The 144,179-nt window shown below is 36.0% G+C and overlaps 5 protein-coding genes and 1 long non-coding RNA gene across 18 annotated transcripts in view; 3 read left to right on the forward strand and 3 right to left on the reverse strand.

Moving 5' to 3' along the window:
* Nucleotides 1-1,945: 1,945 nt before the first annotated feature.
* LOC110448434 (troponin T, skeletal muscle-like) lies at nt 1,946-39,621 on the reverse strand. 8 transcript variants are annotated; one of them, XM_021494670.1, is made up of 14 exons: nt 39,218-39,335; nt 22,841-22,889; nt 21,314-21,360; nt 19,102-19,119; nt 12,128-12,164; nt 11,264-11,380; nt 9,964-10,050; nt 8,932-9,072; nt 8,041-8,250; nt 6,740-6,780; nt 6,484-6,513; nt 6,128-6,164; nt 4,502-4,765; nt 1,946-2,683 (listed from the first exon to the last, which is right to left on the reverse strand). In XM_021494670.1, the coding sequence occupies exons 3-13, from the start codon at nt 21,334-21,336 to the stop codon at nt 4,541-4,543; spliced, it is 966 nt and encodes a 321-aa protein (XP_021350345.1). In that variant the 5' UTR covers nt 21,337-21,360; nt 22,841-22,889; nt 39,218-39,335; the 3' UTR covers nt 1,946-2,683; nt 4,502-4,540. The 8 variants fall into 8 exon arrangements, with proteins under 8 accessions (XP_021350345.1, XP_021350346.1, XP_021350342.1 ...); XM_021494671.1 differs by lacking the exons at nt 22,841-22,889; nt 39,218-39,335 and adding an exon at nt 39,544-39,621; XM_021494667.1 differs by lacking the exon at nt 22,841-22,889.
* A 2,140-nt stretch (nt 39,622-41,761) lies between these two features.
* Nucleotides 41,762-45,453, reverse strand: LOC110448435. The gene is made up of 3 exons (XR_002462725.1): nt 45,399-45,453; nt 42,730-42,857; nt 41,762-41,901 (listed from the first exon to the last, which is right to left on the reverse strand). It is a non-coding gene; the product is annotated as an uncharacterized LOC110448435 (long non-coding RNA).
* A 210-nt stretch (nt 45,454-45,663) lies between these two features.
* Nucleotides 45,664-80,571, forward strand: LOC110448436. Of its 4 annotated transcripts, none has more exons than XM_021494676.1 (16): nt 45,664-45,725; nt 50,803-51,036; nt 51,518-51,893; nt 52,371-52,456; nt 54,522-56,371; nt 56,929-57,023; nt 59,260-59,332; nt 60,754-60,870; nt 61,537-61,848; nt 63,670-66,370; nt 69,190-69,305; nt 70,246-70,388; nt 72,198-72,336; nt 72,958-73,098; nt 73,767-73,883; nt 76,004-80,571. In XM_021494676.1, exons 2-16 carry the CDS (start codon nt 50,853-50,855, stop codon nt 76,097-76,099), a joined length of 6,546 nt encoding a protein of 2,181 aa, XP_021350351.1. In that variant the 5' UTR covers nt 45,664-45,725; nt 50,803-50,852; the 3' UTR covers nt 76,100-80,571. The 4 variants fall into 4 exon arrangements, with proteins under 4 accessions (XP_021350351.1, XP_021350354.1, XP_021350353.1 ...); XM_021494679.1 differs by having other exon boundaries at nt 63,670-66,094; XM_021494678.1 differs by having other exon boundaries at nt 50,803-51,018.
* Nucleotides 80,572-82,244: 1,673 nt separating this feature from the next.
* LOC110448439 (secretion-regulating guanine nucleotide exchange factor-like) lies at nt 82,245-92,049 on the reverse strand. Of its 2 annotated transcripts, none has more exons than XM_021494682.1 (10): nt 91,937-92,049; nt 88,074-88,203; nt 86,794-86,949; nt 85,828-85,907; nt 85,406-85,481; nt 84,904-85,002; nt 84,177-84,248; nt 83,641-83,799; nt 83,036-83,188; nt 82,245-82,445 (listed from the first exon to the last, which is right to left on the reverse strand). In XM_021494682.1, exons 1-10 carry the CDS (start codon nt 91,997-91,999, stop codon nt 82,276-82,278), a joined length of 1,158 nt encoding a protein of 385 aa, XP_021350357.1. In that variant the 5' UTR covers nt 92,000-92,049; the 3' UTR covers nt 82,245-82,275. The 2 variants fall into 2 exon arrangements, with proteins under 2 accessions (XP_021350357.1, XP_021350358.1); XM_021494683.1 differs by lacking the exon at nt 91,937-92,049 and adding an exon at nt 91,666-91,800.
* A 129-nt stretch (nt 92,050-92,178) lies between these two features.
* LOC110448438 (nuclear transcription factor Y subunit alpha-like) lies at nt 92,179-107,039 on the forward strand. The gene is made up of 9 exons (XM_021494680.1): nt 92,179-92,414; nt 96,417-96,648; nt 97,349-97,483; nt 97,883-97,942; nt 100,740-100,962; nt 101,921-102,441; nt 102,858-103,022; nt 103,815-103,937; nt 105,466-107,039. The coding sequence occupies exons 2-9, from the start codon at nt 96,481-96,483 to the stop codon at nt 105,559-105,561; spliced, it is 1,491 nt and encodes a 496-aa protein (XP_021350355.1). The 5' UTR covers nt 92,179-92,414; nt 96,417-96,480; the 3' UTR covers nt 105,562-107,039.
* Nucleotides 107,040-120,742: 13,703 nt separating this feature from the next.
* Nucleotides 120,743-144,179, forward strand: part of LOC110448440 (ras-related and estrogen-regulated growth inhibitor-like) — a 31,287-nt gene continuing 7,850 nt past the window's right edge. For both annotated transcript variants that reach the window (XR_002462726.1, XM_021494684.1), the window contains exon 1: nt 120,743-121,139. Coding sequence is in view for 1 of the 2 variants with exons in the window: in XM_021494684.1 (XP_021350359.1) it covers nt 121,082-121,139 (58 nt within the window). In the remaining variant the exon portion in view is untranslated. The remainder of the gene's footprint in view (nt 121,140-144,179) is intronic.

The raw sequence follows: 144,179 nt of genomic DNA on the forward strand, positions 1-144,179 counted from the left end.
TTCGGGGCACAGGGAGCTGATAATTTGTTACTGCTGTTCTCCATTATATGATCATTGGGGGTGGCATTTTTACCGAAAATCAATCTTAACCCCCCAAACGTGTAAAATTGCACCTTAGTTTAAGTCCAAATAAAGCTGTAACAAATTTTCAGGTCCCTGTGCTATGGAGTTGTATGTATAACTTTAGTATATCGGTCTTGTGAATTAGAAATGTTTGTATCATTTTCTTGTCAGACGGACTTCAATTCCATTTCGGTATTTCACCATATTTTACGTTCTTTTCTGTACAGCACCCAATGTACTTATTAGTTTTATTTCTACAGACTTTAGTTTTATTTCTACAGACTTTACTCCAATCTATCTTGCGTTCTTCAGTGTCCATCTCATGATGATAATGATGTGGGTGTAGTCTGGGACCCCGTTGGGAATAAGCCTCCCATAGGTCTGATGGGTTATACAAGGTAAAGGGGAAAATATGAATAAATGACTTCGAATTTCCAAACTGTCTGTATACCGTATATATCAATTGTTTTGTTGTGTATGCCTTTTACCTGAAAAATGTCATTATTGTTTTATAATTGCATATCTTTGATAAGGACAGTATAAATGTCATATTTCATGGTTTTCCCATTCCCTATAATCACTCAAAAGTACATTACGTTCATGTACTTGTTCTACAGCAGAGCTGTGGCCAAACAGGTAACCAGACCTAAACACTAATATCATTTCTAAATAAAGTTTTGTTTGTTAACTGAAAAATTAATTTGATTTTATCCTGGACCGGGAGAAAGAAGACGTCAGATACCTTAGCCAGCCCGCAATCGTCTCGTGTCAGAATAACAAATGGCCCCTTTTCGGAAAGTATATGTGTTCATATATTTGGTAATATTTACTAATAGGGTCTATTTGTACTGGCAAAATCCTGTGTATTCTATTATATTAGTTTCTGATTGACATACGTTCTGCCTTGTTCCCTTTTAAGGATGCTAATCGTGCACAAATAAATCGTGTTTCCCTTTGTGAACATAATTATGGCTTGAAATAAATATTGCGTACAGTGGAAAAAGTGAAGTTTTACCATTTTCTTTTTAACACAGCTTATAAAAATATTCTTAAGTTAACCGACAGCAGGTGTAAAATTCGAAAATAGTTGAACATAATACTGGGTCAGTCCCTATACCCTAGTGTTGTCATGTTTTATCATACCAATTATCAGAGTATTTTCATCAAGTGTCTGCTTTGACACTTCAAAACACATTCTGCTATACCACCACAGGAGAAAACTACATTCCCAATTCCCAATGCTAACAGTTTTGTGGTCTCAGTAATTTCAGCACTTGTATTAAGGTAAAGGGTACCACAGCATCATCTATAATCAAGAAGAGTTCCACTCAAGACTTTTTTACTTGGGTAATCTCCCTTCTTTATAGGAGATGAAGAAACCAAAAGGAGTTTTTTCTGGCTAAGAGTAACTTCCCCTGCCTAGTAATTATTTAAGATCCTCAGTTTGACCCCTGCAACTTTTTATTGTTTTTTTCTTTCAATTTTCTTTTTTTCAAACATTCAAATTTCAAACAACCATAATACCGTAAAATGCACCGGAACACATGATCTTTATTGAATACTTCTTTTGAAAAGGACCTTAACAAATATTTATTTTACAATAAATGAAATAGGAACAATACAGTTTTATTTGTTGGTACCTTTTATCTTAATGTATATTTCTAATCACAGAGGCAAGGCAAAAGACCAACCCCCACCCCTTTGCTTTTAACTTATATAAGATACCCATGTTGCTCCGGATGGGCTGGGGTTAGTCTGTGCCTTGCCCATGTGTTTCTGATGATGAAGAGATTTTCATGAACCAGTACTTTCAGTTCTTTAATAAACGTTTATTTCTAAAGATAAAGAGTTCTTCATGAATCTAAGTCCTGGTTTCTTCAGAGGTACCATAAAAAGACAACTAACATACAAATATGGAGGGATAGCCAAGCCTTTTATTCTTATTTTACGTTTTTGATATAAAACCTAACAAGGGACTATCCTCTGATAATTCATACAACATCAGCTAATCCACTGAAGTGCTGGGAGGTTGTCGACACACCAACAAACCTCATCAACACCTACGGCAGGTATACTGTGTCTGCGTGATCTTTCCGTACTTTAAATGGTCTCTATAAAATGGGTAAAAATATGGAAAGAAAATAAATTAAAATATACAACCGAAAATGCAAAAGTTATAAATCTACCTTCCAATTTCCGAGTAGCCGCTGATCAATTTTTTTTCCGAAAAAAGGAAGATATCATTTAGAACTTTTCAAGAGTTATCTACTGCACAACATGTTTAATTAATTAAATTAGAGGAAACAAAATTACAAGCTGTATACACTTATGGTCAAGGGCAAAAGGTTTGTTTTCATTTGGTAGTGACCACTGGTTCAGTCAATAATGTTTTTACTTTCTGACATGGAGTTTTTTCGAACTAATACCTTAATGATGGGTAAACTAATGAATGAGTTCACTGTTGCTACCGACAACAAATGTTTCACTGTTGCTAACGACAACAGTTGTCGTTACTATGGTGACTAGGATGACATCACACACATTTGTCGTCACAAGCTACGCCCCATGACACACACCCTCTGGCAAAGATTACAGGTGTTTTCGACATCTATGACTCAATCTGTAGAGAAATCAAAAGAAATGTTAAGGACAAAACCTTCAAAATTATTTCCATCAAAGTGCTTTTTTATAGTTTATCCTGGTGCTATATAAAATATTAACAACTTTTCAAAGGTAGAAAAATCACACTGAATTGAGTGACTTTAGGCGATGAATTTGTCAATGACTTAATTTATCAATGACTTAATTTATCAATTTACCTTTCTCTTATTCTTGAAATAGTCGTCACTTTTACATATCATTTTATACTCTTGAAATATGTTTTAGCAGTTTTCACCAAACACCAAACAATTTGTATTTTTATTGTCACTATTTTAAATTTGAATAGTATCAAAAAAACATGCAAGTTCACAAAATCGCAATTAAAATGCAGAATCTGTAGAAAGTCTGATGCATGATGAAAATGATGTTATTGTGAGGAACAACAATAAAGAAAAAAGTAGTTCAAAATTAATTTCACCGGTCACCAAACACTAAACAACACAGCAAGAAGGTTTAACTCACTCACCCCTAAAATTGCATAATGAACTACATATTCAAAAGAGTTTGAATGTGTCTTCAGGGGTGGATGAGTTAACAGGATATCCCATTACAAATTGTAGGGGGAGAGAAAGTCTCTGGATTAATTAATTAACATTATGAATCAAAATGTAACATGCAAAGTGTCATAGTCCTAGCATGCTAGCACTGAGCCTTGGAAGATAAGGTAGTAACCAAAATTAATTACTCAAAAATACTCTTGATTTTGTCTGCAATAAAAATAAAAACATGCACACATATTACAACAACAACCCACCCCACTACAGTGAAATATTACAGCAACCCACCCCACTACAGTGAAATATTATAACAACCCATCCCACTACAGTGAAATGTTACAGCAATCCACCCCACTACAGTGAAATGATACAACAACCCACCCCACTACAGTGAATTATTACAACAACCCACCCCACTACAGTGAGATATTACAACAACCCACCTCAGTACAGTGAAATATTACAGCAACCCACCCCACTACAGTGAAATATTACAGCAACCCACCCCACTACAGTGAAATATTACAACAACTCACCCCACTACAGTGAAATATTACAACAACCAACCCCACTGCTATCATAATATATTATAACCCCCTGCCCCTACTTTTGAAAAATATTTTACAACCCATCCTGCTACAGTGAAATGATACACCTCATCCTAAGTAGTGTTGTTACAACATACCCAGCTAAATTGTGTTATTACAACCTACCGTTCTAAAGTGAGTTTTCATGACGTATTCTGCTAAATTGAGTTATTACAAACTACCCTGTCGCAGTGTGTCATCACAACTTACCCTGCTACAGTGTGTTATCACAACCTACCCTGCTACAGTGTGTTATCACATCATACCCTGCTTAAGTGAAATGTTACAACCCATCCAGCTACATTGTAATGTTACAAATCACCCCTCAAAAGTGAAATGTTGCAACCTGCCTCACTACAGGGGAATCTAATTTAGTACTTTGTTATAGTAAATAGTTTACAATACTAAAGTTCTGATGAGTGAAGTTCCATTGAACAACTGAACCATTAATGGAGAGCATGAAGAGCTACCTGTCCATGTAGGCTGTATCTATACCAATGACATGCTACAATCACGTGACTGTATGATGAGCTACCTGTCCATGTAGGCTGTATTTATACCAATGACATGCTACGATCACGTGACTGTTTGATGGCAGGCATCTGTAATGATGAGAGAAGTGTATGCATGCTCTAGTGATAAATAGGTCACCGCACAACAAATCTAGGTCATCACACAACAACCAATGGTCACCTGTTGACCTCCTAGGCTATGACCTTGACCCGATGACCTCTATTCCTCCTCTGCGGCGACCTCAGTTTCAGGTGCGGGTTCAGGTGCGGCTTCGGGATTTTCCTCCGATTGTTCCATTGTCTCCAAGAGGATATCTTCATCCTTCTTACCAATTGCCAGTTCAGCTTCTATTTTTTTGGCTTTTGTTTCGAAATAATCTACCCTGGTACCGTATGTTCTAAGGTCAGTGTGTCTCTCGTATTTGCTGTACATCTGAACTTTGGGCTGTTTAGTGTTTAATTCCAGAATCACACAAGTTAGACATCCATTTCCATTAGGTTTTCAATTCATCAGTTTCATGAAAAAAGCCATATTGCAAGGTTTGAATATCAATATTGTTCACAATGAAAGAAAAGTCAGGAAGACACTCCACATTAATACAAGTGATTATTTTTGTTTTTGTTGAAATTCACGTCGAGAAGAATGTCCGAAGTAGCACAAAAACGGCGAAAGATCCATACGATCAGTTGTAGGATGTATGGTGCAGGAACCGAACCAGAATAGTGGCCGAAAGTGCAGGTTTCATAGTCGTATAAATCGGCATCATCAGAGTGTGTAGGTTATAGATGTGCCCATACATGGATGCAGAGTGAGAGGAAAGAAAAAGGATACAAGTTATATATCATATATATAATATACACATACACTACGGTACACTTTCCTACCTGTTTAAACAAGTTTTTCCTTTCATCAAAAGTTCGTCTATCCACATTACGTTCAAATTTACTCGCTACTTGTATCTTTGGCTGGAAAGATTTAAATGTCATCCAATTTTGTAGTATGGCTAAATCACATATTTTTTTGCATGACCATAATTAGAAATGAAATGTCAAGTTCGATTCACAAACATCTCATAAAAGAACTACCCTGGTAACAATTTTCTTTTCATTGTCCTAAATGATTTCACGTGTATCAAAACTATGCGCTTACTTGTCAAAACAATGCTACTGAGATTAGATAATTATCGTGGAATTTGTGGACCTTGTGTAAAAATATCACAGAAACTTAGCAACATGTAGATTTTTTTCATACATAGTTTGAAATTCTTAACAAAATGATCCCACAAACTTTTAAACAATAAACTGTATACCGAGAAATATTGGCCCGGTCAAACTTTCACCCTCCATCAGAATAGTTCGTATTTGCCCAGTGTTCATCTTGCCTTTACATTTACCTTAATTACTATGTTTTGTTGGTTACTAGTGTTCACTGTAATAATATATATATATATGCCCTCGTTATTATTATACTCCGCCCGATACAGCGGGGTGCTCCGATTAACTAAATGGAGGAATCTACAACACCAGCCAACCAACCAACCAACCAGCCAACCAACCAACCAACCAACCAACCAGCCAACCAACCAACTATGGCAGACTAAAAAGGCGAAAATTAAACAGCAGCCAAAATGTCCCAGTATGTAGTATCACTGACCTCACACAGATTGTTTAACCTTTAACCTTGTTAAGACTTTAACCTGAACCCTCTGTCCCCTATGAATGTGATGATGTCCATCACAACACCACATTGGCACAGTCCACTTATGAATGAGAGTGGACAAAGGTTGCTTATGAAGGACAAACTTACGGGAGCACTGGTGTATTTTTCTGCCAATGGATCAAATCTGAAACAGATAAGGTTAAAGTTCAAAAACTGATTGAAATTTTTCAAATAACATCTTTTTTTATTTGAACCAAATTCGTGGTTAAGTTCAAATGAACTAGTTCAAATAAGAATTGTAAGTAATATCATCACTTTAATTTTCTAATCAAATTCATAAATGGTCCATGAAGATATCTCTTTTTTCTGAAAGACCGAATAGAAATTTTATTTTCTGAATATCCTGTTTAAATCTCATAGAGTTTAAATTGCAATAAAGATGTAAATAATGAGGATAGGAGGAAGGGGGGTCATTTTAAAAGTGTTATATGTAATCTACTTACGAGTCATCAACCTGGACAGCCCTCTTTTTTCTGTAATAATTAGAGACAGACACAATATTCTATTAAAATATGTATGACATACAGGTCATGAGAAAAATAAGTTATGATCAAAGGGTTGATAATTCAAATTCCAAATAGTTTAAAGCTTGCATTGAGATGGTTTTATAGAAAAAAGGAAAATATTACAGATATTTTTATTTTGCAATCAAATTTGGCAGTCCCTGATCCAATGAAGCACAAGGGATAATTCACTTACCCCTTGTTCATCTGTCTAGCTCTCTCAGCCAGTTCAATCATCTAAAAAAAATATCCACAATGAAACATTACAAAAAAACAAATGAAATTGATGATTAGAAATAATGAGGAAAAAATCTAACATAGTACTGCTAGTGTTTTAGACGTCATACTGCTAGTGTCTTAGACGTCATACTGCTAGTGTCTTAGATGTTAGACGTCATACTGCTAGTGTTTTAGACGTCATACTACTAGTGTTTTAGACGTCATACTGCTAGTGTCTTAGACGTCATACTGCTAGTGTCTTAGACGTCATACTGCTAGTGTTTTAGACGTCATACTGCTAGTGTTTTAGACGTCATACTGCAAGTGTTTTAGACATCATACTGCTAGTGTTTTAGACGTCATACTGCTAGTGTCTTAGATGTCATACTGCTAGTGTCTTAGACGTCATACTGCTTAAGTCTTAGACATCATACTGCTAGTGTTTTAGATGTCATACTGCTAGTTTCTCAGACAGAAGTCATGCTTCTAGTGTCTCAGACAGAAGTCATACTTCTAGTGTCTCAGACAGAAGTCATACTGCTAGTGTCTCAGACAGAAGTCATACTGCTAGTGTCTCAGACAAAAGTCATACTTCTAGTATCTCAGACAGAACTCATACTTCTAGTGTCTCAGACAGAAGTCATACTGCTAGTGTCTCAGACAGAAGTCATACTGCTAGTGTCTCAGACAGAAGTCATACTGCTAGTATCTCAGACAGGAGTCATACTACTAGTGTCTCAGGCATAAGTCATACTTCTAGTGTCTCAGACAGAAGTCATACTTCTAGTGTCTCAGACAGACGTCATACTAGTGGTGTCTCAGACAGACATAGATCTACTACTGGGTGGATTGGTAGAGTGGTTAATAATCTGGACTTCCACCTATTCAAGAGAGGTGGCACTATATATGATGCCGTTGGAAGCACGGTACTACTACGAACAGAACACAATACATCTCCAGCACACACACAGGCATACATACATAGGGAGATATTGGCATAGGACTTGTAATTAGTACCTGATAAGGCAGCTCCTGCAATTTCCTCAAAATTCTATAGATTAATGTACAAATGTATATGTTAATTGTATTGATCGTATAAATTGCATATCTATGTACCGGTACTATAAAGCGCTTTGAAGTAGCTTGTTCTAGCTAGATAGGGAGCTATATCGAATGTTGTATATTTATTTCTTTATTTATTACTGATGTCTCGCTCTCAGATGTAATACTACTGTTGTTTCAGACACACATAGGTATATCCCGTTGTCTCAGACTTACATCATATTGCTGGCTCTTGAAGCGCTCCTCCAACTCATACTTCTCGTTGGCGAGGTTCTTGATCTTGTTGTGAAACTCAGTTGCCTTCTCCATGAGGGAGGCCAAGTCCAGTCCGTCCACAGACAGTGGCTGGATACGCTGGGCAAGGATGGCCCGTTTCTCCTCCTCCAACTGCTCTTTGGACTTAGCCATGTCCTTACTCGCCTCCTCCTGGGAACGAATACCATAATTACAGTGTACAGAAGAATACCACAATTACAGTGTACAGAAAATACCACTATTACAGTTTACAGAGGAATATTTACATTTAACTAGCGCGCACCATTCAGTTTGTCTGTGACACATGTGGCAGTTATACCAGTTGGTCTGCCACATCTATGCAGTTTATTGCTTAAATACCACAACTACAGTGTACAGACAAATACCATTATAACAGTGAACATAATACAACAATTACAGTGTACAGAATACAACAATTACAGTGTACAGAAAATACCACAATTTCAGTGTACAGAAAATACCACAATTACAGTGTACAGAGAATACCACAATTACAGTGAACAGATAATACCACAATTACAGTGTACAGACGAATACAATGTACCACAATTACAGTGTACAGACAAATACCATAATAAAAGTGTACACAACACAACAATTACAGTGTACGGAATACAACAATTACAGTGTACAGAAAATACCACAATTACAGTGTACAGAATACCACAATTACAATGTACACAATACAACAATTACAGTGTACGGAATACAACAATTACAGTGTACAGAATACCACAATAACAGTGCATCATAAGGTATCAATGGGTTAAATGGATTTTATTCGTTGCCAATCAAACAAACAGGTGAGGTTTACTGTTCCTCATAACTCACCAAATTGGAGGCTCCCTTCTTTGTGATGACAAAGTTAGGTGTCTTGGACATCTTCTTTCTCTCCTCCATTTCCTTCAGCTTAATTTTCTTGGCCTCAATCCTCTTCCTCTCCTCCTCCTGTTTCTTTCGCTTCCTCTCCTCCTGTGGGGTAAACACAAATAAATCAAACACCCCCACATCAACCTGTCCTATTTCATCTCATTTATATTCTTTCAGTACCGTAAAAGTTTGGACATGTATGGTTAAGTGTTCAGTTTCCCCTTCTGTAGTCAACTGTACAGTCAAAAGTATCTTACAAGTTCTCAAAATGGGTGATAGCAGGTTGTACGTGTCTTGTTCTTTCAGAGAGGAAAAAATTGCAAAGAAAAGTAAGGTTTCCTGAGACAGAAACAGGATCTATAAATGTTCCCTAATTAGTTTTCTTTTTAATAATTCATCAACTCAGAAGAATTTCTCACTGACATTTCCTATAATTTTCTCATTCGCTCAGTCATGATTACTAGTTACAGCATATTTGAACTTATTATACTGAATAATAAATATATATATATATCAGACATTCAAATTATAACTAAATTTATAGCATTATAATGTAATATCTAACACTGTATGGCGTTGTCCTTCCATATTCAGAAGGCATTCACGTAGACTGTAAATGCCATGGCCCACATGATGATAGTATAACTAGTAATGTTGACCCACTGACCCGCCGTGGAAGATGGCTAAGCTATTCATTGTACAGGTATACAGGATACATACACAAGTTTTAATTAAATGCATATTTTGATTTCTACAACATAGAAATACTCTAAAAAATGTAGATATCACCATCGAACTGTATAGATATGGCATTTACAGTCTAGATGAATGAAAGAGATTTTCAGGCAACAGGCTAGCACACCTATTTGCCCTAAAAGCTGTGTCATTCATACAGATTGTAAATGCCATATCACCACTTTTCAATGTCAATTAGTCACTTGTTATCATATTTTTTTCACACAGGGTAACAGTTTCAAATAATTTCCCACTGACCTCCTCAGCCTTGCGGCGTTTATCCTCCTCCTTCCTAACCTCCAACAGCCTTCTATCTTCCTCTATCCGCTCTTGCTTCCGTGATTCCTTTAATGTAACGCATACAAATAAATAGCATTTGTTTTCATGGACTGATATGCAAAAATGTTTTCTTTGAAGAATTCAGTCAGGAGAAAGTAGAATTTTATCTTTGTTGTAACCACAGAATTATAAACCAGTCAAAAATTAACAAGAAAATGGTGGGGGCATAAAAAAGAAATGTCAAAATTTCTTTGCTGTTTTTATGACAATAAAAGGATAACTCCACTGTATTTTTAGATGTGTGACGGTATATTGTGGTTATACTGTCGCAAATTGATTATTAAAAGTTTGATGGCTAGTACGGTATATACACTGTCACTTTCATCAGACAAATGACCAGTGAAGCATATGCACACAAAGGTGTAAAATGTGTACGAGTTGTCCACAAATCGATGTCGATTTGGCTATGCTGTAAGCAAACATATACAGCAATTATTATATATGTACCGAAATGACTCGATTCAGCTACGCTTCGTTTAATACTTGGTCATAGATGTGCGAGAGTCTATGAGCCCCCTCATCTCGATTTAGAACTGGTCCACTGCGGCGTATCCAGATGGCTTCCTTTATCTGCCACTTGAACAGATTGCTCTCTCTGTCCAATACTTTGCAAAAAATTGCAAATTGAGCATTACTTATGTTAACTATTAAAAGACAGTAGGGTTATCCCCTTTCAAATTCATATAAATTGAAAAAGTAAAAAAAAAATCCCAACACTTTTAAGAGATTGTGAGGAACGTTTTCTCTGCCATGGACTGGTGACATCAGGATCATTCCATGTGAGTCAGAATTACAATGAGCTCCAGCTATTGTTCATGACACCATTATCAGTTTCATGACGTGTCTTGGATTAGTCTGGGTCTAAGTGTTATGTTGGGAATTGCTTTAAAAGTTCACGATTGCTAATCACTATTCCTCATAAGATTAATGATTGATTGATCATTAAATGATTATAAGAATAAACAGAGAGGCTTGATACTTTTTAACTATCTAGCTATAGGCAGAAATGTTGTTGGATGCAGTTAATGGTAAAAAATATTTGTATAATCAGTTTTCTCATCTGCTCCAAATCTAAATGAAAGTTTCCAAGTTATGGTCAAACCATGGTTGATCATAGAAAATGGTGATCATTAAGTCAGAGTAGGAGGTAAAATCATTTGTTAGATCAATTAATTTACATAACACTACTTTTGATTTCTGTACTGCTAGCACCACTCACCCTCTTCTGGCGAAGTTGTTCCAGATCGTCAGCCTCCTTCTCGCGCTGTTCCCGCCTCATCTCTTCGTACTCTGCAATCTCACTTTCCACCTTCTCCTTCTTCTTCCTGGCGGCCTCCTGCACACAACACAAATGATGCAGAGTAAAACACAAGTCTTGTAGGTAACAGTGTGTGACAATCAAATAATGAATGTATTGAGTTACCATATACCATAATCTCTGACTCTAAGTAGGGAGTGGGCTTATTACAGGACAATGAAATAGTATTTGTTTACGTTACTACTGAACTGTAATAGATAGGGGTGGGTTAATTAACTGGCATGGGTTTATTGCCACATAAATACGGTATATTTTGGAATCGCCTGCATTTGTACTGAATACCCTAACATTGAAAATGTGCCATACTACAAGTTTTGACTTTGAAAAGTTCACACACTTAAACGACCTGAAGTTAGCAGGCTTGACCTACATTTTGACCATATATATATGACCTTTATTTCATTGTTGAGAACTCAACAGTTTTAAACAGATATTTGATGTCACAAAAATATGATGTCTTGCAAACTTATGCAACCATTAACTCATTCATCCCTGAAGAGTTCAAGACACATTTGAACTCCTCCAATTCAAAGGTTGGAATAGTTCATTATGAAATTTCAGGGGTGAATGAGTTAAAACACCTTACTGTCTGGCATAACCCAGCCAAGGAATTTAGGTTTGGGTATGTAAGTAGGTCAATAGATTTCGTTTATCTGACCCCAAAACATTTTGGCAGAAAATATCAATGACATTTTTGAGGTTGCGCCGTTTTTCCTGGGTTGGTTGTGTTATGCCAAACATACAAAATTTTTACTTAGGCCTTACCTCCATTGCTAATTTGGCTTCATTTCCATCCCCAGATCTGTAACACAAAGAGATGACAAATAAAACACCGGACACATATCTCTGATACAGTAAAACATTTTTTATGTGATAATATTCTTGAATAGTTTCATGTGCAAATCAAAATTTCTAAAGGACAGTAAATAACTCTACAGGCAGCAGGTGTAAGTAAGAGGTTTGCAGTATGATAGTATATGATACAACTTCTGTAGGACTGAAGGTGCCTGGTGTAAGTAAGAGGTTTGCAGTATGATAGTATATGATACAACTTCTGTAGGACTGAAGGAGGAGCATGTTAAAGATCATTACAGCAAGGATTACTACAGCATGTGGTTACCTACAAAACTATGACCCACATTGTATAGTTGGTAATTCACAGTGGATTTCGCTATGTTGAAGGTCATCAAAAATAGCAAGAAATAAAATACCCAGCAGATATTAATACCATGCGTTATGAACTCCGAACTCCTTGAAAATGTCACGATAGAAAAAGTCGATTTACCTATTTTTTTTACTAAACACTTGTAAAATTAATCCCATTAACCAAATACGAAAGGACCCTATTAAGTGGATTATTTTATCAGGGCCTGTTGCGTGAAATGTTCTTCCGTACCTCTTCTATCTTGCTACAGCTATATAATCTAAATGAAGATTTTACAATATTGTACCCTTTTATCCCTTTACCCAACTGTTATCCCCCTTTTTGTAAGGAGTTCCCTTACCTTTAAATTATCTCTCTTCTTTTAAAAGAAATTGTGCATGCTAAGCATTCTTAAAAACAACACCTTCACCAACACAGACACAACATTAGCTAATTGAAAAAAATCCTCTGACTAAAATATCAAAACCCAGAGATTCGTCACATTATTCAGACAGTTAGCTAACCTGAGATATCAAGTGTTATTATTCTACAGAAGTTCTATATATCTCACTTTATTTGGTTTCTCAGTTTTTTGGGATAGTAAATGAATTATCCATCTTCACATACAGTTTTAATATAAGTTTCTACCCCTTTTTTGGCTTGCTTAATTATTGCAAAATGATGATCATTTTGTTCAGCAGAAGAAATCACAAAAATAAATTGTTCACAGACATAGAGACTGATAACAGACACTTTACAATGGCATAAGTTTAACTTGGTCTTTCAGACCAGGTCAGCTAAAAATTGGTAAATAAACCAAAATTATTTGGTTTTACTTGACCACAAAAGCATTACATTCTTTGTTCATGTAGAAAGAAAAGACAATTAAAACATTGAACAATTACAATTCAGTAGATCATGAATGTAACACAGACAATTGTCCAGTTTGTAATTTATAAAGTCATGTACATAAAATCTTGACTTTAATCATTCTCATACATGCATCTTCTCTACTCCACACAAATTCTCTTAAATAACTGTCATGTTTGATAACCTACAGATGCTTGACATAAAAAGACATTGAAAGGGAGACTATAAGATTAACTCCCTTTAGCAAAATAAATGCAAATGCTGTATATATATATCCACCAATAAGCCCATGCCTGTTGATAAGCCCACCCATATCTATTACAGTTCAGTAGTTATGACAACGAATGCAATTTCATTGTCCTGTAATAAACCCACTCCCTAATTTTAGCCAGAAAATTTGTGGTGGCACCCCTTGGCTTAGATTGAAGGATAACTATGGTAATTAACAAACAAAATCTCCAAAAAACCACTAAAGCTCATGAACTATTTCAAGGTCATAGAACGAATTTAATAATGTCACCAGATAAAAGTTCAAGGTCTTCTAATATCAATGCATGTAGGTATAAGATGTTCTAGCTATTATCACTCAAACACAAATCCTTCGAAAACAAGATAATCAACAACAACACCCTGCAAAACACCTTTGCTACTAGCATTAGCTATGATCTTTACCCTTAACCTCTGTAGTTTAAGAAGAATGGCATTAGATTGTAACCTTTGGTAAACGTATACACACTTTAGTTGCCATTTTAATTCAAATTTCACATTAATTTTTTCATGCCAAATTCAAATTATTTTTGTTTCTAACAGCCCTTTCAACCCTTAATCTTAAATCTTTGCCATTTGATTTCATATCATTCTTTTCATAAATTTGTAAATTCTGTTTCTTGAAACTAAAAACATTCTTACATAGCCCGAGATATTTGTGTTGTAATGGTTAACACTCATATATATTTGAGTAAATTAAATATCAAACTTGTATAGGTACTGAAAACTGTGCAAAACTAACTACTGAAAAACATCTACACATGAATATATATCTTACTTGACACAACACACTTTCATCCTCATTTCTCGTTACAGAATTGTTGGGTAACAAGAAATTAAAGTCTCAAGGGAAATGTCACAAAGGGTTGCCATTTAGATTTAAGACAGACCGAAACAGAATCCAAAGTTCCCTGTAACCAAGAAAGCATGCAAAACCTATCTACAGGAAATCGAGACAATCTTTTTGTAAACATTCTCTGTCAGAAAGATCTGTACTGACCACACAAATCAATCAGCTACCAAAGGAAGTCTATCTGGTCATGACTTACTAGAATTTACAAACCAATCAAACGTCGGGTCAATTTCTAACGGCAACCAATCACAACTTGTGAACAATCTGTTTTTCATGACTTACTTAACAACGACCTTTGACTCCTCCACAGGTGTCTGCCTAGAAACCACATAATGATATCATGGCCAACCATACATAGTGATACAGTATCTCGACTAACCATGTATGGAGACATTTATCATGAAACCCAATGAAAATATTGATAATTTCAAGAACTGTAAAGTCAAATGTAAGTAAATAATGCACAATAAAATCATGAAGCTACTTCTAACATAAAAAATAAATACTTAAAATATTATATAATTTCATTACATTTATAATAGAAAAGAGGCAATTTTTAAATTTAATATTCTTTTAATTAATTTCTAAGCTAACTAGCACACAACAAATACTTACTTCATGTAAACAACAAATATTAAAATGTTTTTACCTTTAAACAACATTCATGTCTGGAAATTACTATCAGGTGACATGAAAGGGGTTCTCTCCTAAAACACACACACTATCAGTGGTTCATGTTGAACCATAATTAGATGTACTACCACATGTTTCAACACATGTGTGCAGGCTACTGTAATCAAATGAAATGTGACACTGAGTCTTACAGTAAAATATTCGGTGAACAATAATTGCCTTACATATAATTGTATAAAAAAAAACACGCTTTTGGATAATATTTTTCACCATTGAAAATGTTGAAATTTAATTTATTTTTTAAATCCTTCATTGGACCGAGATGATTAATCAAACAAATTAATGAATTTACTACCTACCAATTTTGTCACATTTCATTATCAACCCGTCTCTAAACTCTACAGCTAAAGTGAAGATGATGAAGAATGTTCTAACAAGGCACTGGACCATTCTATTTGAGAATTAGATCTACTGTTTTGTGGCCTACTTACAAGCCCCTGCTTCGCGATCTAGCATAAAATGAACTTGATAACTGATAATTAACACAAACGATACACTGACAGATTTGTTCATATATCTTGGTAAAAGGCCATCAATGTCTTGCATCAGCAACTTAACAGTTCGTAAATATTTTTTGCAGATTGTGGCTCAGATTGTTCAAACTCTTTTTCATTCTAGCGGCTATAATTCCATGTTAATTTTTAACTGACTAGAAGTATTGATAAAAACAGGTTTTTCAGTTGTTTTGCGATTGAATATTGTTAGTAAAAACGAATTGAGACTAAGTGTATGTTAATTTTCTTTTCTAAAGGAAAATCTACAAAAAAGTACTATTTTCCAAACAGTTGCCATGACAGCACTCACTCGACTGGAGGTTGTTCAGTGGGCTCCTCAGTGGGACTGCACAGTATATAACCAAACATATATCATATCACACTTACTACTTACTGGAAATATGAAATATTTACATTTTTATTTGTTTATACTGGGGATGAAATAATACAAACTGGCATAGGTTTTTGAATTCTATTAAGATTTCCATTCAAGTGAAAAGTCACTTTTAAGTAGCAAATTTTTGACAACGAGTTATCCCCCTTCTTTAGTATATAAAGACTAGAAGCTCAGTGTTTTTTACAGGTTTGAAACGAATGGGGACATTAGTAGTGTGATACGTGTATAGGCAAAATATATAGAAATTTATATGGGTGATGTATACACCATACGCCCCTTCTAAAAAACACTGGTCAAGCTGCATGTGAAAATATGTTGTTAAAAAATATACTGAATTATACAAGATTCTTTTCATATTATCTAAATACAGACTTCAAACAAGAATCCGGTTCTATCCCAACACATTTTTATTGTTCATTAATGGTAAAACAAGTGTATATTTCATTTGCTGATACAAAGTTGAACTAATTTCTCGAAATCATAGATGGTTAATTAAATTAATAGATAAAATATGAAAATCATAATATTTTGATTTTTCCTATCTCAGAAAAATTAAATCAACAGATCTGTTACACAACGATGAATAAAAAATATCATATTGTAATGTATTAAAACCATTATTACCTCCTGTTGAGGGCTATATATAATCCTATAATGCCATCAACAGAGTCAACAGTTCAGCAGTAAATCATTAAACTTTCCCAAGTACTTATTAAAACATAATTTGGCCGCCACATTGACAAATGAAAACAACATTAACATACTGTAAATTAGGACAGTTTTTGTCATAGTTCAACAATTTTTGCCTTTCAGGTTGAATTCATTATAAGCGGGAGCAACAGTAATCAACATAGTTATCAAATGTCAAGTGTGAGATTAAAATTCGGAAAATACAAATTTTACCAGCATAGGGCAAAACTTTGACAGGACAAAAGTTTTCCAGTATACAGTACAAATTAAGCTACCTGTACATGAATTTACATCAAAGAAATAAAATGTATTGTAGAGCATGGGCTTGTTTTTGAACATTACTATCGGTATATCACATTTTCAAAACACAGATATTTGAGCTGAATTTTACAATTTCATCATATCATTCAAATGAAAAATTTGAATATACTGTATTTTCATTTTACTCTCAGAACATTTAAGTTTTAAGTTAAAATTCTTGGTTAATTTAAAAAAGCTTAGTGTAGCTGAATTAAGAGAGCAAAAAATTTGCTGCTAATCATTAAAATAAGGTTAAATCTAGGAGCGGTATAACTGTTGAGTTAGCTAGGAACACAATGGAGACCATGGAACACTTTTTACTGGTATAATTTTCACATTACCGTAATAAATGTACAAAGTACACTGGTGACATGAAAGCTTATTGTTGGATGGGGCTCTTACCATTAAACATTTTTAAAAAGTGAAAAAACAAAGGTTTTGGTGATCGTTCATATAAAACGTATATTTTCCTTATCAATCGAAATGTCGTTTTCAGCAGCTGAAACCCACTTTCTGTCAGACAGGTAGCTGGACTATATTCAAAGTGCATGAAAAGTTCCCTAAGCACCACTATCCAAAAACATCTAGAAGATCTGTGATGATAGCTGCTGGCTTTTTGAGAGCAATATATGAGTGTTTAATTTATATTTAATATTTAGTTGGATAATTTTTTCTCAATATTTTTTTTACAGTACAGACATTTAATCACAATTTTGGACCACACACAAAAACTAACCAAAAGTACATTTGAGGATTTTTAATGAACACACAACTGCTCATTTGCTTACATGGTAGCGATGTGCCTGTATGTTACAAGAGTAAATATTGTTATTAACTCATTCACTCCTGTAATTTCATAATGAACTATTCCAACCTTTGAACTTGAAGAGTTTAAATGTGTCTTCAGGGGTGAATGAGTTAAGTGTGGGTATCAGACACTGGACAGAAGTTAACTACAATAGTGACTGAAGTTGGAAACAATCTTGAACTTTTTTTATTTCAGTTCTCGGGGAAGCATGTGACGTAATTAGGTACTTATTACAACAAATACGGTAATGATTTTTGAAACTGTATTAATACTTATGTTACCTTGAGTTAAAACATTTTAGAGAATGAATTTGTAAATCAGTAAAATTCTTCCATGGTTTACAATTGTGTTCCCTTACCTGAAAACAAAAGCGGCCACAACAATGACAAGAATATTATAAAAAGCTGAGTTATTGAAAATTGTAATTTCATAAATGCTGCAAAAAAATCCTGATTAATTTGACTACAGCAAAATTATACCATGAAACAAACAGAAATATTTCTGAAAAGAACAAAGTCTTTTAAATCTAAAAACAGATTTAGTCAGTTCAGACAGTCCCTTACCTCATTCACCCCTGAACTTTAATAATGAACTTTTCCAGAGTTGGAAGAGTTCAAATGTGTGTTCAGGGGTGATTCTGAAAGAATCTAGTAAATTTCAAGACCTCCCTTGAAGTTCAGTTACAAGAACAAATTATCTAAATATGAATGGCCAAATCATAATCATGAAAATACTTGCAATGATAAAACATCACACGTTTACTTTTTTAAATCAGTCCCAGGTATTCTAAAAACTTTCAAAATAATACTCATGCTGGAAATATTTTTCTAGAATGTTTTTGCTCTGTGGCTGTTGTCAAAAATGTGTACACACTTAACACCAGGATGGCAATGTAGCCAGGATAGAATTGTAATCACACTATTACATGTATTTAGGGCATTCAGGAGTGAAATGTTAATGAAGAGATGTTTTTTTCTTCTAATTTAAATGTTGTAATTCTGTAAGAAATTAACACATGATTTCCCTACAAAAGGACAATTTTCTAGAAGAATTTCTTTCAGATAGGTCATAGAAATTGCAACAAATTAAAATCACACCAAAAAAAAAGAAATTGTGAAGGGAGTTATTTCCCTTTGACCAATAGACTTGGCTGTCTGAAGATCAAAATCTTTTTTGGGTTAAAAACATCAAACTACTACATAGCTATAAATACAACAACTTACGTTTCTTGGGTCTCTTCTCTGTAAGCAAAAATTTAAAAAGTAAAGCTCTGTTTTACGCATGTTCAAAGAAGATGTAAATTATTTTACATCCCCAAAGATAAATCTCGCACTAGAGACAGGGAATTCAAATTGACGAATATACCGCGTAGATCAATGGGCTCAGTTGTCGGTACAGTTCTACATAAGCAATTATCGACAATCTGTAATTCTATTCATACTCCTTGTAATCTGTCATGGTAATAATGAAAGTAGAAATGATGAGCAACAACACCACTGCATGATAATGTGATGGTAATAGTTTAATGAATACAATATTTACATTCCGAGGTGATTACAGTGTGTTTCGGCATGTACTGGACAAAATATCCCTCATTTATATATTAGACTTCTGTTACAGGCCATTCCTGAACTTCCATCTGTTTTCTTTCTTAGCATGTTCAAATCACAATCATATGAATGCCTATGAAATTAAAAGATTATTTATTTTATTTTGGATATCCCAAGGTGAAAACCCATACTACATACTACTGAAACAAATTACTTTTTCTATATTTTGCAATAGCTTAGGGAGAAATTAACCATGGCATTTAAATTTCTCATAAGATTGAGCATGGAGAAAATCGTAGCTTTTCTTTCTTTTCCATTTAAAAAGATATATAAATGGGAGAGCAACAATTCTGAAGCCTGGGCCTATACTCATGAAACCATTCCAATGCTCAGATTCTGATTTTATGCTCAAGCCCATTTTTTTTTATCCAGTGATGAATTCATTAAATTCTACATATTGTCAATGATTAACCAGATACCTTTATTCAGTATTTACACATGAACTTGTGGCTATGTCACATGATTTAAATGAGATACAAAATATTTAGATTGAGCACAGAGTCCATGCTTGGGCATGAGAATGTTTTCATGTCTAATGAATACAGACCCTGGTTTCCAATAAGTATGCTCTTATTATTTCATAGTTGCTGACATGCTTTGGCCTCAGCTTGGCAAGCTGTCATAAGCATACAATTTGTTTATTAATTGATGGATCGTTTAATTAAGTCTTAGAAGTATGGCAATTCTTATAGAGTGTCTAATCTGAAAATCATAACCGTTTATTTTAGTCAATGACAATACATCTGAAGGTAACGGGTACCATTGCATCAATTATTACCACAAAGAAGAGTTCCACTCTGAGTTTGGTTGACTTGGAGTAATCTCCCCTGTATGTAGAAGATGAAGCAACCAAAAGAGTTTTTCTTGTTTCCTATGTCAAGTTATGTATCTTTCAAATGATCTTTTTTTAAACATATACTTTGCAGATAATGAATTGGACACTCAATATATATGATACTGTTCATTTATAATTCCTGTATGGCAACTCTGATAAAGTGTAGACTTTGCAATGTAAGGGTTCTGAGTTCAACCCATTGCAGCTTATAACCTTCAAATTTTGAACAATTACAATTCTGTAAAATGCATCGCAACATATATTTTTTATGGAAGACATCTTTTTAGGAGAGTTTTGATAAATATTTCCCACTAGTGACAGTGGTAATATTATGATTCAACTTGTTGGTACCTTTTAACTTCATATACAAATCGAGCTAATATAAATGCAAATGCCGTTGGTATTAAGTACTCTTTATATGAGATAATATCTCATGCATCAACAATATCTTCATATTACTTCCCAATTGTGTTTTAGTTGATTTAGCAGTCAGTTGTGGTAGTCTTGCTATGCCCAGTAATATTGCACATCAATATTTGAACATATTTCAAGTAGTAGCCTTGCTCAAGTTCAATTTCTTTGATTTTTTTAAAGAATTAAGTCACATGTAACTTGGTCCAAAGATTCTAAACCCAAGCTATAATATAAAATAAAAAAGTGGAAGCTTAAAACTAGCACTTGATTTTTCAGATCTAAAGCATTAACAAGATTAGGGGAAATGTCATGTTAGGGGAAATATGGGAGTACCTTTTAAGAATATTTTTCTTATCAGAATCAGAATATTAAAATTACATTTAGATAGAATAAACATTCCTCTTAATAATTTAAACATTTCTTTTGTTTTTATTTTCTACAAGAATATTGTTTCCTTTCGTATGCAGTGTACATTTTGTGACTGAAAAATACCTATTGTGGTATAATTTAGCAAACAGATAAGATTGTGAGAATATTTATGGTTTAACAGGAAATGATATTTACTGTGAAACTTACCTTGGTTCATCGTCGTAATCCATGGTGAGAGTTAAATGTTACACAAACTGCAACAAAAACAAACAAGTTTAAATGAAAATGGTCCTGCTAACATTTGAACAACAAATTTGGGTATGGATTACATTTCTTGATGGAACACAATTTCTGGGAATTTTTAAATGTAGGAGAATTTATTGTTCTGATAGATTTTCCCCAAAACTTCTCACCTTACCTGCAGATTCTTATATTTCTAATCAAGGTGTGATAAGGAGAAATAAGCATGGACAAAAAACCCATAGTATAAAACTATTCTCTATGTAGGAAAGCTTTCTTTTTTTCTCCAACATTTGTGCGTTTTAAACCAGATCAGTTTATAAAGAAATTTAAAATAAAGAAATTTGTTATTAAAACGTTATGTACATTTATAGGATATTCAAATCCTCATCCCAACAGGAATACAAGACTGTATAATTTAAGGCATATTTTTTTTGAAAATAAGATATTATAACCTGTTACCTAACAGGGAGTGCTTGAACAACAGGGGGAATAACTCTGCTAGCCTCATCTTGTGATAATACACTGCAGATGGAGTAGACTTACAACTTCAGAGATTCTATGTAAAGTAATACTGTGCACAATAGATTTGACATTATTTTAGAACCTAATGCTTCACATCACAAGGAAAACTTAAAGAAATAAAAACACATTTTTATGGTACCAGGTATTCAAAATATCTTTTCTTGGTGGATTGCAAAATTTCTCTTTGTAGAAAACAACTTCTTGTTTCCTTTCTATCTTACTTAACTGATTTTATGTTATTTTTGTAATTACATAATGTATGTAATAAACATCAGAGAAATATTAAGTCCATAATGTCGATTTGGAATTTGCAGGGAAATGTAACCTGCTTGAAAGTAATCTGGGATGTTGACTGACTTGATCCAGCTGATAAGTAATGGAGAGACGTGGTGTGTATGACTAACTGTCTGGTAATCTGACCTTAACCTGCTTAACAGGTTCCACTTGTTGATTATGACATAATTTCTGATGAACGAGAAAAAAAGAGTTGCTTTATGTTAAAAAAACTGGAGAGTGATGTTCTGAATTAGTGTTACAAACACAATACACACTATGTGCCTGGAACATACACTTATGTTACAATACTATACACAATGCAGCAAGGAGACAAACATAAATAGTAGGGGGTGGGGATGGGGGATGGGAATGGAGCCAGAGGGTATCTTAGGGAGGAGAGAGCCTAACTAAGGAGACAGACATAAATAGTAGGGGGTGGGGATGGGGGATGGGGAGGAGCCAGAGGGTAGCTTAGGGAGGAGAGGGCTTAACTTATAAAACTATATAATATTATACCGATTTAAAAGATATATTTATTTTTTATATATTTCCAAAAATATCTCTTGGGGATAACCTGATCCATCCTACACGGTTTGGTCTCATCTGGAATCCCCTTTATTTCCCACCTAGGACCCCTCTCCTATCAAACAAACATCTTTTGAGACAGACCAGAGCCCATGCATGAAAACTAACCTGAAAGGGGCTCTTTATTAAGACAACAAAACACAGGCTGTGGTAGTTACTGTAAAGGAGACAAAGTTGTCGGACACATTAACAGGGAGAATTAAGAGTAATAATAAATATTATTATTATATTGAATTATATTAATATTGATAATAATCAAATGTTATACAATATATATATATACATTTTTTTTCTTTTCTAAAACAATGGAAAACGGTCAGATTGCAAGACTATAGTGTCTAATATAACGTGTACAAAATATAATATATCTTGTTAACAAGATCGAGAGGCCAGAATGGAGGGTGTTTGAGAAAAGGGGGGGCTTTTATCATTTAATAAGTGCTAAAAAATTGGAGGGACATTTATTTAAGTGTACAGGGTAGTATCATGATCAATGTATCTGTCCTCCTGAGCGTACCCGTGCTCTAGGGCAGGCAGCATTCCGACCAAATGCTGCTGATATATGCAGTAATTATCAGAGCTAATTCAGGCCATTATTGCCTATCCTATTCAGGTGGAGATCTGAAGGTGTTGCCCTTTATTTATTGTTGGGTGGCTGGGAGAACATTTCTCCCCATTAGTATCAGCTCTGCTGCAGTTTCTGCACACCAAACAAGAATCAACTGGTAAGTATAAAAGCCTTGTTAGCTTCAGGTCTGTGATGAAAATTTTTGTCTTGTTGAGGAACTTTTTTCTAAACAAGTACACTAGAAATTTCTGCTACCTTTCCTCATTCTTTTTAGAAATTCAAAACAAAAGACCTTTATGTGAGAATTCAAGATGATAACCTTTGAAAATGTTTAATAAAAGTTTATGCCGAAAAATAAATTATACAAAATATCACACAGATGACGAAAACAAAAATTTTGGTTAAGCTAACAGGACATAAACTTCTGCAACTGATTACCAGTCCTTGGGATGTAATTATCAACTATCAAACATAAAAAGCTTTGTCAGCTTCTGAAAACTATTTCTGTATGTCAGTCAACTACTTACATATTTCTTGTTTCAACTTAGCTTACAGCGCAACACTGAAGGTCAATTAAAAGAAATAAGGTAACAATTCTGTCCTAACATTAAGGGTAACTTAAGTCATCCCACATAGATAACTTTATATGAAACAGGAACATTTGTAACCTCAGAATGATGTAATCAAGTTCTCTGCTATAGGCTAACCAGGCACTGATGGTGAGAGAAAAACACATAAAATGTCCTGGCTCTGCTAGGAATCCTCATGGATAACATATGATATACACCTAACACAAGATTCACCAGATCCACACACACGTGTAGGTCTATTTCGAGCCTGTCATGGTCGATCCAGCTGTAACTGTTAACCCTTCGATATTTTTAGAAAGTTGCATTTTACAACCTTTTGCCTGTCTGTTGTATTTCCTATACAAGATGCCTTTAGGCTCCTGAGTGTTGAAGAAAATGTGCTGATGACAGAGTTGTCTCCCCTACATCTAGAGCTCTCATCTGTCTTCAGATGCTCTGACAGGCTAATGATAACTTTCACTTTGTCTTTGAAGTGAAATCTGTTTCTTTTGAACAACATATGGGTCATATGATCTGTTAGGTATTATTCAATTTGTTAGGTGTTATAAGATTTGTAAGGTGTTATAAGATGTTAGGTGGTTTAAGATTTGTTAGGGGTCATATAAGTTGTAAAAGTCTTGATGATTTGTTAAGAAGAGACAGATTTCAGATCACAGAAGTTTATTCTTCATCGATTAAGAGATCTGACATGAGTTACTCCCCAAACCGGGAGTCAAACCCGTGACTACCAGCCTGTCGGTGTTTAACTGTTGTACAATACTGAGACTTCACATGTACAGCCGACTGGGGCTACATAGATTTTATATCGCTAGGTAAAGTTTAGTTTATACGGCATCTCGTAAGGCCCAAATCAGAACTCTTTCTTCTTTGATCGGAATGAGAGAAAGACTAATGACGATAGAGCAAGACTTCATTGCCATCATATTTATTTCCCTTGCTGTCACTTTTTTTGTGACTTCAATTCTCGCCATGGCGTTGCCACCACAGTTCTATCCCTTGCTGTCATGTTATTGTGATCTCAATTCTTACCATGGTGATCTCGCTATATCGTGATATCATTTTCTCACATTTGGGTTAAGGGTGTGAAAACTGTTATAAGGTCCTAATCAGACACTATAGGTTTGCATGGACATATATATATCCATGTCTAAATGATTCATAGTTTGATTTACAACGGTATGAACATATTTCATATAATCCAACAAGGAATAACATATCAGCAAGAGAAAATGTGTTACATTAATGTACCACGAAAATACACATCTCACAAAACATGTCATTCTTACAGTAAGGCTAGCCACAATTTATAGATTATGGTTTGAGAGTTCTAAAATATATATATTTATATGTCAGTTTTCAATCAAAACAAGAATATTTTAATTGTATTAAAAAGTATATTTCAGAAAACAGTAAAAGATGGTGTATAAGTTATAAATAGGTCTGAACTATGAAATGTTGATGACATGAATAAATGGTAGTAGTAACTTATTGCTAGTCTACATGGCTTGTACTAGGCCTAACGTCTCATCACTGACTGCCCCTCCTCCCCTCCCTCCCCATTCGTCAAATCATCATACTTCTACATACAACATACGTAAGCTCTTTATAGCATAATTATGGTATAATTTGGATTTTTACATGAAGTTACCATCAATCTACTAATATATGACATATAATGAGATACAGTACAAAACCTGAACACCTCCTACTACACGTATATTTGTAAATCAAGACCTTGAGTAACATCCAACAAAATGTCTGACGATTACAGAGGAGAAGAGGTTTACAAAGACATTAAAATGATCTGTAAGAAGTTTTACATCAATTTGGTGATAAAATAGAGAAATAATTAGAAAACCAATCTGTAAAAATTCCATGAACCATGTCCTGATACTCACGTACGCCCAAGGAGAAGCTAAACCCGACAAAATGTCCGACAGTAGAGGAGAGTTGCATTGACATTAGCATTACTTTAAGAAGTTTTACAGCAATTTAGTGAGAGAGAAAAAAGATAGATAAATGAGAAAAATATCTGTAATAATCCCTGAAACATGTCTTGATACTTACGTCCTGAGAGAAGTTAAATCCCACAAAATGTCTGACAGTAAGAGAAGAAGGAGACTACTGCTGTAGACAGGGAATGTATCTAGAGGCTGCAGACTCACAGAGGTATGTACTGTGCTATCTCCCCACACTGCCAGGCCCATGTGGCTATCCAGTTACCTACATACCATCACAGAGGGATACACAGACTGGGAAGAGGTGTCACAGAGAGGGGGATCTGTCGCCCCTGGTTCTGTAGTGTGGTCACAGGCAGGGGGTCCTAGTCCAGTAATGTGATAGATGGGATTACATCCTTACTTGTAATATCATATGGTCAGTATAGCTACATTTGTATTCCAGTGAGGAGGCTGGTTTTGGCTGTTAGATTGTCTTGTGTACTGATCAGATCCTATCCCTTAGGGGGTATTTGTATCACTGTTTATATTGCCTGAAACCCAACCCAGGGGTCAATGTACCTGAACCACAACCCTTGGGCCATTTTGATATTGCCTCAAAACCTTAACCCAGGGGCCAAAGTTTTATTACATTAACCCTACCAATGACTTTTCCCTAAGCCCTACTCCAGGGGTCAATGTGTTATTATATTACCAGGTACAAAAACCCTCAGAGGCCATTGACTTATTTCCCGATGCCTTATCCTTGGGGTCAATTTGTTTTTACCTAAACTCCACCCTAATTGTCAATGTATTGCTTTCTAGGGAGTCTGAACCTTATAACTTACAACATACATATGGGGTTTGACAAAACAGGAGAGTCATTGATTGCACTGAAAAAAAAAAAAGTTTCAACTGAATTGGAACTGTGATACCACTTGACATTCAGTGTGTCCAGTCATGTCACAGTATTCAGTCCCTGTCTCTGTATCTAGTCCCCGTCTCGGTATCCAATCCCTCTCTCTGTATCTATAGTCCCTGTCTCTGTATCCAATACATGTCTCTGTATCTAGTCCCTGTCTCTGTATCTAGTCCCTGTCTCTGTATCCAGTCCCTGTCTCTGTATCCAGTCCCTGTCTCTGTATCCAATCCCTGTCTCTGTATCTAGTCCCTGTCTCCGTATCTAGTCCCTGTCTCTGTATCCAGTCCCTGTCTCTGTATCCAGTCCCTGTCTCCGTATCTAGTCCCTGTCTCTGTATCCAGTCCCTGTCTCTGTATCAAGTCCCTGTCTATGTATCCAGTCCCTGTCTAAGGGACCACCTGTCTAAAGAGATCACCTGTCTAAAGAGATCATCTGTCCTAAGAGATCACCTGTCCTAGGAGATCACCTGTCTATAGAGATCACCATTCCTAAGAGGTTGCCTGTCTAAAGAGATCACCTGTCCTAAGAGATCACCTGTCCTAAGAGATCACCTGTATCAAAAGATCACCTATATTAGTGATAGCACACCTGTCTGATTAAGATATATTCTAGAAGCATATTAAGGAGCTTGTCGTACTTAATTGTAAGAAGATAGTAAAGTATGCGTCATAATCAATATATTATCAGGCTGCCTGCAGTGAAACAAAAGAGTATAAATGCTGAGACTTTCGATGTTGACACCTTATGAAAAAATAAATATATCTGAGACAAAATTTTAAAAATTCAGAGACAAAGAGAAAGAATTTGGAGAATCAGCGATCCAGACAAAAAAATCATGAATAAAAATTATTCAGAGACCAAGATGTGAACATGAAGTAAAGTTAACATACTATACATCACCTGATAAAGGCTACGGGGTTCAAATCACAAACATTTCATAGATTCCTTTACATTGGCAGTGTAGATAGCTGTGGAAATTTGAAATGGAGTACACCATTACAGCTCACAGAGTATATTCCATACAGTGTAGAACTTTGAAATGGGTAACTAGTAAATGAATTTATATATAGCACTGATACCAAATGCAGGGTTCTAATTTTTGTAGTAACAATATTTCTATGACAATACAACCCATTAATTTTAAAGTTAATCGATCTATCCCTATGGTACCATGGCCACTAGACCTGGAATCCATAAAAAAATTATCCTGCAGTTTTTTTTGCAAAAAAACACTTCTACAGTATAATATACAAAAGATAGCTGTGGAACTTTGTTCACAGCTAACTGAATATATACCATGGGATTTTGAAATGAAATGATTTTCAGTGAGTGAACCATTTATGTACATAGTAATCATGCATGGTTCTCAAATAGCCTGGGTGGTCAAAAAAATTCTAAAACCAGATGTTATGATTTATAAAAAATATGTTCCTTCAGCATAACATATCAATAAAAAACTTATCATCATTAAAAATATAACCTTAAGTTTATTTCCTGTAAATTTGCCATCACGGTTTTCATCAGTTCACTGCAAATATACTACTGAGACTCTTTAACACACTAGCCTTTAGACATAGTATTTCAAACATTTTTCTGATGTAGATGTAAATATAAATAAACACACAGTTGATGTCCTGAAAACTGTCAGACACCAAACGATGACTTCCTAATATCTTTAAATCACTGGCAGCACCAAAGTTAAAAAAAAAAATGCTAACTGTTGATTGAATACTAAATTGGCTCCCATGGAACACATTCCAGGACATTTCTCCCATGGTAACTCAAATTTGGAACATTATAAAATAAATCACCTGCTGTATCTCACTGCATGGTGAAAGAAGTCAAGTACCATATATAATCTGCAATAATCCCATGGGTTGGGGTCTGTATGTGGATGGGGGAGGGGAATGACTATTACAGGACAATGAATTAACATTTGTTGGCATTTCTTCATCTGAACTTCAATATATATGGGTGGGCTTATTGGACTTTTTTTATGAACTTGTTAAAATTTTCGGTGAATCTGTAAAACAAGAATACCCCTTGACCCTGTGATTGACCTATAGATAGCAACAGGACAATGAGTTAACATTTGTTGGTATTTCTTTATCTGAACTTCAATATATATGGGTTAATATTTTCGGTGAATCTGTAAAACAAGAATACCCCTTGACCCTCATACTAGCACTTTGTATAAACTTTGATGAAATCTATTAAGAAATGAAGTCTGTAGAGTGATGACAATGAATTAGGATGGGACCAGATGAGACATGACCAGAGGGGCATGGGTAACACTTCATGCCCCCCCTCCCCCCNGTGTAAAATATCAAAATAGAATTGTACTGTAACTTTTCACAAGCTAGACAAAAGTCGGCAGTGGGTTCCATCCTCTGCTGACAGGAAAACCACTGTAGATAAAAAAAGTGATAATTCATATCCTGGTTCCTCCGGCTCTAAATCCCAGGCCATATCAGTGTAATGCATAACTTTACTGTGGCAGATGATAAGTGTGTTTAAATCTCTGGATATACCAAGCATGTCAATGGAATGTACACCAACTCTGTCTCTAGCTAAATATGTACAACAAATTTCTGTACATGATGAGTGTCCAATCGTAATATAGAAAAGAAATATAATTTGTCCATAAGTACTAAAACAAGCAACAAAAATTCAACCCCAAAGGGTCTTCTTATAAAAAGCTCCTTTGCAATGGTAGAATATACTGCATGCATACAAATTTTAATGGTGATCTTATTTTAGCGCTTTTGATATTGCACTAAATTATGATCACACTAATTGAAATGTCTGTGTACTGTTTTCATATAATATGGGTGTGCCAATTCCTCAATGTGCGAAAATCTGTTAAAATTTTATAATGCGCTAAAATTGGAGAACAGGCCCTTTGACGAAGAGGATGAATGAAAGTGTCTCGTGTAATGACAAAAGATTCCATTTTACAAATTTCTTGAATGAGATCCACTGTTAATTTGTAAAATCCTTTGATAAAGTCTTGTGAATAGAACTGGAGAACAAACCAACATGACTACCAATCCCCCATCCCCACCTAACCATTTAAATGTCCATTTCACTGTTTCTTCTTTTCCTTTTTAGGTCACCTGAGCTTTAGCTCAAGTGACCTATTGCTATCCGTTTTCGTCCGTCGTCGTCCGCCGTCCATCGTCCATCGTCCGTTAACATTTTACATTTCAAACTTAAACTAAAGTTCTGCTGGGCCGATTGAACTGAAAGTTGGTAGGAATGATCGCCTCATGTTCCTGACAAAATGTTGTTATTTTTCCGGTGATCAGAAATCCAATATGGCCGCCACGGCCGCCATTTTGAAAAAATATTTCAAACTTAAACTCAAGTTCTGCTGGGCTGATTGAACTGAAAGTTGATAGGAATGATCGCCTCAATGTCCTGACAAAGTGTTGTTTTTTTTCGGGTCTATCAGAAATCCAATAGGGCCGCCACGGCCGCCATTTTGAAAAACTATTTCAAGCTTAAAGTCAAGTTCTGCTGGGCAGAATGATGCAAGTTGGTAGGAATGATAGCCTCATGTTCCTGAAAAAATGTTGTTATTTTTCCGGTAATCAGAAATCCAATATGGCTGCCACGGCCGCCATTTTGAAAAACTATTTCAAACTTAAAGTCAAGTTCTGCTGGGCAGAATGATGAAAGTTGGTAGGAATGATCGACTCATGGTCCTGACAAAGTGTTGTTATTTTTCGGGTCGTTCAGAAATCCAATATGGCCGCCACGGCCGCCATTTTGAAAAACTATTTCAAACTTAAAAACAAGTTCTAATAGGCCGATCTCACTGAAAATCGGTCTAGGAATGATCAGCTCATGGTCCTGACAAAGTTAAGTTAACATTATACTTAACTATTTTTTACTCAAATTGGTACATATATCAACAACAAAAATAAATACTGTAGGACTCAGGTGACCGTTAAGGCCCATGGGCCTCTTGTTCTTTTATGAATCAACTCATTCACCCCTGAAGACACATTTTAACTCTTCCAGTTCAAAAGTTGGAACAGTTCATTATGAACTTTTCAGTGGTTAATGAGTTAACATGTATCCCTTGATATAGATAAATATACCTATTTCTATTACCAACATCACAATGTCGCATGGCAAGAATGGCATAATAAGGAGGTTTTACCTCTATTAAGAGCCTATCTGCATTATAAAAAAACACACTCTGTTTTGGACTTCCCAAGGGTGGTCTCCTTATACAGGTATTTTTAGTAACAAATCTCCTTATTTCTACAGAAAATCATTCAATACTACCGACTTTTTAAAAAGGAATGCAATTTTAAAAGAGTACTTTCACACATGATGTTTTCTAATCTATGATTAATTTCTAGATTGAGATTTATCACCTGGAGGACAAACACTCTTCTTTTATTATTTAGTGAGAAAAAAATCTTGTAAACTGGGAAACTAACTCATTCACCCCTGAAGACACGTTTGGACACTTCCAATTCAATGGTTGGAATAGTTCATTATGAAATTTCAGGTGTGAATGAGTTGAAGAAGGAGGGGGAGGGGTTCTCTTAATGCAGGTTTAAGAACGTATGATATGTTTAAGTTCCATAGTAAAACAAATTTCTGAGAAAGAAAGATTAGTGAAAGGACTTTACAACAGTGAGAAAGCCATCAACACTGTTTCTAAAACTGATTTTAAGTTTCCAAAATTAGATGTAGCAGACAAATTTCTGCTACTACACATGTGTAAACTGTGTTTCATGCCATCACTATGTGGTAGCCTATCCCATTCAGCTATCATTACATGTTATATACATAGTGTGTTGTATGGACTAACTTTTACCTTTTTTATTTCCTAAATTCTGTTTTTGTTGTTTGGGTGGGTGGGTGGGTCCCGGGGATGGCTGGGGTGGGCAATAACCATATTATCAACAATTGATGCAGCAAAGTTTGGAGGAGCTAAAATATTAGGTTGACACAGAAACACTATTGTCTGGTTAAGAAAATTAAATTTATACAAAACCAAGATATCTATAGACTTCAGGAGTTTAACAATAAGCTACACACAGAGTTTAGAACTGTGAGCTTTCTGTAAGCAAGAAATATCTCGAGAGTAGCCCAATTGAACTTTTCAAAATCATTGAAATGTGATATCTGTAATAATTCAACAAGGAATGGTACATATATATGTCCCTAAGACAATATATATAGTTGTGGTCAGTTCAGCAGGAGTGTCTGGTCAGCCATATTGGCCTCCAGATGCCTGTTTCCTTGGTTACTGATGTATACACACATCTGGTGCCTCCCATCCCCAGGAGATCCTGGGGAACATGTTACCATGGTTATTCATTACTGGTACAGCCCTGGATCTCCCCCATTGAGACCCCCAGCAGAGATTATTGATATATTGGTTAATTGGTTGCATGTGTGAAGTACTTATACAACATACAGCACATGTAGCAATGAGACTATGTCATCTGGTTTGACCAGAGCTTCAGATCTACCGGAGTTTCTGGGCTCTGTTTGTATATACCTGTATAGTGTATGGGGGTCATTACCATGCAGAAATATTATGGAAACAAAGTGTGAAATATGGTACCTTACCCAGGATTTGGGTGTAAAGCAAACAGTACAGTAAAATATTGATATAATGCGCCTTCATATAATGCGCCTCAATATAATGCCCCTCAATATAATGCCCCTCGTTACATTTGTTACCTCTCTTTAACGTCAACATACATGTATTTTAAGAACTGTTTTTCCTGATTTTCTTAGGTGTTTTTCTTTGTAAGTTTCTCTCAATTTATCACTAAACCCCTTCATAGTGCCAAAATTTCTCAGGACAAATGGTGGCAGCATTATAAAGTTTTATGATATTTATGTATTCTGTAGATATTAAGGAGAATCAATAAGTTATAATTCTGTATCTATTTTAAGCTTTGTAATTTCAAAAATTACCAAAGACAAGAAATCATAGATACCGGTAACACTCATTTTGTTTTTGAAAGACTGTGGCAGGAGAAAATTGTGGTGTGGAAATTTATGCATTTAGATAGGTTCTGAAATCCATTTATTCTATATGTCTATAACTGAATATTTACTTGTGGATTTTATCTAAATTTACTGAACGGGGAAACTGTGAATATTTCCTCCCTGTGAAAAATTCCACTTTTACAGTTTTGCTTGCATTGAGAATTGTTCTTTTCTAAATAGTTGATGCCATTATCCAGCCTATAGTTTCGTGGAGACAAAATTTTACACACAAATGTGGCTCAATTATACTATTTCAAATGTCAAGGTCATTAATTGCAGGAAGGTCACATGACACCTCTAGCTTTAAGAGTATATGAATCACCTTGATACAAACATTTCTTGACAAAGGTCAATGGTCACACATGAGAAAACTACATGGCTGTTAGCACGTAGCAAAAATACCTCTTGGAGGATAATTTCCCACTGAAGGAATCAACAGAACGTTACCATTACATTTTTTGTACTATATTTGACATGATGCTAGGTGTATTTTATCTATAGAAATGCATTATTTCATTCCAGAATCGACAGAATGTTTCCCGAGTAACTACCTAGCAGTGCCTTGTGATTTATATCTTATCTCGACTTCTGTATATACACATACAACAGGAGTTATTCAGTGAGATAGGAACAGAGAAAAAAATTCAGTCTGCATCATCTGAATTCTAACATGCATACATACAAATCAAACATACACCTGAACCTGCAACATAACCAATTCCACTGGCAATAGAAGCAATATCAAAGTCACCAAGAGTCTTGTCAGGCACACAGACAACTGATATGCTACCCGCTGGCATTCCAATAACAGGAGGGCTGATATACCAGTAAGCATTTTTGAGATCACTGTAATTAGGTGTCTATGTACCAGGTCTCTAAATCTTTTCTTCATCCCCCCCCCCCCCCCCCAAACAAAACTCCCCATTACAAGTTGTTTATTTTAAACTTTCACAATATATTTTTACCTAAACATTCAAGTTTCCCCCAAACTTTCTTGCCAGTCGCACATTTGTGTGTGTGCCAGACATATGCATAGCACCAGTAGTACATGTTTACACAACAGGCAGTGTTATCTGTCCTTCAGGGAGATGCCTGTGGTAGTGTTATGGTGTGTTATCCAGTAGCTGCAGCTGTGTATAAAACAGATGGTCTGGCTATACCCCATACCTGTTCTCCCTGTCTGACCTTCCCATTAGGTTGTATAGTAAAGCTTCAACTATTGTTGCACACACCATATCATTTTCTTATTCTTTATATAGCATGAAATGTTCAATGAATAAATGAAGAAATCTCGACCCTATGGATAAGATTTTTGAGGCTCAGCACTCAGGAAGCCTGGCACATATGACTTAACCTCTCTCTACATAATAGAAATGATGGATTCAGTGTTCCTACTATATTTTAGATTTGGGGGTAAATATGATGCATTTTCAAGATTCTGTACCCGTAGGTACTTAGTTACATAAGGCAATTGTTATATAAACTTTATTTAATTTACCATAATTATGAAACAAGTTATTTCAACTTTTATTGATTACCTACTCTTCTTGGCATGGATATTAGCATAAAGGGGGGGGGGGGGGTGCTTATTGTTTGATGAAACCAGAGTATCCAGAGAAGGAGAAAACCCATATGGTTGGGCAGGTGACCTCGTACCTTTTCACGTCCGATCAGGAAATCAAACCCCGGCCGGCTTGGTGAAAGGCAGGTGTGCTATCCACTGCACCACCTGACCATCCAATAGGGCAATTGTTGAAAACTGGTTGTACAACCAACTGTTTTGGGAGTGAAAAACCTTCACTTGGGGTTTGATAGCCATGTAATGCTTAACATACTAAGGCTGGATGGATAGTTTGGGAATCTGGATACCAAACCTGTGCTATCAATCTAAGCACCAGTATAACAGGGAACAAAAGCCTTCTGGTATTCTTGGGCCAACCTCTGGTCCCATCCTTTAATGAATACCTACGCTAGGAAGTCGTCAAATATACTGTTGTGTACCAGGGCTAGGAATGTGCTCTGCCTCTCTGTTGATTTGTGTAAATAGATGCTAATTAACCACATATGTAAATGGGGTTTTAGATCAGATAACAGAAGAGGTATAAAGTTCCTGTATTAAGTTATTCCTGGACTCATTTTTACTATCACCCCTTACAATCCTTTCACTACATGCTATATTGCTTCAACTCTCGTCTTCTCAGCTTTTCTTCACCTGCTGGATAACCGAACTACTTGTAATTTAGAGTAACAAGTAAAAATTGACTAAAAACTTATTGATTTCAGTTTATATGTAGTCAAACCTCTATTAAGAGACCACTTGTAAAACTCCCTATAGCAGTTATTTTCATTTTGACTGATATTGTATAGGAGAGCACCTGTTTATGAGACCACTTAACTCAATCACCCCTGAAATATCATAATGAACTATTCCAACATTTGAATTGGAAGAGTTCATATGTGTCTTTAGGGGTGAATGAGTTAATGGAGTCCCCAAAGGTGGTCTCTGAATACAGGATTGAGGACTTTTGTATTTATCTATATTCCTATCCATGAGAAATCAGGTGATATTTTTAACAACTCAAGACCATTTTAGGATATCTATAACAAATCAGTATGAATCAGAATACTACAGCATCATTTGACTTCATCCTTATCATCAGATGTTGTATAGAAGATCTCCTTAGCCTTTCCTTTAAGCAGTACCCTAATCTAAACAGTATGTATGTGTAATGCACACTCATAGTAAAACCTACGTCAAGCACTCCCGCCCACACATATCTTCCTGTGGCACTGGCAGACAAAATTTCTGTTATTTCTCATTAAAACTCCAGATCTTGCCAATACCAACACCATTCCTACATTAGCTCTATTTTTTTACTTCTAAATAAGGATATTAACATCAAACATACACCTCTATACAAGTCTGTAATTGTCTTGCACCTCAGTGACCTTCATATGTAAACAAAACCAAATTCTGCTGATCATGCGATATAATAAGTAAAGGCTTCCTCCCAATCTATGGCTACAATTCTTAGATTCATTGTTTAAGTTAAATAATTTAACATTGAACACAGGCAGCAGACCCTATTAATAACTTGAACCTTAGTTTGGCCTTATTAATTCCACAATAATCAGAATTTTCATTAATTTTTATTAGAGCAGGCCAACTGATATTTTGTATATGTACTTTAGGAAAGGGAAATTAGAATAGGTCAGAAGCAAGACTAAAACAGTTATTTTTGTCTCCTGCCACATAATTTCTTAATGAAAACCTGCCAGTATATTAATTCCAATCATTGGCCAGCTGGTGAGTTGTAATTTGGCTTGTTGCGTTATAAATTAGTGAAGGTCTGATCAATAGACATTCTCTTCATTCAAGTTTCTCTGGCATGGAAACATGGAAAAGTGATGTGTTATGCCTTTTAAAAAAGCCCCTGAAATGGCAAAATACCCAGATTTAGTAGATATTTTTTTAACCTTTCAAGGTCAATGTTTCGCACTTATAGACTTACAAAATATGCAGTTTCAACTCTCTATCCTTTTCATTTCAGAGAATTTTTCTTGTCCGTCGTATCAGAGTTTGGTTTGTTTATGTTTTACATCCTATTAGCAGCTATGGTCATTTAGGGATGTGTCAGGTTTTGGTGGTGGAGGAAAGCAGGAGTTCCTGGAGAAAAACCACTGACCTACGATAAGTACCTGGTGACTGGCCCTGACCTGGGTCTTTAACCCACGACCCAGTGGTTGATGGCTAGTGGTAGCAGAATATCAGACTTGGCCATCGTATCAGATACAATTCGTATCGTCTCAGAGGAGAGGTCTTTTATGTGATATTGTAGATAAACTGTTTGCGTGTACATACTGATCGAAATAAATATATTGCATTGTCCAAAAGTATGATTCTCATATCTTAGCCTCATCTTTAGCTATATCTATAGGCCATAAAAACCTACAACTGTATACTGTGTTCTAATATGCCATTGACCTTTACAACTACTTTCGCTAATACAAAAATTGTACAAAACTGACCCCTTTGGACCCCATCCCTCCATTTGCAGGAAGGTCAGCCCCTTAAAATTGAGCCCATAGGGCTTAGCTACGATTGTTACCACCACAATACTATTGAAACATGCCCAGTAGTTTTGGGTGAAAATGACACTGAAACTAAATCAACAAATTTGGAAAGAGATGTAACTTAAGGCCAATCTACCCAACTGATCCATGTTAACACTGCCTCTCAGCCTCAAGGAAGGTCAACCCCTTTATTTGTATAACATTTGATGTCCATGGGGCGAAGTTGCTACCATCAACACTTGGTTGAAACCTGCCGGACAGTTACATTGAAATCAAATCGGCAAATTCGACCCCTTTTAACCCGGCCATTAGTCACCAGGAAAGTAACCCCTTTATTTTTGTGTTATAACTTTAGGTCCCCATGGACTTACGATACCCAATCACAATTTGTTTGAAATGTTCAATAAGATTCATCAGTTTGGAAATAAAACTTTTATATTTGTTTGAAATCTGTCCAGCAGCTTGAGAAGAGATGTCGTTTAAAGCAAATCTATTTCGACTCTATCTTTACATCCTAGGTGAGTCTTTTATTCATTTTTCTTTTGATCTCCCTGGGCTAAGCATGATACAACTACAGTATGGTTGAAAGCTGCTCAGTAGTTTTTGGAGGAGATGTTGTTAAACTCATCCACCCCTACATATTTAAACTAGACTTGCCCAGTCTTTGTTTTGTTAAGGTTTAAATGTAAACTTTAGGGGTGAATGGGTGAATGCAAAAGGTGAGGGACGACAGACAACAGACAAAGCATCATCATATATGCTCACTGTGGTCCTTTGTATCAAGAGATCTATCAATGCATTACACTCGAAAAATTATGAACCTTTGAAAATTGACAATTTTCAAAGTTCGACTGACGATTCAAACCCAGGTCCTCATTTCCTAAAATATCCTTGTAATTGTAACAGTGCTACCACAATTTTGTTTCTAAATCTGAACCTAAGTACAACAACTACAGTAGTGGTCCTATCACACTAGACTGACCGACATGAATATGTCTTACTCTCCTGTCTTTATATTGACTCGAGCAAGTCTATGGGCTCTGTTGTATATAATCAACATACACTAGACTTGCTCAAGTCCATAGACAAGAAAATAATCATATAGACTGAAAGTCTATAATACCTGGCCTTCAATCCATAGGTACAGTAAGGAAAAGCTACCTAGATTATATTTAACATTAAACAAATGTCAGAATCATAACTGATATCAAAATAAACTCCCCTGATGTCTGAATATCAAGTATTGGATGACCAACATTACATGTATATGACTGTGCATATATGTTTGATATATATAATCACAGACGTTTCAGATAATCTAATTCACTGATATAATAAACAAAGTGTGTAGACAGTCCTCTAAAAATAATAATGAAAGATCTTCCCAAGTTTTATAAACAGCTTGGAACAAGATTTGATCTGGGTACAATTTGTGGACTGTTCAGGACATTATTTGTGGTTGTTCGGGCAAGTTTTTTAGACAGTTCTGGACAACCGACAGTCTAGTGAAAAGTGAACCTAGCAAATGACTTCGGATAAAACTTAATCTGACAAACAACAGTCCATCCACGTCCATGTGACAATCCACAAACAATGGACAGTCCATATAAAATTTAGTCTGACAATCAGCCGTCTTCATGAAACTGAATCTAAACAGCGACAGAACACACCAAACTCTATTGATGGAGGGTTCCATTATAAATGTATGTGTACACAAAGTCATAATTCAAGTAGCAGTTCAGAAAGGTGAGAAGTACTTCTAACCAAGATCTAGGTTACAAAGGCTTACACGAAGCTGGCACAATACATTTTGTTATAGTAAATTATTTCAGACAGCACACATTATCAGTAATGTTAACAAATGTACTTTGTACACAATCCATTCATGATACACACAAGTTGGAATTGTCAGGAACAAATCAGTTTTTTTTAAAGTTTCTATATTTAATAAATGACCTTTTAGTAAATAAAACAGTCAAGACTCTTGACCATCAAAATTACCAAAAATTGCAATGATCAAGTATGTAAAAGTGTACATGAATCCAATGATTTTGTAATGTTTTTTTTAGAATTTACTCAATATTGGTAAAAATTTAACTAAATATTATCAATTCTATGCTAGCACAGAACTAAATTCGGGTCAAACTTAAGTTTCTTCAAACTCATGCAACTATTTCTACAACTAGAAAACTAATTGTATTATAATAACTACAGAAAAGGTGAATGGGTTGTAAGTGTATGGGGCAGGGCAGGATGGGGTGGGGTAGGGATCTAGTGTAGGTGGGGCCCATGTCTGGCAGAGGAATTTAATATTATAAAGGAAAGGTAACATCACATTCAATAAAAATAGAAAGCATAACATCCTACCTAGTAATGTCGAAAACAAAAATGGCCGCCAGAGAGAGTTTAGCCTGCAGCTGGAATGTAGACTGAAGAAGCGATCAGTGGTAGAGTCTCATCTTTTACATTAAAAGCTTGAGATCTACTCTACTGAATCAATATCTACAAGTGGGGGCCACAGGATGAATCAAACTCTAGTACTACAAACTTCACCAAAAATCTTCTCAACTAAAAAACTAAACACTTTATAACCTCATAAAATATATTATAACCAGTAAATGAGGGAATAAGTTGTTATAAAGAATATAAAGACTTAATTATCAAAGTCATTATTGAAACAGGATGTTTCTTACCCGTTCTCCCCCAAGTGAGAATGGTTGGTTCCGAAGATCCAGAAGAAATGAAGGGCCAGTACCTGTTCTCCACATATAGGTGGCAGGGTTTGGAAGAAGGCAGTTCCTTATAAAGCAAACAAGTAATCGGAGAGCAGCACCTCATCTCCAAGCCCAGGTTATTTATAGACCATCACTAAGGGGATTCTCTGTCTGCAGAATGGTAAAAAGACCACTGTATCTGTTAGGGGGTGCTGTACCAGCATGTACGTAGATAGGGAGTGTTCAAATCACATCCAGTGTTACCTTCAAACAGACATGCATATGGACTTACTTATCAGACAGAAAGTGTTTTCTCAACTAATCAATAATGAAATATACAAGTTCATGATTAAATAATGAAAAATATACTAACAGTATATTTGTTACACTTTATTGTTGCTAAAAGAAAAAATGCCATTGCATAAATGAATGCAAAGCTCAGTGGCAGCCATGGTTTTAAAAAGTATTTTTTAATATAATCAGTAGCATCAAAATGATATACATCTACATGAACTGTAAGTTTAGTAATTACGGTAAGCTGAGTACCTTAAAAAAAAAAAAAAAATGAAATTTTCATAAAAAAATAATTAATGGAAAAAAAGAAAAAAAGTACAAAAAAAACAGGTGTATGTGGAGTTAATTGAAATAATATCAAAACCTTACCCAAAAAGTTCCAAGTGAATTTTACTGCAAAAAAGGTGAAGTCCAACATAAAGTAAAATTCAGAAAAATCAAACATAATTTCTAAATTTAATTTTCATTTTATGACACCTTCACCTCAAATGAAATCATGTCAATTAGGAAGTGTGTGGAACTTATAGTTATGGAGTTATAAGGAGCATTTCAAAACTTACTCCAAATACTTCAAATTAGTTTCCAGGTGGGATATGGTCAAATATTTTCCCTATAAGCCTTTTTGGTTATTCAGAAGAAGTTATTGAATTTTCAATCATATTCTGATAGCGCTATATTCCAGCATGCTACTGGCCAAATACCTTCATCCTAGGCCTCTTTGTTATTGAGGATACGAAATTTTAATTTTGGAAAACATTTCACCTCTGTTGCCATGAACACAGGTGGAGGTCATTAAAACAAAAATATGAACAAAATTCCTAGTCGCTCATTCTAGCATGCCACTCGCTAAAGATCATCTTGGTTTTTAATATAAAATTCTTTAAATGTACACATTTGACGCTTGTGGTCTTGAATATGGGTGAAGGTCATTCATTTTAACAAGTTTAATAGCTCTTCATGCCAGTTTGCTACTTGCCAAATATGATCACCCATGCAAGTTGGCTTCTTACTGCATACTTCCCACCTCTCACAATGGAAAAGTGTGGGCAATAAATAACTTGCTACCACAGTCCACTGCACACATAACCCCTTTCAAGGCCAATCATGATTACATGACCATGAAAGGGGGTGTGCCCAGTGGACTGTGGTCACAAATGCTGTAAGAAAGGGGAGATAATCAATCAGAAAAACAATACAGGGGAAAGGATAAACTTATATAATTAGTTGACACATTTAAAATAAGAAAAAAAGAAGCTTAAAATAGTTATTCATGATTGATAAACAAACAAACAAAATTCCTTGTCACGTGAGATGAAACGCATTTCCTGGAAAAGTTTAAATTCTTTAGGAGCTGTTCCTTTATACAAAATTGCACATTCAAAATATACCATTCATTGAAAGATCTGGAATTCCTTAGGGATTGTTAAACCCTTATATTGTATGTATGAAAATGGTTTCAATATCCTGTACCTTTGCCACATCCTGAAAATTAAATTGAAAATGTAGTCAGAAATTCAACGTTATTTCCCGTATTTTGTTCTAATTGTTGAACAGACACTCCTTACCTTCCCTGACACTGGAGCTGGATATAGTAATGCAAAAACACTTGTATCCATTATGAAGGATACACTCAGACTGGGCTATTGAGAAAAAAGACAATCTTACCTGGTTGTGATTATTACCCACACAGGTACATGTAAATTATCTGCAGTGTAGGGTAGGTAAAAAGATTGTCCAGGTGAACATTTTTTACTCAATTTTTCTGTTTTGTTCAAGTTGGGCAGCATGCAGTAAGCCAGTTATTGCATGATTTCTCGTCACTCGGGACTTATTACACCCTCGCTTCGCTCGGGTGTAATAAATCCCTTGTTACTCGAAAACTATGCAATAACCTTTACTTGTTATTCAGCAGAAGTCGCTGAACTGTTTTAATCCATTTGACCCTTGAGACCATGGGTGAAAGTCATTCATATGAACAAACTTGATAGTCCTTCATCCCAGAATTTTACTGTCTAAATATCATCACTGTAAGAAACTTGGTATCTGAAAAAAAAAAAATGTTTTAACACATTCAACCCCTGTAACCTTAAATATGGGTGAAGGTCAACCATTTGAAAAAAATATGTAAAGGTCCTTCATCTCAGCATGCTACTTGTCAAATATCCAGAAGAAGTTGATTCAAAAATAAAATATTGACACCAAACAGATGGATGGAAGGATGATGGGCAGAATATAGACTCTACACCACAGCATAAGATGTATGAGGTTATGTGCAGGTATACAGTAGGGTAAATAGCTTTTTGGTTGATTCTTCAAACCTTCTGTAATAATACTGCATTTTTGAGCTACCTTTAATATATGGTTTTTGTTCTTTCTCTTTTATGCAATTCCCAAATATACATTTTGTCAGAAAAATCATGGTACACTGAGCATTTCTTCTTACAGTTGTGTATCATAAAGTTGGTGAATATTGTTGATGCTTATTGTTTGCACAAGTTTTAATGTATTATAAATATTAGCCCTTCACCCCTGAATGGTATAGGACAAAAATCTGTAAAAGGAATCATTTGAATTTTTTAATGCATTTGACTTTTATGACCTTTGAAGGAGGGTCACAGCCATTTATTTGAACAAACTTGATAGACGTATATAGATGTTTAGCTCCGCACAATACATGAAAAATATCTCAACTATAGACAATATGGATATTGAGATAAAAAAAATAACCGTTTTACCACATTTGCCGTCAGAGTGACTTTCAAAGTGGATCAAACTTATAGCCTGTCACCACTAAAGCATACATCCATCCAGAATGTCATGACTCTGTGCCTTACAGGCCTGTAGAAGAATTTCATTGAAGGAAAACCTTACCTCAAAAAAGTGTAAAAACATGTTTTTCTCTCCATTTTTATGGTTAAATGACTTTCTCCACTTGCTTGCCTCATAGTGTGATGCAGGGATGAATGAAGTTTCATGATCCTGAAGCAATCGCTTCCTCACTTTAAAAAAATGACATCTGAAATTAATTGTATGCAAATTATTGTCATCAAAACACATTCCAAATATACAGGTTACCTGTAAATTCAAGTAGTTAAAAAAATAAAAAAATTGGTTTTAATTTATGTCTATACCTTAATTTATTCAAAATCAAACATGATTGGTAAGTGAGGTAATTTAGCTTAATATGAATAAAGTTAAAATCTGTTCACCAAATCATCTGGAGCTCACTCACTGTAGGACTAGCTCTCATTTCGTCTAGGGGGCCCTGTTGCATCACTTTGTATAAACTTGGTCCATATAGATGCTTATAATTCATATTAATTCATTATAAATTGAGAAATCATATTGAAGATGTATGCATATATACTCTTTTAAAAGTGTTTTACTCCTATCCTCTCTACTTGGGTGACATCTCCCAAAGGGAGTCGCACTCTTGTTTATAATTTAATTCCCTAAGGCCTCAGAGGGATGCAGATGCTTTAAATTCAAAGCTTGAGCCATATAATGCTGTCACATAAATTAGCATGTTTCTATATATAATTTCAAATCGAAAAGAAATAATTGTCAATCTATCTTTGATTCAGGAGAAGTCTATCGCTCTTTTGATACCTATATATATACAGTAGTTGTAGACAGGTATTTATTAGACTTGAAAGTCAGTTCAAGCCTCAAGGTACTTTTTCAAATGTGGAAATTACTTTAATTCTAGCTAGCCCAGCTATGGTATATACTGGCCAAATATCATGATCCTCTTGCATTATCATAATTATACATGTACAAGTTTAGATTTTTTAAAGCTTTCTTCCCTTGGTATTATAAACCATGTTGAACTGACACCCGCTCGCTGGCCAATTCTTAAATTTGACCTTTGACCTCAAAACAATATATAGGACAAATATGATATTTGCACTGCTGTTCTACATGACATGCCCTTGTATTATGACTTCAGACATTAGTTTGATTTTCTTTATTTGACCCATGTATTCTTGATTGGTGTTCGAGTTGGAATACAAATTTGAAACTCTAGACTCAAATACAAAGCCATTTAATGGTCAGACTCTGACTCGGAGTGTGGAGTATAACATATAGATTGATAGAATTTGTTTCTAAAGATTGTTGTAAATGGATGTTCACCACAACAAAGCTGACAGGCATTTTTTGCCATTGTGAGCTCAGAAAAAATCTGAAGTACTGAAGAATCTGTGTACACTTAATACAATTGTAGCTGCTCATTATATATAACTGGTAGCTCAATTGACTTGAGCGTCTTAGAGTTTGTAGGGTCCTGGGTTCGAACCCTGGTCTGGCCATGCATTTTTCCTTTCCTGTTACAAAGTATTCATATCGATTTCATGCTTCCTGCACTTAAAATACTTTCCAATGCTAGAGATAACTAGAATTTTGTTTTTGTAAAAACATATGTCTCCCCTTATTTCTTCTTTGCGTATTGCATAGTTATCTTCTCTTGTGAGCAGGTATTGATTGAAATATGTCATTGGTTTGTGTGAGAAAATTACTTCGTTTTCTCAAAATTTGATGACGTTACTCTCACAAACAAATGACGTAACAATCAATACCTGCTCACAAGAGAAGATAACTCTGCAATACGCAAAGACAGAATTAGCCAATAGACAGACTTCCGTATAAAAAATGAACACAGGGTCATATCTCTTTATATAGTGGGGCACGAGACCCGAATTTAGAATGCGACACTCCTACTTCCCAAAATACATTAAAACTATAGCAAGTTTGGTCAACGTAGGTGAAATAATATGGAAGTTATGCCGTGGACAAACTTTGATATCAAAAATAAACAAAGGGCCATAACTCTGCATATAGTGGGGCACAAAACATGATTTTAGTGGGAGAGATTCCATCTTCCCAAGATACATAAATATGGTAAATTTGGTCAACGTAGGTGAAATAACATGGAAGTTATGATCCGGACAAACTTCGGTATTGAAATTAAACAAAGGGCCATAACTCTGTATAAATAGTGGCGTACGAGACCTAGTTCCAGTGCACTGCACACCTTCTGTGGGTGATGCAGGTATACTTCAACTTTGATCAAGATATCTTTAACGATTTAAAATTTACGGGCCGGACAAGAATTTACTGAAAATGAAGGTCACAGCACGGAATTATATTGTTATCTAAGTCCGTGGTAACAGTGACCTAATTCCAGTGCACTGCACATCTTCTGTGGGTGATGCATGCATACCTAAAGTTTCATCGATATATCTTTAACGGTTTAAAAGTTATGGCCCGGGCAAATAGCGAATACAAGGACCAGAAGAAGAACCATTCGAAGGGGAGACATAATTAAAGGGACATGTGCAAGTCTACTAATAAAAGTTTCAGTATGACAAGGGAAACAACTCTGCAAACACATTATATGTAAAATACGCAAGTTGTTGTATAGTCTCAAGAACAAGATTAGCCATGAGGTGAATGTCACAGTATGTAACTGATTATGTATTATTTCTGAAAATATATCGATACGAAATTTGTTATATCTATCTTTTTCTGACAATGCATACATGGGATCCCGTAAACCGTCTGCAACACAAATGTAAACAATCCACGAGGAATGACATTATGGCGGGAAATTGTTTGAGATTTATTATATCTTTCATAAGGATTAAACGAAATCTTGTACACTGTCGTACATCAGTGGTACATTATACAACAACTTTATAATGTATTGTCTCTGTTTTAGTGTACTTACATAATTCTATGAAAACAGAAATAATTGCAGAACTATATTTTGTCATTCACTTCCGGTAGAAAGTGTGATTAGGTCGCGCTAAAATTCAAGAACCTGAAATGCTGGAACGAAGTTATGGAACTCTGAAGATGTCAAATTGGTATTCTATACTGTATTCTCAAAGTTTTCCTAATGGGAAGCAAATATTCCTCATTTTGCAGTTACCAAATTCTATATGCACGATGCATAATCTTTAATTTAATGTTGCTATAGCTGAAAGTTTACATAGTTTGAGGTTGTTTTCATCGTCACGCTTCACAAGTTCATTTGACAGGCGCACGGGTGGTGGACACGAAAAGCATACGTTCTGCATTGTAAATATTATGATAAAGGATATGTCATTTTGCTTTTATGTATACAGCACCAATATGGCTGTAGAATTATTATCATTGATTTTTCATGTAACATCGGTCGGATAAAGATCTAGACTTGAGTGATGCTCTGTAACAAAATTAAAGCCATTTTCATGATTTTGGTGTCGGGAGTATAATGTAACCTGTAGATAGATTTTACAAGTGCGTCCCCTGTGACCATTCTTTAATTGCATTATGATCCTGTGAAATGTGTGTAACATTAATTCTTCCTTCTTGAAACTGTTCATAAAATCTGTATAGCACCAGCCCTCATTTTGTGATGCCAAGTGTACATGCAAGTACAATTAAGTGTAATTATCACAGGGGCGTTGCACAGATCCCAAACCAACATTCAGTGTATATATATGTGTAGGTTACAAAGATTACATACAGACTGGTTTGGGTATCTGTGCCACACGTGCACTCCAGTGTAAGTTTAAATATCATATATATATGAGACAAAATTCAAAAATGGTCCAGAAAAAGTGACTCCCACATCAAATTTTCAGAATGTGTTTTTTTGTGTGTTATATTAAGCATTTCGTGAAGGTTATGACAACAACGTTTAAAAAAAGGGTGGAGAACATATTTCATACTGTTGCATTGGTTACATGGTGTATACATCCTTTATAAGTTGAAATTGTATTTCTTTGTCAGGTAATTTGTTCAGTAATTAAGTTATTATTTTAATTAAACAAATAATAAAGTTTTCTTAAAAATGGAGATCTTGGTAACTTTATTGTTATTTTGAGAAAAAATGCAAGACATCAATAAGGACACTGTAACAGTCCACAATACTACTACATAAAAAATGCACATATTTGATATCCCATATCAACATCGAAAATATTTATCTTTGTACTTTATTAAAGTTAATTGCAGTAAAGTATTATACCTTAGAGTTGATAAAAGCCAAGGGACATTTGATACATTTTGGTATATGTTGCGTATGTAACACGTACACCAAGTCAAATGTTACGAACAAAACACAACTTATATTTCCGATTACCCAAATAGAAGATTTCAGTTGCAATTTGGGTGGCTAAGATTATAAATTTATCCTCACAGCCAGTATACAGAAAAGGGTTGAAGTGTACTTAATTCGATGAGGGTATGGACCATGTTTAATATTCGTTCGTAACAAACAGAGGAGGAAGGGTGTGTCCTGTTATGATGATCTTAACACATTTGTAAATGGTTCGGTAGCCAGTTTTATGTTGTGCCTAAAAAGCATGCCACAGGTTTCATCAATTCACAAAAAAAGTAATTTTGATAGATTTTGATTGCAAATCATGGTGTTCACCATGCGGTAAGATAATATTTGTTTGTTGCTGAAAGACACCATGTCTAAAATGTCGTCTTCGTTTCGACCATCACCAATTTATCGCCAGGATACACCAAAAGTGGATGTCATTTAAAATATCAATGCAAACGAACAGTGTCATACACATTCTTGTTATTCGCGTTAAATAGCAAAAACTTGTCACTTCTAATCACAAGAAAAATGACCTAAAAGTTTAAAATGTACATCCCGTCACCGACGTTACATATCACCACTGGACAGGACACGGTTGTCATTCAAGCCAGTACGCAAAATATCAAACAGGTGCGCATGGTCTATAACTCGCCAGAGGAAATAACGCTTAGAACAACTTTTTCTGAAGAACTGAAAGGTATAGAATCTTTGTATTTGGCTGGTGGCTTCCTAGGAGAGAGCCCCATAAGTTTGAAAATGAAAAATATCTCGACTTACTTTCAAGGTCACAGGAGTCAGATATGTCTAATGCTTAAAACGACTTTATTACGAAGAACTGAAAGTTATAGAACCTGAATATTCGGCTGGTGACTTCCTGGGAAAGAGCCCAACAAAGTTTATGTATGAAAATGACCTTGACCTACTTTTAAGGTCACATGAGGCAGATATGTCAAACACTTTAAACGACTTCTTCTGAAGAACTGGAAGGTATAGAACCTTAATATTTGGCTTGAAGCTTCCTAGGAAAGAGCCCAACAAAGTTTGAGAATGAACATGACCTTGATTTACTTTCAAGGTCACAGCGTTCAAATATGTCAAACGGTTCAAACTACTTCTGATGAAGAATAAAAAGGCATAAATTTATAATATTTGGCTGGTGACTTCCTGGGATAGAGCTCACCAAAGTTTGCGAATGAAAATGACCTCAACCTACTTTAGAGGTCACAGAGGTCAACAACATTTTAAAGGATTTGTTCTTAAGAACTAAAAGAAATTGATTCATTAGATTTGGCTGGTAGCTTTTTGGAATAGAGCTAACCAATTTGAGAAGGAAAATGACATTGACCTACTTACAAGGTCACAGGAAAAAATATGTCAAGCAACTTCTGAAGAAGAATCAAAAAGCATAGAATCTTATAATAATATTTGGCTGGTAGTTTCAACAGATGGAGACGACAAAGTTTTTGAGGGAAATATTTTTAGTGCAATATAATATTTAATGAGAATATTTTGCTATGACTGCTTAAATATTCAGGTGAGCGATACAGGCCCTCTTGGACCTCTTGTTGTATATGGGTGGGACTTTGTTCTCGCTATATCTCAAGTACTGGATGGATCTTTCTGAAATTTCATATGTACTTACAGCACCTAGCAATGCAGTGCTTTATCTTTACTTCATACCAATTATTTTAAATATAACATAACAAAATAATGTGACTTATTCAAACATTATCTGTTTTTAGCTCACCTGGCACGAAGTGCCAAGTGAGCTTATGCCGTGGCGTGGCGTGGCGTCTGGCGTCAATATTTTACTTTAAACGACTTCTTAATAACCAAAAGGCCTAGGGTGATGATATTTGGTCAGAAGCAAACTGGGATGAAGGGCTACAAAGTTTGTTAAAATTAATGACCTTCACCCATTTTCAAGGTCACAGGGGTCAAATATGTTAAAAACTTTAAACATCTTCTTCTCGATAACCAAACTGTCCAGGGAGGTGTTATTCGGACAGTAGCATGCTTGGGTGAAGGGCTACCAAGTTTTTTCAAATGAATGACTTTCACCCATATTCAAGGTCACAGGGGTCAATTGTCTGAAAAAAACCCTTTAAACAACTTCTTCTGAATAACCAAAATGCCCAGGGTGATGATATTTGGCCAGTAGCATGCTGAGATGAAGGGCTACAAAGTTTGTTCAAATGAATGACCTTCACCCATATTCAAGGTCACAGGGGTCAAATATGTTAAAAACCTTAAAAAACTTCTTCTCAATAACCAAAATGCCGATGGTGATGATATTTGGCCAGTAGCATGCTGAGATGAAGGGCTACAAAGTTTGTTCAAATGAATGACTTTTACCTATATTCAAGGTCACAGAGGTCAAATATGTTAAAAACATTAAACAACTTGTTCTGAATAACCAAAATGCACAGGGTGATGATATTTGGCCAGTACCATGCTGAGATGAAGGCTACCGAGTTTGTTCAAAGGAATGACCTTCACCTATATTCAAGGTCACAGGGGTCAAATATATTTAAAACTTTAAATAACTTCTTCTCAATAACCAAAATGCACAGGGTGATGATATTTGGCCAGTAGCATGCTGAGATGAAGGGCTACAAAGTTTGTTCAAATGAATGACCTTCACCCATATTCAAGGTCATAGGGGTCAAATATGTTAAAAACTTCAAACAACTTCTTCTGAATAACCAAAAATGCCCAGGTCGATGATATTTAGTCAGTAGCATACTAGGATCAAGGGCTACCAAGTTTGTTTAAATGTATGACCTTGAATCATATTCAAGGTCACAAGGAGCAAATATGTTCAAAATATAAAAAAAAAATTAAACAACTTGTTCTGAATAACCAAAAGGCTCAGGATGTTGTTATTTAATCAGTAGCATGCTGGGATCAAGGACTACTATGTTTGTTAAAGTGAATGACTTTGACTTCTATTCAAGGTCACAGGGGTCAAATATGTTTAAATCTTTAAACGACCTCTTCTGAATAACCATGGGTCCCAGGATGTTGATACTTTGCAAGTTGCATCCTGAGATGAAAGGCTATAACATTTGTTCAACATAATGACTTTGTTCGACTTTCAATCACAGGGGTGAAATGTTTAAAAAAAAAAATAACGGGTTCTTTTGAATGAATTTTAATCATAAATACTGATATTTTATTTTGCCTGTAGCTTTATTTTAGATCACTTTTAAGGTTACAAGTGTGAGATTTATACCAGGTGAGCGATGCAGGCCCATTGAGGCATACTTAAAACAATGACAGTGTGAAATTTCACAAGTTTATTCAAAATAAGTGGCAAAGTCCGAAAAAACAAAAGTACCCCCATTTGAACCAATACTGAATTTTGCCTAATAAATGCTAAAGCAAGACCAAGAAATATTGCTAAAATGCACTTCGTATCAAATCCAATAACCCCTTAATATCAAGAATACAATGACATTTTGAAAGCATAGCGGAACTGAAGTGGACTGGGCCGATTGTCGGCAGATCCTGCAGGTAGCTCAATTGGTAGAGCAACCTTCTAGAGCTAGGAGGGTCCCGAGTTCGAACCCCGGTCTGGCCGTTACATTTTCTCTTTCTCTTGTTACAAAATTGGCAGGATTGCCGACCTTTGTTTCAAGCACTTGGTGAATGCTTGGTAAGGGGATACTCAGAGTGTAACTAGTGGTGTCATCGGGGGCGAAACTTTAAAAAGGAGGAAGGCATGCAGCAGAACTGGACAGAGTCGATAGTCTGTCGCTCTTTGGGTAGAGCATCCATTTAGAGTTCAGATGTTGGTCTGATCCATGCATTTATCTTTCTTCTTTTAACTCTTGTTTCTTTTTCAGAATGGTTTGATGTTATAAGACTCATATGCTACCTGGTGATTCCATTCACCATGACCTACTACCAGCCCTACTTGTCCCATCCTGGAGCTCCGGGAGCAGGGAGGTCACCAGAGTCTGGGTATCCACCACTGACCAGTCAAGGATACATCACAAGTCCTGGTGCACAACAGTACATGCAGATGCAGCCCACTGCATTCTTCCCACAGAATCTGCAAAGTAATGGTGTAGAACTGGGTAGGATCATTAGAGGACTGTTAATTATTGCGCCTAAATTCAAAAATTAATTGGCATTTTACAAACTCACAAATTTTAAGTAGGCTATATATAGAATTCAGGGTCACATACACAAAATATATTTTAAAGTTTAAATGACTTCTGATTTACAGTGCTTCATTCATCTGAGAGAGGGCCTAGTAAGTTGTTAGAATTTGTGGCCAATCCCTTTGATTACTCAGTGTCAATAAAATATGTTTGAATGAAATTAACTAAGAGGCTTACAGTCTTGATATTCGAGATTTGAGATATTTAAGCATGCTGGGATGACAGGCTTTTAAGTTTGTTCTAATGAATGACCTTGACCCCATTTAAAAAAAAAATCCAATTCTTAAGCATTAGAGTAGCTATACTTTAAGGTGAACGACACCTAAAGTAATTTTCTATGTGCATATTTCATTAACAAACAACGTGGCATTCACTGGGTAATTCTTTTCTTAAGGAACGTATGCAGAAGTTTCCCCTCCATCACTCTCACCAGTACCACCACCACCACCACCATCACAACACAGGATAGAGTTAAATCCAAATGCTATAGCCTACCAGTCCTACACCAGCCCCTCCCCTCCACTGCACAACAGCCAGCAATATCCTGGAGGAGGGGACCAGAGGCACCAGGAAGTTTATCAAACAGACACTTGTCAGATGTACCAGGATGGAACCAAACAGTACCGGGGTCAACCACTGTTTCGTCCCTACCAAAACGGTCCCGAGGTTATGAGGCTCCCGTCCCCTAAGAATCACCTACAACGTCCTGTGACACCACACACATTGAAATCTCCTATACAGACATTTAATATTCCAGCTCCATCATTTGGGTAAAATATCTTGTTAGTAGTAAATAAAAAAATAATTACACAGGTCAGATGTTTTGCAAACTAGCTATAGGCAAGGGCTAGAAAATAAAGGTTGCCAGATTACCCTCAATATTAGCGTCTTGTGCACACTCATGTATAGTGTGCAGGTATTTTGGGGTGATTTTTTTGGAGATAACCTATCATGTTGAATAATATTGGGTTAGTTGAATTTACATGTGGACTTGTGAAATTGGAAACAACTAGCTCAACTGACCAATGGTTTTAAAAAATGATTTCTAGCCCTGTAGACACGTGAAGGAAGTAATTTTTTGTAATCGTTACAGTAACAATTTTACTACTCCAGTACAGTAAAATGCCTATGGGCCTCCTTTTGCAAATTTACAGTGTTTTGATGTTCATGTTATATCTGATAGTAAGAATTTATGCATGAAAAATTCCTATAGGCCAGAAATGTATCTCCCATCTTCTTTTTTATAGAGGTCCAAGTATACCATCGACTAAAGAAGAGGCCACTAATGGCCTGACACGAAGCTACCCAGACGACCAGTCTGTGTTTGTGAGAGGTACATATACAGTATTCTTCATCGGTTGGTAGACTTACACTAACATCACTAGGGCTTCCATGATTCCAGCGTATCTTGTAATACTTGTAATTATCCCTGTTTTCCTAATTAGTCTCCATCTGGTGCTACCAGAAGGGTCTGTACAGGTAGGTTAGCATTTGTAGGTCACCTGAGACAAAGAGGGGATACATTTTACTATAGTTTACATTGTATAGGGAAATCACATTTTGGACCAACATTTGTTTAATTTCCATCGGAATTATTTCAAACTTCGTAAGCATTATCAGCATTGGATGGAAGTTTGATGGTAAGCACATATCAACCCTGACTGACCCCAAGGGGCTGATGGGTGGGGCCAAAAAGGGTTGAATTGCCTGAAATTTCAAAAATCGTCTTCTCAAGACCAAGGTATGGTAGAATCAAATACTCTTCATAGATGGAAGGGTCTTAAGGTGCTTTACCAAAATTGTGAATTTCATGACCCTGGGGTCTCACATTTCCCCCTGGGTCTCGAGGGGGTAAACTTTACTCTAGTTTAATTCTAAATTATATGGTCCCCAGCCACCAGGAGCCTGAGGGTCGGGGCCAAAAAGGGCCAAATTGACTAAAATTTCAATAATCTTCTTCTCAAGATCCAGATATGGTAGAATCAAAAACTCTTTTACCATAATTCAGCTGACTGACAGAACCACTATTTGTACATAGTGCATATATTACCCAGATCTTTCACACTTCTTTTGCATTACATGTAGTTCAAATTACCTTTATTACAGAATTATTTCTTTTTTATTTGGAAACATCGATAACATCAGTTTTATCATAATTCAGGTGACCATTAAGGCCCATGGGCCTCTTGTATGATAAAACAGTTCATCTGAGTCATATCTGAACAAGATGACATTTTAATGTGGGCTATATATATCTGTCGTTCCTATCATGGCCACCACACTTTATTTCCATACAAAGAAATGCATTTTTTTTCGAGACCATGATCTGATTGATCTCTCTTGCATCACAAACTAGTTTCTTTAAGCAAGTAGGAACATGTTTATTTAAATGTTTTTAAGGTCAATATGTCTGGTCAGAGATACTGTCACTAACTTATCTTTCTCAAGATGTCCAAAGGTTTGTGATTTTAGTTACAAAATTTTACTTAGTATATTTGTTTAGCTCACCTGCCATGGTGCGGTGTCCGTCGTCACCTTTTCACTTTAAACAACTTCTTCTGAATAACCAAAATACCCAGGCTGATGATATTTGGCCAGAAGCATGCTGGAATGAAGAGCTACCAAATTTGTTCCAATGAATGACCTTCACTCATATTCAAGGTCACAGGGGTCAATTGTCTTAAAAACCTTTAAACGACTTATGAATTACCAAAATGTCCAGGGTGATGTTATTTGGTCAATAGCATGCAGGTATAAAGGGCTACAAAGTTTATTCAAATGAATGACCTTTGTACATATGCATATTTCAAAGTCACAGGGGTCAAATATGTTGAAATCTTTAAACGACTTCTTCTGAATAACTTAAGTGTACAGGGTGATTGTTTGTAGATGTGAATGACCTTGACACACTTTCCTGGTCACATCTGGTCCATAGTGCATAAATCTTTAAAAGTCATCTTCTCAATAAACAAAAGGTATAGGGTGGTGATATTTGGCAAGTCGCATTCTTGGATGAAGGGCTATAAAGTTTTTTCAATTTGATATAATATATCCATGTTTGACTTTCAAGGTCACAGGGGTCAAGTGTATTTTAATCCTTTAACAGTTTTTTCTGAATTTCTGAAAACTTTAAGTTAAGACACTGATATTTTGCCTGTAGCTTCATTTTATTTCTCTTTTATGGTTACAATTGTGAGATTAATACCAGTTGAGCGATGCAGGCCCATTGGGCCTCTTGTTCTTTTTTGGTTTCTTTTTGTCGGACTGAGCAGAGTAAGCATAAATAAACCTGTACTGGTAATGTACCTCAAAGATTATTTAAATGGAAATTTTATCTTTTAACTCCTTACATTATTATATTCAAGATAATTTGATTAAGAGGAAAACCCATATTTCAGATTCTGGTCAAGGCATAGCTGTGCCATCAACATCAGCTGAAGACCTCTTCAAGGCCAAGGCTTCATTGTATGGAATTGAAATCTGTACCAAGGCAGAGAGTCTTGCCAATGCTGGAAGGGGGAAACCTACAAAAATGTATTTAAGCAAGTTGAGTAATGGTTCTGATGAAATGAATGCAGAAAAACCAACAGAGATGTTATTCCAGAAGACACATATTGAACCTGAACACAGTAATGACAGTGATGATAGCACCACTGCATCCTCTGTGATTGGAGAAAGCACTGCTTGCTCTACAGGTCCTCAACAGCCTTTACAGAATTGTGACACGTCAAGCACCATGAAAAGTACATCCCCTGAAAAGAATGTTTCTCCTTCCAATGACAATGTATATGAGCCAACTGTTTATGATAAAGACATGTTTAATTCTGAAGAGATGGGGAATCAGTACTTAATCAGCCCAGTGGAATTGAATGGCTGTGTTGTATACAATGAAATTGCAGAGCATGAATCAGAGGAGAAAAACAAATCCACAGAAATTCCTGTTCATTTGTGGTCCATAGGAAGTTGTACAAACTCCTTGGACAGTACAGGGGAATGTGACAGCTTCATCACTGCTCTTGATGAGAATGTGTCTAGTGCTTCTGATGGAGAAATCGGAATTTTGGGGAATTATGTGTTGGAAGCATTGATGCCAACTAAAGCTCCTCAAGGAAAGAAAACTGATATAATGCAGGAAGCTTCTGAACCAGCTGTTGAACTAGGACAGTATGAAACCACCCAGACTGAGACTGTTAATACAGAGCGGACGGATCAAGAGCATTGGGATACATTAGAAAGTCTTGTTGAAGCCTATGTAAAAACAATTATTGAAAAAGCTTGTGAAGTAGTGTCAAAGAAATGTTACTCATCAGGAGAATGTAGACATGCAGTTAAGGGAGCCGAAAAAGCTGACAGTGAAGAAAATATCAGTAACTTTTTTCATGTTGAAACTGCTTCTGAAATGCTTGACTATAAAGTGGAAAGTTTAGATCTTCAAGTAAATTTCCAAAAGACCAAATATCAGGATGAGGCAGATGGCATTAAGGTGAAAAATCAGAATAAAACAGAGGATACAAAAGTCAAGCATCAAAATGATGCAGCTGACTCAAAGGCAAAATATCAGGATGGGCGAGTTGACTCAATTTCAGAGCAATCTTCAGCAGGCCCTGCCTCAAGCTCCTGGGACATGGCCTGGAATGCAAACAGCAAAAGTAAGGATGAAAACTCAAATTATTACAATAATAATATTGCAAAAGTTAAGGAATTTCACCACGACTCTGAGAGTACAGAACATTCCAGTGACTACAGTGATAGTGGCAGTGGTTCACAGTTAAATCCTATCTCACCGGAGTTCAAACCACGTAGATATCTTAAAAGCAAAAGTTTGTCTGTCAACACAAGCACCATGAGACCAGAGGCACCAGTTTTTCAGCCACTTAATGTACAAACCCTTCCCCTGTTTGTCAAAAGAAAGCTTAAGGAAGGATCCTGTCAGACAGAGGAGAAGGAGTACAAGGAGGTAGCTAGTAACACCCGCAGAGTTAAACAAACTGATCGCGTCTCTGAGACTGTTAGTTGTGACACTCGCGAAGTTTGTGTGAATACCATGGAGTCCTGTTTCTCCGAGGACACTGAATTCTTCCTGGCTGAAGAGATGACTTACAGTGAGCAGGGTACTCTGACAGAATCACTTGACAAGAAATCTATCGGCGTGCTTGTCAAGCCACATGCCCTTGATGCCTGCACAGTCAACAAGGAAACGATGACGGAACCTGTTCCTGACTACCTCGAGAGCCTCATAGCTACACAAGTTAGTACCTATTCTGACTATCAAGTCTCAGCAATGCTGATAGAATTATATACTAACATAAAAGTGATGTGAATGTGATGAGAGGAACATTACTGTAGTACAGTTAGTACAGTATGTAGATTATTTAGAGTATTGGTGGGGGTAAAACCATTGTGGGGGGCCGGGGGGGTGGTGGTACATGTCAAATTCAGTATTATATAATATGCATTTGCAAGATCCAATAAAATCTGTGTAGAGCATGTATGATAATTATAAGTAGATTTTAATTCAAGCTCAAGCTTTCCAAAAAATTCCAACAAGCATATAATTTTCAGACATCTGATTACCAAAAATGACCAAAAAAAATTATTATCAAATGAAGCAATTATATTGAGAAAAATATTTAGAATTTTAACTGCTTTATCAGTATAATTATTGGGTACTCGACTAGTAATCCATGAATTCATGTTCACACAAAATGGTATTTTGTCAGGGAAACTAGGAAATTTGAGCCCAACGAAAATATCTGATTTCACTGTCCATGTGATAGTAGTGTGACATATTATCTGTGTTTTCAGAGAGAGCTGCTACACCTACGTGGAGACGTTTGTACTTTGGAGTTGAAGCGACAGATTCACGAACTAGAAAGAAGTAAACAGATGTTTCAGAATATGTAAGACACAATCAAATTCATTCTGATAAAGAAGTTTGTCACTTTGTGTAATTGAAGATAAATGCATAAATTGTATTAATTATTTTGATGGGGGACAGCAATTTTCGCAAGAACAGTGTAAGGTGTTCTATGGTTAGAATTTTCCATAAGACAACAAAATGTCAATATGGAAGTGCTTTAAAATTTATGTCTGTCACAACCCAACATGTTTGGTTCCTGACAGTGTAGGGGGGGGGGGGGGGGGGCTTCTTAACAACCAAGAGATACATATATCAACCATATTTGGTTGGAAGCAACCCATCCTAGGATATTATTTGCCATACTACTTTCATTGAAAATCTTTTGCCATTATTGATTAAATATCCAGGTGAGCAATACAGGCCCTCTAAACCTCTTGTTGGTATTGTGCTGTCAAAGCAACACTTTTAATCAGAAGGCTAATGGAGGCTAAACGCGAACAGTAAAAAGGAAGTTGTGTGTCATCGTATGGTTATAAGTAAAGCAATGTTTTGAACACATGCATGTACAATTTTAAAACGCATGACATCGTAAAACTTACCAATTGAATAATTGTGCTAGTGAAACTAAGAAAAAGCCTAATATTGATTAGTACTAGCTTCAGTATATGTTGAGTACAGCTTAGGTCTGAATATTGAAATATATAGGTGGTATATAGGTATCTGAAAAATTATATGGTTCAATTGTTTTTGTTGAAATGATTGTTTATTTGGTATGTACATGTAATAATGTAACATGTAATTTTGATACATATATATATAGAGAGAGGATGTTTACTGGTGTCATCAGATATAACAAATATATTTCACGAGTGTGGCTAATATTTTGATATATATGAAAAATATCAAAATATTAGCCACACTTGTGAAATATATTTATTACTGAAGACACCATTAAATTTTCTATTGATTACATTTTTAGGTCACCTGAGCTTTGCCCTGGGGCCAGGGCGGGGCCCCAAAGGGAAAATTAATCAATATTTCAAAAATCTTCTTCTCCAGACTCAGAGGTACTACAGTGATTTTCTCTGTGTGGAAAGAAAGATCATCAGGGGCTTTACTTAAATTGTAAATTTCAGGACCCCCGAGCTATCCGTTCTCCCTTGGGGAGGGGGTAAAGTTTACTATAGTTTATATAGGGAAATAACACTTTTGGGTATATTTTGACAACTTTCTGTAGGAAATTATTTTTACTTGGTGAGAATTATCCTTGGAGGTAGATGGTTTCAAATTGTAAAATTGAGATTCCTACCCCGACCCCTGGGGCCAGGGCGGGGCCCCAAAGGGAAAATTAACCAATATTTCAAAAATCTTCTCCATCAGACTCAGAGGTACTACAGTGGTTTTCTCTATGTTGAAAGAAAGATCATCAGGGCCTTTACTAAAATTATAAATTTCAGGACCCCCAAGCTATCCATTCTCCCTTGGGGAGGCGGTAAAGTTTACTATAGTTTATATAGGGAAATAACACTTTTCGGTATATATTTTATCCATTTTCAGCAGAAAATTACTCAAACTTAGTCAGAATCATCTTGGGTAAATGAGAGTTTGACTTTGTAAAATTAGGATTCCTGCCCAATCCCCAGGGGCTAGGGTGGGGCCCCAAAGGGAACATTTACCAATATTTTCAAATTTTTATCCATTGATGACATGACAAGTATTGTATTTCACTTAGTTTACATGCTGATTTCCACATCACATCTAAACAATAAAATAAAGCTACCAGTACCTATGATATAACTCAGGTGACCGCTAAGGCCCTTGGGCCTCTTGTTAAAGCATAAAATATGAAAAATGTAATGCATTAAAAAAGGGCGGGGAATCAGAAGCGTAATAATTAGCGCCATATTCTAATGACATCATGCTTGACAACAAGGCTGCGCGCCATTTTGAATGGGATACTCGACGCAATTCCGACGTTTTCTGCTATTTTCTGGTATGATTGCTTATAAAAATTTTATTTATTGTATATTTATGTAAATACTTAAGTGTGTGTATTAAACATTTACCATAACAACCACTTATTCTACCATCGCTTCATATGAATCTGAACAAAAAGTCGTTGCCTTTGAATGCAGCCAATAGAAGATACCGTTATGATTGGTCAATACCAAAAAGTGATATTTAAACTATCACTTTTGATATTTGTCACAGTGTGAAAGATATCAGTTTTGTGAAGTTAATGTAAAATATAATAAATTTACGATATACAATTGTAGGAGAGGAGAGCCTCTGGACAAGGTCGTGGATGACAGGATAACAAGTCTGAAAATTGAACTCAACATCATACAGGTATTGTTCTGACATATTAATTAAACAAAAGCTTATGCAGTTGACAATCAATTGGTTAACTACTCCCAATTACAAACTGATTATCAGTTATGTTTTTAAACCAATTGCCCATCACATATATATATACCATATCAATATATATTTGACATACTCTTGAAAATCAAGAAAAAGAAAAAAATGTTAAGGACTTTGGGCCTTTTATTTCCCATTTCACTTCAGACTTATATTGTCAAATGCCAAAAAAAAGGTTCACACCATTATTACATAATTTTACGAACTAAACCTATGTTAGTGTAAAGCTATGGTAAGCACTCTGATGGACGATACCAACTAAATCTATGTTAGTATAAAGCTATGGCAAGCACTCTGATGGAGGATACCAACTAAATCTATGTTAGTATAAAGCTATGGCAAGCACTCTGATGGAGGATACCAACTAAATCTATGTTAGTATAAAGCTATGGTAAGCACTCTGATGGAAGATACGAACTAAATCTATGTTAGTATAAAGCTATGGTAAGCACTCTGATGGGGGATTCCAACTAAATCTATGTTAGTATAAAGCTATGGTAAGCACTCTGATGGGGGATTCCAACTAAATCTATGTTAGTATAAAGCTATGGTAAGCACTCTGATGGAAGATACGAACTAAATCTATGTTAGTATAAAGCTATGGTAAGCACTCTGATGGGGGATTCCAACTAAATCTATGTTAGTATAAAGCTATGGTAAGCACTCTGATGGGGGATTCCAACTAAATCTATGTTAGTATAAAGCTATGGTAAGCACTCTGATGGAAGATACGAACTAAATCTATGTTAGTATAAAGCTATGGTAAGCACTCTGATGGAGGATACCACCTAAATCTACGTTAGTATAAAGCTATGGTAAGCACTCTGATGGGGGATTCCAACTAAATCTATGTTAGTATAAAGCTATGGTAAGCACTCTGATGGGGGATTCCAACTAAATCTATGTTAGTATAAAGCTATGGTAAGCACTCTGATGGAGGATACCACCTAAATCTACGTTAGTATAAAGCTATGGTAAGCACTCTGATGGAGGATACCAACTAAATCTTTGTTAGTGTAAAGCTACGGTAAGCACTCTGATGGAAGATACCAACTAAATCTATGTTAGTGTAAAGCTATTGTAAGCACTCTGATGGAAGATACCAACTAAATCTATGTTAGTATAAAGCTATGGTAAGCACTCTGATGGGGGATTCCAACTAAATCTATGTTAGTATAAAGCTATGGTAAGCACTCTGATGGGGGATTCCAACTAAATCTATGTTAGTATAAAGCTATGGTAAGCACTCTGATGGAGGATACCAACTAAATCTATGTTAGTGTAAAGCTATGGTAAGCACTCTGATGGAGGACAAATCATGGTTATGTTATGATGCTCCTTCGTTTCAGAATCAAGTGGTCAGCTATGATGCACATCTTCTTGCGGGGAATGTTTGGAAGACAGTACCACGATTCACTGTGTCAATACCAGTAGGAGGCCAGAACATCAGAATTGTTAATAAGGACGTAGGTTTTTCATGTTCATAGGTGTCAACCTCTGAAAACTCTAATGAAGGTTATCTCCCTCTTTCTACAAACCGTAAGCGAGAAAGTGCACTGAAACTGCTTTGCTAAATTTACCTTATGCATCAAAACAACTCAATAACATATTCAGTTGATTCAGACACACCTGTCATGGTCTACACACCAACTGCAGTATGTAGGAGGTCATTTGACCACAGAATGTAGATTTTGAGTTTGTGTGAGTTTGGACTTGAATGAGGGAGATTGGTAAATTTTGGTCAAAATGGCGGAGTCTCCTGTCGAGGGTTTCCTGTAACCAGGCTCTTTAATTTTGGCTTTTTAGAACAGTAGCACTTTCATGAATGGCATCTTAACTGAACTGGGGTTAGCTGACTATCCAGCTTACGACTTGGTTCAAACAGAGTTCTGTTCCTGTCTGCAAAATTCTGACTGCTTTACAAAATTTATGTTGTTCAGATAATTTTAATAAGCCCAGTTAGTTTGAACGAGAGAAAACTATTTTAATTATGAAATAAATTAGTTTCATAGAATGTTAGTGGTTCTTTGGTTCTCGGGGTAATTTTCATTCCAAGTTAATTTCCTAATAATAAACAAAGTTTGACAAGTATTAATGATTCTTATGTTATCAGAACATGCTTTCTTTTTCAGTTAAATCAGAGACCATCTGTTCCAAACGTGGGTACGAAGCGGTCGATCCGGGATGCGTATTCTTCCGAAGAGGAGCATTTGCTTCATGACTTAGGGACAAACCATCCAGCAAAGATAAGCAGTAAAGTCCATTATCATCAGCCTAAATCTGAGGAGAGTTCCAAGTCCAGAGCTGAAGCATCCCAGCCAAAACCACCTCAGTCTTTCAGTTTTACATCAGTCAAATCTGTTGGAAATGATTCATCCATTGACGGAACAAAACCTGGGAAGATTATGGAAAATAGAAAACAGGGGCAGACAACTTGTCAGATGGTAAGGAATATTCGCTACAATTCATTTCAAGGGGTTTGTCATTAAAACCAATGTTAAAGAATTCTCCAAAAGAACTACTGTATACCAGGAATTTTTCGCCCAGTCAAGTTGTCACACTAAGGTGGTAAGATCCTTTTTCGCCAGGTGTCCTTCACATTTAATTACTTTTTAATTACTTTGCGTATTATGTTGTTTAAAAATGTTCTCTGTAATGAAAAATTTACTCTCATTACAGAGGGCGAAAAAGGCAAAAATTGAACTGCAGCAAAAAAATCGGTATACAGTACCACTTTACTGTTCAGGTGACATTTGTGAAGTGGGACATCAATATGAAGCTTTGCACATTCATATAATTGTTCAACTAATTAATATGTAATAATTCATTAATGAGGTACTGACATCCCTTATGTCCTCAAAAAGATACTCCTTTGAAGCTAGATCAAAGCTAGATGTCTGTCCCTTTTATCTTATTTCATGATAACTTAGGTTCGATATCTAAGTTCGATATAGCTGACTTAATACATTGAAGCATCTTATTCCATTAAATTCTTGTTTAAACACTACCAGTGAATGGTTTAGTTAAGATATTTAATGATGGCAAAGAGCCCGCTGTTATCTTAAAAATGGCCAGTTGGCCACTCAAAAAGTTACTCAATGTAAGTTTTCTGAATTCGAAGAAACAACAACAAAAATCACAGGTTTCCACTTATCAATATCCTCTTGTGAAGTTACTTTTACAGTATTTAATTAAGGCCCCAAACGAAGTCTTCCTCTTTCCGACACTTTTCTCAGAAACTATAAGTCGGATCTTCGCCAAACGTCGAGGGATTATTACTGATAGCCTCTAGATATGCAAACACTTTTTTGTTTTTCCAGATTACCATCCAAGATGGCCGCCATGAATTTTTAAATTTTTGAGAATTTAGAATATCTTAAGGTGTTCGCAAAAGATAGTCAATGTCACCTATCCTCTATCCTATTTTACATGTTTTATAGATATTTTCCCCAAATTTTGCATGTAAGTGTATGATGGTACCACAAACTCAACCATGACAATCCGTTTTCTAATTAGACAAAATGGCTGCCATATACTGGTTAATGATTGGTCGAAACTCGGTGTTTGTTTTCGATTTCGTTCATATTTAGTATGTATGTGTAATATGGCATTGCACACTCAACTGTGACATTTGTTTTCTAATTGGACAAAATGGCCACCATATACTGGGTTCTGATTGGTTGAAATTTAGATATTGTTTGATGTTTGTGAAAATTGGTTTACAGGGGTATTAAGAGACTGCGATTCAATCGCATAGGATATGTTGCCATATTAACCACACAGAGGCTTTTGATTGGTGGAAATTTAGAAAGTGTTCAATTTTGATGACAATCGATATATAGGGGTTATAAAGGACTGGAAATTCAATCGCATACCTTCGTTGCCATAGCAACCACACGGAGGCTTCTAATTGGTCGCAATTTAGAAATTGTTCAATTTCACTCAAATTTAGTATGTATAAAGGCATTGCGATCATTTTTCTGATGCATCTTTGCGACTATGGGGTAGTTATTGTTCGATTTTGATTAAAATTGGTAATATGAGTATTAGGGGACTGCGAATTCAACCTTATAGGTTTCGTTGCCATAGCAACCTCATAGCAACCATTCAGGCTTCTGATTGTTTAAAATTTAGATATTGTTTGATTTTTATGAAAATTGGTATATAGGGGTATTAGGGGACTGCACAATTAGTACTTGTTCCAACTAACCTAGAAGGCTTTTTATTATCTGAAATGTTGAAATGATTTGTTATTGGTTTTACAGGTTAAAACAGAGATCACAGATGTCACCAATCCAAAAGCTGACCAGGCACCAGTGATGAATATGGATGATATTGATGATGATGTCTCCCTCCCCGAATTTCCGAAAACTCCACCACTCAAACCACTTCACGTAACTGATAATACAACACGAAGTGGAGGTGATCCAGCTTCCGACCGTGTGAAGAAGGAAATCATTGTGCAATCAGATAATTACGCTAACAGTCAGGTGTTGTGTAAGGGAGGGTCAAGTGCTGCTATGGAGATCGTTTCACAGACTTTCAACAAAGGTCCTATGTCAGTTTCAAAAGATTCGAGAAAGGTGTTGTCAAGTGACCCTCTCTTTGCTGAAGATTTAAATAGACCTGCTCTTTCAACAAGTCTCTCTGTAACGCAAAACACTAAATTTACCACATTCTCAAATGGACCAACAAGTGTCAGTGTCACTGCACCACAAGACAGTAGCTTAACCACATTCCCAAATGGACCGACAAGAGTCACTGCAGCTCAAGACAATAGCCTTACCACATTCTCAAGTGTTCCGACTATTGTCACAGGAACACCTTGCAGCAGCATTACCACATTCTCAAGTGGACCACCAGGTGTTACTATAAAGACACAAACGAGCAGCATTACCACATCCTCAAATGGACCAACAACAGTCTCAAGTGTACATACCCCTTTACCTGTCTCGCATATTCCAGTGTCTTCCTGCAATATGACACATTCAAGAAGCATTATCACAAACCAGGTCCAAACTTCCAACAGACAGAATGTAGCATCTCAGCTAGCCCAATTGATGACTGGAAATCCCCTATTGGCCACACCCAGAATCATTCCTGGGCAACAAGGGGTGGCGCTGCTCTCCCAGGTTCATCAAGCAAATGTAACGCCCTACATGCAGATTCGTCAACCTTCACCAAGCTTACCTCCTTACCCCCTTGTCCGGCAAATCCAGCCAAGCATTATTCCATATTCCCAGGTTCTTCCTGTCCAGCCCAGTATACTGTCCTACCCTGTAGTGAGAACATCGCTTCTACCTCAGCCACAACCTATGGCGAAGATTCCCACATCAGTATACCAGGGCAATCCACTTTTTCAATCACCTCAGACTTCTCCATCCCTGGGTTTGTTATCTAGACAGGGTGATGTCTCTTCAACAGCTGGTCAAATGAACACCTCATCAGTACCTATTCCAAACAAATCTTCAGTCCCACTTGGACAAACATCAAATCCATCCGGACAACCTTTAAATATACCTGAACAGATACATTCCACAGCAGTACAAGGACAAATGAAAGGAAGCTCGTCTGTACCATCTTCAAGTGCACCATCTTGTCCTGTCACAAGCACTATTCAAACTACTAAACCTTCGGGTAAAGTTAATGGGCCATCCGTCGACCCTGATCTTTACCAGGCTGTGATTAATCAACTACGACAGGCTTACCCGCAAATGGCCACTGATCCTGTGTGGCTTGAAACGGTTGGTGCGCAACAGACTCTGGTTTTACAGAACTACATAGATGCCAGCAAAAACACAGCTCCAAATAAAGATGCAGATGATACAACCCCACAGGCAGCAAATTCTAGCAGCAATAATTCAAGCTCAGAGAGTCAGAGGAAAGAAGATTCTTACAAACTACGTACATATCCAAAATCTAAAGTGCCAAATGGTGACATTTCCCAAAGTGAGGTTATCACGAAGCAGCAATCTGTGATTGATGAACCTTGTTTGACGAACAATGCAAGTGTGGTACCTCGCCGGCCACCAGGATTGGCAAGTTTGACAGACACTGACAACTCACTCAGTCAAAAGTTTGAGAATATTCCAGACTTCAGCATGAAAGATTTGGATGGAGGGGCCAAAGGTTTGGTGAAAACAATCAGTGATTTGACAAAACTGACAGGAAATGAGTCCAAAGATATTTTACCAAATGAACAAAAGCTGACAGAAGACGATAGAACAGTGGTTCTCAAAAGTTCTATGGAAAGTAAACTCTCCCAGAAACCAAAATCACTGTTGGACAATTTCAAGCGTGTTGAGATTCCTGTGGTTCATGAACCAAAGGTGTCGACTGTATACCCAGATATGTTTGAAAAACAAGATTATTCCACTCAAAAAGACATGGATCTGTACACCATACATTCCAACCACTCTCACAACAGATCAAAAAGGATACCTTCTCGACAGAGGCCTACATCTGAAAGTGACAAAGCAAGCGGGGAAGCCCTCAGAAATCCTTCACCAAAATCTGTGGGCGGGGAAAACTGGGAAAATGAGGTAGATCAGGACCCTAAACCATTTCGTCATGATTTCCGAAAAGTTCGACCAGCTGAGAAAACAAAGTCCTCTTGGATGTCAGAAATGTCCAAGACTAACATGCCTCCTGGTTTGCCTTTAAAAAAGCCTACAGTGAAGACCACAGAAGGTAAGAATGATTTGTGGGATGCTCCAAGATTAGGTCAGGGTTCTTCAGGTTCTAACATAACATCCACAGTTAGTTACAGTCGGAAGGTCGAGCAATGGCTTAATTTGAACCAGCCTTCCACAGACAATGTTCTGGTGAGGAACAAGAGTCCCGAAGATTCAGAAACAGGGGACCAATCTGGGTCTTTGTACAGCTCCTGTGGAGGATCTACACCTAGAGGAGACGTCAGGAATCTGGATAGCTTTGACTTGGCGGCTGATAAAGATGTAGGAGAGGGTAATTTATACCATTCCTGCTTTGATTTGTACCAGTAGTATCTAGAATGCACAGGACCATGTATAGTTTGTAGTTAGCCCTGGAACACTAATTTCTAGAATGCATGAGGGAATGTATAGCTTGGAAGTTTGCCTTTGAGTTCTAATATATAGAATTTACCAGGCTTTGTAGAGCTTGTAGTTTGGCTTAGAGTACTAATATATAGAATTTACCAGGCTTTGTAGAGCTTGTAGTTAGGCTTAGAGTACTAATATCTAGAATTTACCAGGCTTTGTAGAGCTTGTAGTTAGGCTTAGAGTACTAATATCTAGAATTTACCAGGCTTTGTAGAGCTTGTAGTTTGTCTTTGAGCACTACTAATATCTCGAATTTAAGGGACTTTTTTTAATTTGATCTTGCAATGGTCATAATGTTGATGGGGTTCACTATGGAAAACTGGGGGTATTGTGTTAAAAGTCTACTCTTCATATATGCCTGCTCAAATTGTCACCAAATTTGTTGAAAATCACCAAAGGTGCAAAGCGATATTTTCGTTAATGAAGATTTTGGTCAACCTGGGTGTAGAGGGGTTGAGCCAAACAGGGAAGTTTTGGGTTTTGATTTAAAAACCTACTCCTATTCGCATCATGGATTGTAACCATTTTAATTCTGAACCATAGCTGATGCATGGTGATCAGTTCTTTTGATAAATGACCATAATGCACCCCTAGGGACAGAAAATGGCGAATAATTTTTCTGCTCAAATAAAGTTTGACTAAATTGGGTCTGCTTAATCTCACTGGCCCATTTGCTTTTGTATATTTCAAAATGATAGCCTGTCAAAATGCTTCTCAATTGTTGATGAGCTTTTTCTCTGGCAACAGGAATGGAAGAGTTCTCTTTCCTGCCCTGGAGATCTAGATAGGCTAAAGAAATTCCGCTCTTCCAAGTTAAGGCAAAACGCTTGGCTTCAGGTTTTATTTAGTTTAAAAATGTCTGTGGAATTTCACTATCCTACATTCCTGGGAATGAAAGCGTCTGATGTGTATTTGATATAAGGTCTAAGAATTTGCACTCTTGTCAATGGTGAACTGTACATGTATGTGTACCACCATTGACGGAGTACAAATTCTAAGATCTTGTATCATATATATATATATATTTACATGGTACACATTCAGTTTACCATTGTGTATGTAGATCTTTGCTTGAAGCTTAATATTTTTTTATTTATGTGTTTTAAACATGTCTTGGCTTTCATGGATTGAATGATCCATATATGTATTCGTAACTAATTTCCATTTATCTAATTATATATATATATATTATCATGATATGAAAAATGCTTCATGCTTGTCAACCTTTCAAAAAAAAATCATGGGGAGAAAGTGTGGTAAAATCTATGAATGCCTTAAAAGTACAGTGTCCTTAAGTAACCACTGTTTGACTAAATAATGACGTAAAATGCAGGAGTTTATGCTATGCAATGTTTTTAATATAATCAAATTTGAGCAAAAAGCTAGATAAAGGACTATAGAATTCTTTTGATTTCACAATTTAAAAAAAAAAGTAATAGCATGAAAAATGAAAAAAGTAAGGAGACTTGGCAAGTGTGATACATTTTATTGCTTTGATAAGTATTTGAATTCCTGCTGTCCAGAATCTCAACTTTCATGGAATGGAAAATTCTATCTAATGAAAAGCTTAACACTACATATATAAAAGTGATACTTATGGTTTGATAAAATTTCAATAAAGATTATCCATATTTTTTCAGAGCGAATGTACCTAATTAACTGTACTGATGAGGTTAATGCTGTAAGTTAATAAAGAATCTGAAAAAGTGAATGATTCTCTAATCACAAAAAAACCCACCCCATAATAGTTGAAAATTCCAGGTGTTCTGATGAAATTGGGACTCAACAATATTTTAAAACCAAAGAACTTTCCTGTATGCCATAATGGTGTTGATTTTGATTGTGCCTGTCAGTGTTGTCAAATTGAAAATCCATCACTTATTGTATGTAAAGAGAATGGTTACAATTGATAACAGTGGTCAATGTCAGTGGAGTTTTTACCTCAGAACAGATACTGCGAATTAAGTACTTTTGTTGAGCTGTTGATTTCTGTTTTCTTGCAAAATTTAGTATGTCTGAGGAAATGAATAAATGTGGGAAATTTTTCCAAGCATTTGATCTAGAGATACATATTTCTTCTAAAAGGTGTATCAATAGACAGAAAATACATCTGAACTATAACAAATGATCTGTGTGTGTATGTTGTTGGATACACTTACCTAGACAGAGCTTCCTCTGGTGCTAACACCAGACTTTACAGAAAGATAAGACATTTATCTGGTAAAATATCTCAAGTCTAGGGTCACTTCTGACTAGGCAGGTACCGGTACATTCACTTTGTTCAATTATATATTCTGGTCACAAAATGGTTTGTAACAACTTTGATTAATATCAATGAAATTCAATGCACCATAAAAGTAGCGTATTTCACAGTATCTTCTTTTGGCGAAAGTAGCATGACTGGTGCATTTTTCTGTGTTTATTCATGATGCCAGTAAATGACAAATTTCAAGTTGATTGTTATGAATTCTTAAATGACTGCAAGACAGATGCAAACTAGTAAATTAGAATAAAAATAAATGGCTTCATGTCAAACTTTTACTCATTCACCCCTGAAGTTTCATAATAAACTATTCCAACCTTTGAATTGGAGGACTTCAAATGTGTCTACAGTAGTGAATGAGTTTATATGTGAAAATAGGTTGAGTTAGAATTATTTCTCTAAATTAAAATTGATCCAATTGACCACGCCGTATTTCACAGGTATGAACAAAGAGGGGACATCAGGAATGTCCGTCATACCTCTCGCTTCAAAGGGGCTAAAGACGACTGGTGATCTAGACAATATTTCTGATGGGGAAGGCGAGAGTTGGCACCAGGTAAATAACACATTAAGTTGTGCAACATTTATAATGAATTATTCTTATACATGTCAAATTGAGCATTGTTTTGAATTTTAAAGTTGTTGAAAGGCTGATTAAATCGCTAAAATTGTAACCATCATATATAGATCACCTGGCACCTTGACTAGGGATATTGGGTATTGCTAGCAATTTTCATTTGGCAATATATTGCAATATTGCAATGTATCACTATATATTGTAACCCTAGAATTTAGTACATTTATAATGATTTTAAACACCAGTAGAAAATACCAAGCGAGCATCGGGTAATTAATGAAAATTGGAAAATTATATTGAGCTTTGGTAGACATCAAACCAAGCATGCTGCATTTGGATAAAACTTTTTTAATCTTAATGTTGCAACACAATTAGTTCATAACTTTGTTCAAACCCCCAAACAATTAATTGAAAACATTCAGTAAGATATTGCCATTTCATAATCATATTGCAATAATATAGACAAATATTGCAATATATTGGTACTGCAATACTGCAATATCATTGCTCAAATACTGCAATATCATTGCCCAACCCTGCCCTGGACTATTTGATCACCAAGTTTTCAAATGAAAAAAAACACCCAATTGATCAAGATCTTAAGGTTTTATATTATGACATTTAATAATCCCTTCTTAAAGTTATTATATAATTTGTACATCAGTTTTAAACTGAAGCATTTATAAATACAATGGATTACTGCAACTTAGACAATCATTTCAAGCTTTGGAATTAAAGCAAAAAATAATTGGTACCCGGTAAACAAAAATCATTGACCTACATCGATGGTACGACGAGTTAAACTTTTATAAGTCATCACATGCACAGGGTGTTGTGAAAGTGTGACACGTCTGCATTAAATGTGATATAATTTAGTCAGGATGATCTTTAAATGTTATCAAACTATATCCATTGGCAGGTTAGCAAAAAGAAAAAGGAGAAGAAGAGAACTGAAGCTGAGCGACCTAGGCGGAAGTCAGGTTCAGATGTGTCTTCGTCGAAAAGCAATAATTTTGAAAAGTTGATCACCAAGATGTCGGAAGTCTTCTCTACACTCAGCAGGTAGGTGAACGTGGCTATTCTATGATGTCGGTGATTATTTTTGATAAGATCTGTCTGGTTTAATAACTCAGAAAGTCAATACTCTGCAAGAAGCCCAATGTGTTCCCTGACTAAACTATATTGCTAATGGTACAGCACTTGTAACTCGTTATGATATTTATGTCACCGTCATGTTCTCCGATATGCTATACCATTATGGAGATATGTGACTTTTTTTTTAACTTCAATTTGTGTAGAGAGTGTATCACTAAATCTCTCAAGGTGCACACTATATTCACAGAAATGTCTTCTTCATATTAATCACTCTTGTTGGCCTGGATGTTAACACGGGGGGGGGGGGGGGGGGTCGGGTTTAAATGTTTGAGGAAACTGGAGTATCCAGAGAAAACCCATGTGACCGGGCAGAAAACCCCATACCTTTTCACGTCATATTGGTAATTGGAACCCAGCCGCCTTGGTGAAAGGCGAGTGCGTTATACACTGCGCCAACCAACCTTCTGCATCAACTCTGATGTCATAAAGCATGACATCAAAATTAGCTTTCTATTGGAGATAAATAGTGCAAAACCTGGAAAGAAAACAGAAATCTGTTGTTATACGCCCGTCAAATTTGACGGGAGTACTATGGTATAGCGTCGTCCGTCTGTAAAACTTTTGTTTGTCCGGCAATCTCCTCCTACATTTTCCGACCGATCTCTTTGAAACTTGGTTTATATTATAATCATGATATGTTGTTGTGTCTCTCCATTAAAAGAATTTCGATTCAACAATTTTTCCAAAAGTTATTGCCCTTTGTTCATTTCAGTATTTGATTTTTTGGCCGGAGATCTCCTACATTTTTTGACGGATTTCTTTGAAACTAAGTAGGCTAAATAATCAAGATATGTTGATGTGTTGTTTCCTTGAAAAGAATTTTAATTCGATAATTTTTGCAAAAGTTATTGCCTTTTGTTTATTTTGGTATTAAGTTTTTGTCCGGCAATCTCCTCCTTCATTTTTCAACGGATCTCTTTGAAATTTGGTATACATTGTAATCATGATATGAAGTTGTGTCTCCATGAAAAGAATTTTGATTTTTGCGTAGTTATTGCCCTTTGTTCATTTCAGTAATTGATTTTTTGTCCAGAGATTTTCTCCAACATTTTTTATATGTCAGCATGTCAGCTAACCACTCTTAGAATGATGCAGATCTTATTTCAATGTAAGAAAGTATATATAACACTACATGGCATTCGACGGGCGTATATTGTTCCGCCCCGCGGTACTCTTGTTTTTGAACATGTCATTAGATATGATAATTAGGAGAACAAAATAATTGTCTGATACACTGGGTAAAGAACATTTTTCAGAAATTTCAACTCTCAGCTTGTGGCTCTTAAAAGCCTCAGTTTAGACATTGAAGAAAGCCTCAGGTTAGACAATGAAGAATATTTCCCATTAGGTTAAAAAAAAATCTCTGGTGTACCCTTACTTAGAGAGGTAATGGATTCTATTATTTAAAGACAATAAAACATATTGACTATGACAGTTATTATGAATTAAAGCTTATTTCATATTTATGTCCCCTGGTAAGAAATTTGTTCATGATCATTGTAACACTCCACATAATTAATCACCCTGTTTTACTGTACAGAACAAATATCTAGTGAAAGCGAGTTATATATGTGCCTTTTGTTTTGCTAAGACAAATTACAAGTTAAGTGAACATTGCTGGTTTCCTATGTATGTACAATGTAGTCGCTTGGTTTGATGGCATCATGTGACAAATCATTAAACCTAATGGTCACAGCAATACATATTTATTTCCAGGGAACGGATAATTCAGTTGATCACAGAAGTGAGAAATGAAACCAAGGGACTCAGTGGAATGAATATGAAGCAGATAATTGACTTGTCGAGACAAATCTTTATCAGTAAGCGACACTACTACCAGACAGACCCAAAACAGGTAACTCAGAAGTAATAAATACACGAGCACGAAGACATAGTAAAGCATCTCATCACTGGGAGCCAGTGTTTCTTGAGAAAAGTTGTCGGGGGCGGCATATGGAGTTAGATCCAAGTAGCAAAGATCAGTTATGACAATACCTTGAATGAGTTTGTATATCAGGGTTCCATTCAAAGGTAAAGGCCAAAGGCACCATTGCTTTTATACAAATTTAAGACCAGTTACATGGTAATGACATCACTCAAGAAAGTTAGTTTCTTAGGAAATTTTTATCAAACTTTATACGATGGTCAAGAATGAGAATACTTAAGAGTGAGTATGTATTTCAGAGTTTCAAGGTTGACAGAACTATTCATTGAAATTTTCAAATACCCACTTTTGCATGGAGCTGGAGGCATTCGTATCTTGCAAACATTTTATAGTGTATCCTGGTGTCCAACTATAATCCAGTCAGTGTTTATGGGGTCATTGGGGTCAGATTTCCATTTTCTATGCAGATCCATTTGGGTCAGAATCTTCTAGCCTGGTAAAGAGGGTGTCTTGATAAATAAAGTCTGACTGTATTATTCAAAAAGATTTGTTGCAAATTTGTTCTATGTTAACATATTTCTTCCTGAACAGAGACACTCGTCTGGTGGAAGCCCCGTCCCTACCTCTCAGAAAGCCAACAAGCCGGTACCCCTTCCCATTGTTGGGATGGCGCCCTTGCCTGGGCCAGGGAAGACATTTAACTTCAAGCCATTGTCCATGAGTGTGATCCAGGTACTGTCATGTTGATGTATTCACAGACTTTTGTCAGCTGATCACAATTGTAAGATCCATTTGTTTAGAGAAATGTTCATTTACAGATTTAAATTTTTAAAAAATACATAGCTAACAAAGTATTCAATAAAACTAAACTTAACTCATACTGGTTGATATTTCAGACAATTATCAGTTTCATTGCCAACACAGACTTTTCACAAGTGGGCGAGTGGCTTAGCCTCCATCACTGGGTCACAGGTTCGAGGCCTGCATGGGGCAGGTATTCTCCCCAGGTCGGTGGGTTTTCTCCGGGTACTCTGGTTTTCCTCCACCACCAAAACCTGGCATGTCCTTAAATGATCATAGCTTTCAGTTGAACGTAAACACAACGAAAACAACATTGAACATTACTGAAATCAAACTTTATATCAATTTACATTCCAGCTAACAAATTGCATGATAAACAGTGCAGTGTTATACTATACCAGTGGAAATAAAACATTAACAAGTTTCAGGTGTAGTGTAAGTTTATATCCAGTAAAAATAGGCAGAATCTCTTCATTTATCGGTTTCAATAGGGAATACATTTTGGGATTACATTTTCTGTACTTGTTCACAATCCTCAAAATACCAAATTACAGGGATATAATATAGGATCAATGAGTATATTGTCTATGTTTTTACAGCCATCCAAAGATTTGCCGTTGATGGACGATGAAGAGGAGATCTGTGTTATTTGTCATGATGCTCTCATCATGGAGGAGATCAAAACTCTTGAGTGTGGCCATGTCTTCCATTCAGATGTAAGTAGGATGTGATTTTGCATCGTGTATATTGTATAAGAAACTCCTTTCAAATTAGTTGATTATGACATCACGTTATATATATGCTTGAAGAATCTGAGCAATATTTAAAAAAAAATATGGAGGAGGGTAGTATATTTTATCAAATAAGATATTTTAAACACTTTAAACTTTTTGTTGTATAAAATCTTCAGTTTTCTGTTTATTTTCTAAAATACATGTACTTTGTATCTTGAATTTATAGGATTTCCTTTTGCCCAATATATCACATGTACAAATCACCTGTACATGTTTACATTATGAAACAATAGTAATTTTTAGGTCACCTGAGACAAAGTCTCAAGTGACCTATTGCGATCGCCTTTTGTCCGTCGTCGTCTGTTGTGCGTCCGTAAACAATTTACATTTTCGACTTCTTCTCCAAAACCTCTGAACCATATTCAATGAAATTTTGCAGGGACCTTCCATGGACAAAGGTCAACAAAAATAGTGTCCGGTTTAGTCCCAATCCCCAGGGGCCTGAGGGGCGGGCCAAAAAGGGTCAAATTGACTAAAATTTCAAAAATCTTCTTTTCAAGACCCAGATATGGTAGAATCAAATACTCTTCATATATGGAAGGGTCTTAAGGTGCTTTACCAAAATTGTGAATTTCTTGACCCTGGGGTCTCACGTTTCCCCCTGGGGAGGGGGTAAACTTTACTATAGTTTATATAGGGAAATCACATTTCGGACCAACATTTGTTTAATTTCCATTGGAAGTAATTCAATTTGGGTTAGCATTATCAGTATTAGGTAGCAGTTTGATAGTATGCACCTATGAGCCCTGACTGACCCCCAGGGGCTGATGGGTGGGGCCAAAAAGGGTTGAATTGACTGAAATTTCAAAAATCTTCTTCTCAAGACCCAGATATGGTAGAATCAAATACTCTTCATAGATGGAAGGGTCTTAAGGTGCTTTACCGAAATTGTGAATTTCTTGACCCTGGGGTCTCACGTTTCCCCCTGGGGAGGGGGTAAACTTTACTATAGTTTATATAGGGAAATCACATTTTGGACCAACATTTGTTTAATTTCCATTGGAAGTAATTCAATTTGGGTTAGCATTATCAGTATTAGGTAGCAGTTTGATAATAAGCACATATCAGCCCTGACTGACCCCCAGGGGCTGATGGGTGGGGCCAAAAAGGGTCGAATTTACTGAAATTTCAAAAATCTTCTTCTCAAGACCCAGATATGGTAGAATCAAATACTCTTCATAGATGGAAGGGTCTTAAGGTTTATGACCCTAGGGTCTCACGTTTTCCCCCCTGGGGAAGGGGGGGGGGGGGGCAAAATTTATTATGGTTTATAATGGCAAATGATACTTTGAATATTACATGTTAATAACTTGATTGGAATTATAACCTTGAGTTGACAGTTTGATACTTTGAAAATTTTGAGCCAGCCCTACCCCCAAGGGCTGTAGGGTGGGGCTCAAAGGAGTCAGTGTGCTAAAATTTCTTCATTTTCCTTGTTTAGAATCAGAGGTGCTAGTTTCAAATACTTTTTAGTCTGAAATCTGTAAGCTAGATATTGAATAAGGTGGTTTAATTGTTTTTTGTCACTTTGAATAATATTTCTGTTCATGTTAATAACAAAATCAACTCTCTGTATAAATATATCAGGTGACTGTTAAGGCCCATGGGCCCCTTGTTCATTTAATGGACCTGATGGTTCATTTTCATACATTGGCTTACACCAAGCACTTGTCCTTCACAGGCTAAGGTTTGTCATGTTATGACATGGGAAAAATTAACATTAAGTGTTTTAAACCAAATTTCTTAAAAAGTCAAACACATGCACATCACCTTAGTTTCCAACTTAAATAATTTATTTTGAATTTTAAAAAAAATGGATCTGTTAAATGTTGATTCTCATTATATCACATTATCCTCTGATGAATTTATAACACATAAGAGTATTTTTTACAAGCTACCAGATATGAGATCATAATGACAGAAATGGAAAAATTAACTAGTAGAAGCTTTCAGAAGTTAACTGACTAACAGATTAAAAATTGACTGTAAATATAATATGCTTACAAAGCATAAGACTAAATGTTTGAGTTTGTTTCCTCCAGTGTATCAAGCAGTGGGTATTTGGCCAGGAGAGAACATGTCCAAACTGTCGACGCCTCGCCCTGTTCCCAGAGGAGTTTCCACGGCTCGGCAAGTGACCTGACCTTGATAATGTTATCTGAAATGGACCATAACTCATTAGAAAATCCTGCGACTTTGAAATTCACTGGAATCTTGTTACTGTCACAGAAGTTTTTGACCGATACTTCCGTTATGATCATCTGGCACCATGGCAACGGGTATAAACTTACCACAATCTCAGTGACTGATGTGGGAATTGAAGGGTCTACAAGTGGAACCCTCATTCCTTTAGAAACAGTGGATGTGTGTTAATTCACGAATGGAAATTTGATCGAAAAGCAATTTTATTTTGTGGGTGTGGTAAATAAGAAATATTGGTTATATAGGAATTTGTAATCAAATGAAAATGTAGACATGCCAACATGGTGTGAACTTTAATTTTTAATTGTTAAAGAGTCTGTTCAGTTTCTTGTGACTAGAGTAGGCCACAGGGTGTGTCGCCCATTCTAGTGCTTTTTGTGATGATGGGAACAAATACTGCCGAATATGCTTTTAATGATAAAATGTTTGTGATTTGTCTGTGTTATCCAAGTTTATATTTTTTGCATTCAAATAATCTTGTCGTCTTCGATTCACATACAAACATGTATATACATCGGTATTCATTCATGTAACTTAAGTATGAAATTACATTTAAATATAAACATGTTCGTTATCATACAAAAGACAGTTTTGTTAAAATGTAGCTTTAAGGTAAGCTGACAATCTTTTATCGTGGGTTAGATAATAAATAATGTATGTTTCAATAAATTTTAAATTTCAAAAATGTTTGAAAAGAATAAATCTTCAACAATTGCAATTTTTGGGGGGTATATATTTAAGATAAATGAATTTTCAAGGCTTACTTTGTCTTGAGAGATGTACTGTGCATTTTCACATAGCTGGTTAGACTAATATATATTTCATATGTAATCATAATCAAGTTAAAGAATATTTTGTAATGTTTACTGTTATTAAGTATAACTACTTAACACTTTCCGTTCTTTTTCTCTTTTCCATGGAACGCTGCAGGCCTTCGGATCAATTAAAAATTCATAATTGATTATTATAACGGATTAAAATTTTATATTAATGTAAGATCTAAAGGTTGTTAGTTCTGAACTTGGAACTTCCCATGTATACGTTTCAAAGTAGGAAATCAAATAAAATGTTAGTGCCAGTGCTGTATAGTGTATACATAAACTATTCTAACCTGTCTGAAGCATCAGTACAGACACAAGATTACTTGTCATGTGTGAAGATAAATATTTGAAATACCAGGACAAAACTGTCTTTTATAATGTTTTTTTTTTAATCAGAGGCAACTTGCCTAATGTTACCTGTTTCTAGACCTTCCCTTCTAAAAAGGTTCTTTATAACATATCGGATATTATTAAGATAGCGGTTTTCATTAGGAGGATTATCTCCCCTCGTTTGAAACCAACTTGCATAATATACTAAAGGTCTCTCAACTTCTTAACAAGTCACTGTATATAACATAGGTTTGAATGTGGGTTGATATTGATTAAGATATGTGTTCATTTAGAGATTTATTGACAACAAGTCAGATCTGTTGAGTATCCTGTTGTGTTCAATCAGATTTAATGTCTCAGGTTAAGTTAGATCTGTTGTTTACTAAATAATTATGTGTTCAATACGAAATGCTAATTATTATTATTTTTGTTTTTAATATAATGTGTTCAGCCACTTGAAAATTATGTTGCAAAACTGTTTCATTATTACTACGGATGATATTTGTTATAAATGTATATATTTGTTGTTTCTATGCATTTTGCTTTATTGTAGTTGCTATTTTCTCTGTTTATTTTTGTACACATTTATACTACTGTTTTTATCCTAATAATCATTTTGTTTAATAGCTTGTATTTTTACAGTAGTGCATTTTCAATATTTATCCTTAGGGCTGTTCCATTAAAATGTTTATGATGGGGATTGGCATTTAACAAATATGGTCGGGTTATTTTTACTCTATTACAAATCAGTTATGTAGTATACTGCTGGTTAGTGCCTTTAACTCATTCACCCAGCCCTGAAGACACATTTGAACTCTTCCATTTCAAAGGTTGGAATAGATCATTATGAAATTTCAGGGGTGAATGACTTTAATATGAAACATGTTGTCAGACTCGATGCAAAAATGTTGCTATGTAGATTATGTTTACCTAATGATGGACTGGTACATACCACCCGCAGGATAGGATAAAAAGTAAATAAAACTTCAACAAACTTCATTTGTTAAGCTATCAGCTGACAGTAATGGTAGTTTAGTTTTATTTGAGAGAAGAGTCACAAGGGGATATATACTGGAGGATGTCTTTAGTGTGTCGTACCACATCTGAATTCATTTAAATGTACACTGCTGGAGTGTCGGACTCAACCAAGAAAGCATCAAGGGTTAAATATATACAGCTAGGGACGTCCCAATACAAACAAACAAAATTAACTTGTTACAGTCAATATGCATATGAACTCAATGACTCAGATTAAAAGGAAGAAAACTATTGGTATGCTCGACAGTGATGGAAGAAAAGGTACCAAATGTGTTTTATTTTTTAGCATGTTTTCCGAGTATATTGAGTGATAAATTTGACCATGTGATAACACCAATGTGAAGATAAGAAGAGATTATCAGGCCCTAGTTAGTAGTATATGGGTACGATAAATACAATGTACTGCCATCACCATTTGATTGTAGATATTGTGGATGGTGTTGGTTTTGCAGACTCTGAGCTGTACATCAAGGTTAACAGATATTAACATTAACTATTGATAGACAGTATTTACGGATGTCAACCTTGCTTAAGTTGCTTATCCCTTGTCCCATACCATGTTTTAATGGAACAGCCTCAAGTTCAAAATTCGTATAATTTGTTATATTTTTTTTACATGCAAATTCCTTTCACACCAAAACAAAAAGATAAAAAACCTAGAAAATGTCATGACAGATGTATCAGTGGGAAAACTGTTGATATTTGAGTTATTTACATTACATTTCAAGCTTGTGAAGACATGAACATATATCTTGTCGGCTGGTTGTTAATCTTATATGTTTAGTTAGTGTAAATGTGAAATCTTAAGAGATCATGCGTAAATAAAGAGCATGCTCTATACAGACCCATCGGGATGATAGAACTAAAACAGGTTGTGACAATCATGTTGTACCACTCCAGAAAGTTATTTCAGACATGCCAGACGTTTCCAGTCACATTTGTCTTAGGATAATGATTTTGCAAATTGTTTTGATCTGTCAACTTTGGTTGGGGAGTACCTTGTACCCTCTCAATGATGAAGTTTGTTATCACTATTTCTTTTGAGAAAGAAAGTTACAGATCTTTTTCCAACCTCATGTGTAGGTTGTTCCTTTTCTTTTCTTTTGCATACATTTCATTTTCTTGCTTCAAGCTGCTTATCGGAAGAAAAAAATAACTCCCAGAAATTGAAATCTCTCTGGGTCTAGTTTTGACAAATTAACTACTGTGCAATTACTGTAAGTAAATAAACTTTAATAGGACAGTTAATTTGATGTTTAAACATTTTTTGTTATCACTACCTCTATAGAAGTATTAGACAGATCTTTAACAAATTTCATGTGCAAGTTCTCCTTGGTTGTTGTGCATGTTTTATTTTGAAACTGATCACAAGAACAATTTAGATTGCTTTGGTTATTTTTTGGAATTTTAAGTACATATCTTGCTCAATTTTTATTTGTAGGCCCTTTCTTTTTTTTCTAGTTTTGCATGTTTCACTTTAAGCTTGCTGAGAAGAAAAAGATGGCTGCCAAAAAAGTGCCAATATCCTCCATGGAACCTCTTGTTCCCATGATACATTTATTTTTGCTATCTTTTTCAATGTCCGGAAAGAGTCCATACAATAGTATGGTCCTAATCACCTCGTCACAAACATTAGTAATGGCAATCAGAAATATCTAGTCAGTGATAACAGGTCAGATTACTTTTATTTGAAGGTATCATCAAGTCAATGGTTTTGTCAGTTTTCTGTAGAAACTTGTTACACAACTCTTTTTGTGACTATACATGTATTATGTACATACATTGTAGATTCATTCATGCGATGAATTTGATCTTACTTGTCTGTGTCAGCATTTTCTTACAATTATAAAAATGTTTCATATGTGTTTTATAAATGTAAATACATAATGTAATAATTCTTTGTCCGAAAACCTTTTTTTTTTAAACCACTTGTGTTCCTTTAAATAATTATCATGATGAAAAATCTTTTAGCTCTGAAGAAATTTCCGTTTTGTGTGTGTATTTCTCTTTATTGTGTACGTAAGTTTGTGTGAGAAACATTTTATTAGGATGAAGAGTGTTCGATAGTTAAACACTGGCCTTCAGAGTTAAGTGGTACTTCATTGTGTTGGTTACTCCTTGGTATTATTTGAAGTATACAGGATGTATATACATGTAACATCATATTAACTTGTTTCAAATGATACTTGTTTGCAATAAAACTTGTCATTGAAGTTATATATACTTTGTTGAAATTTTCATTGAAATATTTTCCTCAAAAGTCCGTTATCCAAAGACTTTAAAAATGTCTTTAAACACTTCTTAAAGGTTTTACACAGCGGCCTTGAATTTTATTCATTATTTTATCTCTCCTGATGAGCATGTCGCAAACAACAGGAGATGTTTAGATCAATACATAGAAAAAAATGCTTTCCTCCAGTGATTATGAAGTATGTATACTTTCTGGGAAGCATACCAAATGGCTGTGTTAGTCCAAGTAAATCAAGGGACATAACTCCCTAAAAAGCAGTTGCAATTCACAGGTATTAATTTTCATTGAAATCGACAAAATATTTGACTGGTCTGGAAAAAATATTCCCCCCCCCCCCCCCCAAACTTCACAGGTGCATCCCCATTTTTCGCTAGGGAAAAGATCAACAAGTCTTTACCTACCTCGGGAAAAGACAGCTTACATGGGCTTTTATTCTGAAAGCATCACCATTGCATTATCTCTTTGTTACTGTGACAATAACATCAATTTTGTTAAACATTTAATGTACCAAAGATGATGGTGCTGGGCACAAGATTCACCATGAAAACTTATTTTTACAGTAGGAAGGTGTGGACCCTGCCTCTAACACACATACATGCACACACAACACACATGGAGGCACCACCTTATATGACCTTAGCTGTTAATAGGATGTTAAACCCTGATAACCAACTAACTAGAAAGGAGAAAAACAAGTGACAAATATTTCGTATATAGTAATAGACCTTTAACCTTTATACCAGGACCCTGAAACATGAACAGTGATCAACACTTATATGAAGTATCTTATCAAGAATGAAGGTCACTGGTGATGGTGCATATAATTGTCTGGGAGGTTATGGTGCCTATTTCTGTTTTTATTCAATTTGAGTAATAACACTTCAAGTCAATAAGAGGCAATCCTTGGAATTTAATTGATGTGAAAATTAACTACCTTTGTTCAAGACCATATTCTGTGCTACCAAGCTTTAAGCTGCAATCTGAAAGGCTGATTTTAAAGGAAGCTTTGATTACCAGATGTCAAGAATTATGCCATGACCACATTATATAAAAAGCAGGATGATACGAAAATAATTCAATTTCTAATCAAATTGGATTCAATGAAAGTAAAAACTACTAAATTTTGTCTATTTTACTTGCACATTAAATTGACCAGATTCAGAATGCCCATGCACATTTTCAGAAATGCAGGGAAAAAAACATTGGCAAGGGGGCAACCAAACCTGGGCTATAAATAGTTGTCTTCAGGGGCAAACACTTAGAAAAAGGAGGGAATAATGTAGCAGAACTGGACTGGGTCAGTCGCCTAGGACCAGGTAGCTCAATTGGTAGAGTGTCAATCTAGAGTTTGCAGGGTCCCAGGTTTGAACCTCAATCTGGCCATGCATTTTCTGCTCCCATTTCATTATTTTACATTTTGTCAATATGTAGACTTGCACAAAATCCAGTATCAGCAACAAACTAACAGAATTTAACAAGATAAAAGATCTCAAGACCAACTCCATTAATCACCCCATGAAATTGACCAAAGAAAAATTCAATCTTTAAATGATACACTTCATAAGCAACAAGAAAAAACATTTTATACATCCATTAAAAATTAAAGAATAATTTCACAGATAAAAAAACAAACAGGAAATGTATATAAATAATCGAAATTGTTTATTTTGTGTTATGTTATTTCAGAACCATACACTAAGGAATGTCCATTTCCACATCCCAGACATTTGACTTTGAGTTTTGAGAGTGCTGCCACCTGCTGAGTTTTGAAGACGTTTACTTCATTGCCTGTTCCACAAATACCATGTTCATTCCATCCCCAGGAGAAGACAGATCCTTCATCTGTAGGAAAGAAACATTTTTGCACTTAATTTATATTGCAGACATGGTTGTAGATTTGACTTAAAAATGTTTTTACAGTGACGCAGTTCACACTGAAACCAGTATCACACCTTTGATACTGCAAATAAAGAAACTTTATATTTGACAATAGAGTTTGCTGATCAATATCAAGTTAGAGTAATTCATTGTAAACTGTATATGATCGATTCTAACTAGAAAACAGCTGTGAGATGTGAATGCCCCCTTGCCCCTGATGACGACAATAAATCTGTTGACCAAGTAGCAATGATTGACCTATAAATAGCAACAGTGACCTTGACCCCAAGATACAAACTCATCAGAGGTATTCTCATACTTTACATGTATAATTTTGGTAAAAATTTGTTAAGAAATGAAGGCCGTAGAGCCATGACAATGAATCGCAACAAGTACAGGTGGGACAGATAAGGGTAACACTTTATGCACAGGAGTTTTATGTGGGGGAGGGAGGCATATATATAACATTGCCGAATAGTCAGAAAGAATGATCAAATGATCACCAGCATGTTCTGCAATCAAAAGATGCTGAGTGTTCTCAGGCATAATCTTACCACTGACTGCCAAGTTGTGTTCAGATCCACAGGAAATACTTTGAAAAGATGGTAGGCCAGGTATAAGGGTCGGTACGTGATCACATGACCCATCACAGGGCCTTCCCAGCTGTCCATAGTCACCTCGGCCCCAACTGTATAATTTACCTCCGGCTATAAATAAACAAATACAGAAATTGGAAGCAGTGATTTGTTAAACATAGGATATTTTAGCATCTCAAATGTGTTTGTATTGTGCCATTGGTGATTTATCATTCATATCAATGATTGTTATTATTATATAGAACCTCATCTTAATAACAACGTGTCTGATTGGATAATATTGGTCACATGTCGGGTCGGGACAATAAAACATCATGTCACCCTCACGTGCCCAATTTTCCTTGATCATGTTTCCATTATTCAGAGCCTCTCTAGAAAAATCGACAATTAATCAACAAGATTTGATAACTTCTGACAAAAATCATAAAAGAGAGCTGTTTGGTCAGATCCCGAGTCTATGCTTTCTTTAACATGGAACATGTACTTTGTAGTTGCATAAACAAAGTTCCAGAAGAGGCTATGAAATTCTTAAAACAGCAGTATGTGTGACAACAATAGAATACCTGTCCTCGCTAACAGGTGTGTCCATCCACTGCTCAGGTGAGTCGGTGTCCAGTCCCTGGGTGGGGCAGGTGTGGGGGTTGGGACAGAACTACAGTGGCTTGGATCCTGAAGGCACTGCCCATACTTGTTACAACCCCACACATACATCTGGTCATCGTCTATCAATAGACATGGCATTGTTAGGTCGTGAGCTGCTGAATTCTATATCAAATAGCAATAATCCTTTGGAAGTTTTAAATACTTTATTTATAACATTGGTAAAGGACCCAATTGGATTCTACTACAAAGTTATATAAACTATGAAACAGATATTTTACCGAGACAAGTTTGAATATGAAGCTACAATGCATTATAATGTACAAAATGGATATTGATTAGCCATTTCTTATAATTCTGTATTGAATGATTCATACTTTACTGTACATGTATTCAACTGTACTTTTACATTTATGAATATTGAATAAAATCAATTCCAATTTTGAAATTATTGACTGGAAAAATAAAGACGATGGTACAGAAGAAGTCAATTACAAACTTGTAACGGCCACAGAATGGTGAGATCCAGCGACAACCGAGCATACACATCCCGCTGTTTCTGGTATGGTCACTGAATAAAGGGTGAAAACAATGTTAACATCAGTACAACACAAATATAACACAAACAGTGAAAATATAAGGACATTTAAATATGGAAATATTTTGATGAGTCCATAGAAGCTATCAAACATTAATTGTTTTTCTTTTTTTAAGGCAAATTTTATTTTCATTTCTTCCTCTTGAATATTTATAGAACCACTTCTTGGAGTTTTCTTGATCAAGAACATTTGGGATTAATATACCAATAGTTGACATAACTAAATAAAGACCTTGTAGCAAGTTTCAATTCTTTCTGAAAATTTAAACAACAATAAGTTCACTCACAAATATATTGTATAAAGTTTGAAGAATTTGGCATGGAGTTATTTCCCTTTAATTGGTATACAGTGTTCTAGGCCGTTTTCGTTCAAACGGTTCAACCGGTCGGACCACATTTGTTCGTTTAATAAATAATGTCGAACCTAGTAATATGATGCTGCTTTCAGCCGATCCTTGACAAAGCCTTGCAAGGCCTGCATAAACATTTGCTGGTCTGCCAGGATTAATACACGAGATTGTTACATTTAAAACGGACAAACCAGTTGTTCCACATAAACGAACAGGACCCTAGTCTACCACCTTCATCAATTACATTATATTTACTGAAATATAGAAAGCATCCCAACCTGGAGTAGGACTTGTAAGTTTAGCTGGTGGTTTGTTGTCAGCTAGAACTCCACACTGACCTTTTCTCCCAGCACCCCAGCAATATACATTGCCACTATCTGCAAAACATAAGGGTGTCAAAAACAAATTAAGGCATCTACATCAACAACAGGAGATATTTTTACTTATATTTAAAAAGATATTACATGTTTTCACTCTTTATTCAGTGGCCATACCAGAAACATCTAGAGGGAGGTGTGTGCTCGGTTGTCGCTGGATCTCACCCTTCTAGATTCTAACATTACTCCTTAATGTTCTCAAAATTCATTCAATTTCTGATGCACCTTTTGCTAATTACTACCTGTATATTTTGTGTTTTGGGCAACATAGAATTTGACTACATGAACCTGTGTAATATCTAAAACTTCCAAAATGTGATAACTTGTAGTTTGTTGATTAACAGCGGTACATTATATGTTCACAGTATAAATATTTACATTTTATCAGAATAGTGTTTCTAACCTGTTACCATGACAACGTGTCGGAGCCCTGCAGCAACATCAGCAACCTTCTCATCTTTTGGTACTTGTACTTTGGTCTACAAAATTAAATATCTATGACCAAAACCATCAATAAATTCCATGTCTATGATAAATACATATATATATATATAGAGAATAAAATAATAAATCTGCCTTTTAGGTCTTCTTCTTTATATATATAAAAGTTTATTTTAATAAGCATTAAATCTTGTTATTGCTTGTTTGTTAAGATATATACAGAAGATATACATAATTTCTGTTTTTTAAATCTGTTCATGATTTAAAATCCATCAGAATAAAATGTTTGGAAGACAATTCCAAATAAATATATTCTATCTACCTTATGATACAAGCTATTCCAATCTATATACAACTTAAAGTTTGGGCAAAAATATTACTGACCGGCAGTGAGACCTGATTTGCGCCGGGCATCCCCAATTGACCAAAGGCATTTGACCCCATTGAGAACAGCTCTCCTCTGTCTGTTGATTATAGGTATAAACAGAAATATCGTCACGCTTTACACCTTGTTCAGAAAACAGTATTATGGAAACCTTATTTCTATTAACAATCGTTTAGAAACCTGAACTTGTAGTAACAATCCACCAAATGTGTCAAAATGTACCATTACGATGACTGCTTCCCATTTCTGAATTTGGCTAAATCACACAATGTCCGACTGCTCACTTCTCCTTCAGTAAAAACTTTACGAGTTAAATATACCCCTCATTCAACTGCAAGTTGGTGTATGGTTATACTGTAGTAAATATTATTAAATGTCTTGTTACTACTGTTTCCCCGCCAGAGTTTTCTGATATACAATGTATTCTGTTTTTTCTCGCAAATTATTCCCGTTATTTGTTATACTTTTTTTTAACTTTTTTTCTTATTGGTTTCTCCTGTTTTTCTGTTAAAAAATCATTATCTTTAAAGAATTAGCATACAATGTTTTAATGCCTCACCGCCACAAATATATCATAATACAATATCAAACACTGTTTTTCTTTCTGCAGTCGTATAAAAAGAATAAAAAATCCCAGGAAACAGTATCCAAATTTAACCAGCGAACTAAGCTGGTTGTTCCGGGAATTTTGCTGAAGCCATTTCATAGATTGAAAAAGTTTCCCTACATGGAATATTAACCTTAAATAGCCTCCTGCACATAAAAGACTTCCATAGGGGATTCAGTTCAATTTGGACAATAAAATGTATACTTTGGTCAATCACAAAATCTAGACACAAAGAAAGACAAATTTGAACTTAAATGTGATTGTTTAGAATTTGCTTAAAAATCCAAGCAAACAAAAAGTGACCTTATTGGTCAGATGTTTTTGCATTTTCAGATCTATTTTTCATAATTTACCGTACCTGTAATAATAAAGGTGAAATCCCATCCACCTGTTGCCTTGGTGACAGCATTGTCCCCCGGTACCTTGACCTTGGTCAGTGTGGTGATGTCATGAGTGTGACCAAGACCCAACTGACCCTTGTTATTTGATCCGCACACATACAGATCACCTTCATCTACAGTAAAAGGTAATTATATATATATATATTTATATATAAAAATGAAATATTTCTTTGGGTACACAAGCGTAGCATTTTCTGTAGTTACCAAGTACATATATAATGTCTGTAGGATAATATATTTCATCTTATATAAGTGTGTGAAGCAGAACTGGATTGGGTTGGATTGACGGGCAACTAGGTAGCTCCATTGGTTTGTGCACTTGTGTAGAGTTCTGAGGTCCGTGGTTCGAATACTAGTCTGGTCGTGCATTTCTCTGTGTCCTGCTACGATGGGGCCTGTGACCAACCCTTGTCAAGTAATGGGTGCATGCTTGACAAGAGGATATCTGAACCTGGGTGTCAATACTATTATCTTCAGGGAGGAAGACTAGGAAAAGGAGGGAGAAATGTAGCTGAACTGGACTGGGGTCAATTGCCGGCAACCAGCTAGGTTACTCAATTGGTTGTGCAAGACTCCATTTTATATGAGATTTATGAAACAATTCAACCTTTTTATCACTTGAGTGTCACTGTCAGTCTCTAGGGAACTTAAATGAAAAGAATTTGACATATATTTCATGATTACGGTATGGTATCAAATGGAAATCAATTTTAGATAATTTTTATTGCATGATCTAGAGCTATTGCAAATATTGGGAAGACCTTCTTTTCTATGTCATTGTTGTAAGCCTGAAATGCTTCCTGTCCTGGTTCTTTACCTATAATGTCTTCATTGGGACGTAATCATGAAGTCTGTGATATCAGTTCATCACAACAGGTCATATTGGTACATAATTAAGTTCATTATCAAAATACACAACATTGGTGTCAAGATTGTTAAATGAAACAACTTACAGGAGGCCCATTGGTCTTGCATAGCTTACCTGGCTATTACTGAAGAGTTGCCAAAATCTTCCCAGTAGTTTTGGAGGATAACTTTTGCCACTTTAACTTGTATAATTTTATTTTAAACCTGCCCATTGGTTGATAATGAAAAGATGCCATTTAAAGGCTAAATGGGCCTGTATCGCTCACCTCATATTAGTCTCACACCAGTCACCTTAAATGAGTATCAAGGTCAAATATATTATATGGACTAATCGAGTCAGGTGAGCTATAAATGTTAAATAAGTAATTACCATCGATGGCTAGAGTGTGACCTCCACCTCCTGTGATGCTGCGGATACCGATGTCTGTTGGAGTTATCTCCCCTGGTAGAAGTTTATCCTCTGTGTGACCTTGACCAAGTTGGCCATAGCTATTGGCTCCCTATAACAGAATAGGTGTTCATTTATTTTTATGAAATATTAAAAATGTTAAATTATGTAAAATATTTCCATGAATTTAAGATAAAAACTAAAGCTGAAGGAAGAGTGTGTTAGTGTAGTTAGTAACCCGAGGACTCCCCGTGATAACGTGGATCTGATGCTGACTTAACAGTGCTACCTCACTGAAATATCATGTTGAAGGCACCCATCACAGCATTCTGCCCAGTCACATCACACTGACGAGGGGTTAACCAGTTGTTCCAATCACCCTAAATGCTGAACGTTAAGCAGGAAATTACTACTTCTGTTTTTAAGGATTTTAGTGTTCCAAAGTGTTTCAGGTATCTGACAGTCTACAATCACTCGCCCTCCACCACCAAATTGCAGGTTTGCAGCCAATGTTGGGCAGTTGCCAGGTACTGGCCACAAACCCTAAGAACCAAAGTAAGCAAATCTGCTGTACCATGATAACCATCCATCATTTTTTTAATTTTCTTTAAAAAAAATCCTGCTCCTACTTAACAACTTATTGGATATCAAACAGAGCTGTGATGCATAGGGACAGGGACCACAGACCCAACAATTGTATAAAGGAACAAAGCAGCCNGTGTTTTAATGCCTTCAAAGACTTACTCCTATGTAATGACCAGTTCAGCATTATGTCCATTGTACTGTATAACTACATACATATATAATAGGAACTGGAAAATGCACAGCGAGACCTGAACCCAACCCAGGAACCTCTGAACTCCATCTGGACATTCTATAATTGAGCCATCTGGTCACCGATGATCGACCCAGTCCAGTTACTATACATTCTTTTACCCCTTGTTTTAAGTCTTTGCCCCAAAGACATCACTATTCACAACCCAGATTTGGATATCCCCTTGTCAATCATTCACCTATTACTTGAAACAAGGGTGGCCACAGCACATGCAGACACCAATTTTGTAATAGAATATCCCCTTGCCAAGCATTCTCCTTTTACTTGAAACTAGGGTGGCAGGCATCAATTTTGTAATAGGAGAAAGAGAAATGCAGAGCCAGACCGGGATTTGAACCTTCGACTCTCTAAACTCTGGATAGATGCTCTGCCAATTGAGCTATCCGACCATCGGCAATTAATCTAACCCAGTTACACTACACACCCAAAGTGAGTCCTGCCCCTCCCCTAGAAACATAGTCTCTTGGTCATTATCTAAAAAGTGGAGAACACCGCCTTTAATCTTCAAATATTTTTCCTAGGCAAAAAAAAGGAACAAATAAATCCATGCTACTTAAGCATTGGCCTCTGAGTGTGTCCTCACCCTAGGGGTGCTGATTCTTACTATTAATTACTATTACTTATTAATATATATATATCCATAAACATTGCGATAGATGAACAATTTCTCACTATGATCATGTTAAGAGTTCTGTATCAGACTGTTGACCACTGCAACATTAAACCTTTTTTTAAGAAGGTGAGGTGGTGTGTATAGTGGTAGGAGCTGCAGATATTTCTTGGCACTATGGTGCCATAGGTTGGGAGTTAGAGGCCTGGACAGGGTGCGAGTCATAAAATTGCCTTCCTTCGTCACTTGTGTTTAGAATTCATTCATTCAATTAATTAACACAATGTATCATAAACATGCAGTATGTTGATCCAAAGATTTATGTTATGAACTATGCCTGTCATAAATATACATATAGAATGTCACTTTTTTAAAAATTGATTTTAATCCTTTAATACTTTTTTTGCATACTTTGATATTGGTAATGTACAACAATATCAGATGTAAACATTCCAAATCTTTGGTTAAAAAATAAACAACATTTAAGGATGTACTCTTCTGAGGTTTCAGTCACGTTCAAGTCTCGTTTTGATCTGATGTAACAGGTTTTTGTAATATTTAACAAATTATGATAGGTATAATAGGAAACACACATCTGAAAAACATGTCAAAAAATTAGATGTCTGTTGTGTGTAGAACATTTTTTACAAGAATTTTTAAAAAAATGACCAATTTGGCAGCCATTTTGAAAAAGTGTATTTATGTGAATTTCTTGCACTTCACAAAGGGCCAAAATTCACCTTTTTTGACACTAGATTGATCACTTAAATTGTCATTGTGTCACCATTTTTAATTGTAGCACGTTCAATTTTGCTGTACAACTTTATAATGTTCAATATGATTAAAATAATATGCAAAAAAGTGGAAAGTTATATATTATTGATATTTTTTTTTACATATTAGGGTAACTAACTGAAGCACTTTTGATTATTGACTCCGAAAAAGGTGAAAAATAACACAAATAATAATGGGACAAAAAAAGAAGCACACCGACCCCCCATTTTTGTGGCTGTTTTAGAAAGAGAAACTCATTTTCTTTGGATTCATTGAACACTAAAAAAAGTTTATTACAAGATTTTTTTATATCAAACGTTTAATCGGCAAAAAATGGTGAAAAATGTGCATTTTTTCATTAAAAAATAAGGGGTAGGGGTAACTAAAATCGCTATTTCTGAGTAAAATGAATAAGTTTAAGACATTTAACTTCCATAGTTTCTAAGAATATTATATTTTTATCAATTCTACAAACACTCATACATATCTGATAACACACTTGGAAGAAATTGTATGAATTTGTTCTGCAAATGGTCAAAACCCGAAAATTGACCGAAAATCACATATTGTGTTAAATTGGTATCTTTGACCGATCATAGCACAAAAACGAACACACCGACGTATAGTTTCTTTTGCATTTTCTACTATGCCATTATCTCCTTTTTCCAAAAATCAATATAAGAAAAAAAGTTTAATACAGGAATTTTTTGACTTCTCAGAGGTGTACATCCTTAAGTCACATGTCTTAATATTGCTTATTTCTAGAAGTTAAAATCAATAAAAAAAAAATCAGTTATATTCAAAGAATGTTTTGGGTTTTTTTGGGGGAGGGGCAGGTTTATAGGCAATTACTATCTTTATATTTGAAGTACTCCATCTTCACTCATTTTTTCCTGTATACACATCCCTGGTATACTATATAATTATAACCTTTATTTTATATAAATATTTTTTCAGTCTATCAAAGATTATAATTGTCTAAGCACTTTAAAATACTCAATATGATCACATGTGTTTGAAATTCTGACTGTAAATTGAGATATATATCACAAAAGATAAGGGTATAACGATCCTACTAGTCTATAGTATTTTTATGGTAAATATATATATCTCAATTCCCAGTCACAATGATTATGTTGTGAAGCCATCACTGCCATCATGTGAGTATGAGACATCAATGCCTCTAACATAATGTTAGACGAAGCAGCAGCATGTTCTACAATTCATGGAAATCGATGTCACTCGAGTTTCACATTGCTTTTTTTATTATAGTCTATAAACACTCTTTTATAAATGCATCTAGACTACTGTAGCCGAAGTGTCTTTCGACCGTTTCGTTTTCGACTTCCGATTACCACAGTAACACCGTTTCCCATTCGCCCGCCTATCAGGTCCTAAGACAGTACCGGCACACGTAATAATACACACGTGTTTACACACAAACTACACATGCCCCTTGACTGGGCCTCCGCATTGTAAACAATCAATGGATTTGTCAATACTTTTCAAGCGTATTCGATCATTTCCGAGAAAACCTACGACAATTTACAGTAAATGACAATGTTTCGTTTATCCGATCCTCCAATCAAGGCCATTCCCCGTACTTCCGCGTTGTAGCGGCCTTACCCAGGATGAAAGCTTGCAACCATGTCTGGCCCAACCCACCGCTAGCTTACAATCAGTGGCCATGCTATCACTCGCCGACTGTGTGAAATTGACACTAGTCACGTGATTATTCATTAATTGATAGGACGAATCCACTGGTTGACCTCAGGTCTCGCTGTTCCATCCTTGTTACGCACTCCCCAATAAACACGAAATATTTCACAGAAAATGTCTTACCGTTATTGATTTTACAGTTATATCACTTGTCTAATATTTAACATTCTATTTTTAATATAATACTGGAAAGGTTTTTTGGTTAAAGGAAACACCAAATTATGATTTAAAGGAAATTCCTCACATAATTTCGTTGTAGGTGGTACCTCAAAGAATCAGCACCAATGGCGTCGACCAACAAGGCCGGATTAGCCCATGATTCGTTGTCCACGACAAGTTGATTTCCATAGCCAATCACCAAGAAAAGGGTACCTATTGGACCCACGTAAGTCGCTCAGTTATCTTATGATTCGCTTCCATCGTAGCTCTTACTATTCACACATTTTCAGTTCAAAATGTGTCATTTCAAGATACGAGACGAAACATTGGGGTTTTTTCATGGCTTTTTGCCAAACACAATCGCCGGAGAAAATGTCCATTGCGTGTTTGCATTGTTTCTCTGTCGCACTACATGCGTTTGGATTTATTTTGTTCCTTGATTCTTTGCTAAAAATAGAAACCACAAGGCTGTTCATTTATCATTCTAAACAAAATTATGAAAACCCCTGATCTATAAAATCATCTCGATCAGAAAGTGTTTTTTTAGGAAGTGGTCGTCATGATCATGACAATCTCATTTGTATTCAAACTGACGAGTTGTATATTTTATCATACATTGGTGAGTATTTCCTTTAGTTTCCATTCCAAAACAAAAGTGGAACACCTTTATGAACTTTAACATAGAGATAAATTAGTTAACAGTTTAAACATTTACAGTAAAAATAATAAACCATCACATTCGTTGTCATTAAAATTGTTATTTACAATAAATCAAATAACAATGGACATGTTTTAAAATTTAAATATTTTTCTTAAAACAGGCCTAATTGATCATGATTTGTCGAGGATGTTATGATTTATCTGTCTGGGTGTCTACATTTGTTTCTTTTCTTTCTCTTTCTTCAATTTTTAAAGATGTTCTCTTTATCATTTTATGTTTTGGAACAAATAATGCTTTAATCATTACTAGATCATGGGAATTTTGCCTGATTGAGAATTGGACTAAAAGAACTATAAAGTGAAATATCAATTATGACTTGTAAAAATACATGTATATCATTACGTAGCACCATTGTGTGAATTATTCGTCCAACATATAGCCCTTGGGTATAACTGATCAGTTAAAAAATGGATTGTAAATCATGTCGGATTATGATAATATGAGACTGTTTGAAATTGTACAAATAAAGAAAATTAACAAATGATCTACAATGAGTTAATTTTCAGTTTGTCTCAACATCACAAAAGTATTAATAAAATGTTTATGTATGAAACATCAGATAGAATCTATTGTTAATGACCGAGATGAAATGCTAAAAAGTGTATCATGTCAAAGTCTTTCAGTTCAATATAGTGTAGAAAACAACTTGTTGCAGACCCTAGAATTAAGTCTATAATTTTCGATTTTATAGTTATTTATAATAATACTTAAATTTCATAATCAACTTATGTATAAATTACCAAGGACTGAATTTTTTGATTTTTTTAAAATCTACTGTAGTATAAAATTGGCAAATATTGCTTTATTAAATCTAATATACCATGTGATGATATAATCTGATGTACTCAGGTCATGACATATGACCAATATTATGCAGTTATCAAATTTTGACAATTCTTTTATGTATACTACTAACTTCTGTCATGTGAATGCCAGGAATCCATATGTCAATTCTCCAACTAGTCAATTTCACAGTCATAGTTATTGGATTTTAATGGATTCATTGTTGTTGTTTTGTGCAGATTTAACATGGGTGTGTTTTAACAGTGGATGATATATATATATTAAATGGGGCAAAGAAGTACAGTGTGGACAAGTTTAGGTTGTCAAATTTTCGAAGCGATCCGCTCCTTTATCAAGACACAGTCAAACAGAACAGTAACATGTACATATACATCATATTACAAGAAGATAGAACTGATATACTATAATTGAAAATATAGCTATTATATAAAACCAATAGTCCCCTTGGCTAAAGACAGCCGAAGGCAGCAATTAAGCTGAGAGCATCGCGGACAAGGAACGCTGATATATATGTATACACGCATGTATCCTCACTTAACTAATAAATTAATTCCTTGATGACAAGTTAACTTGAATTCCATTTGCGTTAGAAGGGGAGACTTTTGTAAGAGTGTTGCAGGTACATGCACACACATAAATTATTGTTCATTAATAGTACATGGGGGATGGTAACTAGTGATTGTTAATCAGAAGTTGTTCCATCACCGAAATGGTAAATGTAACATTAATAAAATACAATCAAAACCCCAACATTATACAGCGATTCAGTTTTGAAACTATCATTAGGATTATTGTAACAGTAGAATAGATTATCAAATATAACGACTCATTCAATATCATTATGACACTTACAATTGACTACTTGGACAGCAGATAATGTTAGAAGTGAGCTAAAAACCACCATTAATTTCTTCATCAATGCCTCTTAAATGTTTTGAAAAAAATGAGTTTTCTGTTTTTGACTTCCCTGGTTGTAGTTTGCTATAGTTTGTGTATTGTCTAAGCCAATAAGAGTTACTTCCCTTGTATCACTTGAACATTAGTCATATATATATGAGAATGACATCATTACAAGTTGTTTTTTGAATTTACACAATAATTGTTGTGTAAATCAAAATACTGAATGCTTATGTTTCAGTGTTATTACTGGTGCTAGTAAATTAGGCAAAATGAAAAATGTTATTTGGTTCTAGTTTTTCTAACCTGGGTTAACAAGGACATCCCTCTAAACAAAATCTTTTTTTAATTACTCTTATTTTTTGCCTTTTGTTTGATTTATTTACTTTTAAATGTTGATAGCTTTACTGGACCGTATGTCACGTGTAAACCTTCCTAAAATCCTTTAAAATAGTAATAAATCTTCACTTTTGGCTCTAACAAAGTAATTAGAGGCTTCAGAATAACACAAATGATTCAATACTATGTTTTATGCTATATAATTTATGTTTTAAATGTCTCGTGAATTTCTCACTAATTCAGAGTCAAAGAAATCTCACTATTTTTGACCAAATCTCAAAAATCTCAAATCACTTAAAATAATCACTGATCTCACTATTTTGCACCGGAAAGTTATGGCAATGCACCCTACATGTACCTATCATAATTTGTTTTCCCTACCCTAAACTGATTTTGGCAGCACTGTTGAAAGTCAAGATCACTCTCCTATATAAATCTTTAGGAAAAAGTTTTTAACAAAATGTAATTTATTACCTAGGCTACCTAGCTACCTACCCTCCTAATTAATAATTAGCAGGAAACACGTTTTTTTGGCCTTATGGTGTCAGTAATGATACTGTTGTGTCTATAGCTACATGATATAGCTGTTGTGTAATGCTAAAATTGTATACAACCATGTGCATTGACCTAGACCATTCAACATTTGAATTAAATGCCTCAAAGTCAACAAATTTGCTAATTAATTTGGAATGTCACATTTGATATTAAATGTAAATTAAAAATAAATGTTATTCATGTTACACTTATCTAATGTCTGAAAACTTGAAAACAGAATATCCTAATTTCAAAACGCTTAAAAATGAATGAAATACTTTTTTTGAGGTGTGTTTTTGTGAATGGGTAGTTAGTAGAATACATTGCCTGTTGGTATCAAATCCAAGTGGACATCTTACCCATAATAGTAAATACAAAGCACTTGGTCAAGGTGTATTGTTGACCCATGTTCCATATTAACTACTTGATAAATTAAAAGTTATGTTGGTTGTACTATTGTATGTAATGGTGGATCTGGATGAGTGGCTAACAATGGTAGTGAAACACAGTCTCGCCATAAAACATTAGCCTCAAACACACAGGCATGCACATTATGTGGAGGTATTTAGCCAGGTGACATAGAATCAAACTGTCTTAACTAGTTGTTAGTGCCTGATAAGGCAGATCATATCAAAGCTATAGCCATGCTGGAAAAGGCAGTTTCAAATGCATAGTTACAGGTTTTAACAGTGCTACAGGGATCCTATGTCTTTGAACTTATTTCACTGTAATATGTTCAATATTTTTATTTTTTGTAATTATTTATTTTTCACCATTTTTTACATAATATTTATGACATGAAAAAAGAATACATTCACATGCACGCACACACATACACACAAACTTTCTTATTTTATTTAATTTTCCTCTTTGACACCATCTTTTTCTCATCATGATCATCATTAATATATGTTCAATATTTTGTCATTGTAGAAAAGTATATAGCCATGTAGTCAGTGCCACTTCAATATCGTGGTACTTTACGCTGTAACCAAACATGGATCAGCAGATGCAGGTTGCAACTATGCAACCATCAGGAGATGGACAGCAACAACAACAGCAGCAGCAACAACAGCAGCAGCAACAGCAGCTGGTTATGCATGCCCAGGGACTGCCTCTTCAGTGGTTACAAGGAAACCAATTTCCCATACAGGGACAGCCACAGGTAAGGTTTATCATTAACAAAGCTATATATGTGCTTACATGTGCTTACTTAATAAAAGAATACATGGGGCCTGTTCGTTTATGCTGAACAACCGGTTTGTCTGTTTTTAAATGTAACATTTTCAGAAAGCAGATATCCGATGCTGGCAGACCTGCAATTGTTAATGCAAGCCTGCAAGGCTTTGTCAAGGCTAGCCTGAAAGCAGCATCAGATTACTGGTACTAGGTCCGATCTTATTTCATAAACAAACAACTCTGGTCCAACCAGTTCAACCATTTGGATCGCAATAAGTGAAATTGACCATGGATAGATATATAGCTTTAAAGCTTTTTTTGCCACTTGAATACTTTAGTGAGTCTGCAGGAGTGTATACTATAAGTGCAATTCCACTAGCAAGACGCCTGGCGCTAGTAGATTTTATGTCGGAACTAGTAAAAATTCAATATATGTTTACTATAAAACTAAAGATGGGCTTGTAGAATTTCAAAATCTGCCTGTGGACTAGTATTCTAAATATGAAATTGTACACCTGGTCTTGTGTTAGTCTAGACACTTTGCATATGAAAATTCTTAAGTCGCACATTACCAAGAAATTTGAAAATGTTCTTTGAATACACCATATATGTTACTGGAATCTTTTTAAGAAATCTTCATTTATTATAGTGTTTTTGGTAAATCCTTTCATAATCTTTGTCAACAGATCATACAAATAGGACAGAATCAAATGTTACAAGGTCAGCAGATCCTTCTCCAAGCATTCTCCCAAGGTCAACTTCTCCAAGGTCAACAACTTCAAGTTCAAGGTCAAAATGGCCAATTGTCACAAGTGCCACAAGTAAGATATATATTTGGTCTTAAGCAACACCACTAACCAGGCATAAAAAAAATCTTGGAATGATTAAATTCATAACCTCAGTGTTTATCCAAATTTTATTCAAGGTGTGTGAAATATTTCACTACTATTTAAGTTTTATATTCATGAATCTCTATAGCTTTGTGTCTGTAAGCTACGCCTTAATTTATTGATTGAAGTGGAGCGATTCTACTATTACATGTCTTACAGGTCTTGTAAGAGAGAAAAAAATCTGAGAATGTTTTAACCTTTTCTCCAAAGTCAGCTTTTGAATCTATTGCATTAAAAAACTTACATGTCATTGTATACATATATATATATTCTAATTCAGCCCTTACAAATTGATTGTGTACATCAGAAGTAAGTTCGCCATTTTTAAAGTTTCAGCTACTAGCACCTGGAGGACAACAGATCCAAAATTCTCTACAAGCTCAACAACAGGTAAAACAAACTGTCTATCCCCCCTCCTACCATGAAACATTAAAGGGACATCACGTGAAAAGGCGTGTTTTTTTTAATGAATGTATGTATTGTATGCACTTCCACTTATGTTACCTCGCTATCCCCATATTCATAGTCCGTTCCAAATGTCCAGTTTGACCACTTGAATTGTTCGGGAAAGCCCGGCTAAAAATAGCGCCGATAACGTCACCTGATTAGGCAGCAAACACAAGTGGTGCGAGCGAGATGAAACGGTTTACAAAGGGGCCCTCAGAGAGGGGCCGTCAGGCAACTGCAACTTCTTACCGCACTATGAAACCAAGTTATATGATTTCTAATTCCGTATTCAAACTTATTGAACAGTAATTATTCATCATCAGAAGTTAATTGCACACTTGCCAATATTAAGAATTTAAATTTATTTAGCTTTTAACATAAATTTGTTGCCAATAAAATTAAACAAAGGATGGGGCACAAGTTTTTACAATTTATCACAGCCTTCTCCCGTGACCGGTACAGGTGGTACGGGGCTAAACACTCCCTCAACAATGGGACAAACCTTTCTGTAAAAAGGAATATTCACGAGACGAATATCCCTTTTCAAATGTTTACATAAAGTGCATATATGCAATGACAAACTACACGCGAATATAAAAAGGAAACGTTTGTGAATTTATTTATTACATTAAACAACTCAATGTCTTTGGCCATTTTTTTTCTAGACCATGAATATAAATCTATGTATACTCTCTTTCCCACTTTCACTGTCTCCAAACGCTAACATTTAGGAAGTCATATTAACCATCACACACAATAAACTGTATGGCAAAACCACTACGTGTACATGTAGAATATGTGTCAATAAGGAACGTGTTGAGATACTTGATAATTATATTTTTTCAATACTTTACAGAGATTAAAGCATACTTTTAAATGGACCTTTTTATGCTGAGACAACTTTTCTTTAATCAGTTCCTTTGGTCCGAAACAGAAGCCGTAGTTATCGGCAGCACGCGCCATTTTTATAACGTAATCAAATATTTTTTCCCCTGTTTTCAATACGTATTCCGATTCTATCTGAAGTCGAAAATTTATTCTTTATAGAGAAAAGGTTGTTACATGATCATACATTCTAAGTCAACATCATATGAAAACATGAACTGTTGAAAAATTACGATTTAAAAAAAAAGTGTTATGCGATCCTATTTACTAGAAGTAGGTTCTCCTTCCTCAGTTATTCATCCTGGTCCGTCATTTTGACATTTTTAATCTAGCTGCGATAACGTAGCTTTCTGACGAAGAGCGATTTTTTTTTTATATATTGCGTCGTCGCGCCAGGGCAGGCCGGGTATTATATTAGTACTAATTTAAAACTTGCATGTCAAAACAAAAAACAATCGTTTAATTCAGCAATATAATTAAATCATACCATTTTACTGATCCCGGTAATATTATAAATTATGTAAATCTAATAGCGCACGTATCTCATTTGACCCCGAGCACCGACAGAGGATCAGAGAACAGAATACGCCGTGGCCATCACAGCAGTTATCCCTTGGGGGGCCTCATGGCAAAATCAAACTAACCAGTCACTTATCCCTTTCGTTTGCATAAACCACTGTATAATTAAAAAAAACACAAAGTAAACTCTCTCCGATACATGCCCATTAACATATTAAACTAAGTTCATCTGTGTTCAAACTCACACAATGATACTAGCGAGGTTAATAGTTTTAGATATTTATTCATAACATAAACAGCGCTAGCATTTCTGTCGATTTTATTTCAGCTTAACCGGCCGCTATCCGGAAGAAAACATGCACCGTACTGACTGCTAGGGCAGTTATTTTCTGCTTTGAATACTTCCCACTGGCAATAATGATTCCGTAACGTACCCCTTGCGCTATCTTTTGACCATTTGGCAACTATTCGCTTCGTAGCTGACACGGTACAACACTTTTCTTTGGCTTACTTCACACGGCCAGTCATTTTGTTTACAAAGAAATGGTGTGCTATGCGCATGCGCTAGTAGAGGGAAATCCCTGAACAAAACGTTGGTCAGACAGGTAGAAATACCGATGATTATCTTAGATTTAATCATTTTTATGAATCTATTTCAGCCAAATCCGATCGGCATTTTCCATAAGGAGTCTCACTTGATATGTTTATGTAGTATTTGGAAAAAAGACAAAAAAAAAAAGTTACTTCAGCGTGATGCCCCTTTAAAATATCATGTAATCAGATCATGGTGATGTAAGTTATGTTAACATTATTCCAAATGTGCTTTGGAAAATTCTATGTATTTGGAAACTTTTTGTCACTAAATCTCTATTTTTACACAAGTGTTAACTCTCTGAGTTTGAATTGGATTAAAAGCATTTTGTTTATATATTTATTTTAAAGCCAAACTAATTGTATATTACATTTAAATTAGTAGTTGCAAAGATAACTAACTAAATTTTACAGATATTAAATATGTTCACTGCCCGTTGTCAGTATAATGTGACCGGGTGGGGCATCCTGCTGGGTGTCTTCGGCAGTATGTTTCAGTGAGGTAGCACTATAAAGTCGGCATCAGTTCCGCGCTATCACAAGGAGACAAACACGAACATATCGCAGCCTCCCAAAATACACACACATACACTACACGCATGCATCTTGCACACAGGGGAGGCCGTCCTTAAATGACCTTAGCTGTTAATAAGATGTTAAACAAAATCAAACAAACAAACAAACAAACTGATAAACAATCATTTTTCAGTATTAATTTGTATACACATGCTTTTCATAATCACAGATATTTCAACAAGCTGCAGGTCAGAGTACTGGTCAAGTGATGGCATTTCAAGGTCCAAATGGCCAGATTCTAGGTCAGCAACAGTTTGGAGGTCAACTGGTGCAGACTCAGGATGGACAGACCATACTGTATCAGCCTCAGCAGCAGCAGATTCTGCAGACAGGGGCAGACGACTCCACCAACAGTCAGCTACAACTTCCACAAGTACAGCAACAGACCCAAGGTCAGTTACTTAACCAGTATATGTTTGGAAATCTCCAATTGTCTTCAATTTCTTAAATATGTTTAACAAATCCCCTACCACTGCCATAAAGGAACAATGCATTGGAAACTTGTTTTACTAATACAGATGACAATAGGTGAATAATTTCTGAAAAGGAAACTAACTTGAATGAAAAAAATAATACAAGCAAAACATGCACACAAAAATTAGCAAAAGTGTTTCGAGTGATCACTCTTGATCAGTATACTTGCTTTACTATTGAGTGCATGTAAACAATAAACTTTGAATGTAAAATAATATCGACTGATAATCTGTTGAACATTGTAACCGGCAGCTATTGTCAGTGTTACAGAGTGAAATGAGACTACGAAAATTTCCCTGTTGGGAGGGTAGCCATATGTAATCAATTCATAACGATTTTGAGAATTTGAAACGTTTTACAACTGTATTCACTAGACATAAGTATTTAGTTATCTTTGTTTATGCATTTAATGAAATAAGTAATAATATTTTCTACAAAATAAAGAGCCATGCATGGCTGTATTTCATTGCATGGTTACCTGGTTTCGGTTCGGATAAGCACACACGGTTATCAGAGTGGCAATTTTTTCTAACCGTTGCAGTCCTACATTCAACAGAAATTGGACAAAAAATACACTGGAATGCTCTATGCATTGCCTGCAATGGGCTGCTTGAGCAGATTGATAGGTAATGCATCTTTATAACAGTTTAGTAAAGGACCGTAAGTGCAGAAAGAGTATACATTTGGGTGTGATATGCAGGCGACTTCCTCTGATATTCCAAAATAAGGGAGAAATGTTTAAAAAGGAAGTTGTTTAAATATGAAAAGAAAGTATAAAATTGTACAGCATATAGGATGTTTTGTAACCTTACAAAGCTCTGCTAGTATTGTCATATATTAATGTTTCAAAACTAAATGTAAACTCTAAAATTTTAGTAACTTCCTCCTCCGTCCCATCGGCCTCCCCACAGGCAGCTAGCCTTCAACACATGCTGCAGGCAGGACTCATACAAAGTAATGGCCAGATCATACAGGGAGGAATCCCACAGATGGCACAGCTGCAACAGAATGGTGCCACTCAACTTGTACAGAATACAATGCCCCAGAGCAGTTCGCCACAGCTGTTGCAGGCTGGGGCATTGCCACAGGCCAGTGCTGCACAAATCTTACAAACAGCACTACAACAGAACAGTATAGGGGGACAGGTATTACAGGCCGGGGGGCAGGTTTTACAATCGGGAATGCCTCCAGCCACGTCGCCCAGCAGCATACAGCAGTCATCAGGGGAGACAACTTCCCAAGATGCTACTGTAGCACAGATGTTACAGCAAGGCTTACAGCAAACTAGCGGACAGATTGTACAGCAGACCAACGGCACCACTGTGCCACAGGTACTACAGGGGCTGCAGGCCCGCGGCATGCTGCAGATGGGCGCCAACAGTAACCAGCAAATCATGGTAGGTGGCATGTACAAAGACCATTTCTAGTAAAGTTGAAATAATACAAATAAGTATGTTTCAGGTACCCTAGTTTTTACCTCCGACCCTAACAACTATATCTCGCCCAAACGCAATCTTTCCAGCATTTGGATAACTTGTCCACTGGATGCAAACAAATTAATGGACGAACAAACAAGACAACTGTATGTAAACCCTCTCTACCTCATAGGCAGGTATCAAAACCAAAGTTAAATCAGTATGAACTGATTGAGGATCAGACATTAGCTATTATAAAATCAACAAGTTAACTTGTAAAAATTGATGGTCTGTTCAGTGCTGTGCTATCTATGTATATGCTAAAATGCAAATTGTAGGTGATGTGAAAAAATACCAGGAGAAACCCCGATTTTGATGTATTCTCCTCTGTATTGTAGGTTTTGAATGGGAATACACTACAGCGGATGCCAATACAGACACAACAAGTAGCGTCTGATGAGGAGCCCCTGTACGTTAACGCCAAACAATACCACCGCATCCTCAAACGTAGGCAGGCTCGTGCAAAGCTGGAGGCTAGTGGCAAAATCCCTAAACAGCGACGGGTAAGCACAGTTAGATTCAAACTGGATTGTGATATCCTATCTTTTCATGCATAATGGCATGTTTCTGAAAAAGATGTTAAGCTTAAAGCTTAATTACATATTATTCAGTGTGAAATTACATGATGAGTGTAAAAATATTTTTGAAAGTTAATCACCTGAAATGTACAAAAAATAACACACAAATTCTCTTTCAGTTGTCCGGTTTCCATAGTGGTTTCTAGAAAAGTTGATGTTTGGAACAGATTCAAAATTTATATACAAACTCATGAACCTCATTAATTATCCCACTTGTCTGTCATTTACAAGTGAGTTAACTCAAGTTTACACTCAAGTGTAACTCAATTTCAGGAAATTCCTTTACGTGTGAAGTATACAAAAGTTCCAGTATTTTTTTTTATATCAAAGGTCTTATTCGACTTTGTTATAATACAACTCATTGCAAGAAGTTATGTAATATACTTAAGTTACTTTAATTGCCAAGTGCTTAACGTCCACTACCCTGCCCTCAATGGGAGGCTGCCACAGTGTCAAGATCGAAGCTACAGATATTTCTTAGCTAGGCTATTTGGTGCGGGACTTTAGAGTTTGAGGCCTGGACAGGGCGCAAGTAAAAAATTGTCTTCCCTTTGAAGTTGTATTTCTACAAATCGTATCCAAATACAATGACATTGTATCATATACACACTGGTGTTTGTTGATCAAAAAGTGTCATTTATACATAAATAATGTTCTGTTTATAGAAACAAATAAATATATCATATATATATATGTTTAAAAAAATCTTTGTTCCAGAAATATCTGCATGAATCTCGACACAAACATGCCATGAATAGAAGTCGGGGCGATGGTGGACGTTTCTACTCGCTAATCAAGCAAGAACCGGATGATCATCAAGAATTTAAACAAGAACCTGAGGTAAGTACATAATAACTGCCCATGTTATGTAACATAATGAACTGTTTTTTCTGTGGACTTTTTGCCAGTAATTTGTCCCATTCCTAATAGAAACTGGAAAACCTGGAATGACAACTCTGGGTATGTATTATTGCTGATTGTTTGAAGCCAAAGGTTGCCAAAACTACACAAAGAACATATTCCTTTATCCTTAAAGTCTGCATACATAATATTTTAGTGGAATGTATTTTTAACAGGAAAGACATTAAAAGTTACTACAGCTCTTGAAAGTCCTTGTCAAGACTTGCAAGAAAACAGAACACCATTTCTGTTTCTGTTTATCCTTTGCCTTTCTGGCCAAACTGGATAATTAAGACCTGTGAAGTGTTTTGTTATAGGGATTATACTGTAATATGGGTCTATGTGTGTCCAACTAGCACTGATATTCTACACAAGTTTCCCAGCTTACTTCTGTTAGATTGCAGTAAGGATTTAGTGAAACGTTGTGCACTTTTACTGTATGCAAGTTAGTTGTTAATTTATTGTTAGATTACAGTAAGGATTTAGTGAAACGTTGTGCACTTTTTTCTGTTTGCAAGTTAGTTGTTAATTTATTGTAAGATTACAGTAAGGATTTAGTGAAACGTTGTACACTTTTTCTGTATGCAAGTCAGTTGTTAATTTATTGTTAGATTACAGTAAGGATTTAGTGAAACGTTGTACACTTTTTCTGTATGCAAGTCAGTTGTTAATTTATTGTTAGATTACAGTAAGGATTTAGTTAAACGTTGTGCATTTTTTTTGTATGCAAATTAGTTGTTAATTTATTGTTAGATTACAGTAAGGATTTAGTGAAACGTTGTACACTTTTTCTGTATGCAAGGTAGTTGTTAATTTATGGGGATTTTTGACAGAGTTAACCTCTTTATAAAAAATAAAACATATCCAGACTTCCTTTTTTCTCTGGTTTCAATGAAACTTTGTCAAGTTAGGAAGGTAGCTGCTATTTATATTAAATTTTAACTTTATTTCCTTTTTTTTGTAGAGTTATGTCCCTTTCCTTAAGAAAAATCATGTTCCGTCTACATTTTTCTGCTTTAAGTGAAACTTTGTCGGTATGAAAGGTAGTTGTCAATTATGCAATTCATGGTGAAGTTAGTCTATTACAACCAAAACTTTGTCCTAAAAATGTTCCGTCTAATAAGTAAGCCTGCAGCTGACAGTTCTAGTTTTGTGAGGGTTTTACTTTCTCTGTATTTATGGTCTCAATGCCACCATACTGAAATAAAATGTGACAGGTGATGTAGCCAAAAATATAGACACCACAAATAAGGTGTTAGTGCAACATTATGAAAGTTTCACCGTGACATTTAGCTCATTCACCCCTGAAAACACATTTGAACTCTTCTAATTCAAAGATTGGATTAGTTCATTATGAAACTTCAAGGGTGAATGAGTTAAGGTGTGTTGTAAAGTAAAAAGGTTGATACTACAACTGTATGCAGAAACTGGAAAATGGACATCAGCTTTGCTTTCTCTTCCTTTTTAGGATTATCCTGACGAAGTCCACCCAGACATGGCCGAGTTCCTCAGGCAGGCTCGTCACCATACACCTGTGCCAATCGCAGCAAAACGAGGAACCTGATGAAACATGCCATTACACTTGAGAATATCAACTAACACTAGCTACAGGTGTGCTTACCAATTAACTGGCTGGACCAGTTGATCTAATATGGTCCGTACCTGTCAAATATGCCTGCTTACCACTAAGCTTGCTGGACTGGTCAGTAATCAGATTCGGACCAGCATGTTCTGTGAATGGTACCAAGGTGGACAAGTCAACCTTGTTTGCTTGCCATTTATATAGCTCTACCAGTCGTACTGATGTCTTCTGTAAATGGTCCTCTCAAGCTATGGTACCCGCCCGTCAAGCCAAACAATGGCCATAACCTACGCAAGTACTTCAGATGTGACCAGTCAAAATGAAAGGAAACTGTCAAGTAGGGTTATAATGACAATCTTGAATGATCACTGCACAGAAAACCAAGTAATAAGTACATCAATAAGACAATTTATTGAGATGAAGAATTGGATTTCTTGCCATCAGGAATGGGATCCAATGATTACAGAGTACTTGTAGTACTTTGTATATGGTTCACATCACAAAACACAAACAGGATCCTGTATTGTATGGAAACAATAGCAGCATAAGACCTGACATTCAGGTTACTGAAATGACACCAACTTACTGCATTTAAAATTAAATTTACATGTGTTTGTATGTTTTTACTATGCAACACTGGTACATAAATGCAATTAAAATAGTGTTTGTAACAGAACGGATCACCTAGTTAGAAAGTGCCATTCATGTTCATATTTCTGTAAAGAAATTTATTGGACATATTTGATGATGCAAATGACAGCATTCGTTTGATTTTGAACTGTTATTGTACCTGTTTAAGACAAGCTACTTTATGTACCTGTTTTAAGATTGTTTAACTTGATATGTTGTTGATATACATTATGAGATAGACCAGTCCCAAAGTTATTCGACATGAATGTGTCGGGACAAACATCTTTGCCAAACATTTAATCTAAAAAAATTAACTAATTATTTTTATTAAGGATCCTGTACCACTGCCAACAACCTGCAACTATGAATAAGATTTCTTAACCGCATAACCAAAATTTTAATATATCATTTCTGAAAAGAAACAAAAAACTTAAAAGTGTATAAAGATGGACGGGAAAAAAATAATGAATAAACAGCAGTGTTCTGAAAGCATTCTATAAATGCAACAAGGTTTGACCAAGATTTAAACCCTGGACCTCAGATCTCAATATAGTCACGATGATCACTCTACCTGAGCAGTGGGAAATCCCTTGCCCAGTCCTACAACAGTTAGAGAAAAAGTGATTTTAAGGGGAGGTTTCTCTGCATATTATTCAATCTACAGTGGAATTCCTAAGTGTTTCTCCTGCAGTTGGACATGGATCCTTAAACTGACTTAAGTGTTTCTCCTGCAGTGGGACATGGATCCTTAAACTGACTTAAGTGTTTCTCCTGCAGTGGGACATGGATCCTTAAACTGACACTGCCTATTAAGGATGAATGCCATTGTATTTTTTTTTAAATAGGATGAAATTGATGACTTTTGGTTTTATTGAAGTGTATGTTTAATTGTTGGTTGGTGTATTTATACCAGGGTATATTTATACTATGAAGTATTTTGTTCTAGTGACTTTTTTAGTGCTGGGTAATTTTTCAAATAAATTGAAAATCAGAGGTTTTACAAACTTGGATTGCATACTGATTATGGAAATATACACTAAAAGCTTAAGTGTATAATGATCTTTGTTTTATGCAATTCTAAATTCAATATTTCATTTCGTTTTTATTTTTTGCCCGTACATGTATTATACTGACTATTTGAATCGGAAAGTAAATCAATAGACAAATCTTTTTATTGAATTGTTAACATTTTAAGTTCAGATTTTCATTTTTTTTTTTTCCATACAGCATAATATATCTTTGCTCTCAAAAATGAAGCTTTTGATCTGAAAATATGATATAAAATTATTGTAAAGGACAGTTCAGACATACCTGCTATTTACTGGTAGTATATCTTGCTGTCAACATTTATAAACACGTTATATTTTCCTGTTAGTGGCTGTTACCATCAACATTTGGACAAGTCCTGTCTTCAGCCCAAATTGTCTTTTAAATGATCGCTAAAACACATTTACAATGAAAATCTCTATTCCTTTACTATTTTGTGGAAACGCTCATCTTTTATATTAAGTTATTACTAACAAATCTCAATCTGGTAAAATTGCAAATATTTTATATCTTTGGATGAAATTACTGCTACCAACAGAATTTTATCTCACACTTTGTTATATTATTTTACTCCAACACTGCAATATACATTTTTTTCATTAAATGCAATATTTCTAATGCAACTAGCTAAAAACTTTTAAGACAAAATGAAGACTTGAGTCGTAACATATAGTTACATGTGCAGAAAGCTTGCGTCTGATATCATGAATCTTGTAATGTAGGACTGGTAGATAGATTTAGCTTTAAAAATAATTTTAAATGTGCTATATTGATTTTTTTTTTATCCCCTGTTCAATTTATCATTTTGTGGAAGCTCTCGTCTTTTTATAAAGTCATTACATGTACTTACAAATCTTAATCTTGTAGACTACAAATTGCAAATATGTTATATCTTTGGATGAAGTTACTGCTACCAACATAATTTAATCTCATACTTTGTATATATCAATGAAAAGGTGATAGAGAGAAATAAATACCAGAAAGCAATGTATTTTTGTATGAGCGTACAATTTATTATCGCATGATTTCAGTCTGTTTGAAATAAGAGTGGAAGCAAAACACACGATATACAAGTAAATGCTAATTTCAGCTTTCACATCCTGCAGTGTTGTATTTGTGGAGATAAAATGTGGAGCTGTTGATCTGATGTTTCAGAATTGTTTTGTAATGTGTACATCTTTTTCCTGTATACGTAACTGTCTGCTGTTCTGAGGATTTCTGAGATTCAATGTTTCATGAAAGTTTCTCAAACGCAAAAATGACCCTGTATATATAGAAATAACATGGGTTATGTTTCCAAAAAGAAAATGTTACGATATAAGTAAAAAATATTCCTTACAACAGACTAAATATGCTCTAAGAAGAGAAAAGTTTATTGTACTTTAATCCCGGGAGTCTAATCCTCAGAGAGGGGGAACAATAAGTAAAACATAGTCCTTACAACAGACTAGATATGCTCTAAGAAGAGCAACGTTTATTGTATTTTAATCCCGGGGTTCTAATCCTTAGAGAGGGGGAACAATAAGCACTGCGCTTGTTACAGAATTTAACAGAATTGTGACATCAGTTTATCAAAAGGTGGGCTTATTACCAAGCATATCACAGATAAAATACAGCACATAATTAAATATTAGGTATCCGACAGTTTAAAAAAAAAAACTGTGTTTGCAGACAATGCTTGTTAGAAAGGGGAGGTAAATCTGTTTTAGATCTGTTGCTGCACTTAAGTAAAAATATTTCATCCATGTGATAGGATCTGGATGAAAATGTCAATGTTTTGTATCTCATTTAGAAGTTTCATTACTAGTATGGGATGTGTACGTGTGTATAATTAGGTCTTGAACAAGTTTTTTGTGATATTTATGTAAGTGTCTTGTTTGTAAAATATCTGTATATGTAAATTTTGTTAAATGTCTTTTTCACCTTTTTCTGAAATCCATTACGTACATGTATAACTGATATATTTTTCATAATGATTAGTGCTCAATTGTTGGATCTACTGTGCAATTTAGCATAGCTGCTTACTGTGGCTAAATTTCAACCAAACCCTAGGAATTGTAAACGGGGAACTATCTCGCACACAAAAAAATCCTTGACTTCTTGCGATGATTGTTAACCCATTCACCCCTAAAGTCACATTTGAACCTTACCAAATCATAGGCTGGGCAAGTCTACTTTAAATAATGAGGGGTGAATGAGTTAACTGTATTGTAATAGATGCAGATGTTCATTGTCAATAATTTCTGATGAATTCTTTATAATCAAATCCTTTTGAAGAAATTTATGAAAATTATTTATGTAGTTTGTACAAAAAAACGTTCTTGTTAAACATTAGAATGACAATTGATATCCCCGTCCTCCTGAACTAAACAATGTCAAAATTGATGAGTGAACTGGATGTGTTATTGCAGCTATCTTCATTCATGAAAAAGTTAAAGCCCGGTGAAATTCAGAACAATTACGACACTTGAACATACCTGCGTTATATGTTATTTTTTCAAAATACTGTTTACCAGGAAACTTTCTCCCTGTCAAATATTCACCTTTCACTAGTAAAATCACTATTTACCCGGTGTTAACTTCGCTATTCACATGTAAAAACTAGATATGGTATATTGTGTACTTATATTTCCTATCAGGATAAATTGCGGAGGGTAAAAAGTCGGAAAAATAAAAAGCAGTGAAAATGTTCCGGTATTCAGTGACGAGACTCAATGGAAAGACTCTGTAAAATGAATGTATGTATACAGTATGTTCCAGCTATGACGGTTGGCACTTCACTGTATGATCAAAGTATACTGTCTGCTGCTTGGAAGTTTGTGAGTGAGAAATTGTTTGTTGTCAAATTTATATATAGATTACAACACTGATGTGAGAGATATATGTGAGATGCAAGTACAATTGATAAGTTTGTGGAGATGTATGTTCACAGTTGGCTCATCTCTGAATAAGAAACAAAATATTTAAGCATTTCACCCGAATTCACTTATAAAACACATTATAAGTTAACAAAGTCAAAAGACTTGTTTTACTAGTTGTTTATGATATTGATGTTGTCCTTGATTTGTTTGTTGTAGCAAAACAAAAATGTTTGTTGTGTTTGTATTTATTTTTTATGTCGAAAGTGTAATTTTATACAGTATCTTGATCCTTTACACGTAAAGGTACAATGATTTACATTTTCTCACAACTTTTAAATTATACTTAATCTTTCTTTATAAGTTAGATATTGATATAAGTACAGATTAGACATGTTCAGCTTTTGTCTGATACCAGAGTTCACTGCAAAGCAGTACATTGTATTCTCAAATATTAGCCATGGTCTCTGTATCTGTCTGTCTGTCTGTCTGTTTGTTTGTTCACTATGTTCGTTCACTATATGTCTATCCAGTTTTTCATTAGCTAGTAGTATTTGGAATAAGATCTTACAACTGCCAGTATAGTATTGTGGTTTCACCACTTTGGAGGAAACTAATAAATCTTGAATTTACATGATAAGTCATTCACCCCTGAAATTTCATAATGAACTATTCCTACTTTTGAATTGGAAGAGTTCAAATGTGTCTTCAGGGGTGAGTTGATAAAAAAAAGTTTAAAAAAATAAAAATGAGTTAATAAAAAAAAGTATTAACTTTGCTCTTGCCAGATATTTGCAAAATACAAAACTGGGGGTCTATGTTCGATATAATCATTGGACAGCAGTCTATGTATCGTAAATCTATTGTGTTGTTAGACACCACAGAGGCCTGATATCAATGATTCCTTTTCTTTGTACTGTTCTAGGCTATAGTAACCACTGTATATTTGTACTATAGCTACATTTTGTTAGGGGTACATGTAGTATATGTTCGTCTCTTCTGTCTGTTTGTTAATGATTGTCATCTCTAAAGAAGCTTAAGGCATTCGTTTAATTTTTCCAAACTTGTTACACGACTGAAGGTCAAGGTCAGCTCACTAAAGGTCAAAGTCACTTATGTTAATTAGAAAACTTTAGAATGATAATTATTGAAGTCTGATATACAATTGCTAATGCATCACTTGGAACAGTACCAGTGTATGAAACTAGACCTGAATTTCCTGGATAAGCCTTTCTCACCACTGTCGATGTGTAATAAATCAAGTGAATATAATTAGGGGCAACGGGAGGGTGGGGAATGAGTTGGCTGCCTCCTCTCCTCTGTATCAAATTTGATTAAGTTGGGAGGGAGGAATCAATTCCCAAATGTCCCTCTAAACATAATATAATTGGTTAATTAGGTGGAGTAGGGGAATAAATTTGTGTCCTTCTCCCATTTAAAAGGAATATAATAAGGTAACATATTAGGAAATGAATCAAACATTTACTTTTGAAAGTATTTTAAAACTGTAAAATTATTTTCAACTTTTTAAACAAAGGGAGGATGAATTTTATCTTGATCAGCCCCATCTTTATATGTCTGTACTTTTAAACAGCAATCATAACTTCATATCATATAATCATATAACTGCCACCTGGTAAAATATTAGCCACTTCCTATCGACTCCTTACAGAGACTTTCTCTTTAACTCATTCAGTAGAGCTTCGGAGTAATAAACCAGAGGTCCTGGATTTAAGCACTAGTGAAGGCATTTAATGAACTCTATTAAATAATGTTTTGCTGGCAGTTGAGTGACATAAGATTTAGGTAAAACTGAGGTAGGTCAGTGTTTTTTGTATGGATATACAGACTAGAGAGCAGAGTATAGTTTATAATCATGTCTTGTGTAAATGTTTCCCACCGACGAGAAATTAGAATGTATGAAATGAAAAAGCAAGCATTTTGTATGACTGAAAACTGTTTAATATTATGAATGAAAGAAATTCTTAGTGTTAGAAATTGTTGTCAATATTATATTTTGTACATTTAAACTTTTTAAGTTTATTTTATATTTTTACCTAAATATGGGTGATGTTTTGTTTACATACCTATAATAGATGATGATACGCAAGTGAAATTGTTCTGTTGCTTTTGTCAGAAGTAGTATAAGTGATGCTCTAGTAGTAGGGCCCTGCATCAGAGAAGGCCGTTCCACCAGACATCTATCTGTCAAAATGTCTGGTGTCAGGGCCAGAGGAAACTCAGGCCAAGGGTGCCGTATAGTAAATACAGTGTCTGTCTATCCATACTGTTTCTTGAGATTATCTAAGAACCCGACAGACTGGTGTCGGGGCTAGAGTAAACTGAGACTAAGGGTGCCCTATTGTCTAAGAACCCGACAGACTGGTGTCAGGGCCAGATCAAACTTAGGCTAAGGGTGCCCTATTGTCTGAGAACCCAACATACTGGTGTCAGGGCGAGAGCAAACTTAGGCAAAGGGTGCCCTATTGTCTAAGAACCCGACAGACTGGTGTCAGGGCTAGAGTAAACTTAGACTAAGGGTGCCCTATTGTCTAAGAACCCGACAGACTGGTGTCAGGGCCAGATCAAACTTAGACTAAGGGTGCCCTATTGTCTAAGAACCCGGCAGACTGGTGTCAGGGCCATTGCAAACAAGACTAAGGGTACCCTTTTGTCTAAAAATTTACCAGTCATACCAAACTTAGTTACAACCCAAGTCACCAGTTATACCAAACTTAGTTACAAGTCACCAGTCATACCAAGCTTAGTTATAACTCAAGTCACCAGTCATACCAAACTTAGTTACAAGTCAAATCACCAGTCATACCAAGCTTAGTTACAACCCAAGTCATACCAAACTTAGTTACAACTCAAATCACCAGTCATACCAAGCTTAGTTACAACCCAAGTCACCAGTCATACCAAGCTTAGATACAATTCAAGTCACCAGTCATACCAAACTTAGATACAATTCAAGTCACCAGTCAAACCAAGCTTAGTTACAACCCAAGTCATACCAAACTTAGTTACAACCCAAGTCGCCAGTCATACCAAGCTTAGTTACAAGTCAAGTCACCAGTCATACCAAACTTAATTACAATACATACATTGTTTGTTTAAAAAGTAAAACGTTGATATCACATATTTCCAAACTGATGAATCTATTCTTATTGAAGATAGTTACAAGTCGTACTAGCTTAGTTACAAGTCGTACTAGCTTAGTTACAAGTCGTACTAGCTTAGTTACAAGTCGTACTAGCTTAGTACAAGTCGTTCTAGCTTAGTTACAAGTCTTTCTAGCTTAGTAACAAGTCTTACTAGCTAATTTACAATGCAAGTTACCAGTCAAATCAATTCAATTACAACTCAAGTAACCAGTCGTACCAAACTTAGTTAAAAGTACGAAGTCCTTTCAAGCTAGTCACGGTAAACTCGGTTATTTATCAAGTGGATGCAAACGTCCATATATTTTTTCTGTCCATTGCTTCTAAATAAAATTATATTAAAACCTGTTATGTATGAACATAAACAGAGTAGAAAACTGAAGGGTCTGTGTTATCGAATATCGATGTTCTCTCAAGTGGGACAGTTTCCTCGTAAACATTGCAACTGCCTCATAATTCATGCTTACATATATAGATTGTAGTCGGTATAAACAAGCTGTTGACGAGTTTACCTTATACCTAGTAATCTGCTGCACTTTTAGCTGATTGCTTCTGTTATCAGTGTGGTGTTTATTTAATGTTATAAATCCCTCATACATCAGCATCTTCATAGAAATAAAATTTTGCAGCAAGCTGGGCTCCAGATAGTTTTCTTAAAGAGGCGTTGTAGCTATTCTATAGAGGAAAAACTATCTGACATAATCTACAAGATACATTCCGTTATATAGTATCCGACATGTCCCTGTGATTGAAGGTGTCCATGCATAATATGTAAAATGTATCCGAACTATTTATATGCCACCCATTCACATACCGAATCATAATTCGACATTCACAACATAACGGTTCGAGTTAAAGAGTGCACAAAAACCAAAGCTTACGAAATAACGAGGTTCCATTGTTCCAAAAAGTCCATAATGAAGACTCACTATATTCACAAACCAAAGTGTCCGTTCTAACGAAGCACAAACAAAATTGTTCAATCTAACAAGGTTCCATGTGAACACCAACTAATGTGTCCGTACTAACAAGGTTCCATGTGAATACAAACTAAAGTGCCCGGACTAACAAGGTTCCATGTGAAGACAAACAAAAATGTCCGTACTAACAAGGTTCCATGTGAAGACAAACTAAAGTGTCTGGACTAACAAGGTTCCACGTGAAGACAAACTAAAGTGTCCGGACTAACAAGGTTCCATGTGAAGACGAACTAAAATGTCCGGACTAACAAAATTTCACTGCATACAGAAATCAAAGTGTCCGGACTAGCAAGATCCGCTTTTTACAAGCAACCAAATTGTCCAAACTAACAAGGTTTCATGTAAACAGAAACCAAAGTGTCCTGACTAACTAGGTTCCACCGAATACAGAAATCAATATGTCCGGACTAACAAGGTTCCATTGAATACAGAAATCAATGTATCCGGACTAACAGTGCTCGCTATAACAACGTGTCGCCGTAAACACAAACAAAACTGTCGTTTATAACAAGATTCGTTGTATTAAAAAAAAACAAGTGTCCGGACTAACAAGGTTCGCTGTAAACACAATTTAAAGTGTCCGGTATAACAAGGTTCTCTGTTTACAAAACAACCAAATTGTCCAACCTAACAAGGTTTCATGTAAACACAAACTAAAGTGTCCGGACTAACACAGTTTCACTGTACACAGAAATCAAAGTGTCCGGACTAGCAAGGTCCGCTTTTTACAAACAACCAAAGTGCCCAAATGTCCGGACTAATATGGTTCAATGTAAGTATCCGGATAAGGGAGAAGAGAAAATGTTGAGTTAACAAAGTATACATTCTAATTTATGGTAACATGATTTCTACTACGTCGACAAGGCATTTGTTAATTGTTTAAACCTTTTATTCGTGAACAGAGCGCGTACATGTCATTTTTCATAAAAGAAATATTGCAACAACGTTGCTTCACGTTATGTATTGTACGTGTCTGTACAAGTCACGAGCTACATGTATGACTATCGGTATTATTATTAACAGTACTTGTTGATATACATGTTATCACATATATAAGAACACGGACGTGATTATAGCTCAAATTGAAAAATTATTAAGTGTTTTTCTGCGCGTGGAGCATATCAAAAGTGCTTGTGTCTTTTTATGAATTAAGTCGCTATAAAGCACTTCCTGGCCGCCGTCTTGTTTACTATAAGATAGCGTTTCCAGATCATGTAAGATTTACGCAGTTCTTAAAAACGCAGTTTAACTATAGTTGAGAGATCATGCTAGCACGCCAATCGAAACGTGACGGTAAAAACTCTTTTAATGGAATATGAGAGCTAGCACATTGATAACGATTTATCTCAGAAAAGCTTGATTATTTTATTGGCAGTAGAAAGGCGTTGAGGAGCATATCGGGAATAGTATGTGTTTACTAATATATCTGCCAAGAAATTATAATTATTTTGTTCACAAACGCTTTTGACAATGATCCGTCAAGATACGAGATACAATTCTTCTATATATGTTTCTTGATAAAATAATATAATATGATACATTATATTATATATAAATTGATATATATGATATGTAATAAATAAACAAAATATATATAACGACATAACCACATTCACACGAACAGCACACAATACATCCGCGATTCTCCAGTGTTATGCTCCCTTTCGCTTTGCAGAGAGCGAAAGTAAGCGTGACCCCTGGATTATCGAGGATGTACACAATACATCTCCAGCACACACACAGGCATACACACATTGGGAGATATTAGCCAGGTGGCATAGGACTAGTAGTTAGCGCCTGATAAGGCAGCTCTTGTGAATTCCTCAATATTGTATTGATTAACATATATGCTAATTGTATTGACTGTATACAATTGTATATCTATGTACTGTAAAACGCTTGAGAATGGCTTATGTTAGCTTAGATAGGGCCCTATATCAAATGTTGTATATTTAATGCAACTACGGCGCCCTCCATCTTCGTTGGGGATAGCAACGTATGACAGCTAAGGTGTTCCCCATCCTAATTTCAATCTCAATAGCCACATAAGGCAACCTCATTGTTCTCCGACATCACGAGAAAAATATATATAGTAACATAAGGTAGTATACCATATCGGAATTAATTATGTTAATAGTATTTTAGATGCATTTTTAGATGGACAAGACCAAAAGAGTGGCGGTACGCTAATTTTTCTACATTGCCTCCCTGCAATATTATTGCTACACAATGTTCTCATACAGTTAATATATAAGCACGCCATAAGTAATGTGCATCAAAGGGTGCTTGCAAAACGTGTTAGAATGGCGCGCGTGATATTTAAAATTCACGGAGATGACAGACGAGGTTCGGGGTTTTATAATTGACTTCGGTGCTACTATTCGCCTCATCTGTTATTCTTTTCCAGTGACGACTGCCTAAAAGCTGTTCTCTTCAATTCTCATTTCTACTTCATTTCTCTTCTTGTATACATATCAACATTAATGATATAGCGTTAAATAAGACAAAGTTGAGGTACAATCGGATCACTTCGCCTTTTCCGTCGCCCAGGTTCTATGATATGTCTTCTCTTGCGCAGGTCCAGAGTTACGTTTAAGTATTATTTTAAGGGTTGCCGTCGGAGCATGTAAACATATTCCATCACTAATGTTTTTTTCTGACCCCTGTGCTACGATGGGCACTCTATATTAACCTTATTGGAATACTAACTAAATTTGTTTTTAAATATTTATTTACAACGTAACACTTTCAAAACAAGGTCGGGGAAATTGATACCGTACTGTTCCACGAGTATTCCATATCTGACTGATAGCAAGAATCACCTGGTCATCCTCACTCGGTGACTTGTATTAAGATTGATGTCGGTATAGATACTGAGGTTAGATTCCCCGTACCACTGCCAAACACCGTAACTATGGATTGGAAACTGTTCCGCACAGCTTTAGCTTTGATAAATCATCTTTAAACAGAAAATTATACCATGTGCGACTTTTATGAAAAACAATAAAGATGAGATAAAGGAAAAATAATCAACAACAGTGTTCTGAAAGTTTAAATTTCAGCGGGTCTAGACCAGTGCCGTTTTCGTTTATTAGTAAACGGTCGAACCAGTTGGACCACAGTTGTTCGTTTATTAAATAAGGTCAGACCTAATAATCTGATGCTGCTTTCATGTGAGCCTTGACCAATCCTTGTAAGGCCTGCATAAACATTTGCAGGTCCGTCAGGATTTATACCCAAAAATGTTACATATAAAAGCGGACGTACCGGTTATTCCGCATAAACGAGCAGGCCCCAGGAACCCTGGACATGAGGTTTTACATAAGCTATAAGCTTGTTACCAAATCCTCTTAAATATCTTTTCATTTATATTTATATTGTACCACGTTATGTCTTATTGAATATTGTTTTAAAAATAAAGTGAATTAAGAGGGGGTCATTAATGTATAGGGAAATCCCGGTGGAACTCTCTAGTGTTTTGCCTGCAGAGGGGCAGGGGTCCTTAATATTGATGTCTGTTCAGATACTGAGCTACGTAAGCTTCTCGGCGTAATACTCACGACTGAACTTGAGAAATTGACTTTCAGATAAAAACGCAGATATTTCAACAGCTTGTGATAAAGAGGCTGTCACGTACCTTGTCTGACAAATATATCGAGGCACCAATCTCACTCAAGAAATTCGAGATATCTTGTTGAAAAAATACTGTTCTGTGCACGGATTCACGAACTCCCATCTTCAGTGTTATACAATATGTATACTTTTAAAACTCACGTATCGTGGGTATTTTTGTGTATTTTTTCCTGAATGTCGGATTTAAAACGTTTTTAACTACGCACTAGACGAGACGACCAAAGCGTTAAATGGTTTAATGGGCGGGTTTTTTTTGGTCATTTTCGATATTCTTCCTCATAAGTGATTGCAAGAAATCCCATTTGTAAATTGGAACTACCATTCTATAATCAATGTTAGCTGTACATTTTTTCCTCACGTCTATCAAAGAGAGCCTCTTTGTTGTTTTGGATTAGTTTAAACAGTACCTAATTCATTAGCCAAGAATATTTTATGTACATAATAATTCAGTGGAATGAGAAAAAGAAACTTAGAGCAAATTCCTACCCCTAAATATTTTTTCTTTTGTTCATGGTTTTTAAGTCCGTGCGATGGCTAAGGTACTATAAAAACGTACGCCCAGGGAGACACCGCCAACAAAATAAATAGAAACGAGTGAAGTCCGAATTGTTGCATTGTGGGTAGCACGTTAATTTTGGTTCCTTTAATTTACTACGAGCAGAAGACGGAACTAAAAAAGTGTTCTGCAGGGTCTTCGACATTAAAGCTTCATTCGCACGTGCAGTGGGATACATGTACAGTACTACTCCTTCTCGTAGTTGCACGGGTGCATAGATAATAGTTTGGTTAGACTTAGAACCGGTCACACGAAGACGAAAATATGACGTATATTATATTTTGAATGAAAAGTTCAAAAGAGGTTAATAACTTCATATGCTAGTGCAGGGGCGTTTCTAGGATATTTGGGGGAAAAAATGGACCTTTTTTTGCTAAAAAAACTACGGATCACCCATCGGATAGGGGAATCAGTATAAAAAGAAATCAGGGTATGTGTTTAATCAATGAATATGATAAGTTGCCATATTCAATACAATATTAGCAGATTACGATAGGCTTTTTTTTTTTGTTGAAAAGATTACGCCCTCACCTGGACCCGCCCCTGTGCTAGTGAACGCTGAACAACGACCTACCATGTATATAAGAGAAGACCAAAATAGACTAAAACGGCAGAAATAAATAAAATTGAAATAACGTCAACAATGTTTATTTAACTTCACTAGTTTTATATTAGATTAACCAATATAGGATTGCCAACGGGACCAATGCCCTATAGATGTCGCTTTCTCTGACGTCAGACCATGTTTGTATTTCAAACCGAATAAAATTGATTTTAATCCTTTATTTTATGATAAACTCTTCAATAAACCCGTCTGTGTTTACTTTGCGTGACATGTGGACGAACTCAGCCATTGAGGCGCTGGGTGAAACTTCTCACCCCTTTCGCCGAAGTCACATGCAAGTGAGATCGGGTGCTGATAACAGCCGCATTCCTGACCCGTTTGATGAAAGTTTGGTTAGTTTAAAATGGGAATCACATGAAAGGTTTATCTTCGTCATTTTCAAAGATTTTTTTTTAAAACATGTATATTTATGGGATAAAAATGGTTAAATTTAGAACATGTTTTGAAATATTTAAGATATCTCAAACTATTCATTATTTTAATTGATGACTCGAAATTAATAAAGCTTTGAGGAACCTAGTCAACACATTGTTAGCTTTATAATATATTACCATATCATAATACACTACGCAACGTCACAGGGAAAAAACTGGTGGTCAAATCAACGGAAAAGTATTTTTATTTACAGTACTTCATACGATTTATTAACAAACAAAAAATAAAAAATGTTGACAGTATTTATTTCGTAGACGAGAAACTTAAGGTCAGGCGAGGTCAAAATCGCAAGTTCAAAGGCTTATAAATAGCCGACAAGTGAGATCCGCAGATATCGCGATAATCTCAATGTTTGGATTGTGGGACGCTAAGTTTATCTTTACGGTCATGTTCATGGTTAAGATTAGGAAAGTCTTTGGTGTTTGTTGCTGTATCGAACATCGTTGGTGAATATCCTATCATTCTTAAAGAGGTCTCATGGACAAACGTTTAATGCGGTAGCGCACCCCTGCCCACGAGCAAGTGCCAGGCGCTAAAATGTAGGTTTCTTGGACGGAAGGATATATATTTTAATACTGTAACCTTGACCATAGCTTCTGAACCGTGCAAAATTTGAAGTCATATTTGACATGTGCAAACGTTCTAACAAGAGCTTTCCAAATTTTTGGTACCGCGATCCCTTAATTGCAGAGTTATGACCCTTTGTTAAACTTTCGTGTCTTGGGTATAACTTTGTATCTATTAAAAATGAATACATGAATATTTATAAAAACTTTCATATCATGCTTGTGATGCTGTGCATAGTGCTTCTCAACTACATCTTGTTTACAACCAACGCATCTCAATCCCTGGCGTCCGAGAATTCTACCGACCCTAACATCACCCTCGCTTACTTGAAAATATGTGCTTTTGTTATGAGTTTTTATCCATTACAAGCAGACGTTTTCTATTATTTTAAAAAGAAATGTTTGTATTAAGGCATAGGTTAGATAGTAAAATGTAGATATCTTATTGATCAATTTAGGATGTTCTTCTGCGGATTCAACCGCCTGCACTCACAAACGTTACGTTTCTTTATGACGTCAAATAATAAACCATCCAATCTGGCCAATCAGAATGTCGCAAAGTGTGTATGCACGTGCCGCTTTCTTTTGCGGTAGTTGAAACATGGCGGAAAGACCCGAGTGAATTTGTAATCGGTGACCGCCGAGTCAGTAAATATAATACGCTCGTGCTGTGGCAATTAGGGCCACCTGTCTTCCCCACCGTGTAGCAGGCTAGGGATATACACTACCGGGTTTACATTATACAGTGTATATAAAGGCTGGGGTACACTACCTCACTGTTTACTATAGAGCACCTGCTCCGAGCTAATAGTTATCCGAACGGAGGCTTTTGGAACAAGATTTTTGCATTCAATCTGTTAACTGTTTAGTATGTAATAATTATATATATGGTGTAACATTAATCTTTAAACATGTGTGTTTTTCTGTGATCATGGATGAGTTACAATAATGTGTTTTTAAGTGAACTTTTTAACTTAAGACGTTTTCGGAGTTCCATTGGGATCCAATATGAAAGGAAACACGGTGAATATTCTGGTACTGGGAAAAGAAGGCGTAGGAAAAACAGGTAAGTGAATAACCTCAATACTTTATCAAACTTAATTATGATACAATGATAAGTAATTGCAACGCAATCTGGGGCTCGTGATTCCGGCTCAAATTAAAACTTTTTTTCCGGATTAACAATCAGAACAAAAAAGGAAATCGATTAAGTAGCGTTACAGGCCGGAAGGTTAATTGGTTGTCCAGTTGATCGAATTCCATGTAAGCAAGGTCGGGTTTATTGGTCTGGTCACAATCCCATAGTATAACGAAGTTGAGATCACTAACCTGCCGGATCCGGATTAGCAAAGTTGGGATTATTTGTCCTGCTGGAGACCTGATTAGCGAGGTTTGGTCAGTTTTAGCGGACTAAATCAGTATCAGCGAGGTTTCGATTATCTGGCATGTCAGAATTCGGATTAGTGAGGTTGGAATTAACTGGCCTGTCGGAATCCGGATAAGTGTGATAGAGAGTTATATGTCCTAGCTCGGATTACCGATGCTGTGAATTATCTGTCCTGTCTGGAGTTCAAAATTACGAAGTCGTAAGAATCCGGAATAGTGAGGTCGAGAGTTATTTGTGTTCTAGCAAGTTTTCTTACCTATCTAGCTGTGTACGGATAAACGAGTATCACTTTATACAGGGTACTACGTTTGAACTTCGAATAATGAAGACTATTGGCAAAATAATGCAATAATGATAAAAAAAAACCACCATGACTACCATCCATGTGTCTTTGCCCTTGATCCAGAGACAGGAAACGAAAATAGATAAATTACTAAAAAATTGTAATTAAGAAATGAGGAACAATGTCTACTGTATCGCAGCATGTGTTTATGCTTTCCTTGATATCAGCAGAACTGTGAAAAGATGGTGTTTTTTTTATATACATCTGTAAATATATCACGTTTTGTTATTTGTATTATTGCTGCAACAATTTTTTGATGAGAGGATTTCAATTCTGCTGTTAAAGCGGTGCTCGAACCGATCTGGCCGTATCTGGAAAACAACAAAATATGCTGAAATCAAAGAAGGGTAATAAAACACGCTTTTTAGAATCTCATAAGGGAAACTTTCTGATGCTTTTAAACAATCTGGAAACTCTCATAAAATCATTTGACATTACAAAGTGTCAAAAATGATGGATAGTGTAGAGTTAAAAAGTAGACTTTTTTAAATAGAACGTTTTCTGTGCCAAATCTTTAAAATTTTACGTTTTGCTTTTATCTAAGTTCAGTTTGGCAAAGATGAATAACTCTCCATGTTAGTAAGTTTCAATTGAGTCTCCGAGGATTTAGTCAACTTATTTCAGCTTAGCGCTCTCTGAGATCTATTTCAGAATGAAATCCGACTTACATGTTACTTTCATCTTTTTCTATAATAAACCTTCAATTTAAAGTAAGCATGTCATATATACCTATCAGGTTTAGACGCTTATTGAGAAATAGCTGTAAATCCTTAAAAACACGGAATAAAAACGGAAATGAGATTTAATAACAATCTATAACAGATCAGTAACGCTGTTGATCCTTCTCCCATAAAACAAAACGCATGCAATAAACCGATGTTTACACTGTAAATTAAATCTCTTTCTTCCTAAAATCGAATGTTGTTCATTTCATGTAGTTTTTCTGCACAACCCATGCAGTGATTTGTAGAAGTTTGCTGGTTATTAATGAAGTGTAATCCTTAACAGACCCCTTTTTATATGACTTTTATAACTCTGTCCGGTCATGTTTAGGTAGTTAAGTGAAGTCCGTATTCATTTTAATAAAAAAAAATGTCTCATAATGTTACCAGTAAAGCTTATTACATGTTGAGGATTGAGGTAAACGATTATCTGCTGTTGCCCACCGCGTGTTGTAGGTGACATATAATGTGGGAACCTGCATAATATGGAATTTGCTATTGTGTCCTCTATTTGGTAGGTTGGTACATTTAGGACACGCATAATATTATATTCTACCTTAATTATCTCGAGCGCCCGGCTTATTTTCTAGAGCGCTCGACATTACTTCGAGATAATTAAGGTAGAAAATAATATTATACATGTCCTAAATGTACCACCGTAACTTGGGGACATAAAAGCGACCAAAATAAATTTCTTGCACCCATTTTCAACATTTGGTATCTTTATATTTCCTCCATGCTTCCAAACAACCTTTTGTATCCTATATAGCGCCTTGCTTGGCAGTACCTCACTTTGAACTTAGTGCTTACCGTTCGCTCAAGTGGTGAAGGCCAAGTGGGTTCTGTTACTGGGCCGGGACATATCAAAGTCCTTGAAATGATAGTTGTTATTCCCTGCTTAACGTTCAGCATTTAGAGTAATCACATCAACTGTTTAACTTATTGTCAGTATAACGTGACCGGCAGGAATCCTTCGGTATCTTATTTCAGTGAGGTAGCACAAGAAAGTTAGCATCAGATCGGCGCTATCGAAAGAATACACATACACCAACATATCAACACACACACACACACACACACACACACAGACACACGCGCGCATACATAACACACATGGAAACAGGTCCCGCAATGACCTTAGCTGTTGATAGGACAGATATTGTCTGTATATAAAATAGATCGACCGAAATATATATCATTCATGCCACGAAAAGATGCTGACGTAATAGCGTCAATGGATTAATTAATACAACAAGTGTAAATATATATACATAACTACCGTACTTGTCTGTGATAAGCTAGTCTCCATCAAATGTAGAATTGAGTTGATAGTACATGCGAACTTCGTTATCTCGAACGACCGAGATTTCCCGCTCACGTTTCCTTCTTTATCTTTATACCAGGTGGGCATAAATACTAAAAAAATATCGAATATCGAGATATATTGGCGAATTGGTGCTCTAACCAAGTTAACGTAAAGTATCTGAAATATCCACACGTGCTTGCTGGACACACACAATTTGTGAAGTTTACTTGTTTTAATATTACCGTAAATAAACGTTTCCTATCCTGTGCCTTACCGGCTCTTTATGTTATATCAGATTTGGAAACAAGCTTCACTTAGCCTAAATACTAAGTAAATTATAGCCAGCCATGATTATATATTCATGTTTACTTTGGGATATCTGAGTACTTTTATATGATATTAACATTTTCAGGACCAAGTATTACCTCGAAATAACCGAGTTTTACCGTGTCCCTTCCTCATAACTTTTACTAAGTCGTTTCTTACTAATACAAAGATGTAGGAGACACGGAACCAGGTCTTAACTATGCCTTCGAGATATCCAGGGTACATTGTTTTTTTCCAAAATCGCGTTCACGAAATTGGACGTTATATATTTTGGTGATAACGTAATAGAACAATGATGTTCTAGATCACACGATTCAATTATCCTGAATATGATATAAAAACAGATTTCGGAATGTATTTGTCTGGAAAAAAACAAAATTATTACCGATACGTGAAAAACAAGGCTATCGTGAGAACTTACATATAGAACAGCGCACACAACAGAACGATTAAATCTGTAAAAGGTCAAACCCTACTCATGTGGTAAAAACATATCCAGAAACAAGAATTTTTATTTAACGTCGCATATTTAAAACAATAAACATTAGCACTGCAATGCTTATTGTATGCCGGACATCGGGACCTGGCAATCGGCATAAAGACGTTTCTTTACCATGTCCCGGAATATCAGACATATCCCGGAATATCAGACATGTCCTGGAGGTATCAGACGTGTCCTGGTGATATCAGACATGTCCTGGTGGTATCAGACATGTCCTGGTGGTATCAGACATGTCCCGGAGTATCAGACGTGTCCTGGAGTATCAGACGTGTCCTGAGGTATCAGACGTGTCCTGGGGGTATCAGACACGTCCCGGAGTATAAGACGTGTCCTGAGGTATCAGACGTGTCCCGAGGTATCAGACGTGTCCTGAGGTATCAGACGTGTCCCGAGGTATCAGATGTGTCCTCAGGTATCAGACGTGTCCCGAGGTATCAGACGTGTCCCGAGGTATCCGACGTGTCCTGGGGGAATAGACGTGTTGTGGAGGTATCAGACGTGTCATGGAGGTGTCAGACCTGTCCTGGGGTATCAGACGGGTCCTGAGGTATCAGACGAGTCCTGGAGTATCCGACGTGTCCTGAGGTATTAGACGTGTCCTAGGGTATCAGACGTGTCCTAAGGTATCAGACGTGTCCCGATGTATCAGACGTGTCCCGACGTATCAGACGTGTCCTGCGGTATCAGCCGTGTCCTGGGGTACCAGACGTGTCCTGGGGTCTCAGACGTGTCCTGAGGCATCAGACGTGTCCTTTGGGATCAGACGAGTCCTGGAGTATCCGACGTGTCCTGAGGTATTAGACGTGTCCTAGGGTATCAGACGTGTCCCGAGTTATCAGACGTGTCCTGGTGGTATCAGACACGTCCCGGGGTATCGGACGTGTCCGGGGGTATCAGACGTGTCCGGGGCTACCAGACGTGTCCTGGGGTCTCAGACGTGTCCCGGGGGATCAGACGTGTCGTGGGGGTATCAGACATGTCCTGGAGGTATTAGACGTGACCTGGGGTATCAGACGTGGCCTGGGGTATCAGACGGGTCCTGGGGGATCAGCCGTGTCCGGGGGTATCAGACGTGTCTTGGGGGATCATACGTGTCTTGGGAGATCAGAAATGTCCTGGGGTATCAGACATGTCCTGAGGTATCAGACGTGTCCTGGGGTATCAGACGTGTCCTGGGGTATCAGACGTGTCTTGGGGTATCATACGTGTCTTGGGGTATCAGACATGTCCTGGGGTATCAGACGTGACCTGGGGTATCAGACGTGTCCTGGAGGTATCAGACGACATGTCCTGGGGTATCAGACGTGTCCTGGAGGTGTCAGACCTGTCCTGGGGTATCAGACGTGTCCTGGGGTACCAGACGTGTCCTGGGGTATCAGACGTGTCCTGGGGTATCAGACGTGTTCTGGGGTATCGGACGTGTTCTGGGGTATCGGACGTGTCCCGAGGTATCAGACGTGTCCTGGGGTGTCAGACGTGTCCTGAGGTATCAGACGTGTCCTTTGGTATCAGACGTGTCCTGGGGTATCAGACGAGTCCTGGAGTATCCGACGTGTCCTGAGGTATCAGACGTGTCCTTTGGTATCAGATGTGTCCTGGGGTGTCAGACGTATCCTGAGGTATCAGACGTGTACTTTGGTATCAGACATGGGCTGAGGTATCAGACGTGTCCTGGGGTATCAGACGTGTCCTGAGGTGTCAGACGTGTCCTGAGGCATCAGACGTGTCCTGAGGCATCAGACGTGTCCTGGAGGTGTCAGACCTGTCCTGGGGTATCAAACGTGTTCTGGGGTATCGAACGTGTTCTGGGGTATCGAACGTGTTCTGGGGTATCAGACGGGCACTGGGGTATCAGACGCGTCCTGGGGGATCAGACGTGTCCCGCGGTTTCAGACGTGTCCTGGGCTATCAGACGTGTCCTGAGGGATCAGACGTGTCCCGAGGAATCAGACGTGTCCTTAGGTATCAGACGTGTTCTTAGGTATCAGACGTGTCCTGGGGTATCAGACGTGTCCTGGGGTATCAGACGTGTTCTGGGGTATCGGACGTGTTCTGGGGTATCGGACGTGTCCCGAGGTATCAGACGTGTCCTGGGGTGTCAGACGTGTCCTGAGGTATCAGACGTGTCCTTGGGTATCAGACGTATCCTGGGGTATCAGACGTGTTCTGGGGTATCGGACGTGTTCTGGGTTATCGGACGTGTCCCGAGGTATCAGACGTGTCCCGAGGTATCAGACGTGTCTTGGGGGATCAGACGTGTCCTGAGGTATCAGACGTGTCCCGGGGTATCAGACGTGTCTTGGGGTATCAGACGTGTCCTGAGGTATCAGACGTGTCCTGGAGTATCAGACGTGTCCTGAGGTATCAGATGTGTTGTGGGGTATCAGACGTGTCCTGAGGTATAAGACGTTTCCTTGGGTATCAGACGTGTTGTGGGGTATCAGACTTGTCCCGAGGTATCAGACGTTTCCTTGGGTAACAGACGTATTGTGTGGTATCAGACGTGTCCTGGGGTATTTTTTATTGAATTGATTGCTCTCCACATGAACCGCCCGATCACGATAGTTGGTATTGATTTGAGACGTGTCGCCCGCGAACATGTCTTGGTAGCTCGTTATCAACTTTATCGCAGCTACAAACGACGTTGTACTTGAGTGCAAATGTGCATTAGCACTGTTTTGTAGGCCGTTTGTTATAAGATTATTTGTTATACAAACCATATTCCTTTTAAGTTTTAGAGAAGGTTAAATACAACTTCGCTTGTAAATCTTTTAGGAAATTAATGTAGTGAACGGACGGATGGACGGGTTAGTGTCTGCCCCGTGTCCCCACACAGTCAGAGGAAAATTATAATGGAAATGGAAAACAAACAGATGAAAAATAAATGATAAAAAGTTATATTTATGTAAAACATTTTAAAATATTTCAGAAAACTAGCAGACGACAAACAAGTATTGTTTTCTATTAGTAAACACGCGATAAAGAACATCACATGTTACTACCACTGATGAACCGGAAGTGTGTACCGGAAGTGGTAATGATTTATTCAGCAGTAATTCATTGTGTGTGGCGTGTTCTGGTTCTGTGTCAATTAAATAGACATAGTGTAGAAAACAAAGCCTGCAAACATTGCTGGTCTTTTTAATTAGTTCATTAACCACAAACATACCTATATATATATACATCTAATGACCTAATCAAAGCTCCATGTGTTGTACTTAAAAATAAACAACGTCAGTGTTCTTTGTCTGGATGATCAGAGCGCCTGTCGATTGTGTAGTCTATTTATGACGTCATAGTGGCAACTGGAGGTGACCAATTGACTAAATACGGCAATTGTTAGTGGCCCCAAAACAACTACCGTTCAAGTAACGCATACAATGGTAATGATGACGTCACTATAAGATAAGTAATTTCATCAGGACATTTTAACGTTAACATTTTAATTATCATATTGGTATGAACTACAGTATACGGTCAGATTCCATGATCAAGTAATTTCGTGTCGACATTATAGCAACATTTCCAATTGAGTGAATTACATTCCAAACAAACAGTCATCATTCATTAAAAGTTCGCTATAATTCATGAGATTGAACATGTTCTGTCCTGATGATACATTGTGTAATAAAACGAGACTGACGAAACAACTCTCAAAAAATCGTAGTCATCTGATCGATTGACCCAAATCCAGACGCAACGTTACGTCAAGCGTCATGTTAACACATAAAATCACGTGATGAGTAAATGTTAATATTGACAATGAAATAGGCCTAGCTGGTAAAACCCCGTAGAGCTAATTTCCTAGCATCAAATTAAAGTTATCGGATAGTAACCAAAATAACATTTCCTACTGGTATAAAAACTGCTTAGTTTTTCAGTCATATTTTCAGATAAGTTATGGGTAATGTGATAGATATAACGATTTGTTAGTCTTCATCTCGTCTGAGAAAGATACAACTCATTATAAAGTTTTCATATTAGCTAGTCAATTAGGCTGACAAAATACAGAAACAGCGAGGCTCGTTCTATCAATTGCATATGATGAAGTGAGAATGCATTCATTATCTAATAGTATTATTTTAACTGACAAAAAAACATTGTAATTTAAAATTTATGGAAACGGAACCAATTTTAATCTGCTGGCAACATGCATAACAAATTATAAGAGGAACAGAAAAACATGGCTTACATCTGCAAATGATTGCAAAGCTATAAATATATAGCGATATAGAGGTGAATTAACAGCATTGGGTTCAGTCCAATATTACCGATTGCCAAAATAATCTGTTTACAACAACCCGTATAATTTCTATTTGAATCAACTTTATGGATATTATAATTTTCACAAGTCATAGACATGATTCAACTATATACGTTTGCAGCTCGCTTAAATTCCAAACCGAGAAAGCGTTTTGGGGACAGATTTTCGTACGTTTTAACTCGTTTTTAGAGCACACATTTCCCAACTATTCAATGAGTGTTTAGGGGCAGTCAGATAATTCATTCAAAGTTGTCATAGTACCGTCTCAGAACCCAGTCACTTTTACTGGAAAGATGTAAATCTTGATTAATGACCGTAGCACCACTGTCAAGACAACACTACAGAAGTCTTGACAGCATTGTTTACAAGAACGAATGATTTGTCGTCATGTTATTGTTGGATGGGAAAATGTTGTCGTTTTTTTATATTGATACATGCAAAATGAAAAAAAGGCTCTTCGTGCCTCTTCCTTTGGAAATAATTAAAACATTACTTAATGCCTTAAGCACAAGAATCTATTTGGCCTTAGAAACGATCGAGATGAACTTTGTATTGCAAGCCAACTTTTAAAATACCCAAAACAGATATCTCATTCACTTTAGGAGATATCTCATAAACTTATGGAGATATCTGTATTTCTTATACAGATAAACATTTCTTTTATAAGTATCTCCATTTCATTTACAGATATCTCTATAACATCTAAAGATATATCTTTTACCAAATTATATGCAATCTAGAAGTCATTTAAAGATATCTCTGATTGAATTTAAGATATCTCAATTTCTTTTATACATGATCTCCATTTTAATTCAAGATACCTATCACATTTAAAGATATCTCTATCTGAATTGGCTATATCTCTATTTTATTAAAAGATACCTCAATACTTCTAGATCCCTCATTTAAATTTTAAATGTTATGGGTTGGCTTGCCTATGATCTAAGTTGTCAGCAATCTTCAAATAGTGAAAATCGGAATAACAACTTAAGCTGACAAATGCAAGCACAACCTGGTCCAGACCGGTATTAAGCTCCGTAATGACATGATCAGGCGAGCTGTTTATCTTACACGATATTACAGGTTACCATCAGACCTCCAAACGTGTTCTCTATAGATGTACTCTACACCAGAACACGTGTTACACATAACAGCCAAGCCAAAAACAAGCATCCCACTCTAAAACCACAATTTCTCCTACGAGAAAAATTGGCAAAATTCTGAATGCCGTCTGTATCAATTAAATTATCCCCGCCCAACCCTCTCGTTCAAATACCATCCCGAACATCTTTGACGATATGAGTACTTACTGAATGAAAACAAGAAATAATCATAGTCTTTCACAACATCAATTGATGTACGCACTTGGCTACATTTTTTCTTTGCTGTTCGAGGATGCTGTTTATAATTACGGATGGGACACAGAGTTATTTTTATAATCATAAAATAATTCTAAGGAAGGTTATGAATGACAGGAAAATATTTTCAATCAAGTCAAAGAAAAAAGTTCATTTTCTTAGCGAATAACGTTCTATGATTGTTTTGGCAAATATATTTATAAATAAATGCAGTAATAAATCGTGGTGAATATTTCTCATATGAAGGAGATTTATGACTTACAACAGCCATTTAGAAAACACGCGTTACGTGAGTTTTATATTATCCATCTCCAAAACATGATTATCGGACTTAATGAAGAAACACTTTTATAACTTGCTAAACTTTCTAAAAAACACGCGTTAAGTGTTTTTTTTTTTGTTATGCATAGTTAAAAGTGTTCATTATATCTTAAAAAGCATGCATAATGTTTTGTTTGAACCCAAAAATATATCTGTGCAGTAGTTCTCTTACATTTTCACACCTATAGGCCTAGCTGCTGTTACCCACTGCATGGTGTAAGAGACAGCTAATGTGGGATTCCCGTACCTTCTATTTGTGTCGTTTAAAAACCAGTAATAGTAAAAGTAATCCTACGCCTGACAGTGGCAATCACCTGCATTATCGTTAAAGTATAACCTTTATTCACTTATCATTTATTCAAATGAATGAGATGGAAATAGAATAAAACATGTATGGTTTTAAATTGAAAAGCATCGCCAACAGGGGAAAAACGTGGACATATTTACATTTTGCATAACATGGAAAAGATCTGTGTACATTTTGTATTTCTTTATGAATTGTACTGGTAAGATTGATAGATTATGAAACGGTTAAATTCTTGGCATGATTATCTTGTTACTGACGAACGTCTGCACGCGAGCATCGAAAACAATTTACATCGTCACATCTAGTAGAGAGTACATACCGGAAGTTCAGCCGTTATCAACGTACAGGGACATATCGGGTTGACTCTCAAATCAAAGATGGCAGATTATATTACCGGAAAATTGTCTGTTACATAAAACAGCTATATCTACAGAGCTATCGTGTCGGGATCTGGCGAGAGGTATTTACGAATCCCGACAGAGAATGTCTGGGGAGGAGTTCACCATTTGTGTGACTCGGTACACCTTTCTTCAGCACTAGCGTTACAAATCATATACGTCTCTTAAATAGCCGCCAGCTTGTGGAAATGGGTGAAAAATGGAATATTTTATTTCCCCGTAAGACCGATTCCTTTGAACTGCTGGCAAAATCACGTTTCTAGCTCTATGACGACTATATTTCACAAGAACATGTATTAGCCACTTACCGGTGTCTGTATGAGGCGACTTATGTAGGAGGAGCCTCTGAAGTGTTATCCCTATTAATAGCACAGGGGCTGGACATATGAGATGTCGGCTAGTGTAAATATTAGGTCAATGCTTGTACAAAGCGGAAATCCCTTATGTCCAGACCCTGTGCTTATGTGACAACATTGCATAAAGCAGCAACTGGTCTCGATTTCCGCATTCCGGCCTCAATGCGATTTACAACCAAGACAGTCATTTCCAATGTACGAGACCTGGGTTTCCTTTTGTTTAAATAGTTAAAAGATAGGTTTACGTGTATATTATACAATTTAATTCAATACTGCGTTAATTAAACAACTATAGCGTCCTTCTGGCTCATGCTTTAGGATAAACATTTTAGCTTTCTGTAAACCGCCAGATCCGAAGTAAAATCTATAATTAAAAGTTCCATCATGTTATCAGGAACTTCTACCTCTTTACTTGGGTTTGAAATTATCAATTCATCACTCTAAAACTACATATCAAAAAGAGGTAATCGTCTAACATACCCGAATCTTCTTGCAATGTAGTTCTAAATCCATAGGCCCGTTGTCCCATCATAGAATATTGAAGAAATCGTGTTTGTGCCTTATGTTTTCATGCATTTAATCTTTTGCTAATATTGGTATCCGTACATGTAGTATTGTCTTAAGACTCTTTCATGCCCAGGGGTGTAGGATATTTGAAAATTCCTGAGGGTGGAATTTCCCTATCCTACACCCTTTGGCATGAAAGAGTATTTTTCTCTCATTCCAACCACCAGAATAAGCTCAGAAACCATGAAAATGCGTTTGGACTGGCCACCATTTTGAAAATATCATTTTTTCCCCTGAGCTTTGTAGACGAAAACAGATCCGCCAGCCAGATCACATCTTTCTAACACGTACCGTAAATACATCGTAAAAGGTTTTAATTTCATCACGTCGCCTTTTCCGCATTGCGCCATTGGAGAGTTCCAAAACACGCCATGTGAAATGGGGTGTAAGATTGAAATTTCCTTAACCCCTTTCTTACCCTGGACAGCCCTATATCTTACACACAGGGAAATGAGAGAAATGTCTTCATAAAGCAATAGGAAGCTATTGCATTTTTAAATCGTTATCATCGAAGTACTGAATGTATATACTCAACCAATTTACGATCCTCAAAATGGTAAATTTTGCAGGATTTATTTTTCGTGGATTTCAGGTCTAGGTACCATTGCATATAGTGTTACGGCAAGGATGGACCAATCTAAATTAATGTAATTTCTCGTAGAAAGAATTGTTACCGTGTTTGACCCTAACTGTTGCGAGGACGTTAAACCCCAAACATACAGATCCCGAAAAAGATGATTTTTTCTTCGTTTGAACTTAATTACGTTGAGCTGGCTGTGTTCTGATCTCAATACCAGTACCCGTTACCTCGGAAGATTTGTTAAGCTTTTCACAAGTTTGATCCAAAAGTTTTTTTAACAATTCAAAGGCTGGGCAAGCTTTGAACAGTTATAGCGCTGTCAGTTCTAATCATTTTTTGGTTCAATTACGAGGTAATATCAAATTATCTGTACCTAGAGGTGTGTCAGTGTTCCATTTTGCCTCCCTTTTTTTGCCGCCTCTAATAGTTTCCATTTATCTGAAAGCGTTATAATTAGTTCCACGTGAACAATTGCACGTGAATAATAACTGTTACAAAATATGAGCGGCATGCGTTTGCAGGATATATATGGATTTGCATATCCATTTTTTCCCTTGTAATTCAATTAAGAGTCGAGTGTTTCATGATATTTATAGTCTTTTGTACCAATGTACAACACATGCATTCCACATTATATAAGTTAAACATTCAAACATACGGATAGGTTAAAAAAGGAAAGTTTTTGTTTGTTTTCAGGTTTTTTCTCTCCAAGATGTCAATTATTTCTGAAGTACTGTTAAAGATAAAAAATCATTCTATATAGGTCAGACAGTGGAAACCAAAAAAATATTTTCTCAGCGCAAAAAAGCGACTCCGTCCCCACCTGTTGCCAAGAGAATCAGCGTCGCCGTCTCTTGTACACTTAAATGAAGACTTATGAAGCACGATGTACCGTGTATAATTGATTAAGATGCACGTTCATGTGTATGTACACTCACAATCTTACGACACGTGTAACAGTTCAGCAGGTTTTTATATTCTGACTGCCGTGGTTCGTGATTTATTTGTAGTTACATGTACGATAACACACATGCCATACTCCTCCTCGCCTCTTTTTCCTCCTCCTCCTTATTCCCCATTCCCTCCCTTTTCAACGTGGCATGCCTGTGTGTTACTTCAGAAATGACAGGTGTGTCATGATTTACCAGGTCAAGGTCACAAAAAGTTTACAAAACATCACGAGGAAAGACATTGAACAGCAAAGCTTCCTTGCATTACATCCCACACTGATCATTAACTATAGCAATAACCAAGGCCATGTGTATGGGCGGGAGCCAGAATGCACCGTCAACAAGTGACTTACTTGTACTTCATCATAATACATTATAGAACAAAACACAACACTCTACAAAAACACAATTCCGTTGATATACACGACACAGTGTTGAGTGTGCATTAAGTAAGTAGCGTACAAGTGCTTCCTGTTATAATTTTCCTGTGCGTATTATTTATCAGAGAGAATGATTATTTGGCCAAAAGTGTTGACATTAATCCTCACATTTTCATTATCTGGCTTAGTTCCTGTCATATTTTATCAGTTAGATGAAAAGATGGTTTCAAACGTGAGTTATACCAGATGATGCTATGAACAAGCAAAATTGTAAAATTGCGATAACAGCTTGTCTATTTGTGCAAATGTCATCTTTCGTATTTTCATCGTTCATAATTCCACAATTGTTTAGTTTGTTTACCCTGTACAATATCTGGAACAAATCCACCACATGCACCATATTGTTCCGGCTTTGTTTTTTTTTGGAGTAATCATTTAAGAAAAATGCAAAATCAATTCACTTCCTTACAGGTACCGATCGGGAACAGTTGGAACGCTCGTAAACGAGAAAATAGAAATTTTTTTCGTTTGCGAAAGTGCCTACGGTTCCCGATTGGGTTACCGATTGTACGGAAATTTAATCGTAGAGTTACCTCCCCTTATGTGAACACTCGTTCTTTGGTGATTTGTTATCTCGTTTTTTACTTTTAGGTAGGCGTCATATGATAATTCAAAAATATAGTAATGATTTTTTTTTGTAACATTTCCGGTCATATATTTTAATTCTATTAGGTTTCCGTAAAATCAACAAGCTTACTACGAAAAACAACCCACCGTGTGTTGAATTTACCAGATTTAAGGTTAAATATCGGGTCATGCAAAAACACAATGTTAATTGACATTTCGCGTGGCTGGCAGTTCCGTCCATTCACATCTTGCAATAACCCTGTTAATTAATGGCGTACCGTTCTAACTAATTACCTCCCCGCCTGTTACCTCCTTGCTGGTGATAGGAGTACAATTTTCCCGCCACATGTTGGTACCGAACTGCCCCACAGAAGATTTTTTAATCAAAAGGGCTCGCGAACTAGAAAACGTATATGATGCGTTCTTGTCAATCTTTAGTTAAAGTTGACTTTTCAGTTAGCACTTATATAATGTTTTCTCGTTAATCCCTGGAGATACTTGTGTTTCAGGTTAGCATTTGTCTTTGATTTGTATGTTGATGTAGTAAATACATGTTGTATCTCACACTGGTTTGTCAACTCTTGCAAGATATCCTCCTGACCTCAACCATATCACACTGGTTTCAGTAAACTTCGGTTTAACAATCGAAAATATAACGTACCTAATTTTAAGTTAATTTTAAGCAGATCATTGATTAAGGAAAATAAATTATCTGGGAAAACTTTTAATACACTTACACCACTATGCAAATTATACAAGATAAAAGATCTACTTGTTTTGCTTCATATCAGTGTTTTGAGTTCATAACAACGAAATGAATCGGGGCAAAACAAAGTCAAGGGTTGAGCCTATCAACCAACAATTTGGACAGAAGTTATGGTGGCCCCGGTTGATAACATGAATAGTACGTAGAGTACAAGTCATGACCACCTCATTAAACGCCAATAATGCTCCAGCCGTGATGGGTTAACGTTAGCTCCACAACAACACAGGAACATGACACCAACCGAAACATATCTGTCTAAGAAACATTGCAGTCTGTGTAAACTTCCTAAACGACAAACACGTGTCCGGATCGTGTACTCGTAACAAGGGGATCAACACGGTACTGTCAGGTGACTAAGATCATGTACCATAATTAGAGGCAAATTGTTCTCTAGATCTACTGTACCATTAGACGCGAGTTGGTCTATAAATCTACTGTAACATTAGACTCGAGTTGTTCTATATATCTTTACTGTACTATTAGACGCGAATTGTTTTATATGTAACAGGAGATGGAAAAATGCACGGCCAAACCGCGGTTCGAACCCGGGACCCTCCGAACTCTAAACGAACGCTCTACCAATTGAGCTTCCTGGTCAACGACGGTCGAACCAGTCCAGTTCCGCAACATTCCGCCCTCCTTTTTTTCTAAGTCTCCACCCACGACAGTTGTAGGTTCAAGTGTGACCCTAATGTTTTTGAATTACGCAAGAACAAGGAGAACTACTAGTAATTGTCATTTTCATTTGGATAAGGTGAACAAGGGTTCACGGAATCAGTATGACATTCTTCTTTGTGCACACGAGTCTCAGTTGATGACTATATGAGCTCAATTCATGTTAAAGATGCACTATATCAAAATCAAAATAAACTGAGTGCAAGTTGTCACGTGATAAATTCAAACCAATATGGATGAGCTTCATTATCTTATTAACTACATCGGTCTGATTGGATGATACTGGTAACGTGACGAGGTAATAAAACATCATGTCGCCCTCAAGACCTCAAGTTTCCCCGATCACATTTCCCCTAGTCGGAGCCTCTCTAGAAAATTCTGCAAGAGCCTACTTGGCACAACTTAGCTGCGAATGACGGAAGCAGACGACAACAATGGCTCGTCAACCTGATCATCTCTACATGAGTTATTGCGGGTTTTTTCGGCATAGTAAAATATGTATTGCCCTATAGCTTACTGTAGGGAAACAAGATTCTTCGTTTCACAGAGGTTTATCACGTTTCACGAGGGCGTAGTGTGATATGCGTAAACACGTTCTGTAAAGCATTAAGGTTTCGAGAATAAGTCATTTTTAGGATTGAGCGGTCAAATAATGCTTTTTGCGAAAGTTAAACATTAGAGAGAGAGAGGCAAATAACAAAAATGTTCGATGTTTAATGCTTCTAATTTAATTGAATATTAGCAAAATATTTGAATTCGCGCTAAGCTGTACTCATGGATTAAGCGCTTGCTTGTGTAGAGTTTTTATGTCTTCGTAAAAGCTTGGGTATCATAAAAGTATGTCTACGGATGATGTGGACTCTAAAAGGCCGCTTTAAAGTGAAACCTCAAAGAAATGTCATCAGCGCATTAAGCGAAAATATTATCTCTCGATATTTTAGATTTAAAGTATTTGATGATTATCTTTGTATGCGCATATCTTATAACACGCCATTCTAACGTTGTTTCTACAACGGTCAGTAGACTGTAAATCGTCTTATAATTACAAAAACAATTGTAACTTTTTAATATTTTTTGAGGAGAGGGATTTTAATTTCTGTTATTTAAACAAATGCCCGTACCTGTTGCTGAAAATTAAGGACGTTGCTTTATTGAAATATTTCTTGTGTTCTTGTTTATCGGCTGTGATCGGTAATATCTTGTCCTTAACTAACCACTGAATGCCCTAGACTATTCCTCGTTAAACATCCAGTCTTTCCCTTCATGATAACTCATTGCACTGCTCTTCGTCATTGTGTCTTGAAATGAAAACAATTCTAAACTGAGATGTTAAATCATTCAATATACCGGCCAGACATTGTTTGTTACCTTCAATCCAGAAAAAAAATCAAATGTCATTCTGATTTAAAGCACAAATGACAAGTGATGAAGCTTTCGATTTGGGAATAGGAACTATTGTGAACTTCCCAATAATCACAAGCAGAAAGATGTTACGTTTAGTTATAAAGCGAAATAGGGATATCATTAATATGAATCTGTTATAACAAAATGTGTTCAAGGGAAGCTGAGGTAAAGCTTAAAAGGAAGACTTTGTTTTAAAAATGATAAAACATGTGTCTTACTAGTACCAGAGTATGAGTGTGGCTGACGGGTGGGTTGGCTGTATATTATCTTAAAAGTAAACAGCGAGAAGCTGTCTGTATTATCACGGGTCTACATTTGTTTACCAGTCTAGATTTCCTATGAATTAAAACAACAAGAATTTCAACTCATTTTCATTCCCCCCCNAGCCAATGATGTTTGTAGGATACCGCTAATCGCAACTGTGTGGAAATGACAAATCGCTTTGGAATGTGATTGATGGACATTTTAAGTGAGAAAGACTTGGCTAGGCTTGGTGGGTAAAGAGCTGGTCATTTTCACATTTCCACACTATTTGTATTTTTTCTAGTCTGTACTACAAGTATATGTTAAATTAATATTTTCTACATTGTTTAGTGTTCCTAATATTGTATGTTAGGAAAAAGGGTGGCGTAAAAATAATGTCGGAATAAATTGTGCCTAATCCTTTGTACTGGGGGCCGCGGTGTCTGTCCGTCTATGATCACTAGCCCTCCGCCATTGGGTCGGGTACGAGGCCTATACGTGAGGCGGTCGCCAGGTACTGGCAGCAGGTCGGTGTTTTTTCTCCGGGAACTCCAGTCAAGTTTTCTTCACCACAAAAACCTGCCAAGGACGTAAAACAAAGCAAAATCAAACTAATCCTTTGCACTGTTTTTCGTTATATACTAGACCAGCATTTTTTAACTTTGTTTGAAGAAAGTGTGCTATATATTATTTATAAGTAAACTAATCAATAGAAAGATACGAAGTAATATTGCACGTTTTTGAAAATTTTGTTTGTAGATGTAGAAAGCAAAAGTAAACATGTTGCTGCACTATATGGCCATTTCGATTAAGAACCCTTCATCGGTACAAAAGAATGGAAATATGAAGGTATCACGTGTTCCGAAACACATACATAGAATACATAGAATATAGTGTAAAGGGAAAGGTGGTTATAACACCCTTTGTAACAGTTCTAACCAGAGATATGTTGTCAATAGCTTATTGTACTGGCCAAAACAATGTTAATAACCTTTAATCCAGAAAACTAAATCGATGTAAAGTATTATTTCAAATATAAATGATTATATTGAAAAGTTCGCACTCATATTGTAGTACTAATACACATTTGCAATGAGTTGACATCTCCAAGGGCAACAAAGTGACTGGTACTCATGAATATTCAGTAATTTATGAAAGGCTATAGACTTTCCTATAACAATAATTAAACCAGAACAAAACGAAAGTTTCAATAAAGCAAGGTCTGCAATATACAGCATCAGGACCGGGCACGTGTTTAAATAACATGATTAAAGAAAACCTTCTTCTCTAGAAGTATTGACACGGTAACCAATTCCAGCCGATGTAACTGTAAGAGGATTGACAGACAGTCCAGGGAATAAATAGAACTCTCTTCGTAGAGTGACTGTTGCTATTCATTTCCGTATGTACCCTGAAAGAACACTGTGATATACAGGGAATGTTTAACCGGTGTCAGAATGTTTAACCGGTGTCAGAATGTTTAACCGGTGTCAGAATGTTTAACCGGTGTCAGAATGTTTCACGAAAATCACACTGGTCTCGTAACAGAAACCGATTTAATTATAACTGGGAAATATTCACACAGTGGCCATTATACCGAAGTGCGGGTATGGGTTCCATCACGTTCTACAGATTATAATAATATTACCAAGTACCATGGCACGTAACCGAACCAAGATATTCCATTTGTTGATACGTTCAGTGGGTTCCATCACGTTCTACAGATTATAATAATATTACCAAGTACCTTGGCACGTAACCGAACCAAGATTTTCCATTTGTTGATACGTTCAGAGCAGTACACTGATCGAACTAAGATGTTTTTGTCACATAAAACTGACTTTAAGCCATACAAAATCTTCTGCGGAGGAAATTATACGGAATAACATCTTAGTATAGGAGTAATACCAATTAGTAAATAAGTTTGCAGTACATACATTTCAGTCATCTACCAAAAAAACATAACGATATTTTTTGCTATTTGGATTTTCAAAGCCAATCAGCTAACCTATCTGTTTCAGTTGAATTAATTTCGATTATATACCATAACATCAAAAGGACGATTTGTACTACCGGGGGATTCGGAATTACACTCGGCGAACTTAACTGTTTCAGTTAAATAATATCGTTCACTACCAGAAAATCACAAAGACAATTTTTGCCACCCGGATTCGGAATACCAATCGGCGAGTTTACCTGTCTCAGTTGAAAAAAAATCGGTTATTTCCTTGAAATCGGAAAGATAAATTCCAATACCCGGATTTCGCCGGTATGGTTTCATTATTTTGTTTGAAGGTAAACATACATGTATTTTAAAGAGACTGCGACAATTTGATTAGATGACTTAAGTATTTGTTAAAGTGTTTACAAAAACAGAGATAATTAAGCAATATCATGTTTCGTGTGTACTTTTTGAATTACTGTTACATAATTATCTCTCTTCACAGACGAGAGTTTTACTTGTAAAATTAACAGGTACTTTAAAACGAAGCTGGGCACTTAAATATGGCCACACGCGTACTTTTGGAGCTTGTTGTGCACGAGATAACAGAGGAAAGCTTGGGCCACCATTATAAACTGATAACTTCTATGTTTTATTAGGTAAACATGTATTTGTTGTGGCCGATTTATTCTTAAAATTACTTAAAAAACATAAAAGTTAATACTTCAGAATTGTGACTCAAAATACCGTCCGTATGAGATAGCTGTAAACGCTATCTGACAGGACCCAGATTAACGGCTCAAGAATTCTTCAGAGCTATCAAAATACAATCGGCTAGTTCGGTTCGGGTCTATTTGAGTTGACTGGTATTGTAGTGACAAACAGTGATTTCCCGTAACGAAACTTGACGGGCTTATGCCGAGGTTTTGGCAGGGAAATAGATTCCAAAATGGTTCCCTGGAAATAGGACTGTCGGCATTCCAAAACGACAGGTAGATCGTGGAATCGTTTAAATCGGGAGCACGGTAGTCTGTAATCGTCTATCAAACCAACATCAGACGTCGTCACCGTTGCCGCCGTGTGACCAAAATAACTTTTTTTATTTACGGTATCGTGGTAAAACGATATTGGATGCCCATACTTCAATGCCTGCTGTAAAGAGGGGGAGAGTAGATCATCTGGACAGAGGAGGGGATTAGGTTGTATAGAAAAGGAAGGGGGGCGGGGGACTGTCTGTAGTCTGTAATGGTTTTTGTTAAGGATGCATGTCCCAGTGCTGAAAAATACAAAGCGTTCGACTATATCTTCGTGTATACCTCATCTTAATTTCATTTTGGATGTATGTGTAGCGTAACTGGTCCAGGGCTCTTCTGTTATCTACAATGATCTGAACGTTGACCGTACAACTAGTATAACAATCTGAGGTTCGGGGTTCGAACCATGGTCTATCTGCGCTGATTCTGTACACTCAGAAACACTGCTGTTGATTACATTTTGTTTATTTCATGTAAGTTGTTTTTCATAAGAGTCCCGCAATGCTTGTTTTTCTTTTCGGATATTGTTTATCGTCATACCAGAAAAATGATCCTTGCTAATGCATCGTTACAGTTTTTGGCAGTGATACGGGGAACCCATCCTCGATATCCATGGGTTACGCCCACTTTCGCTAAAGTGGACGTAACCCATGGGTATCGAGGATGCGGGGAACCTTAAGTGGAGTTTATTTATCTGTGAAATTCAACAATACTACGTCCATCAGATTTACATAGAACCTATTGACGTTTAAAAGTAAACGGCTGGTGTATCAGGCCAGTAATAACAACCACTTATCTATAGAGCCGATATGTCTTGGTTGTTTATGCATACTTTATGGAAGGGTCAAGTTGAGTAGTGGTCAGTTCCCGCTACCGACCCAACTATTCCTAGTTATCGTACCTATATAACTTAACGCCATGTAGGAAAGCACAATATGTAGTGGAACTGCTGACGTGGTTTTTAGATCGTCGACGAGGACATTAAACAATATTGCGAATGAGATACGGAACAATAACTATTTAATCAGGAGTAACGTCCGCCTTTGATATCGTGAAATCTGAATTTAAGTTTGAAATGTCACTAGTTTCCTTTATTATATATTTATGTAAATTTAATGCATTGCACCACTACATATATCCTTGTATATGCAATGCATTTATGCCACAAATACATTTGAGTCTATTGCTGAATGAAGAACATCTATCTTTTTTGTATAGAAATATAGAAGAATCACAACGAGTTTGAGAATCAGACAAGCAACACAGACAAAAAAAAATAGACGTTAAATGCGTGCTTAGTCTGTGGGCTGTCTTACAGCGAGATAAAGAATCAATTTTTAAATCATATTTGTTTTGGAAATTGATTACAGAGTTATCAAACACTAGTACAGAACTTACATCATAGAGACAATTTTTTGTCAATTTCTTATAAACTTGTGTGTTTCTCTACTTTTCCACTTTGGTCTGATCGCCAATTTCAAAGATGAACAAGATGAACAAAACAGTTTGTATCGAATTTAAAGTATTTCGTAGGTAAACAAGAAAGATTAGCATACTTCACATTATCCCATTCAGAAAGTAGGTGTCACCAGCTCCTAATTAGTCTCTTTAGTAGGTTTTAGCAAGTCGAGGAAAAGGATAAGTCGGTTTAGAGGTAAACAATTAGAAGCGCAGAAGTTTTGAACTGAAAATAAGCGAATTCTAACATTAAATAGTTGATTTCAACGTCAAACAGTTAAGATCAATTTCATTGAAAAGGTGAGTTGATGTTGTAGAACATTGACACTGTCTTTTAAAATGTTTTTGTTTTGTAGAAATGATGACTACATAAAACATAGATTTCTGCACTGGTGCTATACATGCATATTTAATGGTGCATGTCTTCGAACCGCACCAGGTTACATAGACGTTCGGAACATTTTGCAATTAATATTGGACAACAGGACGCTACTCTTATCAATTTAATCAAAATTCGCGTCATGTACTACAGAAATAGGAAATTTAATAGCCACGTTCCACGAAAATCTCAGCTAGCTTAATGCATATCAGCCATCTTTAACATAGCCGTTAACACTAGCAAGATAGTATATGCACCAAGACATTAGTTTTATCATTTTTAATTTCAATAGAACAAAAAACGCACTCGTGAAAGTGTAATGAAGAAATGGCAAAACAGGTTTGTCTGGGTTTTTTGTTAATGATTGTGAAGGGAATTAGAAAATATATATACCATCAATAGAACAGGTCAGCACGTAAGGGGTGACTCGGGATTAAAGTGGTCATAAAATATAAGAACAGAGGAGACACCAAACCAAGCGAACGACGCCATGAAGCTACGTAATTATGTTCGGAATGTCCCTATTTTTTACACTAGTTCGTCGAGCTAATCAGCTGTGGTATGCAGCAGATGTGATATCCATGTTGCTTTTCCGTCTTTGCGTATTGCAGAGTTATCTTCTCTTGGTAGCAGGGATTGATTGTTACGTCCTTAGTCTATGTGAGAAAATTACGTCGTTTTCTCAAAAATTGATGACGTTACTCTCACAAACAAGTGACGTTACAATCAATACCTGCTCCCAAGAGAAGATAACTCTGCAATACACAAAGACGGAATTGAGGAAAGTGAAGTAAATGACTTGAAGATGAGTTATATCACGTATGATTTAGTAGTGCTGAACAGATTTATTGTCTTGGTTTCTGAAATCAAAATATGAAGCATTTTCGTTATTCATTCGTCCCGTTCACGATATACATATCTTTTCTTCATCGTTGGAATATGTCCTGAAAAACAATCAGAAACTCCATAAGCGACGCCTTGCGAATGATACCAGTAGATTAGTCCGATGTCTTTAGTTGAGATCAAGGGGATCTCGCGGCATTGTAACGGTAAAATCAACCGGCATGGAAGTTCGGTGTAGCTCCTCTGTGAGGAAATGTAGCAGCCAATCAATAGGTCAGGTTTCTATACCTAAAACCAAACTAATCAAAAAGTTTAACGCAAGCATTCGATTTTGTCAAGACATTTTTCAAGGGTGAAGAGAAGATAGGTGTATCGGGAGCGGAACTCTACGATTTCTAGAAAGAATACGAAGCTAAAGAAGGGGAACTTAATAAATTAGAAAATGATTGTGAAAGCTCAAACGAAATGTAATTTACGACTTGAATTTATTCTAGTTATTTGGATTTTTATATAGTAGAGTGGCATTGTAGCTAAATCCGGTAGTACTAATACATTTCAGTTTGACCAGAAATAGCATTGCAGAGCTGGTTTAATAATTTTTAACCGACTTTTCTAGCTTGAAGTATATATGCATTGATTGATTATGTTGAATTCTGAACACAACCTT

The sequence above is a fragment of the Mizuhopecten yessoensis genome, unplaced genomic scaffold (genome assembly GCF_002113885.1).
Source record: "Mizuhopecten yessoensis strain PY_sf001 unplaced genomic scaffold, ASM211388v2 scaffold4033, whole genome shotgun sequence".
NCBI classification, from domain to species: domain Eukaryota; kingdom Metazoa; phylum Mollusca; class Bivalvia; order Pectinida; family Pectinidae; genus Mizuhopecten; species Mizuhopecten yessoensis.

Excerpts from the sequence above, each read along its gene's own strand:
- LOC110448436 (XM_021494676.1), top strand. The coding sequence starts at position 50,853 with ATGACCTACTACCAGCCCTACTTGTCCCATCCTGGAGCTCCGGGAGCA. Across the intron at positions 51,037-51,517 it reads AAGTAATGGTGTAGAACTGG|GAACGTATGCAGAAGTTTCC; the intron begins GTAGGATCATTA and ends TCTTTTCTTAAG. Across the intron at positions 72,337-72,957 it reads ACCAGACAGACCCAAAACAG|AGACACTCGTCTGGTGGAAG; the intron begins GTAACTCAGAAG and ends CTTCCTGAACAG.
- LOC110448439 (XM_021494682.1), bottom strand. The coding sequence starts at position 91,999 with ATGGCCACTGATTGTAAGCTAGCGGTGGGTTGGGCCAGACATGGTTGC. Across the intron at positions 85,482-85,827 it reads CAAATCAGGTCTCACTGCCG|ACCAAAGTACAAGTACCAAA; the intron begins GTCAGTAATATT and ends TTAATTTTGTAG. Across the intron at positions 85,003-85,405 it reads ACACGTTGTCATGGTAACAG|ATAGTGGCAATGTATATTGC; the intron begins GTTAGAAACACT and ends TATGTTTTGCAG.
- LOC110448434 (XM_021494671.1), bottom strand. The coding sequence starts at position 21,336 with ATGGATTACGACGATGAACCAAG. Across the intron at positions 10,051-11,263 it reads AACAACTTCGCCAGAAGAGG|GAATCACGGAAGCAAGAGCG; the intron begins GTGAGTGGTGCT and ends GTTACATTAAAG. Across the intron at positions 6,514-6,739 it reads GCTAGACAGATGAACAAGGG|AAAAAAGAGGGCTGTCCAGG; the intron begins GTAAGTGAATTA and ends TAATTATTACAG.
- LOC110448438 (XM_021494680.1), top strand. The coding sequence starts at position 96,481 with ATGGATCAGCAGATGCAGGTTGCAACTATGCAACCATCAGGAGATGGA. Across the intron at positions 100,963-101,920 it reads AGTACAGCAACAGACCCAAG|TAACTTCCTCCTCCGTCCCA; the intron begins GTCAGTTACTTA and ends CTAAAATTTTAG. Across the intron at positions 103,938-105,465 it reads AATTTAAACAAGAACCTGAG|GATTATCCTGACGAAGTCCA; the intron begins GTAAGTACATAA and ends CTTCCTTTTTAG.